Genomic DNA, 144,179 nt, shown 5'->3' on the forward strand with positions numbered 1-144,179 from the left:
GACTTCCACAATGGTTGAACTAGTTTACAGTCCCACCAACAGTGTAAAAGTGTTCCTATTTCTCCACATCCTCTCCAGCACCTGTTGTTTCCTGATTTTTTAATGATGGCCATTCTAACTGGTGTGAGATGGTATCTCACTGTGGTTTTGATTTGCATTTCTCTGATGGCCAGTGATGAGGAGCATTTCTTCATGTGTTTTTTGGCTGCATAAATGTCTTCTTTTGAGAAGTGTCTGTTCATGTCCTCTGCCCACTTTTTGATGGGGTTGTTTGGAAAAGAGGAAGTCAAATTGTCCCTGTTTGCAGATGACATGATTGTATATCTAGAAAACCCCATTGTCTCAGCCCAAAATCTCCTTAAGCTGATTAGCAACTTCAGCAAAGTCTCAGGATACAAAATTAATGTACAAAAATCACAAGCATTCTTGTACACCAATAACAGACAAACAGAGAGCCAAATCATGAGTGAACTCCCATTCACAATTGCTTCAAAGAGAATAAAATACCTAGGAATCCAACTTACAAGGGATGTGAAGGACCTCTTCAAGGAGAACTACAAACCACTGCTCAATGAAATAAAAGAGGATACAAACAAATGGAAGAACATTCCATGCTCATGGGTTGGAAGAATCAATATCGTGAAAATGGCCATACTGCCCAAGGTAATTTATAGATTCAATGCCATCCCCATCAAGCTACCAATGACTTTCTTCACAGAATTGGAAAAAACTACTTTCAAGTTCATATGGAACCAAAAAAGAGCCCGCATCGCCAAGTCAATCCTAAGCCAAAAGAACAAAGCTGGAGGCATCACGCTACCTGACTTTAAACTATACTACAAGGCTACAGTAACCAAAACAGCATGGTACTGGTACCACAACAGAGACATAGATCAATGGAACAGAACAGAGCCCTCAGAAATGATGCCGCATAGCTACAACTATCTGATCTTTGACAAACCTGACAAAAACAAGAAATGGGGAAAGGATTCCCTATTTAATAAATGGTGCTGGGAAAACTGGCTAGCCATATGTAGAAAGCTGCAACTGGATCCCTTCCTTACACCTTATACAAAAATTAATTCAAGATGGATTAAAGACTTATATGTTAGACCTAAAACCATTAAAATCCTACAAGAAAACCTAGGCAATACCATTCAGGACATAGGCGTGGGCAAGGACTTCATGTCTAAAACACCAAAAGCAATGGCAACAAAAGCCAAAATCGACAAATGGGATCTCATTAAACTAAAGAGCTTCTGCACAGCAAAAGAAACTATCATCAGAGTGAACAGGCAACCTACACAATGGGAGAAAATTTTTGCAACCTACTCATCTGACAAAGGGCTAATATCCAGAATCTACAATGAACTCAAACAAATCTACTTTGAGTTTATATTTAAAAATTTAGCCCTACTTTAGAAGGATTAAGTTCATGTGTGTGGCCCAGAAGGCAAAAACCATGACAAATTCATACAAGTTTTACAGAAGTTTGTGTCAGCTCAATATAAAGGATATTTCATGTGTTCATCAGCTAATTTATATGGTCTAGTCTACTTTAAATTTGATATTCTCTTTGCAGATTAATAAATGGTATTTTGAGACATTAATACAAATATAAAAACAGAATGGGCTGCTGTTGTGAATCTACCTAAATGAATATCATAACGATTGGATTCCTTTGGTTAGATATCTACAGCCTACAGCACCCTGCTACCATTTGGTGTGTTACAATAAAAGCAACTCCCAGGCTGAATTCTGCCACACATGTATTTATTAGCAAGCACACACAAATCAGGCATTCGACCTTCATCAGCAAACCTGATGAAGTTTTTTTTTTTTGGTGGGGGGCACTCTTACAATGAACTTAAATGAAAGCCCCATATGGTAAATGTGACAATATTCCAGTAGCAGAATTATGTTAGTTTGCTAGTCAGAATGGGAGATTATAACCCGAAACATAAGGCACTATTTTGAAGGATTCAACCAAGGTTGGTATGTACTATTCAATCAGTAGCAGAAGTGATAAGTCCATGTCATCTGAGGCAGTACTCATTTTATCACAGAAAAAGCACTACTAACTTTCCTTAGACTGATTAGCATACCATCTTACACTGAGCAGGGATAATGACTCAAGACAATTGAATTGATTATGACCATAATTCTACAGTGTGAGATTTTGATTAGGATTTTCCAGGTAGTAGTTAATCATCCCTAGAGTGTGAAGTTTTCTTTTTGTTGTTGTTTGTTTGTTTTTCAATAAGAGAGGGAGCCTTGCACTGTCACTCAGGCTGGAGTGGCACAACCCTAGCTCACTGCAGCCTCGAACTCCTGGGCTCAAAGGGATCCTCCTGCCTCAGCCTCCGGAGTAGTTAGGGCTACAGCTATATGCCATCACGCCTAGCTATTTTTTTTTTTTTTTTTTTTTTAGAAAACTTTGTAGAGATGGGGATCTGGACCTCCTGGCTTCAAGCTATCTTCCCGCCTCATCCCCACAACATGCTGCAATTATAGGAGTAAACCACTGTGCCTGACCCAGGGTGTGTGGTCTTGATTAGGATTCTTCCAGTTAACTAATTATCCATAGGAGACATGCACATTTATATCACTGTATTTAAACTGAAGTAATCACAGGTAATTTATAGAAAACACTATCTGCTTCATGAAGTAGTGAGTTTTTGTCAACATAAGTGTGAAAGCAGAGGCTGTAAGATCAGCTGTTATGGTCCTCTCTATTGGAGAAAATGTCTTCACTGAGACTTTGAGTCCTCATCTCATTCTAAAGTTCTCTATTTTTACCCAAGACCACACATCTAATTAGTGGTAAAACCAGAAATGGAAACTGGGTTCTTCTTTTGATCAAAGTTTCTCATTCAGGCTGGCTATAAGATTTAACAAGTTATTCGACATATTCATAGTCATTTCTGATTAAGATTTATAATTCAAACACCAGTTGCTTTTATTATTGAGTACTCTGTAAATATTTCCTATTATTCTCATTTTTTGTTATTTTTATGATTAAATTTATAGACTTTAAGTGTTTTTTATTCTGCAGACTAATTGCAAATTACATTTTATATAAAAATGGATTAAAATATATTAACCTCATCTAAAATGTTAAATAAGAGTTACTCCTGACATTCATTAAAGTTTCAAGTGAGGATTTTAGTTGCTCCACATCTCACTATTTATACAATAATTTGAGGAATTTGTAATTTGTCACAAAGCCCATATCAAGTATTAACATCTTTTATTTTTTCTAGATTAAAAGCTATGAATTTTAATATGTCCAAATAAGATAAAAAGGTTACTATATGTATATTTATCCTGTTCTGTTAATTTAAAATGCAAAATTAAGCATGGTAGTCCTAAACTTTAGGACATACAGTAATGAAAAATAAATACTATGGCTGAATGATATTCTTAAGTTCATTTCAAAAGAATTAAAATTGTTTTAATTTTCATGTGAAATTGAAACTATTTTCTTTATTAGATAAAAAATATTCTGTAGCAGAACCAAGCTTCTAATTATTCTAAGGTAATTTTCTCATTTCTTTATTGATGAGCCTTTCTTCCTCTCATCACCTTCAAGTTTCAGGGACTGTGAAAACCAACAAAAGGAACAAACTGTTCTGTGGTGTCAGAGTTGGTGGTTTTATGGAAACTTAACAGTATCCTTCCTTCTCATAGCTGTCTGTATATTCTCAATGAGGACAGCTAAAAAAAGGCCAAACCAAATGTTTCCTTTCTGAGGTTTTGAGGCCTCTACTTCCAGTTGAGAATTAAAGGCACACATTTAGTGTGTTGGTTCTGTTGGAATAAAAACTACTCTTCGAGGTTTGAGCAGTTAGATGAGTGGCGAATTAAAAGTCTGAAGACTTTTTTTAGAGGAATATTTTGATAGACTATGTATTGATCAAGAGGTCTAATTTAATTTTCAGCACATTAGATAATTTAGAAAATGGTTTTACATCTGAATTTCTGTACAGTACTTTGAAAGCATGTATCTTTCAGTGTGCTATAGCAGAGTCAATATAGACTACAATTTCCTTGAAGACAGATACCTTGTGTTATTTATCTTTATAAACCAAGAGCTCAGCCAGGAGGTCAGTGGGCGATCACTAAATATGGTTAATTAATACCTTAAGGAGGCAACTGCTCTGTTTAGATACGGTGAAATGAGCGTTGGACCAGTTAGTGATCGGAAAACAGGTCCTCCTTCTAATTCTATGTCCTGCTTATTAGCCTTAATTTCCTTAATTATGATGTGAAATAATGATGTCTGCCTGCTTACTTCAAGGATTTATTTTAAGGCAAAAAAGGGAATTATGTATATTTTAAAACTCTATGTACTGGATTGCCGTGAAGGGTTATCAACATTAAATCCTATGGAGTAAAGTTATTTTTGGGATTCCTGGACAAAACAAAGGTAGTGTATTTGCTTGATGTTCCTCACTCCAGTAGGTAAATCCTAGAAGCCAGAGCTCCATATGATTAGATTTCTCAAACTGAGATATAACTTAAGTATGATAAAAGGCACAGATTGTAGGTATATGTATACACCCAGATAATCATTAGATTAATCAAAATATAAAACATTTCCACAAACATAGAAAGTTCCTTCCTGACCTTTTCCCACCTCTCTTACAATGAACAACCACTGTTCTGATTTCTATCATCATAGTTTAGTTTTGTTGCTGTAGAATTTCATAAAAATGGGAAATACATGGTGCATACTCTTTTGTTAGGCTTCTCTTGTTCAGTATAGTTTTTGAGACTCATCCTGTCTCAGTTATTTTTCTTAATTTCTGAGTAGGATAAATATATCATTTATCCATTCACTTGTTCATATACATGGATTGTTTTTAGTTTCAGGCTATTAGGGAAAAAGCTGCTATGAATACTGTATAAGACTTTTTGTAGAGCATGCTTTAATTTCTCCTCTGTAAATACACAGGAGAAAAATTGATGAATCATTAGGTAGATTTCTCTTTACTGTTTACTGAAAATTTAAAAAGCACTTTCTAAGGTGGTTGTAACCATTCAAATACTCAGAGGCAATACATGAGGGAGTTGCAATTGTATTCCGTGTTCTGCCCAACATTTGGAGTTATTTGAGAGTGTGTGTATGTGTATGTGTGCGTATGTGTATATATATGTATGTGTGTGTGTGTGTGTGTGTGTGTGTATATATACATACATATGTAATTTTGGAAATTTCAGTGGGTGTTTGTTAAATAATACCTCATTGTGATGCTAATTTGCATTTCCTTGATTAAAAAATGCTTCTGATCATTCACACATCTTTTTGAAGTCTCCTGCCTGTTTTAATTGTTCTTTATTTTAAGAGAACACATTGAGTTTTTTGTCTTTAGATTATTATTTTATAGTTCTTTATATATTGTTGATTGATACAAGTCTTAGTCTTTTTTGACATGTTAATTGCAAATATTTTCTCCTAGCCTATGGCTTGATTTTTTTATGTTTATAGTAGTTTATACTGTTGAGCAAATTTTTAAAAATTTTGATTAAGTCTGGTTTATCATTTTTTTTTTATTTCTACAAAATCTTTGTCTACCTATGTTTACAAAGATATTTCCCCATCTTTTCCTTCTGGGGGCTTTATAGTCAGCTTTTACAGTGGGCTGACAGCTTACCTCATGAAGGTATAGTGTGAGGTTTGGGTTGAGGTTTATTTTTTTTTTCACGTGCTTATTCAGTTTGCTTATGCAATTTTTGAAGACTTTTTTCCTTAAAAAATTTTTTTTGAGATAGTCTCACTCTGTCACACAGAATGGAGTACAGTGGTGTGATCACCACCCGCTCAATCTCAACCACCTGGGCTCAAGCAATCTTCCCACTTCAGCCTCTGGAGTACCTGGGACTATAGCTACAAGCCACCGTGCTTGGTTAATTTTTTTTTATTTTTGTAGAGACTAGGGTCTCACTACATTGGCCAGGCTGGTCTTGAACTCCTGGGTTCAAATGATCCTCCTGCCTCTGCTTCTCAAAGTGCCAGGATTACAGGCGAGAGTCATCACACACAGCCCATCTTTTCAAAACTAAATTGACTATATATATTTAGGTCTATTTCTAGGCTTTCTATTCTGTTCCACGGACCTATTTATTTATACTATGCCAGTCAGTACTAAGGAACACACTCTTATGTACTATACTGTATATCTTTATAAGAAGGCTTAAACTTAGATAGTTAAATACTGGTACCAAAACAGATATATAGACCAATGGATATGTAGGCCAATGGAACAGAACAGATGCCTCAGAAATAACACCACACATCTACAACCATCTGATCTTCAACAAACCTGACAAAAACAAGCAATGGGGGAAAGAATTCCCTATGTAATAAATGGTGCTGGGAAAACTGGCTAGCCATATACAGAAAACAGAAACTGGACCCCTTCCTTATGCCTTATACAAAAATTAACACAAGATGGATTAAAGACTTAAATGTAAAAACTAAAACCATAAAAACCCTAGAAGAAAACCTAGGCATTATCATTCAGGACATAGGCATGGGCAAAGACTTCATAACTAAAACACCAAAAGCTATTGCAACAAAAGCCAGAATTGACAAATGGAATCTAATTAAACTAAAGTGCTTCTGCTCAGCAAAAGAAACTATCATCAGAGGCTGGGTGCAGTGCCTCACACTTGTAATCTCAGCACTTCGGGAGGCTGAGGCAGGTGGATCATGAGGTCAGGAGATCGAGACCATCCTCGCTAACACAGTGAAACCCGCCTCTACTAAAAATACAAAAAATTAGCCAGGCGTGATGGCACATGCCTGTAGTCCCAGCTACTTGGGAGGCTGAGGCAGGAGAATCGCTTAAACCTGGGAGGGAGAGGTTGAAGTGAGCTGAGATTGTGCTACTGCACTCCAGCCTGGGCAACAGAGTGAGACTCTGTCTAAAAAAAAAAAAAAAGAAAGGAAAAAGAAACTATCATCAAAGCGAACAGGCAACCTAAAGAATGGGAGAAAAATTTTGCAATCTATCCATCTGACAAACGGCTAATATCCAGAATCTACAAAGAACTTAAACAAATTTACAAGAAAAAAGCAAACAACCCCATCAAAAAGTGGGTGAAGGATATGAACAGACACTTCTCAAAATAAGACACTTATGTAGCCAAGAAACATATGAACAAAAGCTCAACACCACTGGGCATTAGAGAAATGCAAATCAAAACCACAATGAGATACTGTCTCATGCCAGATAGAATGGTGATCATTAAAAAGTCTGGAAACAACAGATGCTGGTGAGGATGCGGAGAAATAGGAATGCTGTTACACTGTTGGTGGGAGTGTAAATCAGTTCAACCATTGTGGAAGACAGTGTGGCAATTCCTCAAGTATCTAGAACCAGAAATACCATTTGACCCAGCCATCCCATTACTGGATATATACCCATAGGATTATAAATCATTCTACTATAAAGACACATGCACATGTATGTTTATTGCAGCTCTATTTACAATAGCAAGGACTTGGAACCCATTAATGATAGACTGGATAAGAAAATGTGTCACATATACACCATGGAATACTATGCAGTCATAAAAAAGAATCAGTCCATGTCCCTTGCAAGGACATGGATGAAGCTGGTAATTATCATCCTCAACCAACTAACACAGGAACAGAAAACTAAACAACACATGTTATCCTTCATAAGTGGAAGTTTAACAATTATAACACATGGACACAGGGAGGGAAACATCACATACTGTGGCCTGTAGGGGTTGGGGGGCAAGGGAAGGGAGAGCATTAGGACAAATACCTAATGCATCTGGGGCTTAGAACCTAGATGATGGATTGATAGGTGCAGCAAACCACCATGGCACATGTATACCTATGTAACAAATCTGCACATACAGCACATGTATCCCAGAACTTAAAATAATATAAGAAATAAATAAATAGTCCAAGTTTATTCAACTTCATCAATATTGTTTTGGCTATTCTGGTTATGTTGTATTTTCATACAAAATCTTTATAACAGTTTTCAATTTATATAGGAAGTTCTGAAATTTTGATTGGAATCGTATTGAATGTATAGATAACTTTAGGGAAGAATTAATATCTTTACATTATTGAGTCTCCCGACCCATGACCATTGTATATTTCTCCATGTGTTTAAGTTTTCTTAATCTTTCCCAGCAATATTTTGTGGTTTTTGGAACAGAGTTCTTGTACATTTTTTGGTTTATTTATTTCTAGGCATTTTAGGTTTTTATGCTATTATTAATGGAATTGATCTTTAATTGATTTAAATTATATTTTGTTAATATACTATTCAGCACAAAAAAATAAATGAGTTATCTAGACTTTTTTGTTATTGATTAAATTTAATTCCATTGTCTTTAACTATACCCTATTTGACACCAAGCTTCTGAAATTATTATGGTTTTATGTCACAGCATATTTACTTTGGTGAATGTTTAATCTGCATTTGAAATGCATATATATTCTGCAGTTGTTGGGTCTATATATGTTCAGTAGGTTGATATCTACAATGGAATGAATGTTTGTGTCTACCCAAAATTAGTATGTTGAAATCCTAATCCCCAATATGATGGTAACAAGAGACGAAGCCTTTGGGAGGTAATTAGGTCATGAGGATGAAGCCCTCCTGAATAGATTAGTGCCCTTATAAAGGAGACCCCAGAAAGATTTTAGCTCTCTTTCTGCCATGTGAGGATACAAGGAGAAGTTAGAAATCTGCAGCCTAGAAGAGGGATCTCACCAGAACTCAAGCATGCCCTGATCTCAGACTTACATACTCTGATCTCAGACTTTCAGCCTCCAGAACTGGAAGAAAAAAAATTCTGCTGCTTTTAAGCCACCCAGTCTATGATACTTTTGTACAGCAGTTTGTACTAAGGCAATAGTGCTGTTCGAATGTTCTATATGCATATTTTACCCATTTGTTTTATAAATTAGTGAAAAAGGAGTGACAAACATCTACAAAAATCCTACTTTTGTTGCAAATTTGGCTTATTCTTTCTTTAGTTCTGGCAATTTTTCTTCCTGATTTAAAACATTTTTTTTTTTTTTTTTTTTCAGAGACAGGGTGTTGCTCGGTCGCCTGGGCTGAAGTGCAGTGGCACAGTCACAGTTCACTATAACCTTGAACTCCGGGCTCAAATGATCTTCCTGCCTTGGCTTTCCAGAAGGCTTGGATTACAGGTATGTAAAACTCTTTTTAAATTAATATTTATGTTGTTTCATCTTTTTGATGAATTGACTGTTTATCATATAAGATAGTATTCCTTGTTTGTAGTCTGCTTTGTCTGATATTAATATAGTTATAACAGCTTTTTTATGATTAGTAAATGCATGGTAACACTTTTTCCATTCAACTTTGTGTCTTTAAATTTTAAGTGTTTCTCCTGTAAAAAGCATATTCTTGGCTCATTTCTTAAAATTTATACTGATTTCTCTGTCTCTTAATAGGAATGTTTAGTCCATTTACATTTAATGTAGTTGTTGGCACTGTTGAGTTTGTCTACCATTTTCCAATATATAAAATATAATTATATATAATATAATATATTCAGCTAATATATGTTAGAGTAGTACATATATTAGTGTTCCTTTCTTATGTATTAGACTTACATTAAGACTAATATATGTTATATATTTTTATATTGATTATATATTTTTATATATTAGTTATATCTATTATATTAGACTAATATATATTTAGTCTTCTTTTCTTATATTCCATTGGAACAATCAAATATTTTCACATATTGCATATCATTCCCTTTAATAACTTTTATCTATAATTCATTGCTTTATTTTTTGTTGTTTTATAGACTAAAAAGTGCATTTCATATGCTTTTGTCATTTAAACTTCTCTCTATGAGATCAAGATAAAAGTTTTTGGTTAACACAAATATTTGTGTTCTAAGCTCAAATTATGGAGATATTGAAAGACAAAGTATTTTCACAGTAACTATGAGAGAGGAAGTTCTTATAACGGAAGACAGGAAGATGGGAATAACAAATCTGAGATAGACTGAGCCTCATTTATATTATTTGATCTCAGGAGTAAATATATAAATATTTTCTGTAAACATATTTTAGATAGGTGATACAGCACCATGAGACTTGGTCTAAAAATAGTAGTGCATGTCTGAAGCTATTATAGAAAGTTATTATAGTTTTGAAAGAAAACTGCCTCACATCAATAAAAAATATATTTGACTCTAAGCCACTCAAGGATTTACATTTACATTCTATCAAGATAAAATGTAACTCACTGTTTCCTTTTCATTCATTCATTCATTCATTCAGGAATTATCTCAGTTTGTAATGGATATCACCATGACCACTGGGAAGTCTTGAATTGATTCCTAAGGATAAGGCCAAGAACAGCTAATGTTTCTTTTTTGTTTCTTCAAAGCAAAAGGAGGCCTGGCCTAAATTAAACTGGGGGTGCTTTTTGCAAAGCATACCAAGCTTTATGGGACTTCAAGCTCAGCATTTTAGGCACAGTATTTCAAACTAAATCACATGAAAAAAAATTCACCACTATATTACTTCCTTTAAACAGTTCAGCATGGTGCATTTTTTCTTTGGAAATGGGATACAGCTGCTTCCTGGGTCATGATTATGTTTGATAATCTTTTTTGGTAAACTGAGGCCTCCCTGAAGTATATCACCATTAAAATGTGCAAAATATAAGTTCTTACTACACTAAACACTTATTCAGCTGTAGAAAAAATAAAGAGGAATAAATTTGTAACGAAAAGGAATGAAATTCCATCTTTCTAAAGCATATTCTTATGAGTTTTGTAAATTCAGCATCTTGTTTTTAAACCATTAAGAGAAATTGAAATCAGATTTGTAATTTTAAGTGAAAGAACACACTTTACTAAATAATACAGTATAAGAAGAAAGGGTTCTATGAACTTCTTCAAAAGTTTAAATACAAATATATTTTACAACTAAACTTTTGTGAAACATTTCCTAATTTAGCAGACTAAAAATCTCTTTAACTTATCCTTTATCTTAAAAATATTTTTACCATAATACAGATTACCTTATTGTTTCTTTACGTATTTTTATTCATTATTTTTTGGGAGATTGCTTTATTGGGATTTTTCTTTTTCTCTGATTGCAAGAATAACAGATAGCAACTAGAAAAAAAAGCTGTAGAGGAAACATAAAAAGTAAATATTTTAAAGTATCACTTGCTAAAATAGCCTCTATTACTATCTTGGGAGATTTTCAGATTTTTTCTATGTATGTATTTAAATACCAAACATACACATGCATGCACATATAAACACACACACATATAAACATATATATGTGTATATATAATTTTCCAAGTATGTATTGTTTTATATGCTACTTTTGCTCTTAAACAGAATTTAGAAATGTTACATATCTATAAATATAGATTTAATTGGACTTTTATACCCATTCCATTGAAACTGTTCCATGATAAGTTCCCCACTAACTTCTATTTCAATGTGCAATCTTCATTCTTCATTTTACTTGACCTTTACTTGACACTGGATCCTTGTTGGTTTTTTTTTTCTTGAACCACTGTCTTCATGTGGCTTGCAGAGCTCTTCTGATTTTGCTTTTCTGGCTGCTGTTTCTTTTTTTTTTTTTTTGAGACAAAGTCTTGCTCTGTTGCCCAGGCTGGAGTACAGGGGCATGATCTTGGCTCACTGTAACCTCCGCCTCCTGGGTTCAAGCAATTCTCCTGCTTCAGCCTCCCAAGTAGCTGAGATTACAGGCGCCCATCCCCATGCCCGGCTAATTTTTGTATTTTTGTAGGGATGGGTTTTCACCATCTTGGCCAGGCTGGTCTTGAACCCCTGACCTCAGGTCATCAGCCTGCCTTGGCCTCCCAAAGTGCTGGGATTACAGGCATGAGCTGCTGTGCCCAGCCTCTTGGTGTTTTTGACTGGCTTCTCCTCAATTCCACTGTCTCTAAACATTGGAATATTATGGGGCTTAGTCTTTACACCACTTTCCCTCTATTTCCACAACCATTTTCTTAGTACACATACAGTCTGATACCTTTAAATATCATTTGCATAGTGGCATCTCCCAAGTATATATCTCCACTCTGCTACCTTCTCTGAATTCCTTACTGCTGCATACAACTGACTAACATCTTCATTTAGAGGTTTCATAGGCATCTCAAACTTAATATTAAAAACTTCAAAGTTCAAGTTCAAACCTGATTTTCTGATGTTATCTGCCAAACCTACTCCTCTTCCCTAGTTGTCATCAGTGAATGACAACTCCCTCTTTCCCTTACTCAAGAAAAAAACCTTGAAATAATTTTTAACTTATTTACTAATATCCTACATCTGATCTGATTTTTAAAAACGTTCTGTTGACATAAATATACCCTGAATCTTACTGTTTACTATGTCCTACGCCCAGGTCCAAGCCCCCATTATCCCTTGTTTAGATTATTGCAGAAACTTTGCTATTGGTCTCCTTCCTTCTACCCTTAGGTAATTCTAGTCTTTTCTAAATGCAGCAACCAGAGTGATCTTATTACAATGTGGGCAGATCACATTTCTTCTCTCCTCCATCTTTTCCAAAGCCCATCACTGTACCTCCTTTCCTCCTTGACCTCATCTCCTACTGCTCACATTTTTGCTCATTCCCCTCAGTCCATGCGGGCTCCTTTCCGTTCCTCAGGGGCACTGGAATTTGCCATTCCCTCTGGGTTAGGTTCTATTCCTCCACACACATGGGTGGCTTATTCTCTCGCCTACTTTAGGTCTTGTTGCAAATTCCACCCTCTCAGAGGGTCCTTTCTCAGCCACATTATTAAAAACCCTATCATCCCGTTTAACTGCTTAATTTTTCTTCTTGGTGCTAATATAATACACTATGTACATTACTTAATATTGTGTTTTGTCTATCTCTGTAGCTAGAATGTAATCTCTAGGAAGGCAGAGCTTTTTCTGTTTTATTCATTTCTGTGTACCCAGAATATAGAATAGTACCTAGAATATTATGAGCAGCTAAATATTTGTCAAGTGAATAAACAAATTAAATGAAGTCACATTATTATTTATAACTACTAACAGTGTTTTATTACATGGATGAACTGCCACTATTTTGAACCAATTCTGCATTGATACGTTTTTAGGTTATTTCTCACCTAACCTGTGTATTATTATTAACACACTATAATAATATTTCGTGACAACATGTAAGTGTTCATTTAAGGTAAGTTTCTGTTAGTAAAATTGCCGCATTAAAGGACTGTCATCGTTTGGCCAGTTCAGTGGCTCACACCTGTAATCCTAGCACTTTGGAAGGCTGAGGTGGGCAGATCATGAGGTCAAGAGATCGAGACCATCCTGGCCAACATGGTGAAACCCCATCTCTACTAAAAATAGAAAAATTAGCTGTGCATGGTGGTGCGTGCCTGTAGTCCCAGTTACTCAGGAGGCTGAGGCAGGAGAATTACTTGAACCCGGGAGGCAGAGGTTGAATTGAGCTGATATCGCACCACCAAACTCCAGCCTGGTGACAGAGCAAGACTTTGTCTCAAAAAAAAAAAAGAAAAAGAATTATCATTGTTTTAACACTTTAATTATGTGGCCGATAGACCTCCAGAAAAGATGTGAAGTCACACAGCTGAACAGTGTATGTGAGTGCCTCTAGTGCAATGTATTGGCTATAGTGAGTATAATCATTCTCTATAATGCTTCCCAATGTGATAGCAAAAACTTGCTGTCTCAGCATTGCTTTTTGTTCATGCAGTGCTTCTTTAAAGCCTATATGGTGCCATCTCTGTCAGCCAATAAGTGTATGGACAGCTTTGTTAGCAACACTGTAACACTGTGTTGACTGCACAGGGCAATTTCTAGAAATTCCTCAAGCCTAATTGACTTTCCACATTCACATGTAGTTTCTTCCCTTTCCCCAGATTCTGATTGTACTCTGTTCTTTGGTCACTATTTCCTACTAAGATCTAGTAACATGACTGATACTAGTTTTTGCAGAAAACAATAAGCAAAACCGACATGCTATGGATTGAATGTTTATGTCTCCTCACAATTCATATGTTGAAGCTTAATCGCCAGTGTGATGATACTAGAAGGTGGTGCCTTTGAAAGGTAATTAGGTCATGAGGGCTTATCATTTATCTTTCATAAGCACCCTTATAGCAGAGGCCTAGGAGAGGTCTGTTACTTTTTCCATCATGTGAGAGCTCAATTGAGATGCCATCTATGAACCAGAATGCAGGCCCTCACCAGGCACTTCTGGGGCCTTGATCTTGGACTTCCCAGTATCCCAGAACTGTAAGAAATAAATTTCTGTTATTTATAAACCATCCCATCTATGGCACTTTAATTATAGCAACCTGAACAGATAGAGACACTACCATAGCTAACATGATCATCTTTACTAAAGAAAGTCACTTGGGGAGGTCCTCTTTGTCATTACACCTTTAGTTAATTTTCAGATAGTGCAGGTTTTGCCATTCCTTTAGGGAGAAGTAAGATAGTCAGGAGTGTGTTGCTGTTCAGTGAGCCTACCAAGTCTTTTTAACTAAAGCCTATTTGCTTTGGCTCTGATTCTGACAGGCCTCCTTCCTGTCCTCTTGTTAGATTTTTCTGGAAACATTCACAAAATAGGGAGCCTGTCTCTTGGTGAATATTGAATTCCCTGTGTGATAACTTGTGATTTTAATGAAGTTTTGTTAATCTCTAAAACATGTGCTCCTTTGTGTCTAGTCCCTTTAATCTTCCTGAGCTTTTTTTCACTTACTTAGATGTTACTATTTTCTTTGTCTATGTATTTCAGAACTAAAAGGATGGCCTATGTATACATTTGAAATTACATTTTAAGAAATAAGCTTCTTCCAATGACTTTAGAAATAGAAGTTGGTTACTCTGGTTAAAAGTTGTAATTAATATGCTGGTTGAGACTAAACAGGGAGTAATAGTGACAGAGAAAAATGACTGTGTATATGTGTTTGCTTTTTAAGGAAAAAGTAAAACTTTCTTAAAGCTGCATTTCCCAAACCTTTTGGTCTCTGAATATGTTTCCACTCTTAGAAATTGCTGAAGATCTCAAACAGCATAATTTTGCAGATTAGAACTATAATTTTTTGCCATATTAAAGATTATACAGAAAATGTTTAAATACTGGCTCATTAATTTATTTAGAGATAGAAGTGGTAAGCAAATTTCATGTTAATAGGAAACATTTTTATAAAAATAATCGTTTTTAAAAAGTTCTTAGTGAGAAGTATAGCATTGCTATACATTTTTGTAACTGTCTTTAATATAAATTAGTAGAGAACAGGTAGATTCTCAACCTGCTTCTGCATCAAATCTATGGCAGTATCACGCCTATAGCTTCTGGAAAACTCCAATGCACATTTATGAGAGGATGAGAATAAAAAAGACAAATGACATTTTAACATTATTATAAAAATAGTTTTGACCTCACAGATCTTCTGAGGGTTTTCCAAGGACCCCCAGACCATATGATGTCCTAAAAAAAAGGCTCAACATGTTGCAAATATGAAAGAGCGTAATAAAGGACAAAACTTGGAAAGTGGATTTTGTCAGTCTTGATTTAACGTACCTACATCTGAAAAGAAGCTATGAAGTCTGTTAAATTTTTAGGAACATTTGCTCACTTTTGAGGGGCTCACTTCCTTAGTTTACTGATTCGTGTTAACCTACTTTATGAAAGGGTTTTCTTTATATCTATGCAACCTGCCTAGACAGCAGAGGCTTTATCTCACCAGAACAATTTTCTGTGCTTTATATTGACTTTATTATGTTCCCGATTATTTAAGAAAAAAATAAAAAAGAACAAAACTTCCTCACTTATGCAAGAGCTAACATTTTTATAATGATATTCTCCTCTAGGTTTGTTTTTAAAATAACATCAGTTTTATTAAATAGGCAACTAGGAATTGTTTCTTAGATACCCGTTCTATATTATTAAAGCTCCAAAATTGCCTCTGACAACTCTTGATTTTGCCTTCCCTAAATTGGTCCCTGAATTTAGAAGATAATGAAAACATTTTCAGGGCATATTTTTCACCTAAACCTATATTTGAGATTTCCCAGAGGCCCCATGAGAAATCACAAAGATATGTTCTTTTACCTTATAGAAAGAAAGATATGAGTCAAATTTATGTTCATGTGATGTGATATTATTACAAGAGTTACATGGGAAAAGTTGTCAGGTCAGGAGAGACACAGCCTTTTCTGGATAGTGTGTGTATTACCTAGGTAAAATTGTATTAATACAAATATTCAGAAATATGGAAAATCCTGGAATTGAAACGGGAGAGATTCCGGGCCCCGTTTGCAGGACCTGTGACAGGAGTGTGGCTGTCTGTTCAGCTCAAACCCTTTATGGGAGGAGGAGCAGGCAGATGGACAGGTGCGGTAACCGAGGCAAGTGCTTTTGGGTTCTGGCCCCACGGCAGCATTTAGGGGTGGGTGTCTGTGACTCCCAAAGCCCAAGTAGGCATGTGTTACAGTGTGCTCCTTTAGTCTTGCCATCCATGGACAGCTTAAGTGTTAACCAGTTTAGTGGACTCTCTGCCTTTTTGCAAGAACAGAGGGTCAGCGTGACAGCTTTCTGTATCCCAATCTCTTGTCCAGCATCCTGGAAGAATTGGGTCACACACGGACTTGAAGGATGAATGCGGAGGTTTTACTGAGTGGTGGAGGTGACTCTCAGCAGGGTGGATGGGGAGCTGGACAGAGGATGGAGTAGGAAGATGATCTTCCTCTGCATTTTGGCATTCCAGTGGCTGATTCTCTAACCGTCCCCAGCTGGACTCCTCCCAGCGTTCCTTCTCTTCTCTCCTTCTCTGCAATGCCATTCTGCCATTTGCCTGATCATCTCCTCATCTCCTTGTCTGCTTCCGGAGCCTGGGGTTTGGGGTTTATATGGGTACAGGATAGCGGGGCGTGGAGGGCCAAAAGGCAACTTTTTAGGTGTGAAAACATTAAAAAATTTGGGGGCCTGTTCTCACATAGGGCCGTGGGTATCCAGGCTTGAGGGTGGGGCCTTTGCTGGGGAACTACCCTCTTCTACCCAGTATTTTCCCATCTCCTGTCCATATCAGAATTTGTCATTGTCTTCCCTATTTAATGTGCTTTATCCCCAGGAGGAAAACTACTCAAAACTCTTATAAGTTTGTTGTATTATACCCCAATAGAAAATCTTATTATTTTTATTTGGATACTTTTTATTATGATGACAATATTTCTGATTGTGGTGACAAATTAATAACAGCCATCAAATCTCTTTCATCTATATACAATTCTGTTTTATTCTGATGCTTGCCTGAAGTCTCTGCCATAAGCTATAAGCCAACAAAGAAAGTCTCTGAGGTTTATTTTTTATTTTTTTACTTTTTTTTGAGATGGAGTCTCACTCTGTCACCCAGGCTGGAGTGCAGTGGCACAATCTCAGCTCACTGCAAGCTCCGCCTCCCGGATTTACGCCATTCTTCTGCCACAGCCTCCCGACTAGCTGGGACTACAGGCGCCCGCCACAATGCCTGGCTAATTTTTTGTATTTTTAGTAGTGAGGGGGTTTCACCGTGTTAGCTAGGATGGTCTCGATCTCCTGACCTCGTGATCAGCCCACCTCAGCCTCCCAAAGTGCTGGGATTACAGGCGTAAGCCACCACGCCTGGCCAAAAGTCTCTGAGTTTTTAAATGATTGGCACTTCAAAGACTAGACTCAGGTACAGGCTTCAGAGCTAACATCACTTATACAACTTTCAAACCATGTTAGTGGACTGCCTCATGAAAGCAGACTACTAATCCAAGGACCAGCAGAACAAAAATTAATTTCCTGGGAATAAAAAAACCAAAGCAGAAAATTTTACCATAATTTTGCATACTGTTGCTGTTGTTTTAAGTTTCCATTTTCTGAATATATGAAGCTCTTACTCTTCTTAAGCTGTCTATACTGCATATAACTTAGTAAAATCTGTTTTTTTAAACTTAAAGCATTTTCAGATAATACTTGATTCTTAATAACCACCTATATGAATTATCTAGGGTTGCCATAACAAATTGCCACAAACTTGATGACTTAGACAACAGAAACTTATTCTCTTAAAATTCTGGAGGTCACAAGTCCAAAATTCAAGGTGTCATCATAGCTTGTTTTTTCTGAAGACTCTGAGAGGAGATCTGTCCCTTGCCTCTCTCCTAGCTTCTGATGGTGGTTGCATCCTTGGTGCTCCTTGACTTGTGGGTATATAACTTTAATCTCTTGTCTGTCTTTACACGGCTTACCCCAATGTGTCTATGTCTTGAATCATTCTTTTCTTTTTCTTATAAGGGCACCAGTCTTTGGATACAGGATCCCCCTTAAAGCCAGGATGATCTTATCTCAAAATTCCTAATTACAGCAGCAAAGGGCCTATATCCAAATAAGATCTCATTCACAAGTGTTAGAATCTGAACATAGCATTTTGGGGGACGTAGTTCAACCCACTACCACTCCATCTCCATAATTCAGAAACTTAGTAAGTCTCCCAATTTTTCATGGAAATATTTACGTAGGGACAAATAGAATCTGTCCTCTAATGTTTTGCCTGAGGTGTTATAGTTGAAAATAATGCTTTTTAAATCTGGTATGACAAGTCTTTATTTAAGGAAAAAAAAAGGGCTTTGTTTAGGTGCCAGTGCCTCCAAACTTCTCCCGAGGAAAGTGACCCAGTGATACCTGGCGTACAGGGGGCCAGGCTTACCCTTAAGAATAGTAAGAAAAATTTTTGGCAGGCAAGGAACATTAAAAAATATGGTGAACTTCCAGAAGATAGTATAATTCATTCCATTGTACAAACCACTGCTGGTGAAATCTGAGGGGGAGAGGTTCTTAGGCTTAGCTTCCTGGCCTCGAGATAGAAAAATAGAGGATTTTAAAAGGTACAATCTGAGATTCCTTATGACAATCCAGGCAAAGGTTAATTTATGGACTTTGTAGCTGTTCAATATTGTATGACACAGGAATTGCAAAGCAAACTCAAGGAGCTTGTATGGTAAATAAATACTCTTCCTGCACCTATGTAAATAATCAGGTCCAATATAATAGGCCCTTTATAATCAAGAATAACTTTTGAGATTATGATCACAGGGGAGAGACTGTCAGAAAAAATGTGAAAGATTTTGAACAGGCAAAGATTATTTGGTGTCCTGTCTAGCATACTCTTTTGGGTTATATGTGCCTTCCATTGTTTTTGAGCTATTTTCTTACTGTAATTTGTAAAGAATTGGTAGCAATAAAAATGATTCTTATTCATAAAAACATAAATCAGTTTTATCTAATACACCTCCAAGAAATCAGTTTTATATCTATTTACAAAGTAATTTCAGCATCCCTGACTGCTCATATTGTACTCATTTAGTTTTCTTTTAAACATGTTCTAATATTGTCCTGGTGGCTCATTTATTAATAATAGTTTTAATAATAGTTATTAATGATCACTTGTTTATTAATTAGTAAACAATTAATTAAAATAAATAAAATAAAATATGTCTTGTGTTAAAAAAGAATAAGATATACAATTTGTATCTGTTAGGTTTATTTACCATTCAGAAAAAATAAAATCTTGAGAAACTTTGGGATAATGTGAGAAAATTGCATATGTTGATCTTTTTAATTGTTTATATCTTCCTCTAGAATGGAAGCCTCATAAGGGCAATGACCTGGTTTTAGTCAATACTATTGTCTCCAGAAATTAGAATAGTGCCTGGCACATACAAGGTACTCAATGTTTATTGAATGAAAAAAAAAATGATTGAATGAACACATTCTCAGAGAATGGATTATAATTTTTTTACATGATTATGTTTGAGTCAGCATTTCAACTCATATCCATGGAATAAATTAAAAGATTAATGCCTTGATAAAATTAACAACTTGAATAACCATTTAATACAGTTTAAGCCAAGAATATCATTTATGCATGTGTGCACTGTAAAATATGTTAAAAATCATTTATGCTAATATATTAATAAAAATACTAATTCAATAAAATCCAAATGTTTTGTAAAAAGAAATTACCTGTTTTTAGCACTACCCTGTCTGAAATAAAATAGTATATAGTAGGTTATTCATTTTCTTCTATAGGCCTTAGTTCCTTTTTCAATGCCTCTCCCTCTCTTTCTCATCTGTCCCTCTGTCCCTTTGGCACACAATGTCATCAGGCTGTTTGACTTCCAAGGTTCACCAGAGGAAACATCCCTGCTTCCTCCCTGCGGGAGAACTAATGGTACCAGAGATTTCTAGGAATTCTTGTCACAGGTGGTATTATGGTACACATGGTTCAATGGCAATCAATTGCAATATCCTTGAATTTCATATGCACCTTTTCTAAAACTAATCTGCCTTGAGAATATGCCTGAGGTCATGTGAAGATGATTCTTCTTTCCTATCTTCCTTATCGCAATCATCATAATCACACTTTTTCAATAAGTATAGCTCTTATTTCATATCAAATCTTACTATAATATATTGTTTCAATATGTAAAACCTCAGGGCACTAAATAAGGAAACAATAATTTCCACTTCATGAAGAGATACATTGACAAATAAATTTTATGTTCTGGTGATGAATTATAATTTATAATAATTCAAAATATGATGACTTGATCATTTGCATATCAGTAATCATCATAATAAAAGTTAAATCCAGAAGAAAAGTTTTAAGCCTTAAGAACTCATCATCACAGGAAATTTAAAAAATTTCAATTTCAATGTAAATATACATGAATATATATATATTGTAGTCACAGCAAAGGGTGAAACAAAGGATGGTTAATATAAAGACTTTCGAATACAAAAATATGTTACTTAGAGATGAATTTGAGTGGGGAGAAAGAGGACAGAAATAGTATTTCAAGGAAAAAAATAAACGGAAGTGAAATTCCCAAATACTAAAGAAGGGCTTGCCATGAATATTTTGATAGATGTTGAATGTCAAATGTCAAATGGCTATTGTATTTACATTACAATTTAAATTGTACAAATTGAAAGGATATTCTAAAAAATGTATAGCTAAATGTGTCTAAAGCATTAAACTTGCCTTTCAAAACATTCTTTTAGAGGCACACTAGCAAAAAATATTGATTACTGATTTATGCTATTTTAAGTCTCTAGGTACTCATGAAAGTAATGACTAATAATGAGTATTGAATCTGTGCTATTGTATTAGCTAGGGCTGAGGAAACCTCATGTCTTAGTACATTAAAAAAGCCTGGAGGCTGGGCGCGGTGGCTCATGCTTGTAATCCCAGCACTTTGGGAGGCCGAGGCGGGCGGATCACGAGGTCAGGAAATCGAGACCACGGTGAAACCTCGTCTCTACTAAAAAATACAAAAAAATTAGCCGGGCGTGGTGGCGGGCGCCTGTAGTCCCAGCTACTCGGAGAGGCTGAGGCAGGAGAATGGCGTGAACCCGGGAGGCGGAGCTTGCAGTGAGCCGAGATTGCGCCACTGCACTCCAGCCTGGGCGACAGAGCGAGACTCCGTCTCAAAAAAAAAAAAAAAAAAAAAAAAGCCTGGAAAATCTTCACAAATTATTCTAATGATGGAACTTTAAATGATGCGCCTACGGGAACAGACATTCTTAATGGTAAAAGACTTCGTATCGTACTATTAGCCTTGTAGAATTTACTTGCACATAGAACAGTACAGAGTATTGATTAAGACCCTGGCACACCAAATTACTATTATTTTCACCAAATTGCTTCAATTTCCAAATCCCAATCTCCATTGTTTAAAATGGGGCTCTGCTGTGAAATAGTCCTATCCCTTAGAATTCTTCTGAGGAATTAATTACGGATCACGTGTGAAGTACAATGTCTGAAACATGAAAAACTATTAAATATTTGTTTAGTATTATAATTACCTGCAAAAATGCTGATTTAATTCTTCTTTAAAAACTGAGTAATATTTATCCTTAATAAGTAATACATACATTGTCTATAATACATGACTATTATGACTATTTAACTCATTCAGTGTCACTGAGGATCTTTCAAATTTTTAATCACACAAAATCACTAATGTCAACATAATGTAAACTAACACATCTGTGAATCACGCATTAGGAAACAAAAATAATCTTTTAGCAGAAAGTAGGACTAAGAACCAAAAATTTTAAATGGGCAGTTCTTCCTTTTTACTCCTATTGTTATATAAAAATAACCAAGAAAAAGCTTAAGGGTAAAAGCTACCTATTATTTAAATAACAATGTGGCCTTCATTTTATTGCACTGCGCTGCATTAGCTTCTTTCAGCCTAAAAACAATTTTAAATGACAAAAATAAAACACAAAACATTTTCTTTGACTATTTCATTATCAAGATGAAGGAATACACAGAAGAGAGGCTCAAGTGTGGGTATAACATTAATTTTAGAAGTCTGCATTGTTCATTTAGAACTTAATTAAATTTATAAGTACATAGACTTACAAACTTACATATATTCAGGTGTCTCACAGATGTGTAAATGTTTTGATTTGGAAGACTAACTCTATCTTATTGGTATAAGGTCTCTGATAATTTAACACCTATATATAATGAGAGTTAAATAAAAATTTCAAAAGGCTTGCCAAACATTCAATCAAATCATGCATCTAACTATGTCCACAAAGAGCACTACTCTCTACTCTTCTTGTCCTTTGACTATTGGTATAACCAATCAGGTTGGTTTTAAACTTATTTCCTGTTGGTTTTGTAGATCTGTGTACTGATGTTTAATGAAAGATGTAACGCTTCTGCAGGGTTTATTTGCATATTCTCAAGAGTCTCCTGTTGTCCCTCAGAGTACTCCTAATTCACTCATAGAGTTGGAGTCTAGCTAGCACCATTGCAGGGTTTTCAGCTTGTTAATCATACTAAATATTACACCACTTATTGGCTCTCATTTTAAGCTAGGATAAGAAGTCAAATATAATCTCAAAAATAAATAGTCTAATTAGTCTGCATTCCAAATGCTGAAGAAATATGATAAGGCAGTACCTGCAGAAAAGAAAAGCCAAGCAGCTTGAATTTGGTCTTTTTCTCATAAAATTGTCGTTTTTCAGTTCTCATCTTACTCTACCAATCAGTGGCATTAAACACACTCGTTTATTATTTCCTCATTTAAACACATTCTTTACTTGGCCTCTGGAACACTCCTGGCTTGATTTTTTATTTTTTTAACTCACTGGCCTCTACTTCTGTTTTCCTTCCCTAGTTTATGTACTTATTGTCCAGTTGCTAAACCTGATGTGCCCAGGAGTCAGTCTTAAGCCTCTGCTTGGTCTGCACACAACTCCAAATGTTTTTTTCTTATCCCTTAACTTTTAATACATCTACATGCTGGTAACTTTTACATATAAATCCTTAATCTCAACCTCTTTCCTGAACTCTAGAGTTGTATACCCAACCATTTCAACACTTCTCAATGAGTATCTACAAAAATCTTATTTTTTCCCCACTAATTCCAAATGTTAAAACTGCTAATTCCAATATTGAACTCGTATTTCTTTCTCCCTCCAAAATAGCCTATCTGCAGTTGCGAGAATCTTAGAAAAAGAGTACTCTATTTATTCAGGGCAAAACCATAGAGTCGGGCCGGGCGCGGTGGCTCACGCTTGTAATCCCAGCACTTTGGGAGGCCGAGGCGGGCTAATCACGAGGTCAGGAGATTGAGACCACGGTGAAAACCCGTCTCTACTAACAATATAAAAAATTAGCCGGGCATGGTGGCGGGCGCCTGTAGTCCCAGCTACTCGGAGAGGCTGAGGCAGGAGAATGGTGTGAACCCGGGAGGCGGAGCTTGCAGTGAGCCAAGATTGCGCCACTGAACTCCAGCCTGGGCGACAGAGCGAGACTCTGTCTCAAAAAAAAAAAAAAAAAAAAAAACCATAGAGTCATTCCTGACGTCTTTCTTTCTCTCACATTCTTTAGGCCGTCTTTCAGCAACATTCAGAATATATTCAGAATCTGGCAACTTCCTTCACCTCCACTGTTGTCTCCTGAGTTCAAGCCACCATTGTCTCCCTTTTGGACTATTGCATTTGCATCCTAACACGTCTTCCTGCCTCTAGCCTTGCCTCCTTACACAGTCTGTTTTCTCACCTCATCAAGAATGTCACACCTGGCCAGGGGGCAGTGGCTCACACTATAATTTCAGCACTTTGGGAGGCCGAGACAGGCAGATCACTTGAGGTCAGGAGATCAAGACCAGCCTGGTCAACATGGTGAAACCCCATCTCACCTAAAAATACAAAAATTAGCCAGGCGTGGTGGCAGATGCCTGTAATCCTAGCTACTTGGGAGGCTGAGGCAGAAGAATTGCTTGAACCCAAGAGGCGGAGGTTGCAGTGAGCCAAGATCACGCCACTGCACTCCAGCCTGGACGACAGAGTGAGATTCCATCTAAAAAAAAAAAAAAAAAAAAAAAAAGAATGTCACACCTTTGCTCAAAACTCTTGAGAAGGGGAAAGTCTGAAGCCTTTATCATGGTCTATTAAAACCTACAGTTCTTACCTCTGTGTCTACTCCAAGGTCTGTGTCCTCTTCTCCATGTCCTTATTTTTCATCACTCTGCTAACTCACTCTACTCCAGCCACACTGGTCTTTTCGGTTTGCTTATAACACATCAGATGTTCTTCCACCTCAGGACCTTTGCATGGCCTATTCCTGCTGCCTAAAGACTTTTCCTCCAGATAGCTGCATGATGACTTCTCTCCTTTTTTTTGAGTTACTGCTTAAATGCCCCTCTTCTTTGTTTTAAGTACTTTTCTCACCACCTTCCTTAAAATAGCACACTCTCTTACTATCATCCTCTACCACTTACTCACTCTTATTCTTACTCTCCTTCCTAGTACTTATTCCCACATGACAGGTTATAGACCTGTCTATTTGTTTATTGCCTTTCTTCTCCTTTGAAACAGTAAACTCCTTGTCATTGGAAATCTTGTTGGATTTTCTGCTGTATCTCTCCAGACTAGAAGAGTGATTGACACTGCTCAACTAACTTCCTATTGTTTGATTCAATTCCAGGACATAGGTTCACTGAAAATCCCTTCCTTCATTCTCATTCCCTTCACTATGACACCTTCTGGAAGGCAAAAGTGGACTAGTAGAGATTCTAATCCGTGGTCCTGGATAACCAGCAGAGCCAACATTGGGGTAGGGATCCTCTCAGCCTTTTCCCACCTGTCTTAAAGCTCCTATATCAGTTTGCAAGCTTTTGGAGCCATATGTGCAATAGAAAATCCAATTCAGCCTGGCTTAAGCAATGAAAGGACAGAGGTAGGGCATGCTTTAGGATTGGTGGAGCCCTGGCCCCACCAAACCTTTATGAGTTTACAAGTTCTGTCCATCTGCTCTGCCCTACCCAGTGCTGGCTTCATCCTGAGGCTGTTTCTCATTGTGCTTAGGGAGTAGTTGTCTGAGCCATTAAAGTCACAAATGATCTAGTCCATTTCTAACGTGAAAGAGAGACTCCCTCTATCCCTCTCAGCAGATCCATAAAGAACTTCTCTTGAACCTCCAGAACACTTTACATCTATTTGGCTAAGGTGAAGTCACATACTCATACTTGACTCAGTTGCCAGTAAAAGAAGGAGGCTACCTTAGACGAATCATGCCCGCCCATAAGCAGAGACTGATAAATTCACCCTTCTTTTGAGGCACATGGTTTACATGAAGGATGTTTGGAAACCTGACCAAACTGACTCAGGCTTCTCTGGAAGGCAAAAAAAAAAGAGTGCCTGCTAGTCAGGTTGCCAAAAACATTTACTATATTCTCAAACCAAAGGCTTGAAGGGACAGTGACTTGAAAGCCAAAAAAGCCAAGAGACTGCAATAACCATGACAGGTGAGGCAGGCAGTCTGGCTTTCCCAGGGAGCAAGGATATGTAGAGAAGGCTGCAGGCACATTTTTTGTTTCTTTGCCTGGGCCTTGGTCAGTTCACCGCTCCAAATGAGTCTCGCCGAATGAATGAAGTGTGAATGAAGCCAAATCTTTACCATTTATTTATTTTTTTACTCCATTGGTGCTAAGTACAGTTCAAAAATTGTGTTTAGTTGCTTTCCATTTCTCGCTTCTCAGTGAAGTAAATAAAATATGGATTTGTGAATAAGAATGATTTGGCTCAAAATCCAACTTCACTTTCAACAGCATGCCCTTGGTGATGTTATTTTCTCCTTTGGAGATTCTTGTTTTTATTCACTAAATGGATAACAATAATGCTTCCCTTAATGGCATTTAATTCAGATTGAGTTAGATAGTGTGCCTAAAACATTTGGCATAAAGTAGATATCTCTAAATACTGGCCTCAGACTTTCCTCCTTTTACAGTAAGGCACACAGCTGTGAGTTTCTAAAAGTCTACAGATTTTCATCAAATAATGGTAAGAGAAAAATAGGTAAGCTTTCTTTCTTCTAGATTATGGATCACAAGACTTCTTTGATTCATAAATTTTTATTGACAAAATAGTTAAATAAATGTTTTCAGTTGATTGGTTTATTTTCTTTCCTTAACCTTATTGGAAATAACTCAATCATTATTTGGCAATAATGCTGCATTTAATTCCAAATTTCAAATATATTAATATATCCTTCTTGTGTATATATGAGATTTTTATATTTCTTGTGTTACAATTTTGAAACTCAAAATTACTATGTATAATATGGTTTGTGTTTTTTTTTTCTTTTTGAGACAGAGTGTCACTCTGTCATCCAGTGGCATGATGAAGACTTACTGCAGCCTTCACCTCCCAGGCTCAAGCAATCCTCCCACCTCAGCCTCCTGAGTAGCTGGGACTACAAGTTCATGCCACCATGCCAGGCTAATTTTTATATTTTTTGTAGAGATGGGGTTTCTTCATGTTGCCCAGCTAGTCTTGAACTCCTGGGCTCAAGTGATCCCCCCAACTCAACCTCCCAAAGCATTGAGATTGTAGGCGTGAGCCATTGTGCCTCTGTTAATTTACATGTGTTACTTCTTTCCTCACACTGGGTTTGAGAGTTTAAATACTTTGTAACTATATTGATTGAAAAAAATTAAGATGGGTCATATCTTGTGCTGTTTACAAGAATATCTCTGTGCCCATTACCTCTTCCCAAAGTCTTCCTGTTTACTCACTATGGGCCCAACCTCTTGGTGACCATTCTGACCCACAGATATAAACAGCTGTCACGTCAGCAGTGTTTCCACCACCACTTTGTGAAATTAGAGCATTGTCCCACAAATAAATGAAATGTAGAGAAATGGAAAAACCAAAACTTGACATGATTCATCCAGGTAAGAGCTAAATGTGTTTCTAAGTCATTCCTTTTTCTTCCTGGTACCAAAGCAAAGGCCAATAATGCCAGAAGCCTCACAATTCCCTTCAATATTACCTATTGGCTTTCATTGTCAGGGCGTGAGAAGGGAACATTTTCCGTTTTTGTAGGCATCCAAAACTCTGGAACTAGCTCTGACCTTCTGCCAGTATAAATGAATTGCTTTAAGATAGTAGCTATTTCACAAAAATAATTAATTGGATTTCCCAGGCCAGATGACACTGGTGCCAGATAATTCAAATAACTGAACCTAGCTCTAGGTCAACCACTGAAGTAGAGGAAAAGAGAAAAGAAAACAAACAAAAAAGCAGGTCCAAAGACTAAAGACAACACTTTTTATTTGATAATTCTTCATATTTTCTAATCTGGTATAACGTCTAATGATTTCTTTATTCATGCCTCAGTCTGCCCCAGCAGCACCAACTGTGCTTTTCTTGGCATCCTTTACAAACCACTATAATCTCTGTGCAAGTTTGCTAGTGGAATCCTGTCTAGCACCCAGTTACACTTCAGTGGAGCCAAGGTTCTCAATTCCTCAATCACTTACACCAGACAGGGGCTCCTCTAACGGGCACACGTGCTTTTCCCACTAGAGCCATGACTCTCTGCTGATTTCTGCTGATTCTACACACTTCTGGTTGCAAGCTCATATTTGGATCCAAGCAGTGAGATCTGTTCAGACTCCAGGGCCCATTAAACTTCATCATCTTGAAGTTCGCTGGCATAGTTATTATTTTCAAGAGCACTTAAAGTATGAAGCCCACATTCCACATTTGCTAAGTATAGCTTTCATCACTAAGAAAATTTTCATATTCAAAGTATGAGCTTAGATTTGATCTATGCTTTATGAAAGACATCATTAGAGACAAAGTCTCCATTACAGTTGAATACATTCTCTTTAATTTGTGTTTTTTCAAGAGATTAGTTATTTCCAAAAAGAAGAAACATTATATTGAGAAACCAAAAGATTTGCCTATAAGATAACTTTAAACATAAGCATCATTACATCTTATTATAGCCTCATGTCAATTCCAGCTGATGCTCTGGAGAGCAGGAAGGCCTTCATAATGATGCCTTTTGTAAGGGTTGTTGTTATTATTTTTGTTGTTTTTAACATAGTTAGAGGAATCAATTGAAGAAGACAGCCAGCAATGAAAAATTAAGCGAGTGTTTATATTTGAGGCATTACCTCTGTGGGGCTTGCTTTCATTACAAATATGAATCTTAATGTTTACACCTTCAAAGTGGGCATATTAACTGAAAGAAAAATCAGTTTCTATTTACCTTTTCTGTACAATTCTCTGAGTAGTCCTAAAGTGATTGAGCAAGTAGGATGGCAAATTCCAAGGTGGTTTTTTAAAATGTGATTATTTCCATTTTTGTGAGTTTTTTCTTTTAATGTATCAATGTCTGACATCTCTCCACTGTCGGATCTATATCCACTGAGGTCCAAAAAATGTCACAAGTAGAGTGTGAAAGGAAAAGTTGGCATAATCTTTCTGGAGCTAATCAAAAAGTACATAATATTCGTATTCTAAGGAAACTTTAATCCATAGATGAAATTGAAAAATCTTGCACTGGCAGTGAGGGTCAGTGATCCCCCTTCCACTTCCTCCGTGTCTTTGAAAGAGAACATGGTTGTCAAGTGCCCTAGAATTAATGACACCTTTTGATGGAAGCATGAGAAGGTCTACACTTCAGAGCCCCCAGCCACAGAACAGGAAATAGAGCTGTTTCCAAGAGAAATGAAGTTGCCTTCTCTGGGGGAAACACAGAGGAGCATTTGAGCAGGCAATTGATCAGCAGGAAGACTGCAAGGTGATAAAAGAATTGGAAGTCACAAAAGCCCTTGGCATAATAGTTTTAATAAAAAGGATTCTGTTCCAGATATGCTTTATGCAATAAATTCCTTGACATATATTTCTAAATTTTATCTTTAACAATGCAGGTGTTTTCATTGAAAGCCAGCCCCTTTCATTACCAAAGTTAAAAGGATCCCTTTGGACTGTTTATCTGATTGACCAATCAGGATGTGCATTTATTTGGTTACTGATTTACTTTACTCTTCTCCATTGTCCTAGGAAGGAGAACTACAGTTCTGGATTAGTGACTTTTCACTGATTATATCTAGAAATAATTTTGAAACCATTAAAAAAAAAGCACCCTTGTTTCCCTTTTTTCAGTTAAGTTACTACTTGGCAAAAATCCCAATAATTCTAAATAAAATATTAAATGGCCCAAATTGATTAGCATATAAAATATATTCTAAAACATTAAAGTAAGTTAATATTTAACATGAAGACTCTTTGAATATGCTGACTTGTATAATTTATAATGTGATAATTAGATTAGGATCTCACAAACAAGAACTAGATCATTATAAAGGTAGTATAACAATCACAAATGCATTCCATATCCGTATCTCCTCTTTGTGAATGTATCATTTGATGGCACAGAACCAAACTAGCTATTAAAATGATTTTCAGTTCAAACTGGTATATCTGAGTTGCTAATTGGGATTTTCAGATTTGAAAATAAATAAATAAATAAACAGTGGTAACCCTGGCACCAAATGATACATCTTAGTGAAGAAATTCTCTTTGTGCAGAAATAGATTTGTAGCATGCTGAGATGATCATGGTAAAGTTTTCTCTCGTTTTCTCCTCAATACTTTCAGAGCAAGCATTCAGCTGGCATTGCCTGGGTAGTTTAAGATATCAGTACCACTGCAAGATATCCACTTTTTTTTAACTTTTATTTTAAGCTCAGGTGTATATGTGCAGGTGTGTTACCTATATAGGTAAACTTGCATAATGGGGTCTGTTGTACAGATTATTTTCTCACTCAGGTATTAAGCCTAATATCCATTAGTTATTTTTCCTGATCCTCTCCCTCCCACTGTCCTCCATCCTCTGATAGGCCTAGTGTGTGTTGTCCCCCTCTTTGTGTCCATGTGTTGTCATTATTTTGCTCCTACTTATAAGTGAGAATAGGTGGCATTTGGTTTTCTGAGGATAATGCATTAGTTTGCTAAGGATAATGGCCTTCAGCTCCATCCATGTCCCTGTAAAGGACATAATCTTGTTCTTTTTTATGGCTGCATAGTATTCTATGTACCATATATGTACCACATTTTATTTATCCAGTCTATCATTAATGGGCATTTAGGTTGATTCTGTGTCTTCTGTGAATAGTGCTGCAATTAACATACACGTGTATTTAAGACAACCATATTTCAAAATTGGTGTGAATAATAAACTCCAAATCATATGCCCTAGATATTTCTTTCTTCTGGGATCTATTAAAAGATGATTTGTTTAAAAGACCCCAGAAAAAGTCAGCAACACATCAGAATCTGTTGTCCGTAAGATCCACTGGAATTTTCTAAGTATCTTTTCTAGTGGTTTGAGGGTTGGGGAGAGAAAAACTTGGAGGGGAGGCAGCAGTCTTTTGACTTTGTGTATTAAGAGAAGACAGAACAGCTTTTGTACATCACTTCTATTCACAATTCTTTGGAAATGCTGCCTAGAACGCAGGGAAAGATTAGAGAGAATCTCTCATGGAATCCCTGGCTCTCTATCAGTATTTATAATATCAGATTCATCTGAAGGTTACACCAATCCACCAAATATCCTACCAAGTACAGAAGAATGCATTAGGATTGGAGATGTTAAGGGATGCTTTCTTACAAACATAGAACATCAAAGCCGTAATGTGTCCTTGGCCTGAGTCAAACCATTACTTCCTGAGTCCTTTGTATATATACTTTTAAAGAACCCAACTAAATAATACTAGTTGAAAGTAGTTAAAAATTTAAATATAGACTAATGTAATCTCATGTTAAATGTTTCTATATCCAACTCTTATTTATGTATGTATCTGTTGTAATCAAAGAAGACAATTGTGTCAGCTACAGCCCAAGAGATACATGTTGACTCTTCTTTATGGCCATACTTTCTAATATTAGGTGCAAAGAACATAGGTATCAGAACTGGTCACCGCTGAATCAAGTACCAGCTCTGCCCCAGTGAGCTGTGCAAGTTTGAGTAAGCTTCTTAACTTCTTTGAGTCTCATTTTCAATGAAATATAAAATATAAGTTTTCCTTGAGTTTGTTTACTTTGTCTTACTTTTCATAAAACCACTTACATGGCAGTGTCTTAGTCCATTTTCATGCTTCTGATAAAGACATACCTGAGACTAGGAGGAAAAAGAGGTTTAATTGGACTTACAATTCCACGTGGCTGGGGTGGCCTCAGAATCATGGCGGGAGGTGAAAGGCACTTCTTACATGGCAGCGGCAAGAGAAATAATGAGGAAGATTCACAAGCAGAAACCCCTGATAAAACCATCAGATCTTATGAGACTTATTCACTACACGAGAACAGTATGAGGAAAACTGTCCCCATGATTCAAATTATCTCCCACTGTGTCCCTCCCACAGCATGTGGGAATTATGGGAGTACAATTCAAGATGAGATTTGGGTGGGGACACAGAGCCAAACCATATCAAGCAGTAAATTCCCAATTAGGGAAATTGCTATATTACTGAACAAATATATAATTTAGTGTCATAGCCAGTGTGACAATGTTTTAAAATTATGATTTCACTATAACTAGGGATTTATATAAGTGATCACCCAAATTTTAACACTTTTGCAAATGAATGTGGGCATGAATGGTCATCTTAACTATATCCACATGAAGTGAGGGGTTGGCAGTGCGATTTAGGAGAGTCTGGGGGTAAAAACGTAAGAATAAAAATAATGACTAATTATGTGCTTATAATCCCCTTAGGACATAATTATAATATAAAATAGTTTTTAAACTTAGAATAGGCTTTTTAAGAGTTTGAGTACTCTATCAAAGGTTAAAAATGGTTTTTCTTAACTACTTTCATTGTCTACTCTATGTTAAGCATGGTTCCATAAATTAGGGACATGCTGGTTAAACAATTTGAAGTGGGTTTCTGTTCTGCAGAGCTCTTTAGTTTCTTTATTACATTTATGACTGCCATTGATGTCCAAGGAAAGCTGCCTTAAGTATGGTTCCTCACATACTTAAGATGTGAGATCCTGAGATGAACATTTATGTGCAAGAGATTTGCCAAGAAAGAGCTCCCAGCCCTTCCTTGCTTCTTTCCTCCTTTTCCTTCTTTTTCTTTTATTCCTTCCATTCCTTTTACATGCTCAAAGATGGAATGGAATCAACGATGTGAGTAATGGAAGGCACAATGTAGTATGAAAGTTCAGGGGAAGGAATTAGTTCTGCGTGGTGGTGCGTGCCTGTAATCCCAGCTACTTGGGAGGCTAAGGCACTAGAATCACTTGAACTTGGGAGGCAGAGATTGTAGTGAGCCGAGATTGTGCCACTGCACTCCATCCTGGGCAATAGACCAAGACTGTCTCAAAAAAAAAAAGAGAGTTCAGGGGAAACTATTTGATGCAGCTGTGGATGTGACAGGGAAGCATGAAGCGGAGGACCTATGCCAGGAGGAAAATGCAGGGCTAAACAGCTGGGGATGGAAGAAAAATCACACCATAATGTTCTTCTACGTACAAGGTCCCAATCAAGAGCCAGTGTTTTTTTTTTATATTGAATTCGGAATGGAAGCCAAATTTCTCTCCACAAAATAAAAGGTTATACAAGATCAGGCCCCACCTGCCTCTCTGACCTCTTTTCATGTCATTCTTCTCTGCCTCTTCACTATGCCACAGTGATGCTAGCTTTCTGTCAGTTTCCTTAACCTGCCACACTCAGTCCCACCTTAGAAATTTTGCACTGGTTGTGCTCTCTGGAAGAGGCAAAAGGGAATTTTTTAGGGGAATGAAAATATTCTATATCTTGATTGAATTCATTGTTACGCAGATATAAATGTATTTGTGAAAATTCATCAAACTGTACACTTAAAATAAGTCCATTTTATTATATATTGTATTGTTGAGGTACATTGTAATATACCTCAACAAAGTTCGTTAAGCAACAACAAAAAAAGATTCACTAGTTCAATCGTAGAACTCAACAATAAAGTAGAATTGATTTTACAATATTTCTTTTAAAAAAGAATTTTGCAGGAACGTGTTATCAATTCTTTAAAGTGACTGATAAAATTCCACTTATTTGGAATTTAGAAGCTGATTTTCCCAGACATTAAACATAAATGAGTGGACACAGATTCAGCCTAAAGGAAGTGGAATTTGGCAAGGGGCAGATTGCATGAACTGAAAATGGGTGGTGGACTAAGAATTCAATAGGGAGATATTACAGACTTCATCTATGATTTCCATCCAGGAACAGATCCAGACAGCTGTAGACTGTGTAGGGGGCCTTTAAAATACAGTTGCAAAACTCTATTTTATATTAACTTGATTTGTGTTAAATTCTTAAATCAGATCCCAGTTCATCATAGCAAAAACAAAACAAAACAAACAAAAATTCTTTGGCTCTTTCTCTTTTAATATGGGGAGGTGTACTTAAGACAGTTTCAAGGATACTATTGAAGGAATCCTCTTACAACCCACTTTGTATACAAGTAAAAGAGATCCTAAAAAACAAGCCAAGAGGGGGCAAAGAAAGCATATACTACTGAGAAAAACAGTATGTTGTAAGAAAAATAAAATTACTCGTGATTAGGAGCAGTATTTTTTTTTCTTATTCTTTTTTTTTTTTTTTTTTTTTTTTTTTTGCTATAGCCTTGATTAAAAGGAAAGGGAAGGATTTATGCAGTTGGTCTATTGCCCCCCAGATTTTTAGAATTATGTAAGGATAATAGTATTTCCCCACCCATCCCCTGAGGAGCTTTTAAGACTAGCATCTGTGAGGTGCATTTCCTAGATAAATGCAAACTGCCCTTTGACTCTCTTCAAGATAAGAAAACATTGACCCTTTCAACCAAGTTATTTATGACATTCACATAATGTGAAACAGTGCTTAGACCTGATGGGAACGCCCAGAAGTATATACACTGAAGGCAGTTAAGATTCCTCTCTGCTACTATCCAGGAGAGGCCACCACACAAGTCGAACAATGCCCAAGGCTCATTAAAGAGTTTGATGAATTTAATACAATTCCAATTAAAGAAGATCTCAGGGGAACACGGTTAGAAAAGAAAACCAGATGGGGCTCCAGGGTAGAGCATCCCGGGAGCAAGTGTGGGATGCCGTAAAATCCTAGAGATTCTGGAAACATGAGAAAATGCTATTTATCTTCTTGGCGAATTAACATACAAAATGCGTTGGTGGCATGATATTGAGTTTCACATTTTATAATGTAATTTCCAAGATTGTGAGGGAAAAAAGACCACTAGATATTGGAAGGAGTCACCTCCCCTTTCCATGAGACTTGCCAAAGTAAAGGGGAACAAAGCAAGAGAAAAATGCATGCAATATACCCACACTAGTTATCAAGTGTGAAATGGCAGAATGTGAGTCACCAAGAAAATAGAGATCATAGATTAGAATGTCAGCTGGCCCAGGAGCTGTCCTTTCTTTTTCTTAGTTTAGTAATAACGATGCTAAATGCTGCTGTTGGTCACTGGACTGAAGGGTGGTGGTGGTGCGGATTCTTTCAAAAGAAAGAGTATAGAAAAAGGGAAAAAACACTGTTTGCTATTTTATAAAGTAGACATAAAGTTTCAAAATAAACCTTGAAATAGGAAGTAAGAAAATTGCATTAATTAAACTGGTCACAATGTGTTATCTCCATTTAATCTGGAGTTGCCAATTTGATTTAGTCATCATGGCATTACTATTTGTGAAATAAACCCTGACTAGGCTCAGGCACAGGTGAGGCCTGGTATCTCTCTTTGGTCCCACAAGGGCTCCAGACTATGAGGAAATGATGGAAGGCTTTTGGTTTACTTTTGTTTTGTTTTGCAATATCTCTTGAAAACATTCTTAAAATGGAATGTTGGTCATTTGCTTTACTAGTATCTTGTTGAAAATGTTAGCAGAGCTCGAACCCAGGATAAGTATTCCCAAATAAGCAGAGCAAGGATTCTGAATTTTCAGTGAGCAGCTTTCTTTGCCAGAAGGTAAAAAATTGTAAAAATTAAAGTCATCTGAAATTCTATTACCCAAATAGAATGATGGAAAAAAACTATCACAATGTAAGTTCATACTTTATATCTAATTATGTAACGTGCTTTTCTTTTATTACATATAATGAATAGCTTTTCGTTTCAAAATACTAACATAATTTTTAATAGCTGCTTAGCACATTATCTGTGTACATCGTGACTGTCACTAAATATACCATCTTAGAGCATTTAGGTTATTTTAAAATATTTTCTGTGCTTAAAAACAATGCTAGAATTAATATATGGAATTACTGGAACAAGTGCAATGTACTTTAATTATATTTCTGGTTCTTAATAAATAACAATTCAAAATTAAGGGTAGACTCAACAGTTTTAATTTTATGGTATATAAATTATAATGTATCAGAATTCCATTTTGCCCATAATTCTTTATCTTCACTTATTGACATATACTGGTAAAAGGAAACAGGAATCATTTAGAGAGGAATTAGAGCACAGGAAGCCTGGAGTCTCCTACAATGACCTTATCAGAAACCTAAGGAAAAATATGTGTCACATATAAAAAATAACTTGACTGTAGCTCACGTTGGCAAGCTAAAATGGGAAATGAAGAATAATCAGAGATGGTTGAGAGAAGGCATAAGATCATCTTTAAAGGAAATCAAGAGATGCACAAACTATGGCAGGTTAAAATAGTAAAACAAAGTTGTACTGGGTAAATAAAGAGTTATGCTCTATATTTAATTGACAGACTAGTATAAATAAGTCATCAGGGATTCTGGTGAAACTTTTGGCTAGAATGTGCAAGCTGTCATGCTAAGCTGACGTGTGGTAGCAAAGACTAATGGTTTTCAGTACACAGTGTCCATTGGGAGGAAGCTGGAAGCAAACCTGGGAACTTCAGAGCGGTGATTCGTATCCCCATGCTTGTCAGGAGGGCAGCAGCTGGAAAGAATGATGGCATCATGAATTCCTAGAAAAATATAACTTCGTGGAGATATGTAACATAGCTTCTATGAGGGGAAAATAATGTCTCATTAACTCAATCACAATTGGAAATTCCTATTAAATCTTCTAAAAATATATCTTGTAGCTTCCTTTCCTTACTGTTGCTGCTCTTTAATGGTTCAGAGCATTGGACTAGATTTTTCAGATAACTTACAAACATTCCTGCTTGCCTCCAGCCTTGCCTTCCATAGTATATTCTTTATTCCACCATCAGAGTAAACCCTCTAGCACATCTCTTATTGGTACCCATCCCTGCTTGCAAATATTTAATTGGCCAGACTGTAGGAACTCTCCACCATAGCTCAGAAGGCCTTCTGCAGTAGGGCCTCTTCCCATCTCATCTTCCTCCACAGCTCCTCTCCTGAAACACCTGCTAGCCTGCATGCCCTCCACCACATCATGATGCTGGTGCCTGCCTTCATGCCTCAGTATATGCTCTTCCTTTTTCTCAGAATGCACCTCCTGTCCCTTGGGCACCAAGTGAGTTGTCTTTGAAGACTCGACTTAAGTGTTCACCTCAGTTAAATCTCCATAGACATCCATGAAGGTAGAGTTAGAGGTTTGCCTCTCTACTCTCATTACAGCTCTTAGCAGATTGCAGACAGCAGAGCTTTTTGAAAGCAAAATGGGCTTTTCTTATATGTATCCTTAGACTCTCTTACAGTACCTGGCACATAGAAGTTTCTCAGTACAGATTTATTGAATAAACGAGTCTAGATTTCTCAGAGGTGATATGGACAAAAGAGCAGGTAATTTTATTTCCACTTTCAAAGAGATTGAAAGTGTATATCCTATAGGTGGTCAAACAACAATTTTAAAAAACCAATTTCCTTGTTATTATGGAAAGTGTTTTGTCTTTAAGTGCGGAAATGGCTTAATGACAGGAAGCAATGTGTAGGAATAAATGATCATTTCTCTACTTAGAGAAGTGTTAGTGTCAAAGTTCCCTAGGGACTGAGGCTGGAACACAATCTCAACCAATATGTTAAATATATTGCTTAGAATAAAGACAAAAAAAATTTTTTAAGTTTTTTCTCTCTTATTATAAGGTCTTCTGTGTAGTGAAATAACGAGTTGGTAGACATAGCAGGCAAGAATCCAATGAAAGCAATGAAAATAAAGAATAATGACATTTGACTTTGATGAAGGAAAATAAAGGTAATAGAGTTAAAGAAGACCCATTAATTCAACTCATTTTGAATACTTATTATACATAATACAAAGTCCTATTTTAATAGCTGCAGGGTTACAGAAGTGAACAAGCCTGAGCCATTGTATCTTGAAACATGAATGCAAATTTTACCCAAAATAGAAGGCATTAAGCCTCAAAATTATAAAGTTATATAGACATTTCAAAATACTAAGAGATAAATTTTAGCTGGAAGAATTGGAGCTTCATAAAAACCATGTTATTTGAGCAGCTATTGATGTGTGAATATGATTTTTAAAGGTGAAAGCAGAGGAAGTTACTTAAAATAAAAATAAATGATAAGAAAGGATTGAATATGATTTCCTAAGTAAAATTCAGTGTGACTGAAAGGAGATAGTTAACAATAAAAAAATAAGATAGAACGTTGATGTGAAGGGAGAAAAAAGGGTAAGTTAGGATGGGGCAAAGTAAATTTATAAGTTACTACACTCTGAATTATAAATCACAACCTAGGAAAAAAATCATGGAGTCTAGAAAACACCTTAGAATATTGTTGCAATGGGCCGGGCGCGGTGGCTCACGCTTGTAATCCCAGCACTTTCGGAGGCCGAGGCGGGCGGATCACGAGGTCAGGAGATCGAGACCACGGTGAAACCCCGTCTCTACTAAAAACACAAAAAAATTAGCCGGGCGTGGTGGCGGGCGCCTGTAGTCCCAGCTACTCGGAGAGGCTGAGGCAGGCGAGTGGCGTCAACCCGGGAGGCGGAGCTTGCAGTGAGCCGAGATCGCGCCACTGCACTCCAGCCTGGGCGACAGAGCGAGACTCCGTCTCAAGAAAAAAAAAAAAAAAAAAAAAAAAAGAATATTGTTGCAATAGTAACAGCAGCAACAACAAAACCATGCAATTATGCATTCTAAATGTTATTGAAAATAGTGTTATTGGCAATAAAGCATTTTATTAGAAATAAAGCATTCAGAGAGACCCAGCTGTTGTGTAAAACCACGGTGCTCCTCCACTTGAATAAGACTTAACATTTAAAGCTTTTCATTGTTTGCAAATTCTTTCACGTATGTGACTTCACATCAGGTAAAAAAGAACAGGGCTGTTATATTCAAAGTAGAATTGCATAGATCTAAGTGGTTTAAATAGCTTATTTCAAACTTGCTTAGCTGGTAAGAGATAGATAAATCCAGGGACAGAATCTAGGTTTTCTGTAGGCAAATTCGGTGTTTTTTTTTTTGTCTATGCTACTTAGCACTCAAGAGAGATACGGATATAAAGAACTAGAAAAATCCTAAAGAGCATGCTAAAATAATCAAGAGAGCAAAGGGGATTCTATAGAAAGAAAAACTTTAAAAAAAAAGGAAATGTATTAGAAATCTAGTTTGAAAAGCAGTTGATTTTGTTAATAATTGTATAAATGTCACAAATAAAGTTAAGATGGCTTAGAACAGCAGTCCCCAGCCTTTTTGGCACCAAGGACTAATTTCAAGGAAGACTTTTTTTTTCACAGATGGTGACGGGGGACAATGGTTTCAGCATGAAACAGTTCCACCTCAGACTCAGATCATCAGGCATTAGTTAGATTCTCTTAAGGAGCACGCAACCTAGATCCCTCACACGTGCAGTTCACAATTGTTTGTGCTCCTATGAGAATCTAATGCCGCCGCTAAGCGGACACGAGGCTCAGATATTTACTCAGATAATTAGAATTGGAAGCTAGACCAGAAATTATAAATACATGGTCTGTCAGTCACACCAGTCTTCTAGATATACTTTGCATGACCTTTGCAGTATATTTTAATACACTATTTTAAGTGGCTGATATAATTTTGAAATTGAGAGGTTTTATAAAAAGATCCGTATGTGAAGCTTCTTTTTAAAATCAGAAGCTCTGAACAACATGTGCTTTGACCCAATAGAACACTCAGCCAAAACTGAATAGGAGCTTCACTCTTTCAAAGAGGAATTTTTTTTTTTTTTTTTTCTACTTCAACACACTCTCACCAGGGTACACTACCAAGGTACACTTCTCCCACTGGATTACACCTAGACCGCCTCACGTCTTTATACGCACATGGTAAGTAGGCATTTCAGTGTTGATCACTGCTCCAGAATCTAAGCCCAGAAATGTTTGCGGTGCTATTTAATGATGATGATAGGCAAGTTAGTCGTATCTTCCTCCAAACTGTTTGGGTATGCTAACAGAGAATGAACATCAAACGGGACTTTAGACACATTCTGTCCATAAAAATGGGCTTCCATGTTAATGGTAGGTCTCCAGGGGAAAAATCTAAATAGTATTGTTTTGAAAGGACATGACCCTGGTTCTTTCTGAAGTCAAAATTTATTTTTTCTCAGATTTTATAAAATTCAGTTTCAATCATTTATTCAACAAATATTTGAATGCTCATTGTGTGCCAGTCATTTGTTTTAGTTGCTGAGGCCAAAGCAATTGGTCTATATATAAATCTTAAAATTGTGTAAAATTCTGCCCTCATGGATCTTATATTTAGTGAGAGTAGAAGGAAAATAAACAATATAAATAAGTCAATATGCAATATGTTAAGTAAAAGGAGTTGAGAATCTATAGGGGATTATAATTTTATTAAAAGAGGTCATGTAAGAACTCACTAAGAAAGTTACATTTGAATAACAATTTTAAGGAAAAACAAGAAAAACTGAGACGTATCTGAGGGAAGAGGATTCTAAGCAAAGACTCTCAAAATCATTCCTATATTTTGCCCTTTGTGCTTGTTAGTTCAAGTTGTTTCCTGCTACTGGTAAATAACAGACTTAATAATTTTGACCCCCTGAGTGTGAACCATCTGATGATTCCTATGCATTAGATAATTTTTTAAAGGACATAATTTTAATTTATTAGTGGAAGGGCTAATGGAGTACTGAAGGATCTGGTAGGCTCAGTATCAAATTCTTTCGATTGCTCTTTTCAACTGTATACTAGATGTGAGGTTTTCTTTTCATCTCCTCTCTCTTTTTTAAAAAAGAAATATCAAGGAGCTCTGCATTCAAAAGCAAACCATTATTGCCAGAAAAATGTAGAATTAATTTGGGCTTTTTTGTAAAGTGACACAGGGGAAAAAAAATAACACTTATTTCCCATGTTTAGGATTCTTCCAAGGCTCTCAAATTAATTGTCATATTTTAAAGGGGAAGAAAAGAAACTATTATTCATTTTGCATTGAGCATGGGCCAGATATTTTAAAGTTCATTTTGCCTCAATGCGCACATTGAGACTCAGGGTAAATAATCTATACAAATTTATAGAGTTAATACAACAAGTCAGCCAGTATTCCACCTCACCTGATTTTAAAGTATGTTTCTATATTGTGATAAAACTGAAGGTTGTTCTTGACCCCAGTGTGACCATAACCAGGTAAACACAATGGCGCTTACTTAAGATGGCTCTTGAATATAACACTAAGGAAGAAACTCGTATCATTTTTTGGAAGCATTGCATGATGCTGATGAAAATATATCAATGGAGAGATTCATAAATAAATTGCTAGTAAGACAAGTGTCTGTTACTGGCTGATGGCCTACTGCAATTCTATCTATGTACTGTTGGACAACACTCCCTCTTCCAAAAGCCTTCTGGAAAAGTCACCAAAACAGCAGTTCCTATATGTAGAAACCTAGAGCAATTTTTTTTAAAAAGAAAGAAAAAAAAGAAAGGAAAGAAAAAGCTGAGCTCCCAATGGACTCCATTGTGCTCAGGACACAGCAACAAAACACTGTTCTCTGCAAAAGAAATGTCAAGCCCATGGTGCTTGGAGAACCATCCAGCACTCTCACATAACTGTTCTGATGAGGTGTCGCCTATTTCCATCCAAAAGCTGTTGTAATATGATAACACCTTTGGGATAAGGCACTTTTCTGTCTATGAAATTATTGAATGCAGGCCTTATTCACCTCTCTACATTAGACTTGGATGCTCAAAATCTGACTTCAGGCCCTGCAGAAATGAGAGGAGGCATCCAACATACAAAAATCTTCCATCTGGAAAACTCTTTAATAGGAAATAGATGAACTAGATGATCCAATGAGGTCTTCCACATCTTTAATTTCCATGATTCTGCCTAGGAAGTATTTTGGAACTTTCCTAAACCAAGGCAGATTCCATTGATTTCTAAGCGGGGTGGGGGACTGGCATTGAAAAAAGGAAAGGAAATGTTCTTGATTTCTAGAGAAATATGGAAAGCCTAGGGAGGGAGAAAGTGGGGGAAATTGATCTCATACCACCTTATCTTGGTGAAATACCAACAAGAGAGAAGGAGAGAACAAGCTGCCAATTTGCTGACTCTTCCAGCAGTGGAGTGGTCACTGAAACTATCCTCCCAGTAATTAACTGTTAAGAAACAGACTCACTTTCCTCTTTAGGGCCTAAGGCCTGTTTTTACGTAAAATAGGCAATTAAGTAATCTTTTTTGGTTTTCAGTCACTTCTTTAACTTCAGTTTTTAATCTGGTTGGTTAAATGTCCGTAAGAGATAACAACCGGCTGTAGAATATCTCAGTGTGAGGAAACCAGAAAGGGATTTGCAGTGTTTGGTGAAATATGCATGTTACTGGACTAAAGGAGATATGGGATATGATCTGTACGCATTTCTGAAATGTTGCTTGGAATACTAAATAAAAAATTTTCACTTTCAAATATTTTTGGACATAAGAAAATAAAATATAATACTCTGCTACTTTATCCTAATAGTCATCAATGTTACGGAATCTTATGAAACTGTTGTGACAGAGCCAGTGTTTCAAACCGGATCTGTCTTTCCCAGGGTCAAGGCTCTTAATCAACACACTGTTAGAATTAGAAATTAAAGTCTCTCTATTTGTTAGTGAACTAGTTGTATCATGAGTAAGGCAGTTTCCTATTTGAAGTTAACCGTATTTTCTTTTTCCTTCTTTCTTTTTTTTGAGACATGATCTCCCTCTGTCACCCAGGCTGGAGTGGCAGGATCTCAGCTCACTGCAACCTCCACTTCCCAGGTTCAAGAGATTCTCCTGTCTCACCTCCTGAGTAGCTGGGATTACAGGTGCCCACACCATATCCAGCTAATTTTTGTATTTTTTGGGTAGAGACGGAGTTTCACCATGTTTGCCAGGCTGTTCTCAAACTACTGACCTCAAGGGATCTGCCCGCCTCAGCCTCCCAAAGTGCTGGGATTGCAGGCGTAAGCCACCGCACCTGGCCAATTTTCTATTAGTTTTTAACTTTAGGGTTAGGATTTTGGATCCTTCCTGTGAGATTTGTCAAAAGTCTCTGCGGGTTCACTATTTTTCAGTGGTCTCTTATGACCTGTATATACAAGGATATCCTAGGTGTTTATTTCTGATTCTAAATATTCACTCATAGGATATGTTTCTATTTAAAAATACTTCAATAATAAATATATACTTTCTACAAAAATATGTTGTAAAGTATTTACTGAAATATAATTGTTACCTAAAAGGAACACTGGCATTTATCTAACCTGATATTCTTAAATAACTGCAAGGTAGTTTTGTTTTTAACACCTTGAGAATATCTACCTGATGGAAAAGTTGTCTAATCTCCTGACCCTTATTCCTGAACCTAAAGAATAAATTTTTGGCCGGGTACGGTGGTTTAGGCCTGTAATCCCAGCACTTTGGGAGGCCGAGGCGTGTGGATCACGAGGTCAGGAGTTCAAGACCAGCCTGACCGAGATGGTGAAACCCTGTCTCTACTAAAAATACAAAAAATTAGCTGGGTATGGTGGCACGCACCTGTAGTCCCAGCTACTCCAGAGGCTGAGGCAGAGAATTGCTTAAACCTGGGGGGGCAGAGCTTGTAGTGAGCTGAGATCGTGCCACTGCACTCCAGCCTGGGCGACAGAGCGAGACTCTGTCGCAAAAATAAATAAATAAATAAATAAATTTTTTAAAGTAATGTTTTTAGAGAGTAGGAAGTATAAGGAAAACTGCAATTCAAGAATCAGTGAAGGATACGAATCAATGTCCTAGCATAAGCTCCATTCTCGCTACTTACATGCCGCCTTTCGCGATTGTGTTACTAACAGTCAGTGCCACCTGTGACTGATTTTGAAAATCAGTCAGCCTCCCGAGTAGCTGGGACTACAGGTGCCCGCTACCACGTCCGGCTAATTTTTTTATTTTTTTATTTTTTTATTTTTAGTAGAGACGGGGTTTCACCGTGTTAGCCAGGATGGTCTCAATCTCCTGACCTCGTGATCTGCCCGCCTCAGCCTCCCTAAGTACTAGGATTACAGGCGTGAGCCACCGTGCCCGGCCTGATTTTGAAAATATTAACATAGGACCCTTTGATTTTTTTTTCACTCCATGTAGCAGGAGACATTATCTTGGTGCCATGCCCATAGGCCATGAAGAATCCTCAATGGCCTTTGCTTGTTAAGGACCAGCTCATTCTGATTGTTGCCTATGGAAGCAGAGAGCAACCCTTTCCTGCTGGGATTCCACCTAATATGTCCAACTCTGGGTCCCCAACTTTTAGCACACTGCCTTGCCTACAGGAAGGCTCAATACATGTTTGTTAAATGTTGACTGACTAAACTGATTGAATAAATGAATGTTTATTCATTCATTGTTCATACAGAAACAGTATTATACTTTATTTTTTCCTTGTTGTAGGGCCACCAGCTATTTGGAGAACAGTGAAGGTGGAATTGTATTATTATAAACAAACATGGTCTCCCACTAATTATACATGTGACCTTGTTCAGGGGACTTCCCTCTCTAGACTCTGGTTTCCTCATCTATAAAGTGGGTGAATTAAACCAGATAATCTTTGAAGTCCCTTCCTGTTATTCCTTACAGTGATTCCTGTGTGATGACATAGCACACGCTTTAGCGTTATTTACAGTTTTGGGGCCGGTGGACTTGCATGACACTGCTCTTTAAAAAGGACATGAGTTGAGTTTAACAGGCAAGTGAGGAAGAATGCAAAAGTAAGGGATTTATTCCATTCCACAGCCTGGTAGTTTTTGTTTGTTTGTTTATGTTTCCAGAAGCAAAGAGGATAAAAAATAGAGTTAGAGCACAGAAATTCTTTTTAATGCGGGGAAATATTTTATTTAGATCAATTAACTGGATAATGGTTTTACTCATAGGACAGTGCTTTTCATATTCATAAAATATTAATGACTCCAGATCCATTTAATTTCCACACATCTGTGAAGCACAGGAAAAAAGGAAACCTAATGATCTAAGAGAAAAACACACTTAAGGATAACATTTGGTGTGCAGATCTATCATTCTGTTGCCAAAATGTAGTTACTGAAGCTTTTGTAGTAATTGCTGTGACCGGGCAGAGCAAAGGCACTTATGTACATTCATGCTGGTATGTATACACATGTATTTACGCCTCTGGAGCCCATATTAGAACCTGCTATTTATTTCCTGAATGAAGCTTAAATTAGATAGTTGTATTCATTGATGCCGTTGAGAAATGGATGTGCAATGTGTTCTTATTTAAAAGAGAGACAATGAGTAGACAGCAATACAGGAGCATCAAATTACTATGTCCCAATTTATTTTTTAGTGCAATTCCTGCTGAAAGGTCTTTTAGGAAAACAACGACATTCAGGGAAGTCATCCTCAGTCTCTGTTGGTGAATGTGTTTATCGAGAGCGTGCTTGGTAAGCCTTACACAGACTCTTAGATTTAGAGCCCCCATCCCAGCCTTATTTCTCCCACTTCTACTTGGTCATATTGCCTCAGCCTTATCTGAAATGGGGTAAATATAGAATGCGTATGAGGATCAAATGAGATAACCATGTAAGTATATAAAGAAACAGTGGGAAAGAGCGCAGAGTGGTCACTGTTAAATTCACATCTTCAGAAGTTACTGCATTCAATATTACTATTTTCATTTGTCACAAATTTTGTAGTCCCCTTGGCTTTCACTAGGCAAATGTGAAAATTACCTTCTCATAGTACTCACAATGTCTCTCTTCCATGTTACTCCATAACTGTTATTATAAACTTACCACCACCACCAACCAAGAAACCTGCCACCTTCCAGGTAACCAAGTTGTAATCCAATACTCCTGCTTGGGGGAAGAAACTATTTGTTCACATGTTATAATGTATGAAACACAAATTGCATGTGAAACCAATTATGTAAATTGTGACATATATGTATAGTCTAACTTATTTTGCAATAGTCCAAACATTGCAAATATTAAGGTGATCATTAATTAAAACAGATAAAATATGAGTGCCATATTTTGGAGAAATCTACCACTACCACAATAGATTATAGTCTTCCAACTTCAACTCCTCTGCTTTAGAATTAAAAAAAAAAAAACATTAGAATGTGATTATTGTGGGGGGAAGTTGTCATTTGCTCTCTACTTGCCTCTACGCTACTACTTCTTGATCCCCTGTCTGGCCAGGATAAAACCACTGCTGGGATGATAAGATGGATCTGGGTTGGCAGCAGTGGAAATCACCATATCCAATTATATCTCCTTTCCATCTTCATGTTCCCCATGAATGTAGAATTTGTTTTTCTACAAAGATCTTTCCAGAACTGAGCATTACAAAATGAAAACTGGGCATCTCTACTTTTTGAAAGCTTTTAATGACTGCTTTTATTAATAACTAATTGCAGTCTTTTTTTTTTTCCCTCCACAAACTACTTGCTACTACCTTTTACCAAACACATGTGCTCAGAAGCCTGTGCTGTGAATCTCAAAGTGGGTGAACCCTGCTACTTAGGTTCTCAGCCTTCTCTGCCTTCTGTTTCCCTGGTATCAAAAGTATCTTCTGCTGTTACCTGTTGAACTTCTGTAATGAAAAGAGTTCCTCCAGATACCGTGATGATTACCTGTCTGTGTCTTGGAGTTCCTGACTACTTGATTTGTGTGCAAAAATTTAACTACCTCAGTTCATTCACCTCAAGTTTCCCTTTGAAAGCCAAGTGGTCTCAAACCACCTAAAGAAGGCTGCTGGCATTGACACCCTCCTGAATAAAAGAAGGGAGCACACCACATGGCCTTCTTTTACTTAACTCTTTTAATAGCATGTAACAATGGGTTCTGTGGCCAAAAGCGTATTTGTTGACTTGAATCAATATTGAGAGTCCTTTCTGCATATGTCTGCCTCCTTAATGGTTCTTTTAGTTGAATTCTTTTTAGTGTTTGTTTGTTTTTTTATTTTTTTTATTTGTTTTGAGATGGAGTCTCGCTCTGTCACCCAGGTTGGAGCGCAGTGGCGGGATCTCGGCTTACTGCAAGCTCCGCCTCTCGGGTTCATGCCATTCTCCTGCCTCAGCCTCCCGAGTAGCTGGGACTACAGGTGCCCGCCCCAGCGCCCAGCTTTTTTGTATTTTTAGTAGAGACGGGGTTTCACCGTGTTAGCCAGGATGGTCTTGATCTCCTGACCTCGTGATCCGCCTGCCTCGGCCTCCCAAAGTGCTGGGATTACAGGTGTGAGCCACCACGCCCGGCCAGTTGAATTCTTAAATATTTGAATGTTAATAATTGGCCACAAAAGATAAAATTAGGCATAAGAAAAATAATAGTATACAGTACATCATTCTTGACCTTATTAAACAGGATGGAAACAAAAATCATGAAAGATCTGCTTAACCATAAATGTATGAATTTGATCACCACTCTTTGTAAACTCTAATAGAAAGATATGATGTTTAAAACTTTTCCAATCAATTATAGGGCTATATTTTAGCCATTCTAATTCAATCTTGGAAATTCGAGTTATATACACTTTTAAAAGAAAAATGTGTAATATACAGTAATTATTTCTATTTAAGAGTTGTTTCTTTAGAGAAACACACATTTCAATATATCTATGTCAACCATATTTATTGTATTTCTTCTACTTAGGGCTAGTCTAGAGTGTGTGATCAATAATATTTGCTAAATTAATTTTTTTAAAAATACATATTTTAATTGATTGCTGACTAAATAAACGTATGGCCCACAGATAGATCTTTGATCAGAGGCTAGAATTCACAAATCAATTCATAGAATCCATAGAGTGTGGGACAGGAAACAATGCTAATTAGCTGCTGCTGTCTCTTTATGCCTAAGTCTTAATAAAATGTAATTTATTACATTACATTTTGTTGCTAACGAATAATTCATACTATGGTGGTACTGGTGATATTGTTTTTTTTTTTTTTAACCTGAATTTTCTTATAACTCTTGATTTTCTTAAGACTTCCCAGCAATATTTCCTATGATGTCTAAGAATGGGCCTTTCAGGCATCTCGGGGATCAAAGAGGTTATTTCAACTTGAAAGATGTTAGATTCACTTAAGTGATTTACCAGCATCCACAGATCATTATGTTCTCCTTCATAATAAAAAGAACAATTGGGTGATTATAAATTATATTAAAGTAACAAACCGGGCGGGGGGCAATGTTGAATAGGGTTCAAAAAGGAATTTATATATGTGGACCAATGTATTTTTCTCTGATTATATATTTTTAATTGTGTAGATATGAAACCCTTTTCCCTTCCATTTGACAATTCTAAGAAAAAAGAGCTAAATAAAAATTCCAAAGTTGTGAGTATGAATTTAAATAGTACAAGTATATATATTTTAAATGATTAGTATAAATTTAAAAGAAACGGCTTAATGAAATACAAGTCAGTTTATTTGATATTCAGTCTACAGCTTTCCAAAGCAGCAGTTGAACATGTTGTTGAGTTTATACTATTCATTCATTCATTTATTTTTTCTTTCTTTCTTTCAGAAAATACTGGGTATTTCATATTTGTTTCACTGTGCTAGTTTCTGGGAATGTGTAAGTCATATGCCATAGTTCCTATTCTCTATTTATCTCTAGGAGGCATTATTTTTGTTTAGTGAAATATAAATCAACATAAAGAAGAGTCAGGTGGTCGTACTGAGCAGTCAGAGAGGTCTAATTCAAATGTCTTCTCTGTCTTTACCAGACGAATGACTAGAAAATCTTATGTAAGTTGAATTTTCTTACCAGAAAAATAGAGGTAATTTTTCTTACCTAGAGTTTTGTAGATTAACCAGATTGGCAGTTTAATGTGGTTAACTGAGTTTAGACATCCCGTAATAAATTTCAAGGACTTTTATTGGCACATATGTAGCTAAGAGTTCATGAATATTTTGCTTTAGGCTGGAAAAATGGAGGCTCCCTTCCATTAATTTGGAGTTTGTCACAATAACCATTTCTCTTTAATAGTCATTGAAAAAAGTCAATAAATATAAGTAAACTCTGCTGTCAATACTTAGAAATTAAGTAAAACAAAAAACACCTGAAAAAATGTAAACAATGAAGGATACAATTGTTTGCTGATACTTTTGCTTTAGAATTCTACATCATCTAACATATTTACATTTTCCTTAAAAAGTCAAAATGGATCCCAGACCCTCCTATCTGGACTGTAACATTCTTCAATGTATTAAGTTGTTTAAAGAAAGAATATGTACCCTCATGGAGAAATCATGTGGGTCATAGAATTTGGACCATTCTCATCATGGACAGTAAGTTCTCACAGCAAAATAATAAACTGGTTGAAATATAATTTGGTTTCCTTTGTGACTTGACTACAGATAAGGAAGAGGCTGGCTGTGTGGATGAGGGCAACTTGCTTTTTACAATAATTATTCATTATTGTAAATTAACAATTTGCTCTTCTGGCATTATATGGAAGTATTTGATCCTGTTAATGGCACTGCCTTTGCTTTTGCAAGATTAAAATGAAATTAAGTTTCTGAGATGTTAACTCAAATCTTGACCCCAAACATGACACCAAGATAACTGGATACAAGAAGAAAATTAATGTCACCTCAGGAAGTATCTTCCCCCATACTCCATCAAGAGCGCTTATGTGGCCGTAAGCACTGGCCACATCCCCATGCACCTAGGAACAATCCATTTATTTTCTAAAACTTTAAAACTTTCTACAAACCTGAGTTTTCAATTTTTGATATGTTTCTTAAAGTATTTTATCAAGATTTTTTATTTATTTCCAAATACTGGCTTAGATTTTTTTCTCGTCTGAACACTGAGAAATTCCAGGAAAAAAAAATTATATTTGGTACTTCGTGTCTTCAAATTTTGAAGCAATGACTTTATAAATTAGCCTATACTGATAGTGTAAAACTGGGTTAAAAAAGGAAAAAAACTTAGGCCCTTGTGGAATATTTACCAATGCTTACTTTAAGGTATAAAAATGTGAGTAAATGAAAGTAGAAAAACTGGGCTGAAATGTATCCACCACTCTTTTGGTAATACACTAGTATGTATTCATTATGATTTATTTTCCCTTGAAGCATATTTTGTCTTTAAGTTATTTCGGTGTGTAAGACCAGAGTACATTCACATTTGTGCTTTTTTTTTTCTTTCAATAAAACTATTGCTGCATTGTTCATTCTAATATTTATCTCTGCATTGAATTGGTTCTTGAATTTTTCTTTTTTATTTTTAAGTTTCATATTCTACATGAGAATGTGTTTACTTCTCTACTGTGCTGCCAGGAAGTTAAATGTAACAGTAAAACTTTATTGAAAAGTAGAAAATAGAAAATTTTTGGAAATTGAAATTCTATGTCTTTGTTCTTTTTGGAGAAAAGATTTTTGTACCTATGTGCTTTGGGGATTTGACATTAGTCATTTGGTTGACCCTAGGAAAGGATGTGAACTGAATCCTCTTGAATGAGATCATTTTTGTTGTAAAATTTTTTGGTATTCTTTGTGTAAAACTGATCTAAAAGATTCTATCTATTCTGATTGTTTTTCCCTCTCTAAGGAAGTATATATATTTTTTAATGTTATCAATCCCTGTACCTATTTGTTAACATTTCCTTAAATGTGTTTTCTCCAGATGTTAGAAGTAAAAAAAAAAAGTGCTTGTTATTTTTTCCATTGTCACCCTTTACTACTTTCCATAGGCAGCATATTGTGCAAGCCAAGAACTGCAGGAAATAACAGACGTGTGAGCCCCAAAATTATAGGCACAAAAATAACTTTCATAAAATAGGTTTTAAATGACACCACTTTCCAAAAAGCCAGCTCTAATTGACTCAAGCCTAGAAAGCAGTAACTTAAGGGAACATCAGACACACGTCCACTGATCCCAGAAAGCGTTCCACGGTGTGACATTAGCGGGGATGATGACATTCCCAGCTTGCTGCCAGCACATTCCAGAAGGCAGGCCCAGCATTTTGGTACCAGTTGGGCCAGTTCTCAATAGTACTGTTCTGATATCGTTGTGATGATAGTTTATTTATACAAGCAACTTCCGAGACTCCCAACTACATTGCTCACCCGCAAGAGATAATAGGGGGGGGAAAAAGATAGAACGCAGAAATAAGAGGGGAAACTCCTCTGGTTTTTTCTTTGAATGCAGACAGAATCCTCACCCGGGTTTACGGACTGGAGCAGCCCGGGTTCCTGCTGTTCATAGAATGTTACAGATGGCTGCCTGGGCAGGAAGCCCTCCCCCTTCCTTAACGGGGCTCTGGGGAATGCACGGGGCCTGGAACCAGCCCTCTCCTTCCCTTCCAAACCTCTTCTCCAAACCCCTACTGAGTAAAAAAAAAAGAGAGAGAGAAAAGAAAGAAAAAATACGCACGTCCCTGGAAACATTTCTGCCAGTCTGTTTTTAGTGGAATCTTGAATTAACCTCTTCACTCCCGATTAGAATAGCGATTTATAACTTTGCCGACATCTCTTTAATGTCCTGAATCAATTTCACCAGCTCATTGAAGTACCGTACCATTTGGGTTGAATTATAATAGTAATTTTGAGTTATGCAACAATTTCAAGTGAGAGAAAGTAAGTTTGAATTCGAAAATAGTTAAAAGTATTTTAGCACATCAAATACAGTATTAATAGTGTTCTCTCCATTTTTTTTAAAGAAATCACATTTTGAATATTTTGTTTTTCTCATAGTTTTTCCCCTGGTGGTATACATTTTATAAATACCTTATCTCTTTGGGCGCCAATTAACAAGGGCTTAATTTCATAATTATACTTTTTCATTTATAACTTTAAGGCAATTTCATTATCATAGTCTTCCATTTATAAACTTTTAAAGCATACTATACTTGCATACTAAATCAAGATGTTTCTTAAAGATAGTTTTTATTTTGGACTTCTTTTTTTAATTTTTATTTTAGGTTCGGGGGTACATGTGAAGGTTTGTTACATAGGTAAACTCTTAACACAGTGGTTTGTTGTACAGATTATTTCATCACCCAGGAATTAAGAGGAAACAAACCAAATAGGTTATGCTAAAGTATAAAATGAACTGTTATTTCTAACCTCATAATTGCCACCATAGGAGAAGCAAAATATGCCACATAAAGAGTATATTTTTGTAGAACATTTATATTACATTTATTCAATTCAAAGCTATGGACTATGCAAACTCTATAATGCCTATGATAAAATGGTTAGGTATTTTGTCACATGAAGAATAACATGTTCCAACCAACTATATCTATACTGCACAAAAAGACAAAAGCATAGAGAAAGAAAACTATTGAACAAGTAATTAAAGAATATAACAGATGGAAGAATTTTAAAAAAAGCCTTAATTTCGTATTAAGCTACATCCAGATATTTTGTGATTGGTTATATCTATTCATTGATTAACTCACTAAATATAAATTGCCTTCCATGTTTTAAGCATCATGCTATATATTAAGGATTCAATCATGAGTAAAACACACAGTTAGGGGGAAGACATGCCAGTCTGGGTTTCCGTCACTGTCTATCTTCTGTCCAAATGAACACGTGTCATTCCTCTCGTTCTGACTCATATAGCCTCCTTGGTCTTCACACCTGTCATCCATTCTGACTGGTCACTGCATATGCTCTGGTTAGTTCCCAAGTTGTACCATTTACAAACATTTTTAGTAGCATGCCTTTTTAGATACAATAGAAACTAATCATTTGGTATTGTCTCAAATAATATTTTCAAATGTATTTATCTTATATATGCTTCATTTCTGGCTGAAAACAAAAACACAAGTAGAAATCCATTGAGGAGTTCTTTAGAAATGACTTTTATTTGGGGACAAAAAAGATAAATGTGAAAAGAAAGCCTTCACTACTTTTGTCCTCATCTTGAAGATTCTGACGTAGGGAAGTGGTGCTATACAGTCTCGTAATTGTGAGGGAAAGCAAATGGCAGAGGTGCTGATCCAGGACCCTGCAAACTTGAGTTGCTCAATTAACTCACCTGGAAAGGAAAACCTCTGAATTTCTTATGTGAGCTATGTTGATAATTTTCTTTTTAAAAGCCACTTTTGTTTTGAAAATCTGTTACTTGCAGTCAAAAGCATCCGAACTGAAATAATACCTTTAGAGGAAGTGGGATGACTTTTATTTCCCAGGAATAAAAATGGAATGTATTTACTTGTATTCCAAGTAAGGGATTTTGTAATATGTATTTAGTTCATGCAGGTTTCCAAATCATAAAACTTCTTGGGAGGCATATTAAACTCCATAAAATCTAGATTCTAGAATTAAGTATTATTTCTTTGATAACCAGTCTTCCTCCATGCATTCTTAAATATCAGTTTTTCTGACTCTGATAGCTAACTTCAGGTGACTCTCAGCTTGCCAGTTTCAGAATCAGTGGTAGGGCCTGTAGTCATACCCCACAATTTGATCAACCACATCATAAAACACTCAATAGAAATATAGGCCAACACATTCAAGTGAGAGCCCAGGCCAAAAGCCAAAGTTTCCATCTCTAGATTTAATTGTCATTGACTCTAAATATGTACTTGAGGAAAAAGAAGGCCTATTGGGCAAATTAGAGCCTGTCGACATCAGCTCACTAGCTATATCACAATGATTTTCACATCATGTATATCAAATTCAGCCAAATCGAAGGGTCCAGAAAAAGGAGGCATGCTGGTTACACAGCACCTTTTGTCTCCCAGACTACAGGCTTCTTTTGCTATAGTACAATTGATTCTAGTTTGCACGGAGACAATGCTATTTGAAAATATATATATTTGAGGAATCTGAACAACTGATGTCATGTAGTTTATTGCTAAGTTGTTGAAGCCCAGGGGTTTTGAAAAGATGCATTGATTTCCTAAGCACAGATAAAAATTTCATAGATATCCTCAATAAAAAACAAAAAAGCAAAATAAGTTCTCTGTGTGTGTGTGTGTGTGTGTGTGAGTGAGTGTGAATGATTCCATTTATTATGGTTTTTACTGAACAGCTGAATAGAAAGAATCATAATAAAGATACATGAAAGTGGAAAAAGAATCTCTGTTGCTTAAGCGTAATAGATAAAACGTGAAGTGTGCTTCAGGGAAAACAATCAAATCACACTGGAAATGCCTTATGTGTCTACATGTGTAATGATTCAGCAAGGCCCAATGTGCTAATGACAGGCCATTGCCACATGCCACAGTGCTGCAAAGCAAAGTCATTCCTTTACATTGCCCTTATCCAAGTCCATTAAGAAATAATGGTTCTAAGATGAAAGTCTTGTTAGGGTTTCAATGAAAATGTTTGGCACGCCACGATGAAAAGTCAACAATCTGCTTTTAACGAGAGACACTGGAAAAATGTTGGTTAACATACCACTGAAAATATTAATTCTGCTTAATGGCAGGATGCAACGTAGCTTTTTATAGTTTTTGATCCATGTCATAAATTTGGCTATGACAAAGGGGATATTCCGGCTTTAACTCTCTGGCAAGAACATTAGCTATTTTCCAGCCCTAAAATGTTTGGTCCTTAGTATTCTTTGTAATGCACCAAAGGGCCAGATTTCTATCTTCAGAGGGACAGGCTGTGTTTGGGTATATGTACATACATTCACCTGTATTTGTGAGTGTGTAGTCAATGTGTGTGGGTTGATTGTGAGTTTTCTTTGAACTTTTAGAGAAAGAAAAATATTACAAGTCCCAAGTCCCAGATTGTAGCATCATTGTCAGGATTCCAAAAATTGCAAAGCTGAATGAATGAGGAAGATAACAGCCTTACAGAACACAATGACTTGGTTACTAAATGCCCCTTTCCACTGGATGTTGTTAGAAAAAGTATATTTTATCCTATTTTGTTTTGCTTAGCATAATTATAAGTTTTCAAATTTTAAGGGTGAGAAGGAATGACCAACAGGGAAAGTAATCCTCTCATTAGCTCAGAGCAATGAATTTTGGCATTGAAACTTACATTTTAAATGAGGGTTATCCTTGTTCAGAATTTTCATGTAAAGTCCTTTTTTTGTAAAATACCTACGTATATGTATGTGTGTATACAGCGCCCCCCACATACACACACACATACATATATATGTGACAAGTATTAACATCAGTGCCAGACTTGAACATTTTATCCCTAATGCCTTCTCTCAACTCTGCCAGTGAATGAGTGTTTGTTTTGTTTTTTCTTCAACAGTATTGAAAGGAAAAGGAATTTTTTGAATTAGATAACTATAGGGACATTTACTAAAGGAACAATTTTTTATTGCTATAATGGAAATACATAATTGTAACCATAATGTTTTAAGTTTATTCCTGATTTTTTGGCATTCTTCAACAACAAAAACTTTTAAACTTAAAATAAGCTAATAGATTTATGTTTCTTCTATTTTAAATTTCAGTGTGTATCCAATGTTTTACAGCCGTGATTGAAAAGAAAGAAGTGTAAATACAGGAAGAATAATTCACCACCAGAACACCTTAATTTTTTTTTTTTTTTTTTTTTTTTTGAGACAGAGTCTTGCTCTGTTGCCAAGCCAGAGTGCAGTGGTGTGATCTCAGCTCACTGCAACCTCCGCCTCCTGGTTTCAAGTGATTCTCCTGCCTCAGCTTCCTAAGTAGCTGGGACTACAAGCGTGCGCCACCATGCCCAGCTAATTTTTGTATTTTTAGTCACTAGTAGTTCTTTAACTTTCATGAACACAAGCATCACTTAGTGGTGGTGGTGAGTGACTTGTTAAATATCCAAGTTTCTCGATGCAGAGAGTCTAATTCAGTAGGTCTGGAATGGGGCCCAGGAATGTAAATTTAAAATATAACTTTCTCCTTTTCCCACTGATGCCATTGGTCCTTTTCTCAATTTTGAGAAAACACTGCTTTAGATCTTATGAAAAAATGTCTTGGACAAAGTGAGTTAGACTTATTCATGCCCCAGTTAGTTTCCTTGTTCGGGAATATCTTCATACACTCATAGAAAATGTGTGCTCCTTTCAAAGACTGTGGAGCCCTCTTCAATGCAAGTATTCCTGTGTTGACCTGACAAGCACCTGGAGAAAATGTTATAAAAATTTAAATGTAAGAGGGATGATTGAATTAAGTTAGCTTCAAGGTCACTTCCAACTTTGACCTTTATTCCATGAGTCCTGTATATGTTCAGTACTAATTCTTTTTTTTTTAAGTAAATATCAGAAAAGGGAAAGGGGATGATAAAGCAGTGAGTTGTCTGTTTTGTGTCTTTGATTTTCTTAAACAACATATGGTTGAGGGCTAACATTACATACCTGTGTGTAGTGGCCTCTGATTGTGTGGGGTTGAAATAATCTGTCTCTTCAGTCATTGCATGCATTTTTTAGTTTATAGGTACTCTAGCAAAATATGTATTCTTTTAGAATGCACACATTTTTAGTTTACATACATAGCATGGTATTATATATCATATTCTGTTCTGTACTTTCCATTGACCATTATGACTTTAAAATCAATTTACATTGCAATGCATAATTGAATCTGCAGCATCTACCTGCTCCACAATCTCCATAAAGTGCATCCTTTACATTGTACCTATTTGTTCTCCAAGAGATGAAGGGGTTTCCAGGTTCCCTCCAATTCCTCACCACCAAAAAAGATGCTAAGGGGAACATCCTCTTACATATCTCTTGATGGAGCTGCACACATCATTTCCAGGCATATAAAAACAAACTTTAACAAAGAGAAATCTATTGGGGTTTCAAATTTTCTGTGTCTCTTAGGAACACTGAAAAGTCTATTTATGATAACCTTATGGAAAATGTAGCTTACTCTTTGAAATAATTGGTGTCAACAGAATTCACCCATTCTCCCCTGTAGTGCTCTCTAGAGTCAGAACCTGATTTAAACAAAAAGAAAAGAAAAAGAAAGAAAAAATAAAAATATTCTCTCTTCTTTGCTTTTTCTAAAACAAACAAGAGAAATAAATCATACCTCCCCCTCTAACCTACTTAGGTGAACTTGACCAAAACACAGTATTTTTCCCCTGTGATCACTTAAAAAAATCAGTCCAAATGTATACAATGGTCTGAATCAAATTTGGAGAATAACTGAATGTTTTTTAAAAAGTTATTTCATAGCATTAGCACATTTTGAATTTTATATTTAAGAAATAGTATTTGAGATTCACAAATCTTTTAATAAAGTACATGCTTAACCCATCAATTCCATTAACAGGTCTGTCTGTTGTATTCATATTTATTGAATGAACTCTCACATCCTTGCATTTAATGAAGTGTTACTGTAATTTAATTTGTTTATCCAGTGCCTATTTCTTTATATTTGAAGTCATCCTGCCAGCCAACACACAAAAGCTGCTGTGCAGAGATCAGCAAATATCTTTAAAAACTTAGCAATTTAAAGGAACCTTTGGAGCACATGTTAGAGATCATTGTATAGCCCCTGAAAGCATCTCTATGTGGCCATTTCTGTTCTTGATTTAATTTCTGCACATTTTAAACAGTTGGATGCTCAGAATGATGGCTCGACTAGCATGTCCCAATAAAATTAGGTTAAAATATATGGATTTTAACCAACTTGGCAAAAGCATTTTTATTGATTAAGCCTTTCAATGAGACAGCAGGAAACAACTTTTTAAATGAAAGCAAAGATCTGAAAGCACATAGAAAGTCAAGGTGGAAATGAAATTTAACATACGAATTGCCACTTAACATACCACTTCGAAGGAATATTAAATGAGTTTGTAGGAAGACGTAAGGTAATTTAAACATTTATTATTTTGATGATTGAGGACTAATATAAGTTGTAGGCTGTGCTTCATTGCTTGTGGTTCTTTAAAGCAATTGTTATCACTCTTAAGTTAGCTATAAAACCCTTTTCCACCATAGAAACCTTATTCCAAAGCAGTAAGTAAAAGTGAGTAGGCATAAAGCTGTTCTGGAGGTGGTGGAGGCATAGCCTCACCTGTTTGAACACATGTCTCACAACCCAAACCCTCCAAGAAAGTTTTTTGGCTGCATGAGAACCCATTTGGAAAACACTGATTCTAAAAAGTAAAGACCATCAAGGAAATGTAAATGCAACCAACCCTTGTGTCTGCTTGCACTGATTAGAAGCAAAATGAATATCACTGAGTTTGAGAATAAGAGATGAGAGGTTATCTTTCTGTCTTTGAGTTGGATGCAGGATCTAGAAGTTTCCTGAGTTAACCCAACTTGCATGACACATTTTTTTTTCAGTATGCTACCGTCCCCACCACTGGGTCAGGCACAAAATGAGCACACAATAGTCTTAATTTGAGTTTGTTGTGCATCATGTAAGTAATCCTTGACAGAGAAATCATTAGCACTATTAAATACAGTGAATATTTTCTCACTGAATCTTCATTATCCTCTCAGGTAGATGGATTTCACCCCATTCTACAGATGAGGAAACTGAAGTTTGAGAAGGGGAAAATGTTTGTGGTAACATTTCTTATCACAACACTCTTGAATATTCAACAATACAGAATATCCCTCTTTGTGTTTGTACTCTAATTCATGAGAAAAATACTAAATGTTTTTAAATTTTGGGAACCTTTAAAAGTAGGTTTTATGGGTGGAATTTGTATGAAAAATAAAACATAGGAATCACAAAGGAAAACAATATTTTATTGGCTTATTCAAAAAACACAATAGTTATTTTCAAAGGGAAACAACAGATAAACATTGTTTACATAAGGGTAATTCAGCATTACTTGGCTGCACTCATGTTTGTTGATAAAGCTGAAATGAACTTTCACTGAAATATACTTTGAAGCCCAGCTCTGGCCTGGTTCCAAGGGTGGAGTGAAGGAGAATTTGGCCAGCAGCTGGTCCCGATTGTATTCAGGATCCTATGCTGAGCACAGAAGACACATTTCCTTTGGAAGGCAAGGCCTCTTCCCTACTGTTTGTAACACCTTTTAAATTTTCTTCTCCTCTCAGATAAGCAGCAGGAGGAACAAGGGCTAGGATAGCCCTGTTTAAAGATCTTACAATTAATGTGTTATTAGAGTGTACTTCCTTGATACTAACTTGATATCCATGTTCTTAATTAGGCCAGAGAGACTCTCTGTCACTGGTGTTATTCTCACAGTCATCTCTAGAGATCAATTGGTTTTGGACAGGGCTGGCTTTAGACACACTACACAGATGTGTAGTATCTACACAAATGTCTGCCCAAAGTCCATTTTCAATTAGCTGGATGACAGAGCTCCAGAGTTCTGACTTTCTTCTCATATTCAACAGAAATTCTGATAATCTATATATATATATATATATATATATAGCTTGAACATATGTATTGTGAATCTCTAAGAAAAGGATAAGAAATGTATATATACAGAATATACATTCTGTATACAGAAATATACAATCACTGTATATTTGATCTCTGAATTCTAGAGGCCATTGGTGACTTATTTAGTGTTTCACTTGGGTGTCTTAAGGAAGCTAATCAATGAATAAACCAGACTGGAAAGACATTCATTAATCTCATCTTTCTTCTATAGTGGTTCTCAGTCTTGGTTGCATAATAGAATTATATGGCAAGCTTTAAAAAATACTGATTCTCAGGTCTGCACCAGATCAATTGCATCAAATCTCTGTAGATGAGGTATGGCAGTTTTCAAAAGTTCTGTGGTGCTGCCAGGGTTGAGAATTATTGAGCTAAGTGAATATTTCTATTTAAAAAAATGTAAAGTTATATTGTATCTTTAGAATTTCAAAATATAGGAGTTTATTTACCTAAAAATAGATAGGACTGCTCATCCATATTGAGTTTAAACTCACCAGATGACATTAAGGTCTTCATGTGCAGACAATGTAGTGTATCTTAAGCTAACTCTTTGTAACTTTACTGAACAACGTGTGGTTCAGAAGTCTGGGAGCTTGTTAGAAATGCAGAATCTCAGGCCACATGACAGAATCATCAAATTTAAAATGTGCCTTTTAACAAGACTCTCCAGGGAGGTTTGCATGCACTTTCAAGTTTGGAAGGGATCAATATAGAATTTCAGCTATTGGAAAATCTTTTGAAGTTAGTAGATCATTGTTTTTTGATCCAATAGTACATCAGAAAATGAACCAAACATGGAGTTAAGAGAGGGATGGAGGACATTTCCCCAATGTGTGGAGGTCATCCAAATGGAAGCTTTCCCAAGATGATTCATAGGTCTTCATTTCAGTCGTTAATTCTTTTCATCTGACACCTAGTTTCATTTCCTAATGAATGTGCTATCTTTTCACATATGCTTTCTTTCTTTGGCACTACACTGAATTTTTCATCCTATGTAAGAAAATTGCAACCAAAGGCAATAGAGGCAAATATTGAAGGATGAGGGAATTTGGTGATTGGCAACTGGTGACTGAGAGTCTTAGGCAGCAGAATATTGAGTTTCCAACATGCTTCATAGTGCAGCAACCAGGGTCACATTGAGTCTAAGCAAAAAAATCTTTAACTTATATGTGTATGTGTGATTCGTCTACCTCTCTTCTGGGCTTAGTTTAATTCCTCTTGTGTTTCTCTTCAATCTCACCTTACCCTTCTTCGTAACTCGGGACAGGTTGGAGAGAAGCAGGCAGATAAACTTTCCCTAGAAGAACTAAGGATACTTGTTAACCTTAAAAAGCACATCCTGGTAAGACTTTTGCTGCACAAACCTTTGGTGCATAGAAAGGCAGGGACTCTAGTTTGACTACTAATCCATTGCCACTTGGATTACGTTCCCAATAAATGAGAGTTTCTTTCTTTCTCAAACCCTCTCCTCTTTCCAAGCATCCTCCAAAATAGCTAATACTTAAAAAATAGCTAACAATTATTGCACATTTTACATTTATCAGAAACTAAGTACTCAATAGTTATTAATTCATTCATTCAGTTTGAACAAGAAAACTGTGAGAGCACTGAAACACAGAGTTTTATTTTTGTTTATTTTTAAGTAAATTTTTTAGAGCGATTTTAAATTTACAGAAAATTGCGAAGATATTACAGAGTTCGCATATGCCACATATCCAAGGTAACATTATTATTAACACCTTACATTAGTATGCTTACAAATAAGAAATTGATGTTAATATTATTAACTGAACTCCATACTTTTTTAGATTTCATTACTTCTTAATGTCTTCTTACTGTTCCTAGCACGAGATGTTTAAAGTAACTTCCAGTAGGAGTTGACAGATCTTGGATTCCAGCTCTAACTCCAGAGGCCCAAACTTTTGAGTGCTACTTTATAATGCCTTGTGAGAGGAAGGTATAGCCATTAAATCAGATATCTCAATAAGAAACTATACCAATTAAAAGCAGGGAAAAGGGCTTTTTGCTTTCATTCTGGAAAAGCTAGTACAATCTGAGGAATCATCCTGATGTTACGGAAAGCTCATATGTGGGGTTGTGGTCAAACAGATCAAGTCCATCTTCATCATTTATAAGTAGTTAGGCCTCAGTGTCTGAAAAATGGGCGTGATAACATTTAAGGGCGATTGAGAGGATTTTTATAAAGGGGAAAGGAATTAAGATTTTTGTAAAACTGATTTTTGTAAAGGGGAAGATACTCATTGAGAATGTTTGATATGTCTGATGCTAAACTACTTAAGCAATATTGTTTTCATTTTCCTTCTGTCTTGCATCTCCCAAACCTGTAGTCATCTACATTTACTTTCTGTAAAGAGACATTTAATTACTGTAGGGTGATGAGAAGTAGGGATGGCCTCTTAAGGGAAAACTGTGATATTTTTCTTTGTGCTAAGGAAGTTTGATGGCTCATCTGCTTGCATGACTGCATGTCACTGATTTTAGGACAGCATCACAAGACTAGATGCACATGAGCATTTAAGGCCAGTTCCCTTCTATTTTTATAAGGTGCTAACTCCCTATCTCAGTTTCAGGATATTTAAATAACTTGATACAAAACCCCAAAAGAATGATTTTATACACAAGGATGAACTCGGTATTTAGAGGCTTTTTTCCAAGAGTTTGTCTGGTTTTCCAAAAGCGTTGGCTCCAGGGTGTTCCTACTGCTTCCTGGTGTATGTGATGGCATCAGGAACAGGGAGTTCATCTTTTCGACACAGAACATGGCTTTGGCAAAATGGCAAAATGTCTGTCCAGCCAGGAAAAAACATTCACACACTTATTCATGTTCACTCCACCCACACCCAAGTCTGATCCTGGGAGCTGCCTTTAGAGTTGTCATCATATTCCAGTGTGGATACTGGGGATCAGATAACACATATTAAGCAGTGCCTCAAGCCTAGTAAGTTGTTCCTCCTTTGCTGACCTGTCACTTTCTTTCCTTTTTTTTCCCTGTCATGCTTCAATATCTCTCAATATGTCTATGCTATGAGTGTTAGGATAGACATTTAATTACTTTAGCCAAAATTTGCAGAACGTGTTAAAGCCACAGAAAGGGCTTTAAAAATGAGATATTTCAAACTTTGTGCCAGCACAGCCCCCTTATTAACTACAAAAGGTATAGTCTCATTTAAATGCATATAGAATAAAATTTTAAAAACTTTTTCAAAATATATGAATATAAATAGAAGCCTAATTTAGAAATTCTGAGTTCTTTCCCACTTAGGATACCAGCTATTTCATTTTCTTCACGAAGGGAAACACATCTGAATCATACATCAATGAATTAAAAAATCAAATTTTGTGATATAGGCCTCAAAGGGCACCATGAGAAGTTGTAACATTCATTCAGAAATTCCTAAACCATTTCAAATAATATTGTTGAAAATCTCCAGAAAAGAGATTTTATGACTTTCTGTAGAGTGATCTATTTTCTTAAATCCTTCCTGTCTCCTGTTCATACCTCAAGGGAAATGGAGGATTATCATTTCCCATTAACATCCCAACAGGCTTACACCACCTCCACAAGAGGATGGGTAACTCCCACAAGGTCTGACTGCCAGTGTGAGTCAAGATGAATAAGAGTAGGCCAAGAATACCTGTGGCTCTGGGTAGCAGGATAGCCTCATGGTCAGGAATGTGTGCTCTAGATGTACACAAAACCAATTGTTTGGTTCTGCTACTTATTTGTTTGTTTGTTCATTTTTTAACTATCTGGCTTTGGAAAATTACTTATTTTATCTGTCGGTTTCATCATCTTTAATTGAAGTAATAATACTACCCAACTCATCAAGCTGTGACAGATGAATGAATACATTTTAAGGGGTTAAAGATATGTTTGCTAGATGTGATTATTATTCTCTGCTCTACTAGACACTGTGCTTCCGGAGATATTTTAAATGTTTAGTCTGACACATCATTCATAGGCCATTAATATTCCCATTTTATGGATGAAGGAACAGGACAAAGTGGGATTAGAAACTTGTCCAAGAAGGTATCATTAAACAGCCGCAGAACTCAGAGCTGAGAGTTGAACTCAAAGTGACCTCACTTCAAAGCTCATTTCACCATTCTGTCTGCATAATGAGGCAATTATCTTCTCTTCCTAGAAAGGATACCTTGAAGTTCACTTCAAGTACCCCGTGAACATGGTATAATTTTCATTTATAATAATTTGAACTTTTTTTTTTTTTTTTTGAGAGGGAGTCTCACTCTGTGGCCCAGGCTGGAATGCAGTGGTGCAATCTCAGCTCACTGCAACCTCCGCCTCCCAGGTTCAAGCGATTCTCCTGCCTCAGTCTCCAGAGTAGCTGGGATTACAGGCATACACCACCATGCTTGGCTAATTTTTGTATTTTTAATACAGTCAGGGTTTCACCATGTTGGCCAGGGGGGGTCTTGAACTCCTGAACCTCAGGTGATCCACACTCCTTGGGCTCCCAAAATGCTGGGATTACAGGTGTGAGCCACTGTGCCCGGTTCTGTTTAACTCAACTGAATTTTTCAATGGGCAATTTAGACTTTTTTTCCATGAATGTATAAAGTGCCTTAACGTGAAAACCAATTTTTAGGCCTCTTTTTTTTTTTTTCTCTGTTTATTCACACAATTCTTTATTCAGCAGGTACTTATTGAAAGCTACCATGTATACAATGTTGAAGGTAAAATGCAGATCAAAAACTGTTACTGCTCACTGCCACTTACCTTAAGGTATTATCTAAGTAGAAGAGATGAGACAACTCCTTATTCAATGTATGAAAAAAATATACAACACCATATAATTAACTACTAATCTGAGTGTCACAGGAAAGAAAATACTGTGTAAACCGGGATAACTTTAGATGGCTCAGTGAAAAAAGTAATTCTTGAGCTAGGAATAAAATAGTGGAGATAATTTGCCTATAACATAGAAAGCATTCCAGACCAATGATATACCGTGAGGGAAAGTGTGCAAGTACAATTAAACATGGCTTATTTGGAAAAAAAAATGAGGAAACAATCTCATTTGAACAAAAAACTGTGTTCAGAAGACTTGGGAGCTGGAACAAGAAAGACTATTTAAAGATTATACTGTGCCCAACCATGGATAATAAATTGAAATGTTTTGATTTTATCATATAGGCATTTTAACTGCCAGAAAGCAATGGAGTCATGTTAAAAGTGAGCGGCAAAATTCTATGACCAGCCAAATATATTTATGTGCGAGAGGAACAGATTGACATTATCGGACATGCAAGGGCTTAGGAAGGATGTCACCCACATACTTCCCTGGTAAAGACGACTCAAATACATGCTAGAGTAGATTGGAGAATAATGCAAAATTTCAAGAGTCTGGAAAATAATGGCATGAAAGAAACTGTGGTGTATTATGAAACCAGTAGACATACAATTAAGTCTAAATAATTGACTTCAGAGGATATACAATAATACATGTATTCAAAAGATTCTTACCACATTGTATAAATAGTTTAAAAATTAATAAGGCACATGTCAACAAAAACAGAAAAATAGGAAGAAAACAAGCTGGAGTTATTTTTACAAGAGATACTACATAGATTCTTTTTCATCACTGACATGGTAATTAGAAGAAACATTGGTTTAAATATATTTTAGGCAAAGATAATAAATGATACAGCTGTAGCAAAGCCTTACTTGAATCTGCATAATGTGTACATGGAGCTTCATTGACCTCTTTTTATTTTGAGTATGTTAAATTATCCTATTAAAATAACAAAAATTGTCACAAAAAACTCACCCAAAGAGTTCTTCCCCTGTAGAATTCAACCCCTGGATCAGTAATGAGACACAGAAATAATTCAAGTGATATTATTCTAATTACAAAACAGATGCTGAGTAATCTTTTTTTTTTTTTGCTGTTGTTACAATGTATTTTAATTACTAACAAAAATTGAAAGGAAAACATGATCTAAAAGCAAAAGGTGGAAGAAGAAAAATCACACTGAGAAACACAACAAACAAAAACCCAGAAAACAATGATGACAGCATTGAAACTAAACTTTGATATTAGTTTTAAAAATATATGAATATGAGCCAGGCGCGGTGGCTCACACCTGTAATCCCAGCACTTTGGGAGGCTGAGGCGGGTGGATCACGAGGTCAGGAAATCCAGACCATCTTGGCTAACACGGTGAAATGCCGTCTCTACTAAAAATACAAAAAATTAGCCAGACGTGGTGGTGGGCACCTGTAGTACCAGCTACTCGGGAGGCTGAGGCAGGAGAACGGCGTGAACTTGGGAGGCAGAGCTTGCAGTGAGCCGAGTTCCTGCCACTGCACTCCAGCCTGGGCTACAGATCGCGACTCGGTGTCAAAATAAATAAATAATATAAAATAAAATAAACATATATGAGTATTTTAAATTTCTCTATATAAATTTGACAAAACATAAATATCTAGTATTTTCTATTTTATTTATTATTTATTGATTTTTTTAGAGACAGTGTCTCACTCTGTTGCTAAGGCTGGAGTGCAGATGTGTGATCATAGCTCATCGCAGCCTCAAACTCCTGGGCTCAAGTGAGCTTCCTGCCTCAGCTTCTGGAGTAGCTGGGACTACAGGCATGCACAACCACCACATGTGGTTAATTATTTTATTTATGTTTTTTGTAGAGACGCTGTCTTATTGTATTGCTCCGGGTGGTCATGAACCCCTGGGCACAGGACACCTGGTCTCTCAAATTGCTGGGATTATAGGCATCAGCCAGTGCACCAGGCCCATTTGCTTTTTAAAAAATATATTCATAAAAGAATGATAGATATGGTTTAAAAATAAAACGATGGACAAGTAAAACAACCAAAAGAAAGAATAGGCTGGCATCATTAAGATCACTCAGAGAATTATAGTACAAATAATTAAATCAATAAGAAAAAGGCCTAACATACAAACAATAAAATGGACAATAAATATAAATAGAATGTTCACAAAAAATATTGAAACAGCCATTTCATATCTGAAATAATGTTCACTCCTACTAAATTAGGTATATTTATACAGTTCTCGGTGAATTCTAAATTGTACCACTGTTTTAGAGAATAATCTTGAAAAAACCCTCAAATCTTTAATAATATATAGAGCTTTTGACCCAATAATTTTTTGCTAGGAATTTGTCTTAATGAAATAATCATGAATGAATACAAATATTTGGGTGAAGAGTTGAACAGATGTTCACTTAAGCTAATTGTTTATAATAATGATGAATTGGAAACATGTAAATGAAATTTCTTAGATCAAGTATGTCATTAGGATAAAATATGATGCAACATTTATAAATTATAATTTAGAGGAATATGTAATACTAAGAAAAAATGTCCCCAATATATTATTTATAAAGCAGATGTAACAAGAAAACAAGATGAAATATATATATATATTTTAAAACAAGGTCTCACCATATTGCCCATCTTGGCCTTGAACTCCTGGGCTCAAGCCGTATTCCCACCTCAGCCTCCTGAGTAACTGGGACTATAGGTGCTAGCCATTGTACCCAGCTCTCTATATATTTATCAACATGGTAATGATAATATTTCAAATTTCTAGTCAATATGCTTTTCATCCCTCTTCTCACATAAGGTTACTTAACTTGATCTCTAGTACCCATTGGGCAACACTGAGGATTCCCTGAGTACCAGCAATGTAGAGAACCAGATGACAAATTACTCCATATATGGTAAACGAAGTGATCTGAGATCAAGGTTGAGAAGTTAATACTCCCTTGCTCCATTGAGATTCATAGCACCTGCACAATCCCATCTCAAATTATCCTCCTTTCACCAAATTTAGGTGGGAAGAAAGCGATTAAAAGGATTTGCATCAAACATAAAGTCATTAAGAAATCCTTAAATTTAAATGAGATTAGATATATTTTTTCTTTAGGCAAATAACTTGCCTGGATTCAAAAAATAAATGGAACAAAATTTTATAAAAATTCAAAAAATAAAATGAGCTAGAGTTTATAAAGTTGCATTTCCTTGAAAATACTTTTCATGGATAAATTTATACTTGCTACTTTAAATTGTCCTTAATATTAGTCATTTTGAAAAATAACCAGTATATTCAAAAATTTGGCCAGAAGAATGGTACTATTTTACATTTTTGGAAATCTCTTTGATATCTTAATCAAAGACAGTTGGGTTCTTATATTTTTCCTGCAATTACTCTGTAGCAATATATTTTTTTCTACTTGAAGTATATGAAGAAAATCTCCTTTTACACAGATATATAATTGAAAAGAGGAGGAGAATGGAAATAATTGCAGATACTCTTCTTCGGTATTAAATTAACATCTGACAAGTAGTATTTTCTTACAAGTTAGTTGGAATGTAAGAATCCGAAATTATATCAACAAACTTTTCTTACCCTCTATAGCAAAATCTACTGGTTTATCTTATACTTTAGATGGCATTTTTCTCATATATGATTTTGTAACTTAATACATTACTCATTTGTAAAATAATAGATTATTGGCTTATGTAGATCTCCAAAGGTTGATATACATTATTGAAAAGTCATATTTTTAAGTATCAGGAAACTACCAAACTCATGGTGGTAGATAAACATTTTCCAAAATTTTCATTTTCTTTTGACAGCTCAAATTTTATCACAATTATTCTCACTTGTGTTTCTCAAAGTGCCAGGCTCATTTTATTCATTTTTGAGGAACTGTCCAATATACAATTCTGCAGAATGATAGTTTGTCTTTCAATCATTATTTCGAGTAAAATAATATTTCATGGTGTCATTTGAAGTCATTCTAAGGATTATAATCAGCCTTGAAAAAGGAAAAGAGAACTTTCTAGGAAAAGACATGAATGCATCGACGTGAGTGTTGTCCTATGGCCCTTGTAACGATATTAGTTAATCTGGAGCAGGACAGATTAAAAGAGCAAGGCTGGAAGAGGAAATCTTGTGGCCTGTTCAGAATCTTAAATTTATGTTAAAGTTCATGATAAAAAATGATCTATTGGGAGGCCAAGGCTGGCAGATCACTTGAGGCCAGGAGTTTAGACCAGCCTGGCTAATATGGAAAACTTTGTCTCTACTAAAATGACAATACAAAAATTAGCTGGGTGCAGTGGCACACACCTGTAGTCCCAGCTACATGAGAGGCTGAACCATTATAATTGCCTCAGCCTGGGAGGCAGAGATTGCAGTGAGCCAAGATCACACCACTGCACCCCAGCCTGGGCGACAGAGTGAGACTTTGTCTCAAAAAAAAAAAAAAAAATTGATCTGCTAAATATTCCACTTATTGAACCACAATTAATGTACTGAAATCTGGATTAGAGGTCATAAGAAGAAAATAACATTTAAAAAATATATTAGCAGCATATTTCACTAGATCTTTATTCAGGATTGTGATAGATATTTTCTTTAAAAAGCTTGCACAGCTATATAAAATGAGGCATCATATTATTGACTGATTTCCTATAAAGATAAAAGTCTTTTTGATGATTAGAAACATTTTTTCTCTTTTGGCTAAATTATTGGGTTCTCTGGAGATAAGTAGAATAAATACAAATTTTGCCCAAAGTCTGAAAAGGCAGCCCTTGGAAAGTGCTATTTTGACTCAACTTTCAGTTACTTAAAAGGCAGCACTGAGTTTTAGGTGTTCCCGCCTATAGCTTGTTCCGGAAATCACTCTCTACATTTTCACTTAGATTCCAATGAGCTTTCTCAGTGGTTGTTCAACATTCATGTTTAGCTCTGACATTGCCTTCACAAGATGAGTCAAAGATGAAGAAAATATCAAAGTGTGCAAAAATGTCTTTGCTGTTTAAAGAATTTCAAACTCATTCTAAACTTGCCCAATAGCTAATGTTTTCTTTTTGTGATTTTTGGATCATATAGGAGTTTTATCCAAACTATTTACCCTAATCAGCAGTTGGAGCTGAAGAATGTTAAATAAACAATTTTATTTTGATTCTTTCTCTGGATGTTTACCAGGCTGTTGACAAAACCCAGAGAATGTTTAATGACTTGTTGGGGGAACTTGAAACAGAAATGGGAATTGCTCTCAAGGAGACTCATTCGCTTTTTTTTTTTTCTTCCTTTTTTTTCCCAGTACAACAAAAGGAAAAAGATGACAGGCCACCTCTTGGTACCCAGTTTGAATTAGCAAATTCATCATGCTCCTTGTTGAGAATTCAATTATCTCACATTGCATTGAATAAACATCTTCAATGAAAGCCAGAAAGAAACAGGAAAAATTCAGCTGTCTTTAAAAAGAAGCTACACAGGGGATCGAAGGAAATGGGCTCTCCAAAGTCTCACACATGGACTTATGCAAGTTTGCTCATGTGCCAAGAAATAAGGCAGGCCGCCTCAGCACTGCATTGTGACTGAAACCCTATGGGCACTAAATTAAGAGAGTTATCTCTTAAGAATGCAGTGATAAACAAGCAGTTATGATACTGACCAAGGAAATAATTTGGATGCACATCCATTAAAGGAATTACTGGAGTTATTCAATTTTAAATCCTTATTAATCTTTTTATGTCTTGGGTAATACTAATTCCTTAGGGCATGCTATTTAAAGCTTAGGGAACATGCATCCTCAAGGACCTACTGCCAGCAAAGAAGCTGTTTTCAACATCTGGGAATAAAAATCACCACCAAATATAGATCATTGGGTCAACTTGCTTTGGGAAATAGTGAAATTCAGAAACATGAGTTCTGACATTTGCATGAGCTTGTTGGCTTCATGGTAACTAATTTACAGTCTATTCCTGGATCTGCATGCTGAGTGAAAAAGTACAGATGTGGTTGGTGTATTATTTTCGTAACTGCCAAGAGACATGTAAAAACATATTAGTGGACCAATTAATATGTTCACATTGTTCTCACTCTTCTCCTGATTTATTTCATTTTTTCCTATTGATATCAAAATTCAGTCAAACTAATTATTTATAATTTTCTGTCTCTATCACCTTATCCATAACTACACAGAACTTGGAATTTGTGTTGAGTCATTCCTCTCTCGTTAGAATATTTAAAACTGAAACCAAATTTCTCTAAACCTAGGATGTGGGGCATCATTTTGATACAGGTGTTATTCCAAAAGCTATCAGTCAAATAGTATTTAATAACGACAACTTCAAAACTCTTATTTTTAAATTAGCTGTCATTTAATCATTTTCTAATCTAGATTTTGCTCTCCCTATTACTGAATATTTCTTTTTACTTTTCATCTAAACTTCTCCAAAGAATGGTCAACCATCCTCCTTTATCATTAGCTCCTAACTTACTGTAGTATTTCCCCAACTCAACAACTCAACAGAAATTTTTCTCATTAACAATAATGATTTCTTCATTGCCCAATCCAAGGGTGATCTTGCATTGAGCACATTTTATTTTGTCACTTGAAATGACATTTATTGAAACGATTCTTGAACAACTTTGTTCCTCAATAACTCTTTCTTCTCTGTCTTCTTTTTGAACATCTGTCTTCCTCCACCAACCCCCAAATTTAAGGTTCCCCAAGGCCTTGTCTTGAATTTATGAATTTTTCCACTCTTCATTCCCTCTCTGGTTGATAATTTTTATTCTTATAAAACACACACACACACACACACACACTTTCTGTAAGTAGGATTCAGAATTTCTCTGGTAAACAACAGCAAGAGTCTTCTTTTATCCAGCTGCATTCTGCATATATCCATTTGGCTTTCCCATAAATAACTCAAATTCACCATGTGCAAAGTTGAGCTTTCCCACTGACTCTTCTCTCAATATTCACTAACACTATTGATTGCACCACACAGTTTTGGAAACTCAAGGGTTTCTGGAACTTCCTCATTCTCTCTCTTGTCTTAGTTCCATCTACTGTTGACAGTTTTAGATCCGAAGTATTTATTTATTCTTTCCCCTACCCCATCCTGAGTATAGCTTTCCTAGATTCCTTTTCCTAGATCATCTTTTTATTTAATCACTGTAACAACCTCCTAAATGGTTTTCTGCTCCAATATTGTGTCTTCAAAAAATGTATCGAATATATTTTAGTCAGAAATATCTGAAACAAAAAATTCTGATCACACTCTGATTTCTGTTTAATAATCGTTAATGTCTCTGCAGAGCTTATGATGAAATAAAGTGCAAGCACCTTAATATATAGCATAGTTAAGTACTCGTAGTTAGGAGCTTTGGGTTTATTTTGATTTAATAGAAAAATCCAAAATGATACTAGAGTAGCCTATAAATGAGAAAACTATATTTCTGTGTCATATATAACAAGTCTGGAGGCAGGCTGACTTAGGCTGTTAGGGAGGTTTCACAGTGTCATCAAAAAATTCAGTCTCCTTTGCTCTGCCATGCTTAGCACAAGATTTCTAGTCTCAAAGTCACTTTTTGGTCCAAGTTAATCACTGGAACTCCAGCCATACTATCTGTTAAGGTAGCAGAAAAAGAAGACACAAGGTGAGGTTGAAGAAAGGAGAACATCTTAACATTAAGTAACTTCTTAATTTTTTTCTCCAAATGACACCCAATAGTATGAGAGAAGAAATATGATTTTAAAAGAATGGCCCCGATTAGTGAGATATTATTATGTGTGTATCATGTTATTTTATTTATATTTAAGTATTTAGTATCTTATTATATTTATATTCTATTATGATTATATTCTAGGATATAATATTTATATTCTGGTCACATATTTTTCAATAATAATTTTTTCTCAGTCATTAGTTACACATAGGATTGTTTGGAAGATTAAATTGTGTTATGTATAAAGTGACTGAGCAATGCATGCTACATAGAAGGTGCTAAATCAACTATTTTTTAATTGCAAATTGTGTCACTTATAGATGAGGAGGGAAAAGGAAGATCTTAGTATTGAAGTTACGCTTAGAATGGTTTTACCCTGGACTATCTAAGAGATCGAATTTTTTTGTAGATATTTGGCTCTCTTTTGCTTTTATTCTCCAGGTCACCTAGGTCCAAAGTCTTTCATAGATACGACAAGAAAAATAAAAAGTGTAGAAGGGAATGGAAAGGAACATTGAGACATCAGGAGAAAAGTGAACAAGTAGTCAACTCCAAGAATCAAGAACAAAGAACTACTGGGCTACCCCTTGAGAAAGGTTGAAGTAAAGCCTGTACAAAATTAAACTAACCAAACTCCCTGTCTAAAGCAAACACATTCAGTAAGAGCTGTAAGCTCTATATTGCTACAATTTTCTAGAATTAGTGCATATTCCTAACCACTTAATGATGTTTTGTATTAATAAAATATAATATTCATCCCTTCTGATATAAAGGTACATACATTAGTAATTAATACAACATTAACTAGTAATACTTTTTAGGTTTCCTTACTTAGTGAACTAATATTTTATGGCTAATTTATTCAAATAAGGCCTCCATCATAAATTTATTGTAAAGAATAGCGTGATTTGAAAAATATGATAAGAACAATAAATAGTATGTAAAACTACAAATACATTGCCGGGTATATTTTAAAACCTGAATAAGTAGTTGATATATAATAATAAATTTCTGTCAGACTACTGTTTATCAGCTTGCTTTTTAGGAAAATTATACTTTATAGAATGTTTTTATAATAGTATGCCTGAGGTAGACTCTTAGTTGCTCTGGGTTTTGTCACTAGATTCAAAAGCTAGGGACAAATTTCTGATTCTGCCACATTCTAAAAAGAACTGGATACCTAAGAAAATACACAGTACAATATTTAAAGAGACTTACTGTCTCCAACTTGCAGAAAATAGATGGGTAGGTAGGTAGGTAGGTGACAGATAGATAGATAGATAGATAGATAGATAGATAGATAGATAGATAGATAGGATGATAAAATATATATATAATTGATGAATCTAGGTAGATGAGTTTCTTTGTGATATTCTTTAAAATCTTCAGGCAATGTGGAATTACATCTAAATAAATAATATTGAAAATAAAAAAGCTTTAAAAATATGGGGATCAGACCCCCTTAGAATCTTCTTAGGAAGATACCAAATTAACTGTGCTATTCCCAAACACCCTTTCATTACTGCCTCTCAATCAATCTTTCTGAGTGGAAAGATAAGAGAATGAGTCAATGAAGTAACAACTCACTGGGTCAGTGGGAAATTTTCAACACTTTTTTTCCTCTCCCTACAGTGTGAGTGGTGAAGTTAGTGCTCCCTACTTCCAATCTTGTGAGTTGTTCCTTAAGAGTCACTTAGAAAAATTGAGAACAAAGTGGAGACTGGTAACTCTCATCCAGTTAGATATCTGGGAAAGGGAATTGCAGAGTAGGAGAGAGTAGGAGGGAGTGTGAGAGCAGGAGAGAGAGAGAAAGACAGAGAAGGAGGAAGAAACCTCTATGCTTAGCAAGTCAAATGGACACTGAAGAAAACAGTCAGTCTTGCATGATTTTGCCAGGACAACCCTTCCTCTGACTTATAATTCTCTCATGGGACTTAATAGATAAATTCTTTCCAAACTCTGCTGAAAGTCTCCCTGCACTTTTCATGACATGGGAGATTCACTTCCAATTATCTGTTTTCAATGTTCCCTTCAGCTCCAGCTCCTGGTCATAGAAACTCTTACCAAGCAGCCAGCTGTCTTGAGTGGTGTTTTGGTGAAGTTGGGAATAGCAGCCATTGATCGCACAAGCTTTACTGTCTGGAGAGCGTAGCTGAGCCCAAATTATTTACACCTTCTTTGTCCCCTGATAGAAAACAATTCCAGAGCAATCCAAAAGTCTCAGTAACCATTTACATACACTTTCTTTTAAACACACAATGGCAGAAACAAGCTAATCTGGCTGCGATCGAATATGACAAATAAACAACTTTGTGTTACTCTTTGAGGAAAGGAGTTCCTGATTTATGGAATTGAGACTTTAGATTCCTGGGTTTTTAGAATTATATTTTAATTTCATTGCTGTAGAATAAGATAAAAATATTTATTTCACTATTAATAGTCTTCAAACACTCTTCCTTTTATGCTCAAAACTTTTTTTTGGCTCCTTGCTCTCTAAAATACACAGGCCCTGAACTTGCATTGAAGGCTCTGTGTAATCCAAGGTAGTCTCTCTTGCCTAATATTCCACCATTTCCCACATGCATTATTTAACCCAGCCCGCGATTTCCTTCTTACTGTCTCTGGTATTTGTCTTCTCCTTTATATTCCCACAGCTCACACTCTAGTCTATTCCATTATAACCTCACATCTGGATTATTACAACAGCCTACTTAGGTAGTCTTGTCAAAGCCGTTTTTAAACCATACTGCAGGCTGCTACCAGATAATTCTTCCTAAAACATGACTTTTACCATGTCCCCTGTTCAAAACCCATCAATGCCTCCTAATTCTCAAGAAAATCATTTTCATTTTAAGATTTTCCATGCTTGACTCCACAACAACTTGCCAACTTTCTCTGCCTTCCAAATAAACTCCGTCTCTGACTGTTTTTGTTTTCCCTTTCTTCTACAATGTGCCTTACACATTCCCAACTTCTTTATACTGTGCCTCAGCTTATCTGGCTTTTTGTTTTTATCTACAGAAATCTCCCCCATTCCTCAAGGCCCAGTTATTTTTTTTCCCTCTTTCTTCATGTAAACTTCCAAATAATACATATTCACATAATAGCTTCCATTTATAAAGTTAGTCAAATTATACTGTTTTTCTGGCCATTTGGAAGATGGTATTAGGAAAAAGAGCATGGACTTTCAATTAACAGAGCCAAGGTTTGAGCTCCAAGGCCATCAATTACTGGCTGTGAAACTGCACATGCTTTCTCATCTTCCTGAGCTCCATTTGCCTCATCTATAGAAATAGAGTAACACAGCGTAAGTGTGTAGTCTTGTGTTTCCAAATAAAGTGTAGTCTTTTTTTTTTTTGATATGGAGTCTCGCTCTTGTGGCCCAGGCTGGAGTGCAGTGGGGCGATCTCGGGTCACTGCAACCTCTGCCTCCAGGTTCAAGTGATTCTCCTGCCTCAGCCTCCTGAGTAGCTGGGATTACAGGTGCCCGCCACCATACCCAGCTAATTTTTGTATTTTTAGTAGAGATGGGGTTTCGCCCTGTTGGTCAGGCTGGTCTCAAACTCCTGACCTCAAATGATCCATCTGCCTCAGCCTCCCAAAGTGCTTAGCATTACAGGTGTGAGCCACTGCAGCTGGCCAAAGTGTAGTCATATAGAAAGCAGAATCCATGTCTTTTATTCTAGATTGTACAGTGCCTAGAGGTGTTCAGAATAGAGCATACACACACACACATGCGTGCGCACACAGTCTTCTAGTTCTATGATCCTCCAACTGAGATCTGTGGGTGTACATAAAGATTTTCCAAGTAATGCACGGACAAGAATAGCTTAAAATACAGGGCAAATTTCCAGATCCTCAACTTACATCTATGTACAGGCATACCTCAGAGATATTGCAGGTTTGCTTTAAACCACTGCAACAAAGTGATTGTTGAAATGAAGTGGGTCACACAAATGTTTTGTTTCCCAGCGGATATAGAAGTTATGTTTACACTATACTGCATCTATTAAGTGTACAATAGCATTATGTATAAAAAATAATATAAATGTGTTAATTAAAACAATTTATTGTTAAAAATGCTAATGATCGTCTGAGGCGTCAGTGAGTCATCATCTTTTTGTTGGTAGAAGGTCTTGCATTGATGTTGAAGGCTGCTGACTGATATGGCTGGTAGTTGCTGAAGGTTGGGGTGGCTGTGGCACTTTTTAAAAATAAGACACCACAAGTTTGCAACATTGAATGACTCTTAAGAAAGATTTTTCTGTACCACGCAATGCTGTTCGATAGCATTTTACCCACAGTAGAACATCTTTCAAAAATGGGGTCAGTCCTCTCAAACTCTGCCACTGCTTTATCAACTAAGTTTATAGAATATTCTAAATGCTTTATTGTCTTTTTAATAGTGTCATAGCATATTTACAAGGAGTAATTTCTATCTCAAGATAGAAACAACTCCTCATCCATTTGAGATCTTTAAGAAGCAACTCCTCATCCATTGGAGTTTGCTGTTTTTGTTTTTGTTTGTTTTTGTTTTTGTTTTTTGAGACAGTCTTGCTTTGTCGCCCAGGCTGGAGTGTAGTGATGTGATCTCGGCTCACTGCAACCTCTGACTCCTGGGTTCAAGCAATTCTCCTGCCTCAGCCTCCTGAGTAGCTGGGATTACAGGCGTGAGCCACCACTTCTGGCTAATTGTTGTATTTTTAGTAGAGATGGGGTTTCACCATGTTGGTCAGGCTGGTCTTGAAGTCCTGACATCAGGTGATTTACCTGCCTCAGCCTCCCTGTGGCTCATGCCTGCTGAGATTACAGGCATGAGCCACTGTGCCCAAACTCCATTTCAGTTTTATTGTGAGACTGCAGCATTCACATCTTCAGGTTCCACTTCTAATTTCAGTTCTCTTGGTATTTCTACCATATCTGCAATTACTTTCTCCACTGAAGTCTCAGACTCCTCAAAGTCATCCACAAAGACTAAAATCAACTTCTTTCAAACTCCTCTTAGTATTGATATTTTGACCTAATTTCATGAATCAAAAATGTGATTAATGGCATCTAGAATACTGAATCCTTTCCAGAAGGTTTTCAGTTTACTTTTCCCAGATATATCAGAGAAATCACTATCTACAGCTGCTATAGACTTATGAAATGTATGTCTCAAACAATAAGACTTGAAAATTGAAATGACTCCTTGATCCATGGGCTACAGATAGATGTTGTGTTAGCAGGCATGAAAACAAAATTAATCTCCCTGTACATGTCCATCATATCCCCTGGGTGACTGGGTGCATTGTTATTGAGCAGTAATATTTTGAAGAAAACAATTTTTGAGTAGTGGGTCTCAATAGTGAGCTCAAAATATTCAGTAAACCCTACTGTAACAGATGTGCTGTCATGCAGGCTTTGTTGTTCCATATATAAAGCATAGGCAGAGTAGATTTGGCATAATTCTTAAGGGCCCTAGGATTTTTGAAATGGCACATGAGCATTGCTTTCAAGTTAAAGTCACCATCTGCATTAGCCCTCTAAGAAGAGAGTCAGCCTCTTGTTTGAAGTTTTCAAGCCAGGCATTGTCTTTCTTCTAGTTATGAAAGTCCTAGATGCCATCTTTTCCCAATAAAAGGCTATTTCATTTACATTGAAAATCTGTTGTTTAGTGTAGCCACCTTTATAAATGATCATAGCTAGATCTTCTGGATAACTTCCTGCAGCTTCTCCATCAGCACTTGCTGCTTCACCTCGCACTTTTCTGTCATAGAGATGGCTTCTTTCTTTAAGCCTCATGAACAAAACTCTGCTAGTTTCACACTTTCCTTTTGCAGCTTCCTCATCTCTTTCAGCCTTCACAGAATTGAATAGAGTTGAGGCTTTGCTCTAGATTAGGGTTTGGCTTAATAAGGAAATGTGGCTTTTTTGATCTTCTATACAGACCATAACAATTTTCTCCATGTCAGCAATAAGGCTGTTTTGTTTTAGTATCATTCATGTGTTCACTGGAGTAGCATCTCTAATTTCTTTCTTTTTTTTTTTTTTTTTTTTCTGAGACAGAGTCCCGCTCTGTCACCCAGGCTGGAGTGATTTCTATATATATATATGTGTGTGTGTGTGTGTGTGTGTGTGTTTACAACTTGGCTAACTGGTACAAGAGGTCTAGCTTTTAGCTGGCTTTTGACATGCCTTCATCATTGAGCCTAGTCATTTCCAGCTTTTAACTGAAAGTGAGAGATGTGCAACTCTTTCTTTCACTTGAATATTTAGAGGCCATTGTGAGGTTATTAATTGACTTAAGTCTAATAGTATTTTATCTTAGTGAATAGGGAGGCCTGATGAGAAAAAAAGAGATGAGGAAATATCCAGTTAGTGGAGCAGTCAAAACACATACATTTATTGATTAACTTCACTGTCTTATATATGGGCATCCTTTGTGGTGCCCCAAAGCAATTACGATAATGACATCAAAGATCATTGATCCCAGATTACTATAACTGATATAATAATAGGAAAGAGTTTAAAATATTGTGAGAATTGCCAAAATGTGACGCTGAGACATAAAGTGAGCACATGCTGTTGGAAAAATGGTCCCATAGACTTGCTTGACACAGGGTTGCCACCAACCTTCAATTGGTTATAAAACATAGTATCTATGAAAGACAGTAAAGTGAAGCACAATAAAATAAGGCATGCCTGTACTTTCCTAAGAGTCATCTACCTAAGAAAGTGCCTATAGTCAAGAAATTAATAGCCCTTTTTTCTGTTTTACAACAGAAAGGTTTAATCTTATTTTATTTGTGACTCATGGTGTTCAAACCTGTGAGAAAAGGGATAATTCAAAATATCGAGACACATGCACTCATATTTTAATCATAGCACTACTCAAAAAAGACATGGAATCAAACTATGTGCCTATTAACAGTGGATTGGATAAAGAAAATATGGTGCACATGTGCCATGGAATGCTATGAATAATATGCAGTCATAAAAAAAGAACAAAATTATGTCCTTTGCAGCAACATGGAAGCAGCTGGAGACTATTATCCTAAGCAAATTAATGCAGAAACAGAAAACCAAATACCGCATGTTCTCACTTATAAGTGGGAACTAAATATTGGATTCTCATGAACATAAAGATGGCAACAAGAGACACTGGGGACTACCAGAGCAGGGGAGCGAGGAAGGGGAAAGTTCGAAAAACTAACTATTGAGTACCATGCTCAGTACACGGGTGAGGGGATCATTTGTAGTCCAAACGTCAGAATCATCCAATATACCTACGTAACAGACCTACACATATACCCCCTGAATCTAACATAAAAATTCGAACTATAAAAAAATTTAAATATTGGTATTATGACACCAATGAAAATGAATGGCACTAATTTCTAATTACTGATTAATGAACTTTTTCTTTGCACATCAGATGGCTTCAAATTCTTTGCAATCAGAAATACCAAATTAGACTATGATCTAGTTACCTACATAGTGATTATAAAAAATAATTTTTAGCAATAAATTACACTGTTATGTAACTCAGAAATTGTTCGAAGAATTGAATGAAATAGCTAAAATAATACTTCCTCCATTCAATTTTTTAAATTTAAGACTACATGCTTCTTCAGGGCTTCGATCTATAAAAATGAAAGATGAGTATCAAATTGATGTTGGAACCCATCTAATTTGAGCAATATATCTTACTTCTTATTTCATCCAAGGATTTAAAACCTAACTGGACACAAAAAATGCCTATCTATCTCATTAAGAAATGCATTTCTTAAAAAAAAACTTCACTTTGAATGTTTAATAATTACTTAACAAAATGTGAGTTATATCTTACTTGGATCAATTTTATGACAATAGAAATAATTACAATGAAATGCAGAAAAAAAGCACTTTTAATATTTAGAGAATTGTAATTTCAGAAAATGAGAAAAAAGTTAACTTTCCCTTTCAGTCCTCATTATTGTGGCAGAGAAGTGTAATACATAAGCAATAAGATAATTTAAGACTAAAAATATAGTACATTTTGTCAAAATAGTCTTTGCTGGAAATGAGGTTATAAAGGAGCCAACACATACATTATAAAAGAGATTATAGATTCAAGTTGCTATGACATTTACTAAAACAATAAACAAAAAATAAACATTGAACAAATAAACAGTAAACAAACAACAAATAGTGAGGAGGTTGGTTTAATGCCAATTTGTATAATATTCTGGAAATCATGTCTCTTCCAAAAAGATGTAAACATTTGATAAAATATGTATATATTTACTTGAAAATATGCATGGAGGAAAATAATTTTTTAAAATTCCTTTTGGGAATTAAAGCAAAACTGATTAAGGCATACCATTTGAATTCCAACTATTTTTTTCTTACAGATTAATCCTTGCAATTAGGTGACACTCTAGTATACATGAAAGAACACACAAGAAAGAAAAGAATCTTTTGTTTTTGTAAGTCATACTTATAATATTTCAACATATAAATTTTCAATGAAAACTAAAGAAAGCAATTATGCTTCCTTACCTGCTAGAAAAATTGATATAAGACTTACCCTCCTGCCATAAACAACTGGAAAATTGGTATATTGATATTATTTGGCTCTGTGTCCCCACCCAAATCACATCTTGTAGCTCCCAAAATTCCCACGTGTTGTGGGGAAGACCTGGTGGGAGAAGATTGAATCAGGGGTGGGTCTTTATTGTGCTGTTCTCATGATAGTGAATAGGTCTGACATGCCCTATTCTGATCTGATGGTTTTAAAAATGGGAGTTTCTCACACAAGCTCTCTCTTTGCCTGCTTCCATCCAAAATGTGACTTGCTTCTCCTTGCATTCCACCATGATTGTAATGCCTTCCCAGCCATGTGGAACTGTAAGTCCAATAAACCTCTTTCTTTTGTAAATTGTCCAGTCTCAGTTATGTCTTTATTAGCAGTGTGAAAATGGACTAATATGGTAAATTGGTACCAGCAGAGTGGGGCATTGCCAAAAAGATACCCGAAAATATGGAAGTCTCTTTGGAACTGAGTATCAGGCAGAGTTTGGAACAGTTTGGAGGGCTCAGGAGAAGATAGGAAAATGTGGGAAAATTTGGAACTTCCTAGAGACTTGTTGAGTGGCTTTGACAAAAATGCTGATACTGATATAAACAATAAGGTCCAGACTGAGGTGGAGGTGAGGAACTTATTGGGAACTCATGTGGAGATGAGGAACTTATCTCCTCATGTGGAAATGAGGAACTTATTGGAAACTGGAGCAAAGGTGACTCTTGTTACGGTTTAGCAAAGAGACTGGTGGCATTTTGCCCCTGCCCTAGAGATTTTTGGAACTTTGAACTTGAAAGAGATGATTTAGGGTATCTGGTGGAAGAAATTTCTAAGCAGAAAAGCATTCAAGAGGTGACTTGGGTGCTGTTTAGGCATTCAGTTTCAAAAGAGGAACAGAACATAAAAGTCTGGAAAATTTGCAGCCTGACAATGCAATAGAAAAGAAAATCTCATTTTCTGAGGAGAAATCCAAACTCAAGCTGGCTGGAGAAATTTGCATAAGTAACAAGGAGCTGAATGTTAATCACCAAGATAATGGGAAAAATGTCTCCAGGGCATGACAGAGACCTTTGCAGCAGCCCCTCCCATCACAGGCCCAGAGACCTAGGAGGAAAAAGTGGTTTCCTGGGCCAGGCCCAGGCTCCCCATGCTGCTTGGTGCCCTGCATGCCAGCCACTCCAGCTATGGCTGAAAGGGGCCAATGTAGAACTAGGGCCATGACTTCAGAGGGTGCAAGTCTCTAGCCTCGGCAGCTTCCATGTGGTGTTGAGGCTGCGAGTGCACAGAAGTCAATAATTGAGGTTTTGGAACCTCTGCCTAGATTTCAGAAGATGTATGGAAATGCCTGGATGCCCAGGCAGTAGGGACAGGGTCCTCATGGAGAACCTCTGCTAGCACAGTGCAGAAAGGAAATGTGGGGTGGGCACACCCACACAGAGTCCCTACTGGGGCATTGCCTAGTGGAGCTGTGAGAAGAGGGCCACTGTCCTCCAGACCCCAGAATGGTAGATGCTGAGGTGACTGCTTGCACTGTGTGCCTGGAAAAGCTGCAGACACTCATTGCTGACCCATGAAGCCAGCTGGAAGGGAGGTTGTGCCCTGCAAAGCCACAAGGGAGGAGCTGCCCAAGACTATGCGAACCCGCCTCTTGCATCAGCGTGACCTAAATGTGAGATATGGAATTAAAGGAGATCAGTTTGGAGCTTTAAGATTTGACTGCCCCACTGGATTTTGGACTTGCATGGGGCCTGTAGCCCCTTTGTTTTGTACAATTTCTCTCATTTGGAATAGCTGTATTTACCCAATGCCTGTACCTACATTGTATCTAAGAAGTAACTAACTTGTTTTTTATTTTACAGGCTCATAGGCAGAAGGTACTTGCCTTGTCTCAGATGAGATACTGGATTGTGGACTTTTGAGATAATGCTGAAATGAATTGAGACTTTGGTGGACTCTTGGCAAGGCATGATTGGTTTTGAAATGTGAAAATATGAGATTTGGGAGGAGCCAGGGGCAGAATGATATGGTTTGGCTCTGTGTCCTCACCCAAATTTCATCCTGTAGCTCCCATAATTGCCACATGTTATGGGAGGGACCCAGTGGGAGATGATTGAATCATGGGGGCCGGTCTTTCCCACACTGTTCTCATGATAGTGAATGGGTCTCACGAGATCTGATGGTTTTAAAATGGGAGTTTCTCTGCACAAGCTCTCTTTTTGCCTGCTGCCATCTACGTAAGATGTGACTTGCTCCTCCTTGCCTTCTGCCATGATTGTGAGGCCTCCCCAGCCATGTGGAGCTATAAGTCCAATAAACCTCTTTCTTTTGTAAATTGCCCAGTCTCAGGTATGTCTGTATCAGCAGTGTGAAAATGGACTAATACATATATGAAGCAATGGTTTGCAGACATTGGACTACTGTCATTATAGACCATGAAGATATTAATAATCCTGATATTGAGAAAAGATAACCAAGTGTGATGAGCCCTGTGATTTTTGTGACTTTTTCTCTAGAGGCGTTCTCCAGCCCATGGTGTAGGTGGTGGGGGGGAATCCCAAGTATAGAATGGTGATCTCTCTGAAGAGGCAGAGATTAGATTTCAGGGAGGTGGAGAAAGCTGAAAATTGTAGAGTAGAGTGCCAGAAAAGAGGGAGCTGGAGAGTGAAATCCTCAGAAATCTGCATAGGGTACCCTTGAGTCTGTTTCTAAATTTTAGAAACATGGAAATTTAGAAATTGTTTCCATGCATAGGAAACAATCCACTAGTTAAGGAAAAGAAAGACTTGAGACCTGAAAGCTAAAGAAGTGCAGAGTTTACAAGGCTAGGAGACTTGAGTTTTGACCAGCTAGAATGGAGAGTTTACGTTGCACACTCAGGACATTCAATATACACAGCAGAAAGAGTTAGTAGTAGGACTGGAAAAAAAAATTCCTAGTGCAAAACTACCCCAAACGTGCTCTACTAAAACTTAAAAATAAACCTCAAAAAATTTAATTTATCTACACATAACTATCTGACAGACCAAAGTTTAATAGCCTTTAAACAATTTTTAAATTAGTACTCAAAAACATAAAATTCACAAGTGCCCAGCACTGAATAAGAATGATTAGAAATAAGAAACAGGAAATTGTTACCTATAAGCAGAAATAGAAGCAAACCCAAAAAATGACAGAAAAGGTGAAATAAATAGATAATGATTTTAAAAGGGCTATCACAGATCTCTTCAAGTATTTAAAACAAAATGTGAGGAAATAAATATACGCAATGAAAAAGAACCAAAGAGAACTAAAATAAGTTTTACTGGATGAGATTAACAGATTAAACACAATGTTAAAAAAGATCAGTAAACCTGAATATGCAGTAGTTCAAACTACCAAATGAAGTCCAGAGAGAGAGAAAAAAAGAAAAAGAATGAAAAAAAAAAAAAAGACATTCAGGGGCTTGTGATAAATATCAGATAGTGTTAAATCCTGAAGTGAGAATCATTAAAAATATTAGAAGAGGTGCTGGACGCGGTGGCTCACGCCTATAATCCCAGCACTTTGGAAGGCCTAGGCGGGCAGATCACATGAGGTCAGGAGTTTGAGTCCAGCCTGGCCAACATGGTAAAACCCCGTCTCTGCTAAAAATACAAAAATTATCCTGGTGTAGTGATGGTCACCTGTAATCCCACCTACTTGGAAGGCTGAGGCAGGAGAATTGCTTGAACCCAGGAGATAGAGGTTGCAGTAAGCCAAGATTGTGCCGCTACACTCCAGCCTGGGTGACTGAGTGAGACTCCGTCTAAATATGTGTGTATATAATATATATATATACACATACACACACACATATATGTGTATATATATATATATATATATATATATGCACACGCATATGAAGAAATAATAGCTGAACATTTTCCAAATTTAATAAAAATACGACTCCACTGATACATAAGGATTAATAACCCACAAATAGTATGAATCCAAGACCTTTCCAGCTTCTAGAGCCACCCACATAATCCCATTTCTTCATCTCCAAGGATCGCAACATTGCACCTCCTTGTGAACTTCTTACATAGTCACATCTTCTTCTGACTTTCTGAGTCTCTCTTCCAGTTTTAAGACTCCCTGTGAATACACTGAATCTACCTATATAATTAAGACTCTATTTTAAGGTCAGTTAATTAGCAACCTTAATTCCACCTACAACTTTAATCTCCTTGTGCCACAAAATGTAGTATATTCACAAGTTCCAAGTATTAGAGTATGTTTATCTTTGGAGTTCCATTATTCTGCCTACCACAAATACCTAGGCACATCATAATTAAATTGCAGAAAACTAACAATACAGAAAAAAAACTCAAAAGTAGAGAGGAAAAAAGTGCACATTATATACAAAGGAATAAAATAAGTGTGACAGCAGAATTATTTTAAGAAGCTTTGTAAGATGGTACATAATGAAATGGTGTTGTTAAAGCACTGAAAAAATAATGTAAACACAATAGAAACATCTTTCAAAAATGAACACAAATTAAAAGGGAATATAAAGGGAGATCATGTTTATCAAGTGTACCAAGATAATTAAATGAGCAAAATATTTATTTCCAAAAATGGTTCTGGTATAATTAGACATATACTTGAAAAACATGTTCCTCAACCCTTACCTTAACCTATACAGGCAAAATTAGTTTCAAGTGGATCAGATATAAACATAAAAGTTAAAACTTATAAAATGTCTAGTAAAATAAGATAGGAGAAAACCTTTGTAACTTTGGGGGTAGGCAAAGGTATCTTGGGACACAAAAAGTGTAAATCATAAAATTTTACAAATCAACAATTGAGTTTTATTATATTAGCAACTTCTGCTCTACAAAAATATACTACTAAAAATGAAAAGAAAACGTACAGAGTGGGAGCAAATGTTCACAGTACATATTAATATTTCTGACAAAGATCTGGCTTCTAGAATACATAAGAACTCCTACAAATGTAAAGAAGCCAAAAAAATCAAAATAAGCAAAATATGTGATAAATCTTTCATAAAAGAAAATATGTAAAAGACTAATAAGCACATGCAGGATGCTCAATGTCATAAGTCATTCAGAAAATGCAAATTAAAATAACAATAAAATGCACTACACATGCACTGGAAGGGCTAATATTAAAATGTCTGGCAGGCATTCTGCTTCTGTCCATAAAGAATTTACTGTTGCAGAGAATGTCTCCTCAATGTAAACAGAAAACTGGACAAAATAATGGAAACAACCGTTTCCAGATATTGAACAACAGACACCAGAGGATTATAATCTCTAAGAGAAGGAAAACAAACGGGGTCAGCGCTCTAAATGCTCCAGTGCTTCCTGGAAGCAATTTCCAGGCCTCAGGGTAGGATGGATGAGCCCAAATGGAGCCTGGTGTCCTTGTAGATTCAGGGTTTAAAAAGATAGAGTTTGAAGAGGACAACATGCTGGAATTTGTGAGTCAGAATACTTAAGAGGAGGAGGAAGCTACGGAGGGAGAGGCTTTTCTTTAGAAATAGGCAGACTGATTCTAAAAATCGATATGGAAATTCAAAGGACATAGACTATGCTTATTAACATCGAAAGTAATGGCAAAAACTGCAACTGCTTTTGCACCAACCTAAAAGCAATAGAAGTAAAAGTCAAAGTTAGCACATTCTCTGAATTAAGAATTTAACAAAACTACATTAATCACGACATGGTCATAATGGTCTTAAAAATGAATAAATCAAACAGAATAGGGAGTTTAGAAATATATCCAGTCCTTAAATAAATACGAACAATGATTTTGTTAAAAGTGTGAAGATAAGTATGCATAAAGTATAGCCATCTCAACACATGTGATGGAAGAACTGAATACCTACACGAGAAAAAAAAAAAGAACCTCAGCGTCACCGCACACTTCCAATAGATTAGAGACCTAACTGGGAAAGCTAAAACGATACAACTAGAAGAAAGCAGAGAAACTCATTATAATCTTGGCATAAGCAAAGATTGATCAGGATATATAAAGCTAAATTCATTTAAAATATTAAAAAATGAGCTTCATTAAATTAAAAACATTTACTTTTCAAAAGAAATTATTTAAAAATTAAAAGGCAAGCCACGAACTGGGAAAAATATTTACAAAACAATGATCTGATAACTGTCTTGTATCTAGAATATACAAAGAACACACAAGTCAATAAGAGAAAGAAATATAAAAATAGGCTGAAGATTTGAACAGACATTTCATCAAAGAAGATATAAAAATTACAAGCACAAGAAAAGAAACTCAACATCATAAGTAATTAGGTAAATGCAAATCAAAATCACAGTAAAATTTCTATTTCTCATCCATTGTAATAGTGCCATATTTAAGAAATCACTGCCTGACCCAATATGATAAAGCTTTTCTTCTATGTTTTATTCTCAAAGTTTTATATTTTAGGTTTACATTTAGAGCTATGCTTCATGTTGAGTTAATTTTTATATATGGCGTGGAGTATAGATTGAAGCTTTTATTTTTCACAGTAGCCAATTGTTCCAGCACCATCTCTTCTCTCTTTTACCATTGAATTGACTGTGCATTTTTGCCAAAAATCAGTTGTTCATATATGTGTAGTTCTATTTCTGGAATTTCTATTTTATTTCATAGATCTATTTTTTTTTTTATTTTGATGCCATTACCAGACAATCTTGACTATTATAGCTTCATAATCATTCTTGAGATCAAATGTTAGTTTTTTTTAATTATTTTATCCTTTTTCAATAGTTGCTTTGACTATTGTTGGTCACTTCTACATAAATTTTAAAATCAGTTTACTTTTCCCAAAAAATAGCTTGCTGAGATTTTGATTGTAGTTAATGTGACATACAAATTAAGTTGGGGCGATTTACATATTAAAATATTGAGTTCTCTAACCCATATGCAAGGTAAGTTTACCAATTTATTTAGGTTTTTAAAATTTCTGCCAACATTGTTTTGTGCATTTGTTTGATACAGGTCTAGTATATCTGTTTTTGGATTTATCCCTAACCTCTACATACCCTTTTGGTTTGCACGGGACATCATCAATCTAGACATCCAAACAAATTTTATTGGGGGTCCATCTTGTTTCTGTAGAGTGGACACAACTGCAGGGAACATGACCATTGCCTTGAGGCAAAATATTGAAAACAGTGTTACCCTTCTCACTCAGTCAGAAAGATCTTGAGTAAGAACGTCAATTGGCCTGGCTTGTTTTGTGTGCCCAACTCTGGCTATCTGTCAGGAGTGCTTTTGGCAGTAAAACAGAAGATAACCTCACAATAGTGGCTTAAACAATTGGATAATTTTTTTTTCCTATGACAAAACCAAAGGTAGACAGTTTGTGGCCAGAAAAGTGACTGAAGGACCCAGGCACTTTCCTTCTTCTTTTTTTTTTTTTTTTTTTTTTTTTTTTTATTTAGGGTTTTAGGGTACATGTGCACAATGTGCAGGTTTGTTACATATGTATCCATGTGCCATGTTGATTTCCTGCACCCATTAATTCGTCATTTAGCATTAGGTGTATCTCCTAATGCTGTCCCTCCCCCCTTCCTCCACCCCACAACAGTCCCCGGAGCGTGATGTTCCCCTTCCTGTGTCCATGAGTTCTCATTGTTCAATTCCCACCTATGAGTGAGAACATGCGGTGTTTGGTTTTTTGTCCTTGCGATAGTTTACTGAGAATGATGTTTTCCAGTTTCATCCATGTCCCTACAAAGGACATGAACTCATCATTTTTTATGGCTGCATAGTATTCCATGGTGTATATGTGCCACATTTTCTTAATCCAGTCTATCGTTGTTGGACCTTTGGGTTGGTTCCCACTCTTTGCTATTGTGAATAGTGCCGCAATAAACATACGTGTGCATGTGTCTTTATAGCAGCATGATTTATAGTCCTTTGGGTATATACCCAGTAATGGGATGGCTGGGTCGGAGATACCATGATCACTTTCCTTCTTCTTGAACCAACATCTTGAGTGTTGACTTATGCCCTCAGGCTTATTGCATCATGGTTATAGAATGGGTGCTGTGCCTCTAGCTATTACATCTGAACTTCAGGCTGGAGAGAGAACAAATGAGCAAAAGGACAAGCCAACTGAATCTGTTCTTTATTATCAGGGAAGTAAAATCTTTCCCAGAAATCCTATTCAGCAAACTTTCACTTAAATCTTATAGACTAGAAATGGACCACATGGCTACTGTTATCCACAGAAGAGTCTGAGAAATCAATTATTTTGTCTTTTTCAGTCTCTGTGATAGAGTCAAGTAGGGGAGAATGTGATTATATTTGAGTATTGAGTGAGCCAAACTACAATGGCTGCCACACTGATATTATGACAGGAGAATAGGAAAGTGTTATTGTCCTGGCCTGAGTTATGGGTCTGTCTCTGTGGTCAGGGAAAAGCCCTTCTATTTTCACAAAAGAAGGATAGAGCATGACTAAATTGACAGAAAAAATAGTTATCAAGACACACAGAGTTAAGGCAAATCTCTGGAATCTGTCTCTTAGGATACTGACATAGCCTGGGCAACATAGTGAGGTCCTTATCTCTACAAAAAAGAAAAAAAGTTAGCTGGATTCAGTGGTGCGTGCTTGTAGTCCCAGCTACTCAGAAGGCTGAGGTGGGAGAATCACTTGAGCCCAAGAGGTCGAGGATGCAGTGAGCTGTGACTGCGCTACTATACTCTAGCCTGAGTGACAAAGTGAGACCCTGTCTCAAAAAACAAACAAAAACAAAAACAAAAACAAAAAAAAAGTATAATGGCAATCATTTTTAATTTTCAGGACTGTTTTTCTATATTTAAACTGAATTAGAGATAGAGTTAAAAATGATGTCTCTTATCCACTCCTAAAGCCTACTGATGTTTCTCTAGAGAGGTACTGTGTAAGGAAAAATGAAGAGCAAAGTAAGAAATCAAAGCAAGTCTTGTGTTCAAATCCTAGCATACCTACTATCTGAATTTGTCATCATCGGTAAGCTACTTAAATCTTAGGAGCCTCAGTTTCCACCAGTATAAAATGGGGATAATTATACCCAATGGCTGTAGTATTTGGGGAGATTCAGTGAGGTAATTGATACACAGCATCTAGCTTCTACTTGCCACTTAAAAATGTCAATTTTCTTCCCTGTTGCTTCTTTATTTTTATCCTTTTATTTCTGCTGACTAGATTTAAAGCATCTCTCAAGCTCCTATTTGTGCTCTTCCCCAAAGGACTCCTTAAATGTCAAGTTAAGTCCAGATTTTCAGAAGTTTGCATAATGTTTGTGAAAGAGCCATGGAAACATATATGTCTGGCCAAATGACCTTAACCTTCCCAGGTCTAACCAAGCTATAGTTTAGAACTTCTCAGCATGGCTGTGTTCAGGAGACAAACTGCTTCATGATTTTGAGACTTATTTGCTCATAGTATAGGTCAGCTTTGTGATATTTCTTCAGAAAAGCCTCCCGGAGTCAATTTATACGTTTTATACTCATATTAACATGTACCTCTCTTTTCTAGCACTCAGGACAAATTCTAATTTTGCATCTGTGGGACTGTTTTTAAATTTCAATCTGTCTTCTGCTTACCACTGTGTCCTAAGTGCCGTGGCCAGAGAAAAGAGATAGCCAACATTCCAGAAGAAATAAAATACCTTTCCTGAATTTTCCCTGAAACCTCTCTGCACCCCTCCCCTTTCCATAGTTTGCGTTATCAACATTCACTTGTCTTCTAAGAGTTAGGAAGCTGCATTTGTGTCCAAGATAACAAAATTAGGTTTCTCTATCACTATCAACTTAAAGACTTCCTTCCAAACATTTACTCCTTTAAATTTTTCATTCACTTGCTGAAATAATTTACTCCTTTATTTTTTCATTCACTTGCTGAAATAATTTTAAGGAAGAAAATATCTCATGCAGCTCTCATTTTTATTTTTATAAATGACAGGATCCATTTTACAAAAGTGGGGATTCGGTTAAGAGGCTCTAAAAATGCATTTCCACTTAAGCTGATGCACTCTAGAACAATGTGCAGCTGAATGGACATTTCCTGTCCTATAACCACAGAAGAATGGGAAGGCAAGCTAATGATTGCCTGTTGGGGCCTGGGATTCAGAGTTTAGCCTTGTAAGAGCTGTGCTAAGAGATTTCTGTACTGTCTACCACCTCCTATTTGGAAACCCATTTGACTTTTTCCATTAGTGTTTTTCTTCTTTTTGAAGTGTTGTAATTCAGCCTCAGTGTGTGGTCTGGCTTCGTTCTCACTAGAGCAGAGACTGGAAGAATTGAGCCAAACTGTGGTGGGCCAATGATAAAAATTGCTTCTATTTTCCATTTTAACAATTGTTTTGACTTTAACAAGTTTGAGGCTGGAACTTTTTGGTTGGGAGAATGGGGTTTTGAATATCAATGAATAAAAAATAAATAAAAATAAAGGGATACATCTATAGGATATGGTGTACAAGAGGAAAAATAATTGTCTATCCCAATATTACCCCTAATTTGTTTAATTTTAATTTTTTAAAGAAACTACTTCTATGTGATTTGTCAAGAGTCATCCAGTTGGTATGCACCACCACTGTGCCACCACAAACCCACTTTCTCTGCTTTATAGTACCATACTTCCTTTTAGATTCTAATTTGGGTTTCAATTCATGTCTTTCCATAAGTCAGCTCACTCTTGAACCTGAACCAACTCCCTGGCAACACATTTTGAATGAGTTAATGGGGGAAATGTCCACATTTAAGACCTCACGTTATATTCATTGCCTTTCTGGTTACCCATAATTGAATGATTATAGAAGAGAAATCTGTTCTAAAGCACAGAGTGTGATGCTTCTCTCACTCTGTTGAAAGTTATGTTCATAATATAAATTATGTCATAAATGATGTCACAAATTCAGGAACAAACATGTGGCTACAAATTGATATTCAACATGACACTATCAAATTAATGTTGAAACATTAGACAAACCATTTATTTTTACTGCCTCAACTTTTTTTTTTTTTTTGAGACGGAGTTTCACTCTTGTTGCCCAGGCTGGAGTGCAATGGCATTATCTCGGCTCAACACAACCTCCGTTTCCTGGGCTCAAGCGATTCTCCTGCCTCAGCCTCCCGGGTACCTAGGATTACAGGAATGCACCACCACGTCTGGCTATTTTTTTTTGTATTTTTAGTAGAGACGAGGTTTCTCCGTGTTGGTCAGGCTGGTCTTGAACTCCCGACCTCAGGTGATCCTCCTGTCTCAGTCTCCCAAAATGCTGGGATTACAATCATGAGCTGCCTCTGTTAAATGAGATAATGAAGCCTGTCTCCACTTACGTTGAAGAATTAAGGAGTTATTTTTAATAACATGATTCTAAAGTCATCTGGCTCCCAGATGCACTGCTTTTTAGAATAGGGTTAGATATAAATAAATAATGAGCTTTATTCATTATTTCCCATATAGCTCAATATTCAATGTTGGCTGAATTTAGAAGTTTTAAAGCACTATCACATCTTATCATTTTGTAAAAGTAATTTGCCCACAACTCACATTCACCCTATTTTTTTAATTAATTATAACCACAGATTCTGAGGTTGTGCCTTCTTCCTGTATCATTGCTATATTACTCTGTTTCTCAGGATTTTGTTTTCATTCACTCTGAATTAATGCTATGAATTAGAAGTTTTTCTTTTCATTAAACATTATTGCAAGGGTTTACTCAATTTGTTCACTTATTTATATATTCAATACATATTTACTGAGCACACTGTATGTGCAAGACTTGGAGATACACCAAAAATAAGAAACACAAAATCCCTGCCCTTGGGTAGCTTATTTTTAGGTAAGAGTGGGTGAAGCTATGAAGAAAAACAAAAGTGAATATTGGACAGGGAGTGACAAGATGGATAATGACCTCTCTATGGAGGCAACATTTGAAGAAAGACTGAAAATATAAGAAGAGTCAAGCACTGTGAAGACCTGGGAAAGCATTCCAGGCAGAGAGAAGAATAAGAGTAGACTGAGAGGGAGCAAGGGGAGAGAGGTAAGGAATAGAGCCCCAGGGAGCTGGGACGGAGCTAGACCCATAAGACCTGTGGCACATGGCGAGTCATTAGGATTTTATGCTGAGTGTGATGCCCTTAGAATTAAAGTAAGGAAAACTTTTGTGGTGTTAGTCTCTAGTATTATAAAGGCCTAATTCTTGGAAAATTCAATCCATAAGTATATATTGGAGGTTTTCATTGTGCAAGGCATTAGGCTCAATGTGTGAGAAAATAAAGAATACAGCTGGAAGCTTGGCCTCCAGAATCTAACAGGGTATTTGAGTAGATGAATCACATACAGATAACAAAGTGTTTTACATCAGGGAATTGTACCTGTCAAATTAATGATATGGAATAAAAACCCATATTTCTTCTCTTTAAAGAGCTTATACCTTATTGGGTCAATAAAATGGTCATGGCTAAAGAAAATGTATAACAGCATAATATGATACAATTTCTACCTGTAAAAAGTATTTAGAAAATAAGTACATAAGTGACTGTTAGAACAGTAAGGTGATGCTTGTTGGAAGAAAGAAGGCTTGAGGTGGAGCCTTGAGCAATAAGCATTTACATTAACATTCCATTGCAAATGAATTTCATGTGTGAGGTATGAAGTAGAAATAAATTATCACCTTTTTAATAAAAATTCAATTGACCTAGCACCATTTACTGAAAAGATAACCTTTTCCTTGTTGCATCTTTTCAGTTTTATTGAGGTACAGTTGAAAATTTAAAATTGTGTATATATTTGCACATTGTGAAATATTCACAATCAAGCTAAGTAATGTATATTTTTCTCAAAAGCAATTTTTGAATTGTTTGAATCTCACAGTTGTCTTTTTTCAAAAACAATTTTGGTGTAAATCAGAGATTAGAGGATTCAATATTATTAAGATATCAGTTCTTTCTATATTTCTTACCATGATACTTTCCTCCCTTTGATATATTTTCTTTGATTCCTGTTGTAGTATTTTCTAGATTTCTATGTAGCAGTATTGCAATTTTTTATTAGACTTATTCCTAGGTATTTGGTGACTTTCAAACTATTGTAAATTGATTTAGCTTTCAACTTTCATTTTTAAATGTTTGTTGCTAATGTAAAAATGTAATTAATTCATACAGAAATTATACTCAGCAACACTGCTATTTTTATTAATTCTATTAATTTATCTATAGATATGTCATTTTCAGTCCTTTCTTTGTGCTTCATTACAAATTATTTTCTACTAATCTATAGGCCAAACACTAATCCCGTCTTCTGCGGTTTCTAAGGTGCCATTAGATTCATCCTTTAATTCTTAATTTCTTTTTTAAGAGTTGATGTTTGGGAAATTTTCAAATTGTACTCTATCTTATTATATACGTTAAACTCAGTTATTTTAAATCTGTGTGTATCTCCAACAAAAATTAGAATACCCGGACACCTGTTCCTATCTGTTTTCTCTTTGGGGTTTGGTTAGTGACTGTGTTTATTGACATGTTTTGTAAGTTTTTATTAAATGCTGGAAAGTATGTAGGGAAAAAATGTAGAACATTTGGATGATATCTTCCTCCAAAGACAGTTTCATTGTTTTGTTTTTTCCAGTCCCAAATACAGACAAATCATTTTCATCTCGGCAAAATTGGCCTATTTTTAGTTTGTTCTCCGTCATTTCTATGCAATGTTTGTAGAAATCTCAACTAAAATAGAGCTTTGGTGTTTAAATAGGATCATTCTTATTTGGGGTATCTGAACATTACTTTTTGTCTTTCTAGCACAATAAAAGTTTCAAAATCATTGCTAAGCTATTTTTTAGTTTCTAAGCACAGAATCAGAGCTTCTTAGTGTCTTAGAGTTGGTAAATGCTAAGAGTAGAAACTGTGAAGAATGTCAAAGTCCCTTTTCTGAAGTTCGCTGATTTGGGCCCCTCACATTTTCAGACTATTGCTTCATGATCAGTTTCTATGCTTAGATCTGAGAATTGGTTGCTAATGCAAAAAAGTGAAGGCAAATGAACATTCATCCTAATGTACTTCCATTCTCTTCAGGAACTCAGTTCCTCAATTTCTTGTTGACTTAGTTAATCTCCAATAATTTTAAGTAGTTGTTTTCTGCTTCATTTGTTTTATGCAGCTTTCATAGTTGATCTCATTAAAAGTATTTGAATTATACCAAATACTGCACTGCAGAAAGGAATCCAGAGTAATAAATACAATTTGAAGTAAATGAAATAATGCTGAAGAGGAAAATTGAAAAAGGAAAATCTATACATTATTATGCCATTTTTGCCTATTTAACGTAATTTTACAGTTCAAATGAATGGCATATAAGAAATTTGATAATCTGACTCTTCTCCAATATTATTTCCCACCATATTTCCTAAACCTAGCTGAACTTCTCAAGGTTTCAAAAACATTTTATGCATTTCCTCAAATCTACATTTTTGCATGCTATTTTATGTACATACAACTAAGCTTCTCAACTGGTAAATCCTGAATATTTGCAAGCAACCTGTGGACTAAATGTGTGATATTGATTCCACAGTTCATAGGGTAGCTGGTCAGTGCCAGGGTGGCCAGAGAACACGAGAAAGTTGCTTCCAGCTGAGAATCATTTTCTCATTTCCAGAAGTGTGCCATAAAAATTAACTTATATGCTATGATATGAACAAATTTGGAAGCAGTGGCCAAGGATATCTGATCCCCATATACAATCAACTTTTGTTCCATGAAAGATTTTGCTCATTATTTAAGACACTCCTCAAGTGTAATCTTCTTTTTTTTTCTTTTTTTGAGACGGAGTCTTGCTCTGTCGCCCAGGCTGGAGTGCAGTGGTGAGATCTGCGATCTCGGCTCACTGCAAGCTCCGCCTTCCAGGTTCACGCCATTATCCTGCCTCAGCCTCCCAAGTAGCTGAAACTACAGGGGCCTGCCACCACACCCGGCTAATTTTTTTTGCATTTTTAGTAGAGATGGGGTTTCACCGTGTTAGCCAGAATGGTCTCTATCTCCTGACCTTGTGATCCGCCTGTCTCAGCCTCCCAAAGTGTTGAGAGTACAGGCGTGAGCCACTGCGCCCAGCCAGCGTAATCTTCTTTTAACTCATTTTATTCATTTCTATAACAATTTAATTTTGTAATTTTATAGATTTTGATGTTGTATGAAATATATGGCTCTTGAAGTTAGAAAAACTAAATTTGAATCCTACATGAGGACTCATGGTCCTTAGTAAGTTTTCTCTGAGTGTCAATTGTCACATCAGGGAAATGAGGGAAATACTAACTACACCATTTTAAAAATACTTACTGAATGCATATTTTATACTAACCACTGAAGTGGGTATTAGATTAAAAGAGAGAATTTCTATGAATGCATAGCAACAGCACAGGAAATGACATAGTAACTTAATTTTAAATTTTTCTTTTATTATTTTAAGATTAATAAATTAGATTAATAACAGTTGATGAAGGACTAGGACCAATTCATGGAAATTCCAAATGTTAGAGCCTGAGTAAATACACAAATTGTATCTTGCAAAATTAGGCCCTCTAAGCTCTTATTGTTGTATAGGTGAGTTGTAAATAGTCTTCTTTGACATCCTTTGCTCATAAGATTTATTAATATAAGTAGAGTATCATATGCATATTGTTTGCTTATTAATTCATGATTATATTTATTGCAGTGGTTCATTCATTCTACACTGTAGGTTGTCAAGAATATAGGCCCTGAGTCAGGTAGACCTGGGAGTTGAATACTGTCTCTGCCATTAACTATTATAGCTCTTCATTACATGTTTATAATACATTCATCGGCTAATGAACGAACCTAGGCTCAGGCTTCCTCATCTATAAAAACTGCTGTGATGATATATGCCTCACAGGATTTTTGTGATGATAGAAGGAGATTCTACATGTAAAGCAACATGGCGTGGAACAATCAGTGTTTAATAACTGCTGTCTATTGTTACTATTTGAAGCTTAGACTCTTTTTTTCAGGGTCCTAATATATTAGCCAAGGAGCAATTTAATATATTTCCATCTTCCATTTCTATTTTCTAAAATCCTCAATCCCAGGTGAGGGTGCTGGAAAAGGTTTTCTTTCTTAAATGAATTTAGGCAGACCAGTTATTCCACATAAATCAAGTACCCCCTTGAGGTTCCCCGGTTCTGAAAGTATGGGAATGTGGGTAGTCTTGGCTTCACTGTCTTTGTCCGGTGTGTAGGATGTCCTGGCAGTCCATCCACTTGAGCTGAAATTTGGCCTTGGGGCTGGGTTCTGTTCACTTCCTCCTAACTAGGCTTTCAGGCCAGGAAAATGTTGTAATAGAGTTTCTTCTCTCCAGAAAATCCCTAGAGATTCTTCCTCTTGGACTTGAGGGTAGACATTCAAATACTGCCTTCCTTGGATGTTTTTTAGTTTAGCTGAGGATTAAATTTTTCAAATTGTCTGCCTTAATAAATATGTCCAACCCTTCTATTCATTCCTTATTTGAACCCAAGGTCAGGGGGCTGTTTATATTCTAGCCTCTTCCAGAAACCCATATTCTTTTCCTTTGTAACCTTTTAACCCACTTTCTTTCTTTCCTTTTTAAGTATTAGGAATTTTAGTTGCTTGCTGACTTTTCCATTTATACCTTTAATCTTCTTTTATTTTATATTTTAATATATGCACTAGGGCACAATGAGGTTTCTTTTATAATAACATGAAAGGCAGAGAAAAAATAGTTTGGATCAATAACAAAATATTCAGGAAATGGACATGGAAAAGTCCCATTTTTAAGTTTAGCTGGTAAAAACATAAGCTCTTTAGGGAACGAGAAAGTGCTTCCAAAGGACAACCCTTGTAAAAGAAGAGACTCCCATGGCCCTGATTCACAGTCTATTTATTTTAGGCTTGTGTTTCTGAGTGCAGTGTGAAAAATGGAAGAAATCATATAGCACAATTTATTATTGAGACCCATAGGTCATGGAGCAGAAATTTATAAACATACTGAGGGATATATATAATGGCACAAATGACTGCACTGCTTTTCAAAGAGTAACCCACACAAAGCACCATTGCTTGTAAATACTTCACTCACTGATACGGTTTGTTTCTATATCCCCTCGCAAATCTCACCTTGAATTGTAATAATCTCCATGTGTCAAGAGTGGGACCAGGTGGAGATAATTGAGACATGGGGGCAGTTTCCCCCATGCTATTCTCATGATGGTGAGGAAGTTCTTAGGAGATCTGATGGTTTTATAAGGGGCTTCCCCCTTCGTTCAGCACTCATTCTCTCTCCTGCCACCCTGTGAAGAGGTGCCTTCCACCATGATTCTAAGTTTCCGGAGGCTTTCCCAGCCATTCAGAACTGTGAGTCAATTAAACCTCTTTTGTTTACGAATTACCCAGTCTCAGGTATTTCTTCATAGCAATGTGAGAATGGACTAATACACTCAACTATCTAGAATTTGTTGTTTTCTGACTGAAGGCACAAGGAAGGGTAAGGTACATGCAAAGGATTACCCCAGAAACACAGAGATGACCCTGGAAGATCTTCATAGTATTCCTAAGAAACTTCATTAAAAGCACTACAGTTGATGGCTGCAGAAGAGAGTATGTCTCTCTTTAGCTAAGAGTTGCATGCTAAAATTCCATCTGTATAATCTAGAGGTATTTTTTTCTCCATTTTATAGAAAAGAAATCTAATATGCTATTTCAGTCATCTACACAGACACTCGTTCTGATGAATAATGCAGTGAGACCTGAATTCCCTAAAGAGTAGTCAGTGCCTTCTGGAATTAGGGTTTCTGAAGGGTCTTGGATGGACATCTGCATTACCTTAGACTATGAAATTGGCACGTTTCACTGTCAATTCTTCTCTCTGTATTTCCATCCACCCTTCCAATTACTACATCCTATAAGAGATCTAGCACATAGTCCATTCTTACAGAACATATGAAAAGAATTAGTTAATTAAATGAGACTGACCCCTGTCCAGGGAAGTGGAGGATCAAAATACATCTACAGGAAGCTGTAGATCTAGCTTTGCCCTCCACCCCTATGCTACCCTTCTACCTTCTCTTCTCCCTGTAACGTACATGAAGGAAGGCCTGATTTGCCACTTGGGATGGTTACTGGACCCTTCTAAAATGTTCTTAGGTGAGGTTTTATATTCCCTGAAGTTTGACATTTCCTGAATTTTTATTAATTCTGATGACTTGGAAATTATCACCTAGTGAAATTTGTAAAATCAAAGTAGTCATGGGCCTCTCTTAAATACCATCTTTAAAATGCTGGTGGAGCCTGGCAAGCTAATTGGCTTTTCTGTATATTCCTTCTTGCAGAACAATTGCAATTCAATACTGGGAGGACTTCCAGAAGGATTTCTTCAAATAACAAGCGTGTTATTCAGAGATCCATAATGATATGCTCAGACCCAAGTACAGACACTTCTTTGGAATGATTGTAGCAGAAGAGAAATTCAAAACAGACAGGAAGAATTTTTATAATTTTTAGTAATAGTATCATAAATAGTTGGTTGGGTAGTAAATGGGACTTTCTTCATTGTTTCCAACATTTTGACTAATAAAATTTAAGAATGCCGTATTTAAACATATTACAAATGCTATTACTACTGAAATATATTTATATTGACCATGTTGTTGACAGACAACAATGTTTACTTTGATCTGGGTAAAGAAAACTAAGCTCATATATTTTTAAATTTTCTATATTTTTGTGGATATATAATAGGTATATACGTATTTATGAGTTACACAAGATATTTTGATAGAAGCATGCAATGCATGATAATAACATAAGGGTAAATGGGGTATCCATCACCTGAAGGATTTATCCTTTGTGTTACAAACAATCCAATTATACTCTTTTTGTTATTTTAAAACATACAATTAAATCATTTTTGACTGTAGTCACCCTGTTGTGATAGCAAATAATACATCTTATTCATTTTTCTAACTATTTTTTTGTATTAATTAACCATCTGTGCTTCCTCCAGTCCTCCACTACCCTGCCCAGCCTCTGGTAATCATCCTTCTCTCTATGTTCATGAGTTGAATTATTTTCATTATTAGCTTCCACAAATAAGTGAGAATGTGTGGAGCTTGTCTGTCGGGGCTGGACTTATATTACTTAATATAATGACCTCCAGTTCCATCCATGTTGTTGCAAATAACAGGATCTCATTCATTTTTATGACTGAAAAGTACTCCATTGTGTATATGTACCACATTTCCTTTATCAATTCATCTGCTGATTGACATGTAGGTTGCTCCCAGCTCTTGGCTATTATGAATAGTGCTGCAATAAACATAGGAGTGCAGATAGCTCTTTGATATGCTGAATTTCTTTATTTGGAGCATATAGCTAAAAGTGGGATTGCTAGATCAAATGGTAGCTCTATTTTCAGTTTTTTGAAGAACTTCCAAAGTGTTTTCCATAGCTGTTGTACCAATTTACATTCCCACCAACAGTATAATAGGGTTCTCCTTTCACTGTATCCTTGTCAGCATTTGTTATTGCCTGACATTGGGATAAAAGCCATTATAAATGGGGTGTAGATGATGCATCTCAATGTAGTTTTGAATTGCATTTCTCTGATGATCAATGATGTTGAGTACCTTTTTATATACCTGTTTGCCATTTGTAAGTCTTCTTTTGAGAAGTATCTATTTAGATTTTTGCCCATTTTTAAAATCAAATAATTAGATTTTTTTCCTGTAGTGTTATTTGAGCTCCTTATATATTCTGGTTATTAATTTGTCAGATGGGCAGTTTGAATATATTTTCTCCCATTCTGTGGACTGTTCACTTTGTCAATTTGTTCCTTTCCTATGCAGAAGCTTTTAGTTTGATGTGATTACATCTGTCCATTTTTGCTTTGATTGTCTGTGTTTGTGGATTATTACTCCAGAAATATTTGCCCAGTCCAATGTCCTGCACAGTTTCCCTCATGTTTCCTTTTAGTAGTTTTATAATTTGAGGTCTTGTATTTAAATCTTTAATCCATTTTGATTTTTTTGTATATGATGAGAGATAGGGTTCTAGTTTCATTCTTTTGCATATGGATATTCAGTTTTCCCAGCACAATGTATTGAAGAGACTTTTCTTTCTCCAGTGTAGATTCTTGTACCTTTGTCAAAAATGAGTTTACTGTATATGGATTTATCTCTGTGTTCCCTTTTCTGTTCCACTTATCTATGTGTCTGTTTTTATGCCAGTACTATGTCATTTTGGCTACTGTGACTCCATAGTATAAAATCAGGTAATGTGATTCCTCCAGTTTCATTCTTTTTGCTCAGGAGAGCTTTGGCTGTTCTGGGTCTTTTATGTTTCTATATAAATTTTAGGGCTACTTTTTATATTTCTGTGAGGAATGTCATTGATATTTTGATAAGGATTGCAATAAATCTGTAGATTGCTTTTGGTAGTGTGGAGATTTTGGTAATGTTGATTCTTCCTATCCATGAATATAGATTGTCTTTCCATTTTTGTGTGTCTTCTTTAATTTCTTGCATCAGTGTTTTATAGTTTTTATTGTAGAGATCCCTCACCACTTAGGTTAAGTTAATTCCTAGGTATTTCATTTTATTTGTAGCTATTGCAGATGGGATTACTTTCTTAATTCCTTTCTCAGAGTGTTTGGTGTTGGCATATAGAAATGATACTGATTTTTGTAGGTTGATTTTGTATCGTGCATCTTTACTGAATTCGCTTTTTTTGTTTTTTTTTTTTTTTTTTTTTTTGAGATGGAGTCTCGCTCTGTCACCCCGGCTGGAGTGCAGTGGCACGATCTCGGCTGACTGCAAGCTCCCCCTCCCGGGCTCATGCCATTCTCCTGCCTCAGCCTCCCGAGTAGCTGTGACTACAGGCACCCGCCACCACGCCTGGCTAATTTTTTGTGTTTTTAGTGCAGACGGGGTTTTGATGTGTTAGCCAGGATACTGAATTTGTTTATCAGTTCTAATAGTCTCTTTGTGAAGTCTTCAGGTTTTTCCAAATATCAAGTCATATATCTGCAAACAAGTATAATTTGACTTCTTTCATTCCAAAATGGATGCCCTTTAATTCTTTCTCTTTTCTGATTGCTCTAGCTAGGATTTCCAGTACTATGTTGAATAAGAGGAATGAAATTAGGCATCTTTGTTGCATTGCAGATCTTAGAGGAAAGGGTTTCAGTTTTTTTCTGATTCAGTATGATACTAGCTGTGGGTATGTTGTATACAGCTTTTATTATGTTGAGCTATGTTCCTTCTATTCCCAGTTTTTTGAGGGTTTTTATTGTGAAGCAATGTTAAATTTTATCACATGAGTTTTCAGAATCAATTGATAAGATCATGTGGTTTTTATCCTTCATTCTGTTGATATGATGTATCATATTGATTCGCTTGTGTTGAACCATCCTTGCTTCCCAGGGATAAACTGCACTTTGTAATGATGAGTAATCTTTCAATATATTGCTAATTTAATTTGCCAGTGTTTTGTTGAGGATTTTGTATCAATATTCCTAAGAGATTTTGTCCTATAATTTTCTTTTTGATGTATCTTTATCTGGTTTTGGTATCAGGGTAATACTAGCCTCATAGAATGGGTTTGGAAATTTCCTTCTCCTCTGTTTTTTAGAAATAGTTTGAGTAGAGTTGGTATTAGTATTAGTTCTTCTTTAAATGTTTGGTAGAATTCAGCAGTGAAGTTATTGGGTCCTGAGATTTTTTTTCCCTGGGATAATTTTTATTATGGCTTTGATCTCATTACCTGTTATTGGTATGTTCAAGTTTTGAATTTATTTGTGGTTCAATATTGGTAGATTTGTGTCTAGGAATTTACCCAGTTCTAGATTTTTCAATTAATTGGCATGTAGTTGCTTATAATGGCCACTAATGATCCTTTGAATTTTGGTGGTATCAGTTGTAATTTCTCATTTTTTATCTTTCATTTTATTTATTTAGATCTTTCTTTTTCTCCTTAATCTGGCTAAAGGTTTCACAATTGTTTATCTTTTCAAAATACCAGCTTTTTGGTTCATTGTTCTTTTGTATTGTTTTCTTCATTTCAAGTTCATTTATTTTTGCTCTGATATTTATTATTCATTTTCTTCTACTAATTTTGGGTGTGTTTGCGCTTGCCTTTTTTTAATTCTTTAAAGTACATAGTTAGATTGTTTATTTGAAGTTTTTCGTCTTTTTTTGATCTAGGCACTTGGAGCTATAAACTTCTCTCTTAGGTTCTGCTTTTGCTGCGTCCCATAGATTTTGGTATTTTGTGTTTCCATTATTATTTGTTTCCAAAAATTTTTAATTTCCTTCTTAATTTCTTCATGAACCCAGTGGTCATTCAGGAGCATATTGTTTAATTTCTGTATGTTTGTATAGTTTCCAAAATTTCTCTTGTTATTTATTTCTAGTTTTATTCCATTGCTGTCAGAGAAGATTCTTGATATTATTTTAATTCTTTTGAATGTATTAAGACTTGTTTTGTGACCTAACATATGATCTATCCTTGAGAATGGTCCATGTGCTGAGGAAAAAAATGTGTATTCTGCAGTCATTAGATAAAATGTTCTGCAAATATCTATTAGGCCCATTTGTTCTATAGTGTAGATTAATCCCATGTTTCTTTGTTGATTTTCTGTCTGAATAGTCTGTCTAATGCTGAAAGCGGGTTGTTAAACTCTCTAGTTGTTATGTATTGGAGTCTATTGCTCTCCATAGCTTTAATAATATTTGCTTTATAAATCTGGATGCTCCAGTGTTCAGTAGATATATATTTAACTCTTTTCCCATCTGCCCCAAGAATACTTGCCAGCAGAGTTTGTGGCTGCCATGTTTACCCGAAGATAACTTGGACATGAAATTATCTCGCTTTTATTATTATTTTTGTATTGCTCTAGTATATCAACATTGGACACAGACATCATTTTATTTATAGCATTCTGTTTTTAGTAGCATGATATGGTTTGGCTTTGTGTCCCCACCGAAATCTCATCTTGAGTTGTTATCCCTGTATTCCCCATCTGTTGAGGGAAGGACCCAGTGGGAGGCAATTGGATCATGGGGGCAGTTTCCTCCATGCTGTTCTGTTGAAAGTGAGTGAGTCCTCATGAAATCTGATGGTGTTATAAATGTCTGGCATTTCCCCTGCTCACTCTTCTCTCTCCTGCTGCCATATGAAGAAGGCCTTGCTTCCCTTTCACCTTCTGCCATGATTGTAAGTCTCCTGAGACCACCCAATACATGTGGAGCTGTGAGTCAATTAAACCTCTTTCCTTTATAAATTACTCAGTTTCAGGTATTTCTTTATAGCAGTGTGAGAATGAAATAATACACAGTGGTATTTCCATTTACATAATATACTAATTCTTGATTGCTGAAAATGTTAGACCCTGGAAAATGTGACATTTCATGTGATGTTAACATCATTCTTGAACAGTTGTTGACAAAGATTCATTTGATCAATCTGATTTTTCTGAAAGGAATGATTCTGATGATTCTGATGTTAGTTCTATTTAGAAATAACTCCAAAAGCAGTTTTTATATTTTATTTTTACATTGAAAATCAGTCAGATTTGCTTCAGCCTCGAAGAGCGTGTTTATGTAAAATTACATGAGTGCTGGCAATGAGCTGCGCTTTTTTTTTCTAAATAGGAATAGGGTTAAAATTGTTATATCTTCTTGCTGAATCAACTCTTTTATCATTATATAGTGACCTTCTTTGTATCTTCTTATAGTCTTTGTCTTGAAATCTATTTTGTCTGATATAATTATAGCTACTCCTCTATTTTGGTTTCTGTTGGGATGAAATATCTTCTTCCATTTCTTTATTTTCAGTCTATGTGTGTTTCTATAGGTCAAGTATGTTTCTTGTAGGCCTGAGATCATTGGGTCTTGGTGGTGGTTATTTAATCCATTCAGCCACTCTATGTCTTTTGACTGGACAGTTAGTTCATTTATATCCAATGTAATTATTGATAAGTAGGACCTACTCCTGCCATTTTGTTATTTGTTTTCTGGTTGTTTGGTGGTTTTCTCTTCCTTCTTTCTTTCCTTCCTGTCTTTTTTTTTTTTTAGTGAAGGTGATTTTCTCTGGTGGTATTTCATTTCTTGTTTTTTGTGTATCCATTGTATGGTTTTTGACTTGAGGATACCATGAGGCTTGCAAATACTATCCTATAACCCATTATCTTAAGCTGATAACGACTTAACATTGATTGCATAATCAAATAAACAAACGAAGAAAAAACAAAATTAATAGAAATTCTATACCTTAACTTCATCTCCCTGCTTTTTAACCTTTTGTTGTTTCTATTTATGTCTTGTTGTACTGTTTATGTCTCAAAAAGTTGTTTTAGTTTTTATTTCTGGTTGCTTTATTTTTTAGCCTTTCTATTTAAGATAAGAACAGTTTACACCCCATAGCTACAGTATTGTAGTATTCTAAATTTTTCTGTGTGCTTACTATTAGCAGTGAATTTTGCACCTTCAGATGATTTCTTGTTGCACATTAGTGTCCTTTTCTTTCTAACTAAAGTACACCCTTTAGCATTTCTTATAGGGAAGGTCTGGTGTTAATAAAACTCTTAAGCTTTTGTTTTCCTGAGAAAGTCTTTAATTCTCCTTCATGTTTGAAGAATATTTTCAACAGGTATACTATTCTAGGGTCAAAAAATTTTTTTCGGCTGGGCGCAGTGGCTCACACCTGTAATCCCAGCACTTTGGGAGGCCAAAGCTGGTGAATCACCTGAGGTCAGGAATTTGAGACCAGCCTGACCAACATGGTGAAACTCCACCTCTACTAGAAATACAAAATATTAACTGGACATGGTTGTGGGTGCCTGTAATCCTAGCTATTCAGGAGGCTGAGGCAGGAGAATTGCTTGAACCCAGGAGGCAGAGGTTGCAGTGAGCCAAGATTGTGCCATTGCACTCCAGCCTGGGCAACAAGAGTGAATCTTGCCTCAAAAAAAAAAAATAAAATAAAGTTTCCCAGCACTTTAAATATGTCACACTACTCTCTCCTGGCCTGGTGTTTTCCACTGAAAAGTCTGCTGCCAGCAGTATTGGAGTTCCATTGTATATTATCCATTCCTTTTTCTTGCTTCTTTTAGGATACTTTCTTGACCTTTGAGTGTTTGATTATTAGATGTCTTGAGATAATCATGTTTGGGTTAAATCTACTGGGTGTTCTATCACCTTCATGTACATGGATATTGATATCTTTCTCTAGGTTTGGGAAGTTCACAGTTATTATCCCTTTGAAAAATTGTTCTACCCCTATCTTTCTCTCTACATCTTTAAGGCCAATAACTCTTAGATTTGCCCTTTGGTGGCTATTTTCTAGATCCTATAGACATGCTTCATTGTCTTTACTTCTTTTTTTCTTTTGTCTCCTCTATGTATTTTCAAAAAAACCTATCTTCAAGCTCACTAATTATTTTTTCTACTAGATTAATTGTGCTATAAAAGACTCTGATGCATTCTTCAGTATCTCAATTGCATGTTTTCACTCCAGAATTTCTACTTGATTCTTCTTAACAATTTCAATTTCTTTGTTAAATGTATTATGAATTCCTCCTCTGTATTATCATGAATGTCTTTGAGTTTCCTCAAAACAGCTATTTTGTATTCACTGTCTGGAAGGTCACATATCTCTCTTTCTCCATGATTATTCCCTGGTGCCTTATTTAGTTCATTTGGTTAGGTAATGTTTTCCTGTATAGTCTTGATGTTTGTGGATGTTCATCTTTGTCTTGGCTTTGAAGAGTTAGGTATTTTTTGTAGTCTTTGTTGTCTGGGCTTATTTGTAGTCATCCTTCTTGATAAGGCTTTCAGGTATTCCAAAGGACTTGAGTGTTGTGATCTAAACTTTATCTGCATTAGGAGGCATCCCAAACCCAATAATACTATGGTTCTTTCAGACTTGTAGAGGTACTGCTTGACGGTCTTTGATAAGTTCTGGAAGAATTCTCTGGATTACCAGGTAGAGTCTCTTAGTGTCTTCTCTTACTTTCTCCCATACAAATGGATTCTCTCTCTCTCTGTTCTGAGCCACCTGGAGATAAGGGTGGAATGATACAAATACCCCTGTGGCCACCATCACTGGGACTGTGCTGGGTCAGACCTGAAGCCAGCACAGCACTGACTCTCACCCAAGGCCCACTGTAACCACTATTTAGCTAGCTCCTATGTTCACTCAAGGCCCTGGGGCTCTACAATCAGCAGGGGGTGAAGCCAGCCAGGCTAGTATCCTTCCCTTTAGGGTGGCAAGTTCCCTCTGGCCCCAGATGGGTCCAGAGGTGCTATCTGGGAGCTAGGGACCAGAGTCAAAAACCTTAGAAGTCTACCTAGTGTTCTATTTTACTGCAGCTGAGCTGGCACTCAAATCATGAGTCATAGCTCTTCTCACACGTCCCTCCCTTTTCCACAGGCAGCAAAGGACTCCATGGCCACCACCATCACAGGTCCATGGAGACTACTTCCAGGGTACCACCGATGTTCCCTTATGTCTCAAGGGCTCCATAGGCAGCTTGCGTTGAATGCTGTGTGGCCTCAGACTCACTCTTCAGGGAAGTGGGGATGCCTTCTGTCTCAGGAGAGGTCCAGGAATGCTGTCCAAGAGGGAAGTCCTGGAATCATGAACCCCAGGAGCCTGTTTGATGTGCTGTCCTCTTATAGCCAAGCTAGTACCTACGTGCAAGACAAAGTCCCCTTTACTTTTTCCCATGCTTTTTTCAAGCAGAATTAGTCTCGCTCCATAGCCACCACAGGTGGGAATGTGCTGAATCTCGCCTGAGGTCAGCAAGCCTCAGAGGCTCACCCAAGGCCCACGGTATACTACTACCTGGGTATTGCTGCTGAGTATTTAGGACCTAAGGGCTCTATAGTCATCATGTGATAGGTCCTGCCAGGACTGAGTTTTTCCCTTCAAGGCAGTGGGTTCCCTTCTGGCTCAAGCTGTGTCTAGAAATGTCATCTGGGAGCTAAAGGGGCCTGGAAAGGGGAACTCCTACTGGTTCCTTATCCTATTGTGGCTGAGCTGGTATCTAAGAAGCAAGAGAAAGTCCTCTTTATTCTTCCCTCTCTTCTCCCAAGCAGAAGGAAGGGGTCATTTTGGAGCTGTGAGCTATGACACCTGGGGTTGAGGGAGGTGTGGTGCAAGCACTCCCTTAGCCACTCTGGCTGGTGTCTCAGTAGGGTCACAAGCCTCCCAAGTACACTGGCTCTGAGCAGTAAGACTCACCTACAAGTTGCAACCCAACCGCTTGCAGGGTGATTCCCCTCTGGCTAGGGCTGTTTTAAATATGCGTGTCAGCTGAGTTCAGCCTGGTTTTGCTTTCTTCCGTGACCGGAGGATAAATTCAATGAAGTGTCTCACAATTGCTGCACTCTCCCTCTCCCAAGGGTACAGAAACACTCTCTGTACTATATGGCCACTGCTGGGGGATGGGGAAGAGGTAGTGCCAGCTATTCAAGACTCAGTAATATAAAGTTAAAGCAAGTACTATGAGTGCTCACTGTTTTTTGCTTCTTATGAAGGTGCTTTTGTTGTGTAGATAGCTGTTAAATTGGTGTCCTTGCCAGGGGAACACAGTGGAGCCTTCCATTCAGCCTTCTTGCTCCTCTCCTCCCTAAGCTCCCTTTTTTTTTTTTTTTTTTTTTTTTTTTAAATCCTTGAGTTATCTCTCTTACTGAAGAGCCTGGAAACTTTAAGTACAGCACAAGCTAATGTTTTCTGTTATATGCCATAATTGCTCTTAAAAATTAATAAATATGTAATTTAAAAGTATTTTTATCTTTTAAAATATATAAAGTAAATCACATATTTTACTAGACTTAATATTTTACATCTTCTGGTGATCCATGGAAATAGTCATAAAATATTTCCTTTAAAGCACAATTTCAAGAGGTGTGAATCCCTATGTATCGTTTCAACTTTTTAAACTAGAGTGGGAATCTCTTTTTTTTCCTATTTATTTTTTTAAATTCATGCCCCTATTAAAGTCAACAAATAAACATTGAATAGAAACTATGTACTCAGCACTCTGCTCATAGGAAAATTATCAGCAATAACAAAAATTATGGCTTTCACTAGGCATACAGAATTTTGGTGGAGGGAAAATAAAAACATAAATGGACAACAGTATAAAACTGCATGCCAAACTGAGTGGAAGGAAGCAGATATAGTATATTATTTCAGGTAGTATTAGAGAAATTTTGCAGAACAATTGAGGTGATAGAGGACAGTGGATAGAAAAATGAAGTATTTTTAAAGGAATAATTAAAGCATACAGTTTGGTAAGTTTGACAAAGAGTACTGACTAAATTCTTGTCAGATTATTAAAATTTTTTGATTATTTAGAATAATTTTAATTGCTAAGCATTGGCAAGTCTCATTTTAAAAATAGAGCAATGTCTCTAATCTCTGTTGGGTGAGTATCTTTAGAGTAGAACATAACTGATATTCATATTTGTAACTTTTCTTTGTGCTTCAGAAGTGCCAAACTCTATGCATAGCACATTACACGTAAAACGCTTGTAATACCTTCTCACAACAATTATGTAATTTTGGAACTCTGTTATTTCTATTTTACATATAAGGAAACTAAGGCCTAGAGTGAGTAACTACTTTGCTTATATTCAGGCATCAGAAAAGCAGTAAATTTGTTTTCAAAGCACAATAATCTGACTCATAAACCTATAATCCAACTTCTAAATTATAATATACAAAAGATATTTCACAGGCTTCTGCTTCTAGTTATGTCAAAGTAACCAGAAATATGTATCATACTCATGTTGCTGATTAGTTCAACTACTGTGAAAAAGCTGAATAAAATGCAAAACACAAAAACAGAAACAGCCAGTTGAAGGGATTAAAGAGCGACCAATGAAAACTAGGAGAGAAGAAGATGCATCAAAATAAGTCATACATTTGTCACTGCAATTACACATTGAGACATTTGATAATTCAAAGCACTGAGCATAGAGGTTGCCAGAAAAATAAGGTTAAAGGTTTTTGTGATCAATCTGTGTTTGGGAGGTAAAATATTGCAATATAAGACCATCAAGCCAGCCAAGATTTGAGGGGCTGACGTCCCAGATAATAAAGAAAATCACAGAGAAATAGACCTAACATTCTGTGTACAATTTCCCCTTGAGGGATTTCCTAACTCCTAAACTATTCTTGTATGGGCCATATTTAAAAGATTTTTTTAAAAATAGAGATTAGCTGATAATGAAACCACCTTTGCACAAATTGTATCAGTGAGAAAATTATGGCAGTGAAAGGATTCTGATTTAACCCTTTCCTTAACTCACCTCCTCCTTAATTATTCCTGGGCTTTCAGGCCAAGCTAACTTTGAGAGGCTTTTAGGTTATAGTTTAAATGATAATAGCCATTCCCCAAAAGTCAACTGCCTTTCTAAAGCTAATCAAAGGCCATCAAGCTAGGGAGAGGAGCTAATGTGTAGACTAGTCATTAAATACACAACTTTTTTGCATGTGTGACACTCATGGAGGTATGTGGACACAGTGACTCCATCTGTACTTGCTGACTCCCATTCCTGTGGCCCCACCCAGAAACAACTACACTCAAGAGAACAGCTTATGATTTTGTCTCCATCCTACCTATCAGCAGCAAGTGCCCTTTGTAAAACCACTAACTACATGCCTTCAAGGAGACTGATTTGAGGTGGCATGGCTGGCCTCGTATCTATTAAATGCTTTTTTTTTACTGCAACGTTGTTGTTTTTTTTTGTGGGAGGTAGAACTCCTCAGATGGTTACAATAAGGAGCTAAAAAATGAAACATACATTTTATCTGTCCCACAATGTTAGAGCTAGAAAAAATAGAATTTAGTGTTCATGAAGAAGAAAGAACACATATAAATTGAGGCCCTGCAAAAAGATCTTTCCTACATTTAAGAACATACCAGAAATAATCCAGATGGCTTAATGACATTGAAATGTAAACTAAAATTTTTCAAATTTTAATTGAAATAACCTAACTCACCCATATTATAATTCATTGCCAGAAAAAATTAAGTCTCTGACACAAAAAGAGTCCACACATTTTTTATAGAATGTAGCACACAACAAAAAAATTACCAGGCATGCTAGAAAATAGAACCAAATTATTGAAAACCAGGACAACAACAACAACAACAACAAATAGAAACAGTCACACAGGTAATTTAGATAATGAATTTATCAAATGTAAATTTTAAAATCTGATTAAAATATTCAAAAATAGGTACAAATGGAGAATTTCACTATACAAGAGAAATCTATAAAATAGAATCAAGCGAAAATTTGACAACTGAAAACTCCAATAATTAGAATTAGGCACTAAATAATAGAAACTCTATACAGAATAATGCAAAGGGGTTAGAAAAACTTTTCAAAACCAGGATCTAAGAGATCTTTTTCAAAGCAAACAGATAAAACAATCATATTACTATCATAGGTGCAGTAGTAAGACTGAGAGTCACTGTTCAGCTGACAAAAGATAGTAGAATGACATCTTTAAAATGCTAAAACAGTAGTAGCAACCAAGCAGTCTATAAGCAAAAGTAATCTTTGCAAACAAAGGCAAAATACATAGATTTTTTTTAGACAAATATGCATTGGCAAGAGAGTACATAAAGCTAGTATTTCTGAGAATGTGGCAAACATACTAATTTGAAATATAGTTTAATAAATGGTAAATCTTGCAATCTCTGGTGTAAACACGAAAATGAGGAATGCATAACAAACAGAGGGGAAATAAAATAAGAACATATATAAAGAGAAATAAAGAGGAGAGAAAAGAACAAAAGTACTAGTAAAATTTAAAAACTATAGTAAAATGCTAGATTGAAATACCAATATATCAACAAAACTTTAAATGTAAATTAACTAGGCTGGAGGCAGTGGTTCATGTCTGTAATCTCAGTGCTTCAGGAGACTGAGGTGGGAGGATTGCATGTGCCCAGGAGTTTGAGATCAGCCTGAGCAACATGGCAAAACCCTGTCTCTACAAAAACAAAACAAAACAAACCCACAAAAATTAGCCAGGCATGTTGACACATTCCTGTAGTCCCAGCTACTCAGGAGGCTGAGGCAGGAGGATCACTGGGGTGCAGGAAACGGAGGCGGCAGTGAGCTGAGATTGTGCCACTGCACTTCAGCCTGGGCAACAGAGCAAGATTCTTTCACAAATAAAAAAATAATAATTGTAAATTAATTAAATCTTCCAGCTAAAACTCAACATTGTCAGACTGTATAAAACAACAGAAGTCAACTACTATATGCTAAGATACAGTCCTTGAATGTTTAAAAGTAAAATTATTGGGCCAGGCATGGTGGCTTACTCCTCTAATCCCAGCACTTTGGGAGGCCAAGCCAGGTGGATCACTGGGGGTCAGGAGTTCACGACCATCCTGACCAACATGGTGAAACCTCATCTCTACTAAAAAAAAATACAAAATTAGCCAGGCGTTGTGGTAGGTGCCTGTAATCCCAGCTACTTAGGGTGCTGAGGAAGGAGAATCACTTGAACCCAGGAGGTGGAGGTTGCACTGTACCCAGATCGTGCCATTGCACTCCAGCCTGGGCAACAAGAGTGAAAATCCATCTCAAAAAAAAAAAAAAAAAGTAAAATTACTGGACATGTCCTACATGTACTCTAAACAAAATAAAACTAGTATGGCTTTACTGATATCTGATAAAACAACTTTAAAGTAGGAAATATTACTAGACACAGAGACAGCCATTTTCTGATGAAGTTATCAATCCAACAGGAAGATATGCAATTCTAAATTCTGCACAATTTTAAAAATAAATTATGCACATTTATTTTGGTAGATTCTTGGTACCTGCTTTTAGAAACTGATAGAAAAATGCAGGTAAAAATTATAATGTTAAGGAAGATTAAGAACATGATTTTCCAATAGTCAGGGTTCTTCAGTTGTGCTACAACCTTACTGTATGTACGGAATCCATCTGGTCCCATCTGCATAATTCCCATGGGGTGATGGGGGAGTCTGCATAATGCCTAAGCAAAATTGCCAATAATCTGCCCATTGTGCTGTGAGTAAAAAATAACCTTGTCCCTGGCTGAGGAGTCTCATGTCTTCTGCCAGCAACTATCAAACAGTAACAGGTTATAGGGTGTCTAATTTACTAACTTACAAGTAAATAAAATTCCAGGTTATCTCATCACATTTAATTATTGGCTTAATTATTATATTTATTATTACTTTGTAAATTATTATGTTGATCACTTATAAATATTGCTTGTTATTTTCCCATTAAAATGTAACTTCCTTGAAAGTGCAGAACCATATTTTATTCCTGGATTTATGCCCAGCCACTAGATTAAGTTTGGGGCATAATAAAACTCTCAATAAGTATTTATTGAATAAATGAATAATAAACAAAATTCCTCACAAAATAGTAAGCACCTAAAATTAGATACATTTGAGTTCCATGCTGGGAATAATTACATGATTTCTATGTTCCCTTCTATTAAAATTCTATACTTCCATGATTGCTATAAGCAACCAGTAATGTAATACATTATAAAAAGAGGATTTAAAAAATATGTATGAAAAATACCTAGTAATTCCACTTCCAAATAACTGAGGAGCAAGATGGTATAATTACTTTTCATGAATTAATATTTAGAAATGAGTTTTTAGATACTGTATTTCATTAATGTCATGTGTGCACTTGTGTGTTCACTGGAGGAATTGTAAGAATAAAGTAAAATAAAATGATTTCTTACATCTGGATTGAGATATCTGATAGACTGGTGATATGTTTTAAAGGTGGGTATAAATTTTCCATTTGATATATACTTTTTGACACTTGAGAGAGAAATATGAAAATTCATTTTTACCTTAGTGAATGGTTGGCAGAGAAGCAAGATTGTTGCAGATATTTTACCTCCAGGGAGTAGGTGGGTTTGATAGCTGGAAGGAAGAGGTTAGAGCTCATCACTAGGGTAGAGTGGGAGGAAATTAAAACTCAGAGGTGGGTCAGAACATCTTTAAGAAGGAGGGGGATTTTGGCAAGTGACTAGATAAAGTTCCAGCTGGGTTGGTTAGTGAGTGAAGTGGTGCAGAATAATGGGCTGTGCCTGGGAGGAAGTTCACTTCAGTCATTCATTGTGTGGAGTTAGCTTAGGTAAAATGAAACAATTCTAAAGGCTTTTTTCTGTGATGGGAAGTGTAGGGGCTACGAAGAGACAACTCTTATTTCCTGTAAGTTTTTTTTTCCTAATTACCTAGAAAGCCATGTTTATGTTTCCTAAAACACTGTAGTCAGAGTCCAACCATCTCTAGTACCTAAACCAGATAAATCTTTGATGTTAAACACATTGTTTCAGACATCAGTTTGACAAGCCATAGCTCTATGTAAAAGACAGTGGAAGAATGAATTCATTTTCTTTTTTGCCTTCTCTTGAATCATTAGCTGTCATAATTTTAATTCTAAATTTTTAGAGAGAGCTAAAAAACATAACTATTTTCTTAGAGCCAACATACTCCAAATTTCCTCAGAAACAGTGAACTGCCATGACATACCAAGAAAAAAACAAAATAGAAATTTATATTATATGATTTCTTATAGTAATGGTCTTATTTTTATGTTACAGCAAGATGTTTCTATATCCTTTTCTTTAAAAAATGGAATTTTCAATTACATGAACAGATCACAGTGACAGACAATAAAAAGCCTGGTCACCAAATGTCATGTTAATAAAATATTTCTGGCTTGATTCCCAATTAAATCTATTTAAAAAGAAAAAGTATTTTAAAATTGAAAATTATTCTCAATAGTATTGGAAAATGAAAACAAGTACCTTTAATTCCTGCCTGACCTGACACAAACAGAAACAACTATGCAGGACATGACTCAAAAGGTAATACACATAATACAGCATCCTGTTCTTGTAGATGAGAGAGGACTTTCTGCAAGATACAAAGCAGATATAATCAGACTGACAAGAAACTGCAGCATAACGTGGCATAAAACACTTTAAGACAGTCTATCTATAGAGGAAGATAAAGCAAAGTGATTAAATGTAAGGAGCAGCCTGATACCCCTGGGATCTGCTGAGATAATTAATTGTAAACTTTGCAGGAATTACTGGTGGACTAGACCCTCTCCTGTCTTTTAGATTGGCCACGTTACAGGAAACAAAGGTATTTGGACAATGTCCGAGGTAGGTGGCAACTCTTTAAAAGGAGAGTGAGCTTCCATATGCAGAAGACAAACTACAGTTACACCTCATCCAAGTATATTATATTCATTTCCCATAATCAACCATGCAAATTCCTATAATCAGAAACATTTCTAATAAAACTTGAACAGGTATTTTCAAATACAACAATGATCATATGATAATAAATCACTAAATACAGAAAAAAAATCCCATAATCATAATAACATAGAAGGAAATTTCCGTAATAAAAATTGGCATCATATATGAATACACATACAACAAAGTCCTAAGACAAATGAATAAAGAAAGAACTACATATTGAAATGCCATAGTAAAATGCAGAACTCTGAGGATAGAGTTAAATCTTCTAAAGAGACAAAAATGAGTTACTACAATAGAACAAGAATTACATTTGAATAAGGCTTCCTTGTCAGCAGCAGATGCTAGAGCACATAAAGTAGTATTTAACAAATTCAGGAAATATGATTGTGAGTTTAAATCTTAGTCTTCTATCTAGTCAAACCATCAATAAATGAAAAGGGCAAAATAAAGACATCATAAAACATATAAATACTTATAAATTTTCCCAAACACAGACATTCCAAAAAAGAACAACTTTTTTGTTCTTTTTTAGGGGATTATTTCTAGCAAAATTCAAAATACGTCCAATAAACAAGGCTAAAAGTGGTAATAGGCATATGGTAAGGAAAAACACTAAATTTTAACTGTATGTAGCAGTTAGTTTCTAATGTAAAATATAATAACATGTGGAAATAAAATCCAGATTAATGGAACCTGAGGAAGTGAAGAGAAATGCAGAAGTGGAGAAATAAAAATATGCAAAATTTTGAGAAAGAGAAAACTGGTTTGAGGGAGAGGATATTGCTTAATCCTAGACTTTGGTAGAATAATTTAAGGGCAGATCTACAGAATAAAAAGCATAATGTTCATTAGCACACAAGATATAGATGGAAGCCCTCAAAATAAGTTGAAAAAAAAATAAGGAAAAATAAAACAACAAAAGGAAGAATGGACTAAAATCTATCAAGAGCGCAGTAAATAAGAAATACAATATACAATTACAGAAATATTTCCAAACATATAAATAGTTAAAACAGCCGGGTACAGTGGCTCATGCCTGTAATCCCAGCACTTTGGGAGGCCGAGGTGGGCAGATCACCTGAGGTCAGGAGTTCGAGACCAGCCTGACCAACATGGAGAAACACCGTCTCTACTAAAAATACAAAATTAGCCGGGCGTGGTGGCACATGCCTATAATCCCAGCTACTAGGGAGGCTGAGGCAGGAGAATCGCTTGAACCTGGGAGGCGGAGGTTGCGGTGAGCCGAGATCGTGCCATTGCACTCCAGCCTGGGCAACAAGAGTGAAACTCTGTCTCAAAAAAAAAAAAAAAAAAAAAAGTTACACTGGTGAAATAAAACCTATTAAAAATTTCAGATTCACAAATTGTCTGAATATTATCCTAAGAATATATACTTACACAACATCTGCCTACCGATACTATAAAGTTTTGAAATAAGAAGTAAATTTGCAGGTAAGTACAAAAGAAAGTAGGCAGAGCAATAAAAATACGTTTATTTCATTGGGAAATTATTAAATGGAAAAAGAGAAATTATTTCTGATAAAAGGTGTACCTCACCAAGATGTCCCAGGAATTAACCTAATATAGTTTTGAAAAATTCAAGGAGATTTAACAAACAAAAATGTCTAGGGAAATGTAAGGCAAATGACAAACAGCATTGTACAAATACATATACATGTGTACACACATACACACTCTGTATTCTTAAAATAAAACTCTGCTTTAGAAAATGTGAGGAATTCACCAATTAGTGAGGCACTAAATCATAGACCAAATAAATCTCCATAGATTTTTAAAAACAGGAACCATGCAGCCTACATTATTTTTCTTTAATCACAAATTATCTACTCATTAATCTTAAAATGTTATTTTATAAATTGGGATAAAGAAGAAATCAAAATAAAAACAAGAAACTCTTTGGAAATGACCAAAGATGGACTACTATGTATTAAAATCTTTGGGAAGTGACTTAAATAATTCTCATAACAAAATGTGTTTACCTATGAATGAGTTTATTAAAAAATGCAAAAATGTAGGCCAGTCAAGGTGGCTCATCCTGTTATCCCAAAACTTCAGGAGGCCAAAGCAGGAGGATTACTTGAGCCCAGGAATTTGAGACTAACCAGGGCAACTTATTGAGACACCATCTCTGCAAAAATAAAAAAATTATCTGGATGTGGTGGTGCGTGCCTGTAGTTCTAGCTACTCTACAGGGCTGAGGTGGAAGAATAGCTTGAGCCCAGGAGGTTGAGGCTGCAGTGAGCCATGATCTTACCCAATCTGGGATGCAGTGGCAGATCAAGCCAGGTCTCTCTCCCTACTGGCTGAGTCTGGGGTCTTTATAGGCACAGGGTGGGGGCCAGGGTGGGCATAGGTAGTTTTGGAAAATGCAACATTTGGTTGGTAAAAAGACATTATTCAGAAAGAACCAACTGGGAGAGAGTGGGCAAACAGAGATAGAAGTTTTCACTTTGGGCCATGGGTTTCCGGCTTTTCAGCTCTAAGGTAGGGTTATGCCAGGGACTTGTCCCGTCTGCCCAGAATTTCTTTGCCTCCTGCCTCTATCAATATCAAGAAAGTAGAATAAAAAACATACAAAGCAGAAGAAACGAATAAATAAGAACACAATTTTCTAGAATACTAAATAGACACACTGTGGCAAGACTAATAACAAAATAAAATAGAAGAAAAGCAGCACTAAGTAATATTAGAAATGAGAAGTTAAGCATAACTACAGTATTAAGTGATATTAAATTTTTAAAAATGATGAAATGTGGTATGGATTTAATTGTGTACCCCCAAAATTAATATGTTAATGTCCAGACCTCAGTACCTAATCTAATGTGACCTTATTTGGAGATATAGGGTCTTTACAGAGATAATCAAGGTAAAAATGAAGTGATTAGACTTAAATCTAATATGGCTGGTATCCATACAAAAAGAGGGAATTAGGACAGAGACAGACACATGTAGAAGGAAAATGATGTGAAGAGACACATGGAGAAGATTGCAATCTACATACAAGGGAAGAGGCCTACAATAGACTCTTTCCTTAGAGCCTTCAGAAGAAATCAGTCCTGCCACCATTCTTGATTTTGGACTTCTAGACTCCAAAACTAGGAGTTTATAAATTTCTGTTATTTAAGCCACTTCATTTATGATACTTTGTTATGACAACCCTAGCAAATGAATATACCCTGTTTGTTTGCCAATATATTTGAAAATATATGCAAAATAGGTATCTGTGAATACTTAAGTCTCATCTAAATCATCTTTGTAATTGGCTCAATAATTAGAGAAGAAATAGGGTCGAAAATTTCAACATACCAATAGCCATTGAAGAAATACAAGACTGCTGAAAGTCAATATACTAAAGACACCCAGATCATATAATTTTATGAGTTCTATGATAAGATAATTTTATGAATGAGTTCTATTCAAATAGATTATTCTAATCTTTTATACACTGTTTTAAAGAGTACAAATAGATGTAAATAGATGTAAAGTTTTCCTGTTCATTTTATGATACTAGCATAATCTTGAAACAAACCAAAAAAATCTTCTTGGTTCACAGCAAAAGATACAGAGATTTCCCGTATACCTCCCTGCCCCTCCTTATGCATAGCCTCCTTCATTATCAATATTCCCAGCCATAGTGATACATATGTTACAGAGGATGAGCTTACTTTGACTCATCATTACACCCAAAGTTCAGTTTACATTAGGGTTCATTCTTGGTGTTGCACATTCAATGACTTTGTTTGTCAGCTCTATGGAGATAGAATTGACAAATAAAAATGGTATACATTTAAGGTATACAATGTGATGTTTTTATATGTGTATACATTGTGAAATGATTTCTACAATCGAGCAAAATAACATATCCATCATTTCACTAGTTGCCATAGTTTTCTGTGGTGAGAACATTTAAGATCTCCTTTAGCAAATTTCAAGTACACAGTACAGTATTATTAACTATAGTCAACATATTGTACATTAGATTTCCAAAATTTATTCATGACACATAACTGAAATTCTGTACTGTTTGCCCAACATCTCCCAATTGCCCTTTCTCCCCTGACAATCAGCATTCTACCCTATGCTTCTATGAGTTCAACTTTTTTAGATTAAACTTATAAGTAAGATCATGAAGTATTTTCTTTTGTGTGACTGGCTTATTTCACATAGCATAATGCTCTATAGGTTCATCCATATTGTCACATATGGCAGGATTTCTTTCTTTTTTTAAGGCTCAGTAATATCAGATTTTGTGTGTGTGTGTGTGTATATACACACATATATATACACACATATATATACACACATATGTGTGATTTTAATATTATATGTGTGTGTGTGTGCATATATATATATACATATATATAAAATATTAAAGTCTTCATCAGTCTTAAATTAATTCCAAATAGATTTAATCAGCTCCAGTTGATTCTATATTTTGGCTATTGTGAATAATGCTGTAATGAATATGGAGTGCAAACATCTTTTTGAGATGCTGATTTAATTTCCTTTGGATATTTACCCAGAAGAGGAATGACTAGCTTATATGGTACTTTTATTTTTAAATTTTTTAGGAACTTCTATACTTTCCATAGTGACTGTGCCAATTCACATTCCCACCAGCAGTGTACAAGGGTTCCCTAGTCTTCATATCCTCCCCAACATATGCTATCTTTTTAAAAATAGTAGTAGCCATTTTACCAGGTGTAAGGTGATAACTCATTGTGGTTTTGATTTGCATTTCCCTGATGCTTAGTGATGCTGAACATTTCTTCATATACCTGTCAGCCATTTGGACATCTTCTCTTGAGAAATGTCTACTGAGGTTCTTCATTCATTTTTTAATGAGTTATTGGGGAGGGTTTTTTGCTATTGAGTTGTTTGAGTTCACTATATATTTTGGATATTCACTCCTTATCAGACCTGTGGTTTACAAATATTTTTTCTCTCATCTTTTAGGTTGTCTGTTTACTGTGTTGATTATATCCTTTGTAGTGCAGAGCTTTTTGGTTGATGCAATCCCATTTGTCTATTTTTTGCTTTTGTTGCTTGTGGTTTTGGGGTCTTATCCAAAAAAATAATTACCCAGACCAATGTCATGAAACTTGCTCCATACATTTTATTCCAGTAATTTGAACAGTTTCAGCCATTACTTTTAAGTCTTCGAACCATTTTGAGTTGATTTTTTTTTTTAATATTGTGTGAGATAAGGGTCTTATTTCATTCTTCTGCATAGGGATATCCAGATTTTCTAACACTATTTATGGAAGAGACTTTTTTTCCCCCTTGACAAAAATTAGTTGACTTTTTAAGTTTGGGTTTGTTTCTGGGCTCTCTATTCTTTTCCATTGATCTATATACTTGCTTTAATGCCGATATTATACTATTTTTATTTCTGTAGCTTTATTTTGAATTCAGATGCCTCCAGATTTCTTCTTCTCAAGGTTTCTTTAGGTATTATGGATGCTTTATGATTCCACATGAATTGTAGGATTGTTTTTCCTATATCTGCAAAATAACTTCATAGGGATTTTGATGGCAACTGTATTAAGTCTAGATCACTTTGAGTAGTATGAACATTGTAACAATAAGAATTTTTCCAATCCAGAAATATGAGATATCCTTTCATTTATTTGTGTCTTTTAAAATTTCTTTATTATCGATTTAACCACTTTATGCCTTTTGATTGAAGAATTTAGGCCAGGCATGGTGGTTCACGCCTGTAATCCCGGCACTTTGGGAGGCTGAGATGAGCAGATCACTTGAGGTCAGGAGTTCAAGACCAGCCTGGCCAACATGGCGAAAGCCGTTCTCTACTAAAACTACAAAAATTAGCTGGTCATGGTGGCAGTACATACAATCCTAGCTACTTGGGAGGCTGAGGCAGGAGAATTGCTTGAACCCGGGAGGCGGAGGTTGCAGTGAGCCCAGATCACGCCACTGTACTCCAGCCTGGGTGACAAGAGCGAGACTCAATCTCAAAAAAATTAATTAATTAATTAGTTAAAAAGGAAGAATAACATTACATTTAAAATAATTCTTGACAGATGAGTACCTTCAATTGCCATTTTGTTAATTTTTTCTTAATGTTTTGAAGTTTCTTTTCCTTCCTTCCTTCCTTCCTTCCTTCTTTCTTTCTTTCTTTCTTTCTTTCTTTCTTTCTTTCTTTCTTTTCTTTCTTCTTTCTCTCTTGCGATTTCAGTCTTGCGATTTCAGGACTTTTGTAGTTGTATGTTGTGATTTTTTCTCTTTATCTTTTGTGTAGCTGATACATATTTTTTTCTTTGTGTTTACCATAAGGTGTTCATGAAGCATCTTGTAACAGTCTATTTTAATAACAACTTAACTTGACACAAAAATTCTACAATTTATCATCTCTTCCCCCAAGATTTTATGTTATTTGTGTCAATTTATGTCTTTTTATATTTTGTATCAACTAACAAATTATTGTATCTGTAGCTTGTTTTATTACTTTTGTCTTTTAAGTTTAAAATAGAGTTAAAATTGATTTACACACCACCATTACACAGTATCAGATATTGTAAATTTGACTGTATTCCAACCTTTACACTGAGTTTTATACTTTCATGTAGTTAATTAGTGTCCTTTTTCAACTTGGATAATTTCCTTCAGCTCTTGTTTTAAGGCAGGTCTAGTGGTCATGAACTCTCCACTTTATTTGTCTGGAAAAGTCTGTATCTCTTCCTCATTTTCGAAGAAAAGCTTGGCTAGATATACTACTTTTGTTTGGCAGTTTTATCCTTTCAGCATTGTGAATAAGCCATCTCACATTCTCCTGCTCTTCAGTTTCTACTGAGAAGTCCTCTGATGGCCATTTTAAGATTTTCCTGCAGTCAACAAGGTTCTCTTCACTTTTTTTTTTCTGCTTCCAAAATTCTCTCTTCCTTTGACTTTTGAAAATTTCGTTATAATGTATCTAACTGAAAATTTATTTACATTTAATCTAAATACTAATTTCCCTTTCCAGATTTGGAAATTTTTCTATTATTATTTATTTAAATAAGTCTTCTGCCCTTTTGTCTTTCTCTCCTACTTCTTAAAACTCCCATAATGAGAATATTCATTTGTTTGATGGTGCCCCATAAGTTTATAGTCTTTTTCACTCTTTTTCATTCTTTTTTCTTTTTGTTTCTCCATGTGGGTAATTGGAAATAACATGTCTGCAAGCTCACTGATTCTTCTACTTGAGTGAAACTGTGGAATTTTTTACTTCAATCATTGTGTGCTTCAGCTCCAGAATTTGTTTCATTCTTTTTTATGGTTTCTCTCTCTTTGTTGAGCTTCTCGTTTTGTTCATGTTTTGTATTCCTAATTTTTTTGTTTATATATCTATATGTATTCTCTTGTAGCTCACAGAGCTGTTTTAAAACGATTATTTTGAATTCTTTGTCAGATATTTTTTAGGTTCAGTTACTGGTGCTTTATTTTGTTTCTTTGGTGGTGTTATGTTTTCCTGATTATTTGTGATCCTTGTGCTCTTGCATTGGTTCTGTGCATTTGAAGTAGGCACATTTTCCAGTCTTTACAGACTGGATTTAGCAGAAAAAGCCCTTATCAGGCAGCCTGTCCAGAGAAGACTGCTGCTGAAGTCCTCAGGTAGACTGGCCTGGTGCTTGGGTCAGTGAGCAAGTTTCTCTGGAGCTTGGGTCTCCAGGGTTGAGCCAGGTCCTGGGTCTACTCTGTGGGCCTGGATTTTGGGTCAATGTAGGTGGTCCTGGTGTCTACATCTGTGGGTATTGGGCTAGATCCTGGGTCTACAGCAGATGGCCTTGCACTAGGTTTCACATGGTGGGTGATATGGTTTGGCTCTGTGTCTCCATCCGAATCTCATCTTGAATTGTAATACCCATAATCCCTATGTGTCAAGGGAGGTACCTGGTGGGAAGTAATTGGATCATGGGGGCAGTTTCCCCCATGCTGTTTTCATGATAGTGAATGAGTTCTCATGAAATCTGAAGGTTTTATGAGTATTTGACAGTTCCTCCTTCACGTGCTCTCTCACATGCCACCATATAAGACATTCCTACTTCCCCTTCTGCCAAGATTTTAAGTATCCCCAAGCCTCCCTAGCCATGCGGAATTGTGAGTCAATTAAACCTCTTTCTTTTGTAAATTACCCAGTTTTGGGCAGTTCTTTAGAGCAGTGTGAAGATGGACTAATACAGTGGCTAGCCTGAATACTGGATGGCTAATACTGAATGGCTAGCCTGAAGCCTGGGTCCATCGAGAGAGACCTGGCAATGGAATAGGCTTTGAGCTTGAGTCTGCAATCACCAGCCTGGAATCAGAGTGAGCCCAGCACCAGATGCATGGAAACAAGCCTGATCCTGAGTCCATGGGGGCCAGTCTGGGATCCTCTTAGGTGGGCTTATAGCCTTGGACCATGGGGGAAGGTTACAGGGTCTTGCTTCCATAAAGGCTGGCCTGAAATCTGAGACCGTAGGGGCAGGATGTGTAGCCTAGATCCATGGTGGCTGGCAAGTGCCAAAGTTTACTGAGACAGGCCTGGATCACGGGTTTGCTAGTCTAGGGCCTTGATCAGCCTGGTGCTGAGATTGGCCTGGAGCCTGGAGCCATGAGGGCTGGTCTGGTGCTGCAGTGGGTCTGGAACCTGGGTGTGCTGGGCAGTTCTGGAGCCTGGGGCCATAGGGGTGAGCTCAGGGCCTGGGGATAAATCCCAAGGAGGACTATTGCTTGATTGTATGGTAAGAGTGTGTTTAGTTTTGTATGAAATTACCAAACTATCTTCCAAAGTGGCTGTACCATTTTGTATGACCCTTAGTAATGACTAAGACTTCCTATTATAATTTGTTTATAATCTGTTTTTTACAGAAATTGTCTTCTATATTAATTCATTTACTTATTCTAATTCTGTTGCCCTTAATGGGATGTCTTATTATTGTTTTCCTAGGACAAAAAATAATAACTAGCTTTAGTTACAAGAAGCATCTTTAGTAAATATAACTTGACCAAATAAACCATTCAATGTAACTACCCTGGGGGAGACTGTATAAAAAGTTCTGGTAAAACAAAATATAAAAATAAAAATAACCTAAAATATACAAGTAAAACATACAGAGGCATTTAAAAGTAGTTTAAAATAATGTTAAGTAGTAGTAACATAAGTAGTTTAAAAATGTCTTCAAATATGCTCAAATTAGTATCAACAGAAAGGCAAATAAAAAAGCAAGAAAATGTTATGTTTTATCCATAACATTTTAAAAATTTGGTTTGAAGGATAACATTGCATCTTGTTACAGTTATTGGAAAATGGGGATCTCATATGATTTTGTTGAAATTGTAAATTGGTCATTTGTCATACATTACAAAATAAATATTTGTAGAACACATAAGAGAATAAAAAATATAGTCACTTTTTTCAAAAATTTTTGCTACTGGTAATATATATTGCAGAACTAGTGGCCTGGTTGTGTTATGTATTGTATAAATATTATACAACACCTGTGTCTTCATGAATCACTTCCGTAACTTGAACACCATATTTAAATGAGTAGCTAATGATTACAATCTTATACCCAAATATGCACACTTTACCAAATGGACCAGCGAGTGTCTTAATTTTAGGAGGTGAGTGAAAAAAATTTTTAAGTATGAAACATTATTTTGCCATTGGAGATATTTTGTGTGTGTGTGTGTGTGTGTGTGTGTGTGCTGGTGAGAGCTGGCAGCTTTTTAATATCAAATTTTCTGATAGATTTATGTATTAACATATAATTTTACATTAAAAATAAAATAAAATATTTTCTTAATGAAAATTTTCCCTTGTGAAGATCAATTATAGATTTTAAGAAGAGGCCTAAATCTCATCCTTTATAAGAAGTATCTAATATTATCTGAATAGAGATTTAATTATATGAGCCCCTACCTTCTCTCTCTGTCTCTGTCTCTCTCTCTCAGATACATATTCTCTGTCTCTCTTTGTTTCTCTCTCTCTCTCAGATACTTAGTCTCTCTCTCTCTCTTTTTCTCAAATACATATTCTCTCTCTCTCTCTATCACTCTTGTGAGATATAGAAAATGAAAAAGAACACTGAGGATTTCCCTATCATTCTTCCAAATCAAATTTTTTTAACTCAACATGGCAGTGCACAGTTTGAAAGTTCCTTGAAAGCCTGCTGGACACATTCATTTCAGTCTCTTGAAGGTGATGTGCTTAACTTAAACAGTGTGGGAAGTTGTTCCCTGATGATGCTAACAATATAGATTTATTAGTAAATTGTTTACTAATAGAGACAATATTTTGATCATAATTATTACAAATAAACACTTTGTGTTTCAAAAAAATTCACAATTAGCTTATATAAATTAGAGGAAAGTAGAAAGGTCTAGCAAACATCTAATATTCAGTTGGACATTTTCTTTGCTTCTTATTAGGTGAAATAAAAGTAATCCAATGGATTAATAACATGCACAAATTTAAGTAATAAAATGACATTGTTCTGAATATATGGTATCTTTACTAACATGAAAGACATGATTATATCTTTTCGGTTATCTAAACAACTCATAACTGCTCAGTTTTGTTATTCAGAGTTGGCTTCATAGCTAAAATAATTTCTGAAATCTGCTTTCTGAGATTAGCAGTGCCCTCTCCTCTAATTTGGACAAAAAAATAATTGGAAAGGCACATGTATCAGCTTCCAGTTTATACAAGTTCATTTATTTGAAATCCCTTGAGCTCCTCCAATTAGAAAACAAGTTTTTGAGTTAATATCCTTCAATTGTTAGAAACTTGCGTCACTGCAAGAGCACAGTGAAACGTAAAGGTCCCAGCACGCTGGCAGTGGATTGTGAGGGGATGTGATTGTTCCACATTTAGACTGGAAAGGGTTAGGAACTCTGCTTCCTAATGTGCTTAATGAATGAAAGGAAAATTGGACCCCTGAGCTAGAGTCAATGACCTAAGAGAGTGAAAAATGTTCACAGGTTAACAAGGGCAACTGTTCCTTGCCATAATTCCCAGCGGAGGTGAATGACAAAGGGGCCAATGAACCTCTGTCTTGATATTATCTATTAATCAGTTTTATTCCAAGGAAAAATAACTTAGCATAGTTCTGGAAGACTCCAGTGTTGAATATCTTAAACTCTGTATTTGTTCCCTTTTGCTACTGATTCATTCTTTTGATTAATATACTTTGTTTTAATAATTCATTTTGATATTTTATTTAAATGTACTAAGATATTTAGTGTGTCATCTAATAAAATTTAAAATTTTAAGGATCTAATACACCATAATGTAATAGACAAAGTCAGAACTGCTCACTCTATGTTCACACGGTAACAGATTCATTGGAATCTAATTAGTGCAAGTGACTATGGAGATTCTTTTTTTCCTTAAAGTGGGGATTATTTCAAACTTTTGTTTAAAAACATTTGTTTCTTTTGAATTGAAGGGAATTTTCATAGCCATAGCCAAGCCACCACCCTGGTCATGTTCACAGATAGAAAATCCCTGATTGGTTCTTGATGAGTCATTCCTGGTGAGGAATCTTATCTAACACCTGCTTTATCTTCAATATCCTTTTCAAATTCTTGTAGTAAAACAATAACCAAGAAGGAAAAAAAAAATTGGGACGACTCCAGTTTTGAAACACCTGCCTTAGAGATAAAGATTGTAATTTTAGGCATTTGTAATGCCTTTACTTTTGGGCTGGAATTTGTTCTGCATGCTGTGAGCATCCGCCAATTTTTTTGAACATGTGCTTGGCCTGGGCCTTACTTCAGTCTAGTAAATTACAAAATGACAAGATCATCTTTGTTACCATGGAAAAATATGTGTATCAAAAAATCACTGAATCTCTGGCTTCATAGTAAATGCATTTTATGAGTTGAAGAAACATTACAACATCAGCCCTAATGAATCAGTCAATAATCTTTTATGACTTAATTCCAGCCTGATACTGATAATCTGCAATTTAAAGTTAAAGAGGATATCCCAGGTTTATGTGACCACTGTGAACGAAAAAAGTCATTTAAAAAAAAATTACAGACAGGAACTACACAGCTGGAAACCAGAAGCACTAGTTTTACTTGGGTTATTAAGAAAATTCACAGTTAACTGAATAAAAAATATTTATTTTACCTCATTTATTTTTCCATCAGTATTTAGACTTCTTCCACATTGGAGAGGTTATTGGAAGGGCATAAATTTGTTTTAAGATCATGAGTTAATTTGCTATGTAAACATAACTAATTACCAAGAGCATATATAATTTATGCTATTACATTAATTAGTTATATTGATTTTTTTTTAAATTTAGTTTTATCCTGATGTGTAAATGTTCTGCCACTAGACAGTCCTTGCCTGAGACTCACTGCAGCTGAACTCCAGGCACCCAGAAACTGTCTGGAAGAAAACTGTAGAAAGGGTATCTAAGCAAAATTAACCAGCTTCAGAGAGCTTGCCTTGCAAAACCAAATTGACTAAGTGATGGCAAATGTCATAGTACTAAAACAAAAGTATTAAAAAAAGAATCCTAAAAAGCCTCACAAGTTCCTTTGTGTGTGTTGCCTTCTGGGAATGTGCTGGCAGGAGTTTGATAAGATGGAATGATAGAGAAAAGCAAAGGAATCATCACGGGGCAGAAGAAAGAATGAAAGAAGTTGGGGGCAGAAGAAAGAATGAAAGAAGTTGTGATTAAAACTATGATGAGGGCTGGGCGTGGTGGCTCACTCCTGTAATCCCAGCACTTGGGAGGCCGAGGAGGGCAGATCATGTGGTCAGGAGTTCAAGACCAGCCTGGCCAATATGGTGAAACCCTGTCTCTATATGAAAAGACACTCAACATTATTAGTTTTAGGAAAATGCAAATCAAAAGCATAAGGAGATACCACTTCATACTACTATGATGGCTAAATAAAGAGGATGGACAATAACAAATTGCAGCTCATACATTTCTCATGGGATGATGAAAAGCTGTAGGTACACTTTAGAGAATAGTTTTGTGGTTTCTCAAAAATCTAAATCTGGATTTATTATATGACCAAAAATTCTACTCCTAATTATATTTCCCCTAAAAATAAAAATATATGTCTGATAATAACTTGTACACTAATGTTTATAACAGCATTATTCAAAATAGCCAAAAAAGTAGAAACAACCCAATTGTTCATTAATGATGAATGGACAAAAGTGATATATTTACTCAATGGAATATCTCAGCAAAAATGAATAAAGTACAGATACATGTTTCAATATGGATGAATCGAACACATTGTTCTAAATGATGTCAATCAGAAAACATCATGTATTATATGATGTCATTTACATGAAATGTCTAGAATAGGCAAATCCATAGAGGATTTGAAAGGAGATACAATTCAGTCCGTAACTCTGCCTTTTGCCCCCAAAATTTATTTCCTTCTCACATGTAAAGTATATTCATCCCAGCCCAACAGCCCCCAAAGTCCTAGCTCATTTCAGCATTAACTCCAAGTCCAAAGTCTCATTTAAACATTGTCTAAATCAGGTATGAGTGAGACTCAAGATATATTCTCCTGAGATGAATTTTTTCTCTAATTCTGAATCTGCAAAACCAGACAAGTTATGTGCGGCCAAAATGCTTGGTGAAAAAGAATAGAAAAACCATTCCAAAAGGAAGACATTGTAAAGATGAAAGAGGTAGTGAATTCCAAGCAAATCCAAAATTTAGCTAAACAAATTCCATTAGATCTTAAGGCTGGAGAAAAATTCTCTTTGTCTAAATGCTGTGCCATCTGGGCCAAATTTGCAGGCCCACTGGAATGGCAACCCCACCTTCAGGGCCCAAAGGGGTGACAGTCCCACACCCTCAACCCTAGGTGGTAATCTCACCTTCCATAACCTGCAGATTGTCCCCTGAAGCCCTGGGCTGGGCAGCCTTGCCTGCAGAAACCAAAGAGGTGTTGCAACCTGTGGAACCAAGGAAGAGATTGCTTTGCTCCTCAGGTTTGTGCACTCTGGGCTTCTGGTGGCAGTGAATTATTTACAACTCACTCCATAACAGGCACATATCTAGGATTGGAATTGCTGGGTCATATGGTAACTTTGCTTAACGTTTTTAGGAACTGCCATTGTTTTTCCAAAATATCTGAGCTATTTTATATTCCCAACAATAAATGAAGGTTCCAATTTCTCCACATCCTCAGCAATGTTGTGCTTAGTATTTCTGAGGCTTGACATTTTAAAGTAACTCCAGAGCACACTTACCTTCATCATAGTTTTTGTTTGTTTGTTTGTTTGTTTTCTTTGTTTGTTTGTTTGAGACTGGGTCTTGCTCTGTTGCTCAGGCTGGAGTGCAGTGGTGCGATCTCGGTTGACTGCAACCTCTTGCCCCGTGGTTCAAGTGATTCTCCTGCCTCAGTCTCCTGAGTAGCTGGGACTACAGGCACGCACCACCATGCCAGCTAATTTTTTGTATTTTTAGTAGAGACGGGGTTTCACCATGTTGTCCAGGCTGGTCTTGAGCTCCTGACAGGTGATCTGCCTGCCTCAGCCTCCCACAGTGTTGGGATTACAGGAGTGAGCCACCGCACCCAGTTGATTTTTGTATTTTTTTGTAGAGACAGGGTTTCACCATGTTGCTCAGGCTGGTCTCGAGCTCCTGAGATCAAAGCAATCTGCCCATCTTGGCCTTCCAAAGTGCTGGGGTTACAGGCATGAGCCACCATGCCCAGCCTATTGTTATATTTAAGAAACTATTGTTTAATTCAAGGTGACAAAAATTGAGTCCTGTATTATCTTCTAAATGTTTTGTTGTTTTAGCCCTTACATTTAGGTCTATTGTCCATTTCGAGTTAAGTTTTGTATGTGATGTGAGGAAGGAGTCTAAATTTACTCTTTTGCAAAAATCTATGCACTTGCAAAAAATGATGGAAAACTTAAAAAAGCTATTTTCCCTCCATATTGGCACCTTTGTCTAAAATAAACTGACAATAAGTGTAAGGGCTTATTTCTGGACTTTTAATTATATTCCATTTATCTACATGTCTATACTTATCTTAGTACCACATAGTCTTAAATATTGCAGATGTAAGTTTTGCAATCAGAAAATATGAGTCCTACAACTTTGTGTTTGAATTTCAAGATTGTTTTAGTTCACTGGGTCCATGCCTTTTCATAGACATTTTGGGATCGGTTTCTCAATTTATTTAAAAAAGGCAACTGGAATTTGTATGGGGATTATGTTGAATTTGTAGATTAATTTGAGAAGCACTGTCATTTTGGCAATATTAAATTTTTCCAATCCATGAACTTTTATTTGTATTTACTTAGGAATTCTTTGGTTTCTTTCAGCAATGCTTTGCAGTATTCAGTGTACAAGAATTGAACTTCTTTTGTGAAATTTTATTACTGCTATGATTTGGATATTGTTTATCTCAACCAAAGCTCATGTTGAAATGTGAATGTGGCAGATTTAGAGGTGAAGTCTAGTGGGAGGAGTTTGGGTCATGGGGAGATCCCTCATAAATAGATTAGTGCCCTCCCACAGAATGTGTTCTCACTCTCAGGGATGTGTTAATTTGTATGAGAGCAGGTTTTCAAAAGCAATCTTGCTTCCTCAATTTCTTTCTTTTGCTTTCTCTCTCACAAGGCATTCTCTTTACAAATGCCCCTTCCACTTTCCAGTAGGAGTTGAAACGGCCTGAGTCACCAGATATAGAAGCCCAATCTTGAACCTTCCAGCCACTAGGATCATGAGCCAAATAAAACTTTTTTTTTTTTTTTTTTTGTGAAGGGGGACAGTCTTGCTCTGTAGCCCAGGCTGGAGTTCAGTGGCACAATCTCTGCTTACTGCTACCTCCGCCAGCTGGGTCCTGGTTCAAGCAATTATCCTGCCTCAGCCTTCCGAGTAGCTAGGGTTACAGGCAAGCACCACCACGCCCAGCTAATTTTTGTATTTTTAGTAGAGACGGGGTTTCACCATGTTGGCCAGGCTGGTCTTGAACTCCTGAACTCATGATCCACTCACCTCAGCCTTCCAAAGTGCTGGGTTTACAGGTGTGAACCACCGCGCCCGGCAAAACTCTTTAATAAAGTATGCGGCCTCATTGTTCTGTTGTAGTAACGCCAAACTGATTCAGACAATTGCCAAGTATTATTATTTTGATACTAAATGTAAATAAAATTGTTTTCTTAATTTTATTTTTGGGTGTCCTTTGGCAGTATATAGGAAAACAATTGATTCTTTCTATATTGTTCTTATATCCTGCAATCTTGTTGAACTTGTTCATTAGTTCCAAAAGTTTTTTTAGGGAGAGACTGGAAATTTCTTATGAGTTTTAACATTCAAGATCATGAGATCTCCAAATAGAGGTAGTTTATTTCTTCCCTTCCAATCAAGATGAGTTTTATTTTATTATTCTATTTTATGTATGTATGTATGTATTTTTTTGAGACAGAGTCTCATTCTGTCACCCAGACTGAAGTGCAGTGGCATGATCTCGGCTTACTGCAACCTCTGCCTCCCAGGTTCAAGCAATTCTCCTGCCTCAGCCTCCCACGTAGCTGGGATTACAGGCATCCACCACCACGCCCAGCCCGGCTAATTCTGATATTTTTAGTTAAGACGGGTTTTTACTGTGTTGGTCAGGCTGGTCTCAAACTGTTGACCTCAAATGATTCACCTGCCTCGGCCTCTCAAAGTGCTTGGATTATAGGTGTGAGCCATTGCACCCAGCCAATTTCATTTTTTTCCTGCCTAATTTCACTGTGTAGAAACTTCAGTAAAATGTTGAATAGAAGTGGCAAGAATAAATGCATTTTTAATAGATACTTTTTACCACATTGTAGTAGGTCTCTTCTATTCCCTGTGTTTTGTAATTTTTTTCATCATGAAAGAGTTTTAGATTTTGCGAAATGCCTTTTCTGCTCTGTGTCTATTGAGATGACCATGTAGTTTTTATTCTTTGTCCTTTTAATATGATATATTAAACTGAATTATTTTCATGTGTTAAGTCAACCTTCCATTTTGGGATAAATCGCACTTGGTCATGATGTATACTCATTTTTATTGTTGATGGATTTGTATTTAGGATTTTTACATCTTCATTCATAAGAGATAGTAGTATCTAGTTTTCTTTCCTTATTATACCTTTGCCTTGTCATTTTGTCTTCCTTGTTTAGTCTTCTTTTGGTTTGTGAGGTCACTAGTGATGTGGACTTTTATTCCTGATTTTAACAATTTGACTCTTCTTTTTTTTTTTTTCTTCATCCATCTAGTTTGTCAATACTTTTTATTTTTTCAAAGAATCAACGTTTGGCTTTGTTGATTTTCTCTACTTTTTTCTATTACCAATATCATCTATTTCTGCTCTAATCTACATTATTTTCTTCTTTCTATGGGCATTAAATTTAGTTTGATTCCTTCTTCTATTTTCTTTAGCTGGAAGGTTAGGTTCTTGATTTTAGAATTTTTTTCTTTTTGGTATAGACTTTTACTGGTATAAATTTACCTCTATAAACTGTTTTACACACATCATACAAGTTTTGGTGTATTGTGTTTTCCTTTTCATTAATCTGAAAGTATTTTCTATTTTTGCTTCTGACTTCTATGATTCATGGGTTATTTAGGAATATGTTGTATAATTTTCCCAACTTCGTACATTTTCAAAAACTCTTTAAGTTATTCATACATAATTTTGTTCATTGGTCTAGTTTCAATTATTAAGTTTATGAAGACTTTTTAAGGACCTAACATATTGTCTATTCTGCATGTGCACTAGAGAAAATGTGTATTCTGATGTTACTGATCTGAATATTTAATAGATGTCCGTTATGTCTGGTTGGTTTATAGTCTTGTTCAAGTCTTTTTTTTTATTTTTGGATGCTCTGCCTACTAATTCTATCCCTTTTTAAAAGTGGTATTGCAGTATCTATCTATTATTGTTGAATTGTTTATCTCTTCCTTTCATTTTGTCAGTTTTTGTTTCATATACTTGGGGTCTTTTTCTTAAATGGAAATACGTTTGTAATTGTTTTATCCTGATGAATTGACTCTTTCATCGGTATACAATACTTTAGTATGTCTTTAGTAACATTTTTTTCTTAAATAATATTTTGTCCGATTTTAAAATAACTCTGAGCTCTTTTGTGCTTACTGTTTATGTGGTATATATTTTTTGATCACTTTACTTTCAGCCTATTTTTGATCTTTGAATATACGATGTGTCTTTTGTATAGAATATTTTTTAAAAATCCATTCTATAAATTTCTATTTTTCTATTGGAGAGCTTAGTCTATATTTAATACAATTAGTGATGAATTAAATTTACATCTATCATTTTGTTATTTGTTTTCTATATGTCTTATGTAGTTTTTTGTGTTTTTGTTTTTGTTCCTGTTTCTCTATAACTGCTTTCTTTTTTGTTAATGAGATATTTTCTAATATATAATTTTAAAAATCTTATTTTATTGTTATTTTTGGACTTATTCCCTGAGTGACTGCCCTAAAGATTAGCGTCTTAAATTATATAATTCAGATTAATATTAATTTAATTTTAATATTATATAAAAGCTTTGCTCTCATATAGCTCTATGTTTTCCCCTGCCTTTGTGCTACAATTGTCTTAAAAATTACGTCTTTATACATTATAACCTTATCAACACAGTTTTATAATTATTAATTTATGCCCTTATCTTTTATATCCAATAGAAGAAAAGATTTACAAACAAAAAAAGCGTACACTGTCACTTTTATTTAATCTATGTTGTCACCTTTACCAGTGCTTTAATTTATTCATGTTGAAGCACTTTATTGTCTAGCGTCCTTTTATTTCAGCCTCACAAACTCTCTTTAGTATTTCTTTTAGGGCAAGTCTACTAATGATGAAGTCTCCATGTTTTGGTATTTGAGAATGTGTTAATTTCTTCTTTGTTTTCGAAGGATGCTTTTGGTATATAAATAAACCTTGTTTAACAGTGTTTTTTCTTTCAGCACCTTGAAGAAGTCATTTCATTGCCTTTTAGTCTTCATGGTTTCTGATAAAAGGCCAGCCATTAAACTTACTGAGGTTTCCTTGTGCATCATGAGTCACTTTCCTTTTGCAGCTTTTGAAAGTCTCTCTTTTGACTACCATGTGTCTACATATACATATTACTTCAAGTTTATTAAGATTATTTAATTGCATATTAACATTTTTCTTTGAACTTGGGACGCATACAACCACAATTTTTTCAAGTACCCTTTCTGCCCTTTACTCTCTCTTCTCTCTTTTAGGAACATTATGTATGAAGTAGACAGAATAATGACTCCTCAAAAAACTTTCATGTTCTAATCCCCAGAGGGTGTGTATATGTTAATTAACTCGGCAAAAGATGCTTTACAAATAAGATTAAGAGTCTTAAAATGTGGTGGTTATTCTGAATTATTTACGTGAGCACCATATAATCACAAGAGTCTTTGAAAGTGTAAAAGGGAAACAGAAGGGTCAGAGTCAGAGATGTTATGACAGAAACAGAGGTCAATCTGATGTTTACCCACTAGCCAGAGATTTCAGGCAGCCTCTAAAATCTGGAAAAGACAAAAAACAGATTCTACCCTAAAGTCTGCATGAGGAATACCGTCCAATAGACACCTTGGCTATAGCCCAGTGAGACTTCTGACCCCTACAACTGTAAAATAATAAATTTGTGTGATTTGAAGTCACTAAATTTGACATAATTTATCATAGCAGCAACAGAAAATGAATACAATGAGTACATTCCTTTGCTTGACGGTGTCCCACAGGATGCTGAGGCTCTGTTCATTTTCCTCCTTTTTTTTCTGTCTATTCCTCACACTGGATAATCTCAACTGACATTCTCTAAGCTTTTTGAGTCTTTCTTCTGTAAATTTAAATTTTCTTTTGGACTCTAGTGAATTTTCCAGTGCATTTGTTGTACTTTTCAATTGCATAATTTTTCTTAATTTTTAAAACTAAATTCTAACACTTTGTTGATATTCTCTTGTTGACGAGTTATCATTTTCACATTTTCTTTTAGCTCTTTAGACACAGATTTTTTAGTTGTTTAAGCATATTTATAACAGCTTCTTTAAAGTTCTTGCCTAGTAAGTCTCATGTTTATGGTTTCCTCAGGGACACTTTCTGTAAGCTGCTTTTTTTTTGTTCTATGTATAGACAATAATTTCCTGTTCGTTGCATGTCTCATTTTCTTTTATGTTGTTAATTGAATGTTGTAGATAATATAATGTGAGATCTCTTAAAACCAACCCCTACCCCTGTCCCTTGTTTGTTTTTGTTGCTATTTATTTATTGGCTTTCCTGAACTAATTCTGTAAAGCCTGTATTCTTTGTCATATGTGGCCACTGAAGTCACTGCTCAGTTAGTGCACTAGTCAGCTCATGGTTGGACAGGGATTTCATTAAATGCATGAAACAAATGAATCTCTCAGCCTTTGCCAAGTGTGTGTGTGTGTGTGTTTGTGTGTGTGTGTGTGTGTGTGTGTGTGTGTGTGTTTGTGTGTGTTGGGACATGCTCTTAATGTCTTGACAGGCATTTTATAACTCTGCCTAAGTCTTTATTTCCTGATTTGTAAAGCCTCAAAATAAGAAGTGAGAGAATAAGGTCTGTAAGGTCTTTTCTGGGCATGTACGTAGCCCTGCACATGGACATGGCCTTCTAGATTCCCAGGAATATGTTGGAACTTTCAAAACCCCCATGGACATTTCATTCCAAATTTCTTCTAAGTATTTTCATCAGCCTTTGGTAACCCAACTGGTATGACAAGCTCAGGTCAATACAACATTAAACATTTGTCACTGATTGTTTCCAACAGACAACTTGGCAATAAAACTGTTCACACATAGCAATCTTTTAGTCATCTCAAGTAAACACAAGCCCTAAGATCAAAGCTTTTCTAGGAGGCTGCCAGACTAGTCAAATAGTGGCAATTTTTAGTGGTACAGGTTATTTGGGGTGCTTCCAACCATTTCTGTTATCTACATTGGCTGGTAGACTGCTGGTTTTCACAGGTACCATGGTTACAAGGGTATTGGTTTTTAAGGCTACCACAGAGTTGGAGAAAGAGGGATGAGAATAGGCTAAAATGTCAGAGTTCTTTGTTCTTAATGAGATTCAGCCATTTTCCTTAAATAAGTTCCCCTAGTGGTATTGTTGTAACCCTTTGTTTAATTTCCAGAATTCTGTAAACGTTTATTTTGATTGTCTTTGTTGTAATTCTTTTTATGAAATAAAGAATTTTTAGAGGTACTCTCCTCACCATTTCAGAAGTGCTTCTCTTGCCTTTCTTTTTCATATTAGATGTGGTCACCAATCACCAATCATCTAGAGTTAATTAAATATTTTAGATTCTATCTTTGCCAAAGAACTGAAACAATAAGATGAATAAACTTTTAGAAATGCAAACTTTTAGAAATGCAAACTTTATTGAGGTTGCATTTATTATTTTAGCTCTCCATAGTTCCAGATTAATTTTTTCTGAATATGAATCAAAGATCTTATGATATTCATTTTATGGCTTAGCACTGCTTGCCAAACATGCCACACTCACTCACACCATCTAGTTTTTGCATACTGCATTCATTGGTTTGGCAGCTCCACTGATGAGTTCCTTCTAGTCATTTTTTTCAAGTCATTACTCATGCCAAACCTCAAGTCCTCTTTTACTGCATCCTTTTTATACTCTCAGGGAATTAATGCTGCTTCTTCTTCTTCTTCTTCTTCTTCTTCTTCTTCTTCTTCTTCTTCTTCTTCTTCTTCTTCTTCTTCTTCTTCTTCTTCTTTCTTCTTCTTCCTATCCTTCTCCTTCTCCTTCTCCCTCTCCTTCTCCTTCTCCTTCTTCTTCTTATTTTGGAGACAGAGTCTTGCTCTGTCTCGTGCAATATCGGCTCACTGCAACCTCTGCCACTCAGGTTCTAAGCGATTCTCCTCCCTCAGCCTTCGGAGTAGCTGTGATTACAGGCACATGCCACCACATCCAGCAAATTTTGTATTTTTAGTAGAGACGGGGTTTTACCATGTTGGCCAGGCTGGTCTTGAACTCCTGACCTCAGGTGATCCACCCGCCTTGGCCTCCCAATGTGCTGGGATTACAGCCACCACACCCAGCCTTTTCATATGTCCATTGCACCGTGTGCATTGTTCTTTAAAATGTTTTTTACATAGTACCTGTTTCTCATTTGTGTCCGCATCAACTGGAGGATTGAGATTACAGAATTTTAACTTTGTAAATCCTGCTCTTAGAACAATAGACTATATACTATGAACTGCTTGTTCATATACTATACTGTTTTTTTATATACTATGAACTGCTTGTGTATTTGCTAAATCATTGAGAAATGACAGTCATTAACAAGAAAGTTTGTAGGGAGGTAAAAGATAATAAGGAGGATCATGGTGCTGGCCATCTTTAAGGAGAGAAGAACACAGTTTGGGTAAATTTCTTTTATCCCCTTTCCAGTAAATGACAAAATATTTTGTTCCTTTTTCTTCCTTCTTGAGGAAAATCCCTTTTAGCAGTAATGCTCTCTGCACTAAGAGTTAATAGTTCAGAAATAAAAAGAAAAGACTTGGCATAGGCAGGGATGGGAGGAGAATTATGCAGCCAAAATATTTCTCTTCATTTTTTCCTCCAACTCTGGGAAGGAAGAAAACATAAAACTGAATGTTATATTAAACATTAAGCAAGGCAAATATTCTTACTCTGTGATTAAAGAATAATGATGCTATTGTGGTGATGTCAGGTATAATAAAATAAAGTATAAGTAAATTTTAAGAAGGAATCTTGTTTGTACGATGTTATACTGGTTGACATGTTGTATCTTTTCCATTTGTAGTTTCCCTAACTTTCTGATTTGTTGCCAACAAAAATTGGTGTTGGTTAAGATGAATAAAAACTTAAGCATGGGAAGAAGTTGATGGATAGCTTTATGTGGTGTGCATGGAAAAATCCTCTTCAGGAAAGAATCCAAATTACTAACTGGAAAAGGGTGGGAAGAATAACTCATGTCAGCAAAGAAAAATTTATGAAAAATCAAAAGGTCAGAACTTTGGATATTTGTAAGTTAAGGTGTATTTTGACTTGTCCTGGAAAGATTCAACAACCATTGAACTGTAGTATTTCCAATAAAATTACTTGGTTTAAGTAATATCCCATTTCATTACCTTGCTTGCCATGAGGATAAGTGAAATAGACCAATGCAACTAGTAGGCCAAACTACACAATATTTTAGGAAGATCTTGAATCGTGAAAATATAAGCTACATTGCATCCATGTTTCTTTTTATGAACCACTATTGTAATCAACAACTAGCCCTTCAAAGCAACCAAAACTACTCTCAAAGTTTGTTATATCTTCTATACTTAGTAAAGTAGTATATTTTCTCTTACCAAAAGAAAAATTTAGTGGCTCACGCCTGTAATCCTAGCACTTTGGGAGTCCGAGATGGGCGGATCACGAGGTCAGGAGATCGACACCATCCTGGCTAACAAACACAGTGAAACCCTGTCTCTACTAAAAATACAAAAAAAAAAAAAAAAGTTAGCCAGGCGTGGTGCCGGGCACCTGTAATCCCAGCTACTCGGGAGGCTGAGGCAGGAGAATTGCATGAACTCGGGAGACGGAGCTTGCAGTGAGCCAAGATCACGCCACTGCACTCCAGCCTGGGCGGCAGAGCAAGACTCCATCTAAAAAAAGAAAAAAAATAAAAAGAAAAATGTATGTGCTTCATTATCAATATTATTGATTAGTTTAAAATCCAGAATTAGAAAATACAGATAGTGAAAACTATCTTCTGTCACACTTCATTTAAAATACTACTAATTGATTTTAAAATAACATTAAAACAAATATACTAATTTGGGCAAGTTTTTATCTATCAGTTATTCCTATTCAGGAAAACAAATGTGCTAAAAACATTGATCTAACACATATTAAATTCCCTTTTTCCTTATATCTATGTGTTTTCAATTCGTGAGTATAATACATATTGATAAATACAAGTGTTTAACAAAGAAAATGTGATAAACCCACAACACAGAAATAATTCATGGTAGCTTTTGTGGAAAAATATACTTTTATTATTTTTTTATTTATAAATTAACATACAAAAATGATGTTATACAAACTTTTACATCTCTTCAAGTGACTAAACTTTCTTAATAACATTATTCCTTTTTTTTCCCCTCTAACACTTAAATAAAATATTCTACCTTGCCCCTAGAAGCAAATATTGGTAACATATTCAAACCTACATAAGAAGTACTAGTCCCCTTTTATAATGAAGAAAGTAAATTTTCCAGAGCTTAATTTACTTATCCATGTTCACACAATTAGCAAGAGCTTAAGCTGAGTTGGAACAGAAAAATGTATGACTTCATGTTCTTCCTGCTCACCATGCAGCATTTATTATTCTTAGTATCAGAGATCTAAGTGTTACCATTAGTTTCTAAATAAAATTAATAGCACCAAAATATTTAAATCTTAATTATTATTACATTGTCAGTGACCATTGACCTGAATGTCATCACTAACAGATTAAGTTGCTTGCCAAAATGTAGTATTTTTTTTTAATTCAGAAACCAGGAATTGTAATACGACTTTATCTTTCATTACTACTTCTTGAATGAGTTCTAGTTTTTAAAGCTTCACAGCTATCCTTTCATTCTTCCCTCTTCATTTCCTTCCTTTCATTATTCAACAGATATTTTTGAGAGTCCACTACATGCCAGGTAATTTACCTGGTTGTACAACAAGAATTTAACAAATGATAAGACATTTGTACAGTGTGCTGTACAACAAGAATTTAACAAATGATAAGACAAAAATAAAAAAAAAAAGAAAGAAAGAAAGAAAGAAAGTAAACCTCCCTGCCCCTTTGGAATTTAAAATCTAGTTTGACTTAAAATAGATTTGGTAACTCTAATGTTACTGTCGAGGAACATGAAGACCATGATAAAAATAAGTAGCTGCCCTACCATAGAGTAGGGAACATGACAGGATGGTTGGGGAGGATGGCATCTACCAAGTTGTGGATCAGAAGAACTCCAATACAGCAAGGTTATGGGTTTTTAAAAAAATAAATGACAATAGGAAGCAAGTAGTGGTTGAAGCAATAGTAAGCATCAGGATAGTCTGCCAAGAAGTGAAATGCAAAAAGTTATCAAAATGGAGTTTAGAAACACAGTTTCTCTGGGGCTCATCAATGTTTGGGATAGGCAGGAGTTTAAATCCTTAGGTTACAAGACTCAAATTCTAAGGTAGAACCCTGGTTGAATTTCGTTTTGGGAAAGGGGCAAGCAAGGGAAGACATATGACTTCCCTAGAAGACCGCTACAGCGGTGACTAAGCTTGTAAAGTCAGACTAAGACTTACGGGCATGTGTCTAGTGTATTATTGCTGGATACAAAAAGAGAGAAGCCCTAGATTACAGCAGAACTGAGTTAACTTCTCTGATTTACAACTCCTTGTATCACTGCCGACCAGGCTCAGGGTTGGATGTAGATACTGAGGGAACACCAGAACATTCGGGTGTTTCTCAAGTGGGCTTAGCTATGTGACAAAAGGCTGGTGCTATCCAAAAAATTCCGACAGGTCATTATAATAAACAGGGACAATAGGAAAAAAAAGGAGTAAAATAATATTTGGAGAAACACCCATGGGGCTTTTCTTCCGTTCTGAAGTTCTGAATGACTAATTTGTCCCTGGGTACCACAAACATCAATTATGCATTCCAAAACTGCTTAGAACATTTTTTTGAGAGTTTTTACAAAACATTTTTCAATCATTACTTTCAAGTTATATGAGTAGAACTTAGATATAGTCCCTTTGAGCATTTTTATGTTATGATATATAGGATGCTGTATTTTTGAATGGGGTAAATTTCCATTGACTTTATGTTTAGGCCTTCCAGGATCCTGTTCTCTAATACTGAAGAAAAGAAACTTGATTCCATTGAGGCTACATGTAAGTTATGGCATTCTCATAAATGTTGACTTGGATTACCCTAGAGAAGAAGCAAAAAGAGATACTCCACAGAATTGTCAGCAATAGTGGGTAAGAAGCCTATGGTTAGAGCCAGGAGGGAGAATATGCACATATTAGAGTAAAGTGGTTTCCACGTAGCTATCACAACAGTATATTATCGTGGTTAAGTGCACAGACTCTGAAGATGCGATAACTGGGTGTCAGTCTCATCTCTGCTGCTCGCTAGTGTGTGATGTAGTGAAGTCACTTAACCTCTCTGCACCTCTGCTTGCTCATTAGTAAAATGAGGTTATCCTCATTGGACCTACCTCACAGGGTACTATTATTGCAATCACAAGAGTTACTATATAAAGCGCTTTGACCAGAAAATTATGATGATGATGATTATTTCTGGTTGGTGATACCCTGCACAGGTTTTGACAGTAAGTAGTTTTAGCAAGGCGAACTCAGAAGTATGTCTATTTTTCTGCTTATGTAACTAGAATCTGGGAGCAACCAAACTGAATCGGATAAAACTCACTAACCATTCCTTACTAAAGATTTGGATTCAAATGACCATGGCAGAAGTCATATAATGGACATTTGGATGAACTAAACTAATACCAGGCTGATAGCCTTCAATAAGAGAGCTTCTACTAGGCCCTCCAAAATATAAATGTTCTCCTGACACACCTAACCTTTGCCACTATTAGGCCAAGTGTGCAGTTCAGACCAAAAGACATGTCATCAAGTTTCATTTAAGTAGGGTTTGAATTAGGTTTTTTGCTCTTCATTTTCAGGAATCGTATTTAATATTAGTTTTCTAGCAGTTTCATTACTTTAACTCATGTTGTTTGAGTTTAGATTTAACTAAAATTCCATGTTGCCCCAAAAATTCTGCAAGACTTTGAGTTGATCAGCAAGATGAGCTCCACTTCATTGCTTCTCTTATTTCACAAACTACCTATTTTGGTTGTATTGTTCCCAGTTAAAAAGTGACCTCATACTTGCTGACACATGTTCAGTGATTACACAAAAAATGTTGATATTTTGTCTTTTGTGCATCCAGTCAATCTTCTTTTCTCACTCTCTCCTAGAGTTCTGTCCTCCAATTTCTTTGAAGCCACTGTCCATTTGACATGAAAAATGTACTTATAGTCTTGTGGCTAATTATTTCAAGGGGAGGTGAAAAAAAATCTTGAACATGGCATGATTAACTCCATCTGCTTTAGCTAAAGCAATTGCACACTTCAGAGTTTCTTTGTAATGACAACTTTTCAGCAATTTACTTTTGTTAAACATTGCATTCCATTCCTCCAATGCTGGACTGATTTTTGTATATATCTTCAGAGAATTAACCCTATCTCACAGCATGTTTTAAAGATCATAATTTTTTTCTGTGAAATTATATGCAACTGAATTTCTTTGTTAGTTTTCACCAAATTATTATCACCTCTTGTGTTATTGTTTAAGTCTTTAGTTTCCTGGCTCTCTAAATTCCCACCACCAAAGTGGATGATCTCATTGTGGGTGACTGTCCCATTCAAGATCTGAGGTAAAGAACTGCAGTTGGGGCTTGAGGCTAGACTGGGGAGTGCTCCTCAGATCATTGACATATGACTGTCATCTCTGCTAATTGGCCCTTATCAGGAGTGTATCTCCTGTTGCCATCAAACAGGATTCTTTTGCCCAGCACGGTGGCTCACGCCTGTAATCCCAGCACTTTGGGCGGCCGAGGCAGGCGGATCACGAGGTCAGGAGATCGAGACCATTCTGGCTAACACAGTGAAACCCCATCTCTACTAAAAAATAGACCATCCTGGCATACACAGTGAAACCCCGTCTCTACTAAAAAATGCATGGTGGTGGGCACCAGTAGTCCCAGTTACTCGGGAGGCTGAGGCAGGAGAATGGCATGAACCCGGCAGGTGAAGCTTGCAGTGAGCCGAGATCGTGCCACTGGACTCCAGCCTGGGAGACAGAGCGAGACTCCATCTAAAAAAAACAAAACAAAAAAAACCCCAGGATTATTTGCAATAAAGCTCTTAAGAGTTTTACAACTAATTTCATGGCTGAGACTGGATTCTAGATGTGCAATCTAGTAGCTGTATAAACTTAGGCCATTTAGGCTCCCTTACCCTCAGGTTCCTCATATGTTAATAAGGATAATTAATGCTAGACTATTCTTGGTCGAGTTGTTATATGGGTTTATTAGAGATAAATTATTTAGTGTTCCACATAATGCCTGACATGTAGAAATTGCTCAATAAATGTTAGCTATTGTTATTTCTGAAGATATACACTCTTGAAAAGTCTTTGTGATAATAGTGATTTAGCTTAAATTGTCTTGCATTAGAATGTGAATAAATGCTAAATAACGAGAATTTGGCAATGATGGGAAGTAAATAGAACTTTAAAAATATGTATGTGACTGTAATTTTTCACTTGTACCCTAAAGTACTTGAGAATAAAAAGAGACAGTATACCAATAATAGTATCTATATTTTATGAGTCCTAACAATTAAAGAGGTGGTAAATGCCCATGTTGCAATCTGTCTGCGTTTTGATGATTTCTCCTACTACATTCTTGTTACATTTTTTGGATTCGTGTACTATCTTCTACACCTAATAATTTAGCAATCAGGTATTATACTCCTGTTACTCCCTCATGTGGGTTTGCTATCATGGGGTGTAACCACCTATACATGGAGATTAATAACTAAATCACAGGTAAATAACTTATTCTGGTCATTTCATTGTTTGAGAATATTGGAGCACATGGTGGACTTGGATTTCTCTTTAATGAAAGACATTGCCAGTGTGGCTGGGAGTGCTCTTGGTGAGCCATGTTCAGTTGTCAACCACTGCAGAGATTACCTCGCCCAATGGGATGACCCTTCCCAGAGTGTCCCACCTTCTCTTTGACATTTCCTTGACCACCCCCAAATCACAATGCCTTTCCTGTTTTGCTGCTCATGCCCCTTCCCTATTTATATTTTTTGTAGCATCTCTATATGACTTAACTTGATATCTGTATCTGTATGTTCTTGTTACTCTCTATCTGTGAGGATGCAAGCTCAATGAGGGAAAAAGTTATGGTCTGTTTTATTACTGTCATATCCCAAGTGCAAGTACTTAATGCATAATACTTGCTTGATAATTCTTAATGAATAGTTGTGAACTGTACAGTGAATATCCTACCCTCTATTGAAGGAGAAAGATAAAATATGAAGGATTCAATTGAAGAAACAAAACGGTTTTATAATCTGAATTTTCCTCAAGTATGGCTTCAGTGACAAAAGGTTTTTGTCTAGAACAACGAAGCTCTACTTTGTTTTTCACTCGGTTATTGGTCCTTGAACATTTACATTCTTACTTAAGATCTAAGAGAAGAATTATGCCTGGCAGTGAACATGACACTCTTCTAAAGTGCATGTGGAGCTGTCCAAGGCCGCTCAGCTATCTCTCTGCTATTTTAAGAATTTGTCCCTGTTCTGCCTCCTAAATTTGGCTTTAAATCTTCTTACACATATTTGGCTCTCTGTCATCCAGTAATTTGACTTTACACCCAGAACTCTGTTTTTAAAGAAAGGCCACTTTTAATGGGCTTTTTATTCAAAGACTCCACCAGACACTGATTTATAAATTCTTTCCTCTGTCCATGCCAGGCACAGCACATTATTGGCAACTGAAATCCTGCCTCTTTGCGTAACCAGGACTCTAGGCCATTGGT

The sequence above is a fragment of the Symphalangus syndactylus genome, chromosome 3, assembly GCF_028878055.3.
Source record: "Symphalangus syndactylus isolate Jambi chromosome 3, NHGRI_mSymSyn1-v2.1_pri, whole genome shotgun sequence".
Taxonomy (NCBI): domain Eukaryota; kingdom Metazoa; phylum Chordata; class Mammalia; order Primates; family Hylobatidae; genus Symphalangus; species Symphalangus syndactylus.